The sequence below is a fragment of the Schistocerca americana genome, chromosome 1 (genome assembly GCF_021461395.2).
Source record: "Schistocerca americana isolate TAMUIC-IGC-003095 chromosome 1, iqSchAmer2.1, whole genome shotgun sequence".
In the NCBI taxonomy this organism is placed as follows: Eukaryota; Metazoa; Arthropoda; class Insecta; order Orthoptera; family Acrididae; genus Schistocerca; species Schistocerca americana.
In genome coordinates, this window is record NC_060119.1 from 327,105,879 (window position 1) to 327,250,057 (window position 144,179).

The following is a 144,179-nucleotide window of genomic DNA, read 5'->3' on the forward strand; positions in this document are numbered from 1 at the left end:
CGGAGAGCGAAATTGTCCTGTTATAGTACGAGCCGGTGCTACGGTGTGCAGCACCCGTATTAATCTTTGGTACTCTAACGAAGACGGCGCAATATTTATTATGCCTGTGCTTCTGTGTAATGAAATAGGAGCATTTCACCACATGATAGAAATAATTGAATTTTGTGCGTCATCCTGTCGTTTAATGTTAAAATTCCGACAGCGAAAGTTTCTAGAAGAGATATCCAAAACAAGGCCTCCTTCTACAGACATCTCGTGAAAGAAGCTTCGTGAACTCATATCGCAATCCTGCAAAGGAAGACTACTTTCTTTTCGTAAAAACTGTCGCGAAAATGTAGGGAACAGGTGTTAGAAGCTGACTGCCGAACGATTATACTGCCACCAACATACATTTCACATAAGGACGACGAAGGTAAGGTATGAGAAATTAGAGCTCTTACGAAGGCATATAGACAGTGTTTCAAGTGAGCTTGCAGAGTACATACATGGATGTTGATATAGGCATGATGATTCCACACTAACAAGGAGTACGTTTGTCACAACAATCGTCAAATTACTTTCAGACAGTCAGTGTGACACACGCAAATTAAAACTTAGTTGGAATATCAAAGGCCAATATCAGTAGGTTGAATTTGGCAATCGAATAATGCAGTAGGAGTGGAAATTTGAACTAATTGGATTGTGTCATACAAATAGACACATGAAACAACCACGTCTGCTGTGTTATTGGAATGATTAACTTTTCTGCATAATTTGGGACGTTTTTATACGCGTTTCTCCAACAAAAAGTTCCACTTAAACATGGCAATCAGTACCAAATTATGTCATCAGTATTCCAATTCTGATATTGTGACTTCAATTAATATTCAGTAGCACATTCTCTTGTAATCGGAATGGTCGTATGCACAAAATTAAATGGAAAAATCAGTACAAGAAGACATGAAGTGAAACGGTCATTCCGGTCTAAAAATAGTTACATTCATCAATATTACGGTGTATTCAGAATTATATAGTAATTTCCAAATTAGCTGCATTATAAATGTCATTCATAAACCAAAATAAAGCCAAAAACTTTAAATTCAGTTACTGAATATGATTGGTTTCTTGCATTTAAATGCAATAACTAAGGTTCTTACACAATCCTGCTTCACCCAGTTTGCTAGTTTATAAATGGCCTACACATACAATGAAATTAGTATTATTATCAAGTAATTTATATCAATGCATATTGCTTAATACTTTTTTTGAATTGTAGTTGAGTTAAGAATATTTTCTTCTGGAATTATGGTGAACAGAATGTGCCCCCGCCCCCCCCCCCCCCCCCCCGAAAATGTCAAACTTTTTGACTAAAAAGCCCAGACAATGTATGTAGTACACAGTTTCTAGTAATTCAAAGTATTTAAACATTATAAAAGGAATTTCTCTAGCGTTGGAAATGGGAGCAATACGGAGGAAGACGTGAAATTTAGCAATATTCTGAGAAGTTTTACATAATGTCTCAAATAATACACAACAATAACATGATCAAAGTGACATAAGGCAAAAAACCGTGGCTGTGTGATGTTGGATAACAATAACCATGCAGCAATTATGCCATAACAGTAGGATAGTAGGTCAAGGCATTTGATGTCAGTCTGTAAGCCAATTAGGTTTGCATAGATCATCCATGCGTGACTGAAGAGCAGGCGTTGGTGGCGCGAGGAACACCGAAAATTGATGGTTGCTGGGAGGCTATGGCGTCAAGCAGCAGTTAACAGTAAAATTTCATACTACTAGGGTGGGCAGAGCTAACAGTGGAGAACATAAAATCAAACGTACAGGGTGAAAAATTTATAGGTGTTATTATGTCAGACATATATCTCACCCTCTCTCCAGTATCACATACGACAATATGTGTGAGACATTACGTCGGCTAATACTACCGTATTTGTTCAAATTACATTCTCCTCACCCTGCAAATCTGAGAAACCAAGCCAAATTGCTTTACAGCCATCTGGTTGTTTACATCGTGTATCTAATATCTGACACGTATGTAATTGATGATGATTACGGTGATAATAATAATGTTATTATTATTTTTGCTATGACTATACCTTCAATCAAATAACGCTGATCGTCAATGTTACAGGAAAATACTCATGTGTAAGCACATTTGGTCATGTCACGTAGACAAAACTTACACTGCATCGTCAGAAACGCAACGCTTAACGTTAACATCGGGAGAAAAACAGTGAGATGCAAATGAAACTGAGAAATATTAGAAATTTACTGACGCTCAAATTTTGTTGCCATACACTACATATCATCACGAATGAAATTCCAGCAAATGGAGCGGTACCTGCATATGTCGCAAATGTGTTATAAAAGCACAAATTTGTTTCAGGCGTGTGTAATTATTGTGTCTGAATCTTGCAACCGCTAATATTTACGGAGATTGCGGAAGTTTTCTGACTCTAAGTTTTATTGCTACAAATAAAATTTTGCTAAGTGCAGCTGTTTGAAACAACTGAAATGACTTAGCAATACATCGAATATGAATTTATGAAGGCTCGAAATTTAAACTTTCTATGAAAAACGCTAGTTACTCTACTGAATTTCAGTTTTTGTTAATCCGGCCAAAAGAAAAATACAAAATGCTGTCTGAACAGAAATTCTACAATTGGTGAGGTGCCACATGATTGGTAGCGCATGTATCACAAACTTCATTATTTCACTTTTGTTTTAGATAGTTACACTACAAAAGAGTATTAGAACTGTAGACTCACATGAATCGACTATCCATTCTGTATTTTCTGGTATTACAAGCTTATTATCTTCGAGATTGTGACACTAAGTGAGTTCAGATACAGAACTATGGTGTTTCAGAGTTCCACTATGTTAATTCTGAAATCAATATGAGTGTGGCCAAACATAGGGGGAATCTTAGCGTTTAAACCTCTTTCATTACAGTTCATGAGCAGCTTACGTTCATATTAGGAAGTTTTAAAAAGAATTTTGGTGATGTTTCGTCAAAAGCCTGAATATAGATGCTGTTTCTGCGCTATATACATTAAAGTTATTCATGTTCTTTGTTTATTGGAACATACGGAATTTAATTAGCCACGTAACATGTAGTCTCTTGCGTATTAATACAAGATTATTTGCATGTAGTTTTACGATTTTCATTACATTGATTTGTGCCTGAAATACACTAAAATAGAAGGAATCAAATCTAACTACTACTGATCCAAACATGTTGATTGAATTTCTGTAGCACTGCGTTTGAACCATTTACAATTAGTACAGACAAAGGCGAAATTATAAGAAAAGTACAGGCAACTACTAAGATTTACTATGAAAAACTTATAGCTGACATCAGTATCAAGAAGAATGTAGAAGACAACAGACTGGCGTGAATATAGAAATTTCATATCCTGTTGTGAACTATGCAGTGACAAAACTCAAACAAACTGTCGTCTGAAGCATAGTATACCAAACAAGGAATGAAGTCAAATACGCTGAAAATATACTTTCGTCCCATGTAACTTGATAATGAATCAACTATCAGTGACATTGTACAATGCAATGTAGCCTAAACTTTTTTAGATGAGGCTATAGCAAAGATACTTTGAATTCAACAGTACACACAGCGAAACAAGGAACACAACAGAGGTGAAATACTGTAGCTAGTGGCAGTGGTAAGGTGACAAGTAAAAAATAAAAATAAAAAGCATTAAAACAGAAAAGAAAATTTTATTTTTAAAAGAATACTGCGAATTGTTATTATGTATATCATGAACACGTTAAATCTCAAACGAAAGCAAGCAGCTGAACAGTACAAATTTAGTATTAAAATCTGAACAATTTAACTTCAGATATTCAACCGTCTGGTTTCGCCCAGTACGTTGGTTCTGTTCCAACATAAATTAAATAAGCACAGTATGAACTAAAATTATGCTATGCTATGACTATACCTTCAATCAAATAACGCTGATCGTCAATGTTACAGGAAAATACTCATATGTAAACACATTTGGTCATGTCACGCAGACAAAACTTACACTGCGTCGTCAGAAACGCAACGCTTAACTTTAACATCGGGAGAAAAACAGTAAGAAGGTACCAGTTAAAAAGTAACACTGATACGAAACTTGCGACTATAAAAGACATACAAATAAAATTTAAAGAAAAATGCCTAGCTGCCTTCAATAACAAGTAGTAAAGTTATTCTTCAGTAGCAAAGCGACCGTAAGTAATTCTGTAGTAAAAATTACAATTCGGGTCAGAATCTGATAGTTACGAATATGGACGAACTGAAATCCATAGCACTGTACATAGTTTGACTTTAAATTGAGATTACTGAGGCTAGAGAGAATAAATAAAATTTGAATGACAACGCCCACATTCCTTCAACTAAGACAGAAAAACTGAACTCGAATTTATGCCGAATAGATTACAGTAGCCAGTCATGCAATATTAATAAATTATCAATAGGGCTCAAACCCGATAGACAGAAATAACAGTGACATAAAAATACTTGTCCTTGTGAGACACCGCAGTTGGTTGTTGTGGTCTTCAGTCCTGAGACTGGTTTGATGCAGCTCTCCATGCTACTCTATCCTCTGCAAGCTTCTTCATCTCCCAGTACCTACTGCAACCTACATCCTTTTGAATCTGCTTAGTGTATTCCTCTCTTGGTCTCCCTCTACGATTTTTACCCTCAACGCTGCCCTCCAATGCTAAATTGGTGATCCCTTGATGCCTCAGAACATGTCCTACCAACCGATCCCTTCTTCGAGTCAAGTTGTGCCACAAACTTCTGTTCTCCCAAATCCTGTTCAATACCTCCTCATTAGTTATGTGATCTACCCATCTAATCTTCAGCAGTTGGTAGGCCGCCTATTATATAAGATTAAGGATAACTCAAGCCTAAGACGCGCGGTATAGAGTACGCTACGACACAGTAAATAGCCCCAAATAGAAGGTGGCACAGTCTACACGTTAAGATTATCATCAAATTATTCTATAAGGCTCAGCTGTTTAGCTTTGCCGGTAATTTCTGTACATACCAAACAGCTCACGCCCGTCTTCCGTCCAATATATGCGACATGTTTCTCAAGCACCTTAACTGATTGACTAACAATAAGGGATCTCGCTCAAACTGATGTTAAATTCCGGCAGTTTCTTATAGTGTTCCACATGTCCTTGCTAATGGATGGTCGTCCTCCAATTATGACAGGTCAGTCTGAGACAGAGCTGAAGCGGGCTGCCGTTACGTGAGTGTCACAAGAAAGGATGTCCCCTTGACTAAGAGACGAATTTAGATGTTGCTTAATTAACGTCAAAGAGGTTTTATGAAGCTTTGGATTACACATCGAAACAGTGCACAATTCAGAAAGCCAACTCATATGTGAATTTATCAGTTTAAAAACCATTTTAGATATGAACTGCGTTTAATGATTTACTGATATAACCTGAAACTAGCAAAGACACTACTAATTAACTTACAAAAATTGCAAATATTCTCAAAAACGTGAAACATTTTTCAATATTTTTTCAGCGGTTTCAGTTTTTTATTTTAACTAAAGGCTAGAGTTTTCTACGTTTGTGCTATTTCCCCCAAGTAAAGAATGTTATGACCCTATTACATCTAAAAATAATGTTAAACACTCGTCTTAAAAGTCAAGCTGGTAAACAATAGACGAAAAAAAACGAATTACGTTTAGTGCACCAAAATTAGAAACATCCACGATTTTAACACCCTATATTACTGGATGCCATTCTACAACTACTTATTAATGTATTATACAGCACGAATATAAAAAGTAAGAGCAACAGAAATCCAATTCAGTAATAATAACCTGATATCGGTACGTCCACAGTCCGCTTTCAGACGACAGATTGCAGATATTTGCTGCAGATGTGATATTTAGTATGACAGTCTGTGGTTTATTAAGAAGACTGATCATTTATACACACCGCATATGTCGTCGTTATTGTTGTTTCGTTTCTCCTCTTCTCAGAAGAAGCAGATGTTTAATAAATTGAATTAACTGTAAAGCCTGAAAACTTTACTTGAAATGTTGAGTTGAAACCACGTCACTTCTGTTTTTTTTTTTTTTTTTTCACATTCGCTCCAAATACCAAAATGAACTATCTGTTTACTGTCCATCGATGCAAAACACAACTTAATGGAAATAAGAGACACAGGGCTAGCAACGTGAAACACAGTGATAACGGCGGAAAACGCCATTACAAGAGTCTTGGGGAGCCATCCATAAACACGACTGATTATCCACCATCTTCAGTTCTTGGAGACTGTTGTAAGATAGGTCTACGACATGAACTTTCTCTTGGTGTTGTCCATAGGACTTAACTAATTTGACAAGGGGGGGGGGGGGAGAGGTGTGTGAGGGGGTATGCACCTCTTTTTCTATGGAATGTTCCTAAAATAATTAAAGTACGTAACTGGGAAACGTTTGAAGTGTTGAATCCGACGTTCGTCTGGAGAACGGAAAAAACAACGTATCTCTACAGTGAAGGTTTTCTCGACCGGATATCTTAGCTGCTGGTGAATATTGTGGATTGTATGGCCGTGGTCCCTGGTACTTTGCTGATCCTAAATTTCTGTCCAGAGCAGCGCTAGGCACCTTCAGAAGTGCTTCTGGTTCCACTGCGTATTCCACTGACGTGTCACACGCCGGAAAGCTATATAAATACTGTGGTAAAGGGGCGTGGTTGGCTTTCCAGCGCAGGTCTGAACAAAACGTTACAAAAGAGAATGTTCTAGAGACCGCAGCCACAAATCCGGAAAACCCCTCACCAGCAATGTACCTCTGTACATAACTAATGTGTATCCGAAAAACTGAAAGGTATTTTGATATCACAGCAAAAATACTGAAAGAATAACTTTATCTTTGAACTCTTCCATTTGGTCCGTGTTTGCATAGAAAAACAACAATATGCAATAGTGAGTCCTCCTTAATGCAAAAACAATTTTTTGCTACATGTTTACTTATTTATTCCCGAAACTAGTTTCAGCGACACGTATCGCCATCATCAGTGGGTTTTTTACATCTAAAACATGCAGAACTAGCATAGTTATACAAACATAGCAACACATTATTACAGATTTACAGTTTGGTTTTTGAATATAGTTCCCTGTGAATACTTTCATACTGGCTTATTTATTGTACGTTATAGCAAGTTTCTAAGAACTGTTGTCGCCGTTTGCAGCAAATTTTCTGTACTTTTTCTGTTTTCGTTTTTCTCGCCATACGTCATATCATCTGTAACTGTGTGAGCGGCTGTTAGGAAAGAAATACTAAAAGGTGAACTAACGTATGTCAGCTTTATACATTGCATCCACAACATTACAACAATCCCAAGTATATAACGCTTAAACACGTAAGTTTATCTTTTAGTATTTGTTTACTAACAGCCGCTCACCCAGTTGTAGATGATATGATGTATGCCTAGAAAAACGGCAACAGAAAAAGGACAGAAAATATGCCGCAAATAGCGACAACTGTTCTTAGAAACATGCTATAACGTACAATAAATACGCTAGTGTGAAAGTATTCACAGAAAACTATATTCAAAAACTAAACAGCAAAAATGTAATAATACATTACTGTGTTTGTATAACTATGCCATTTCTGCTTGTTGTAGATGTGAAGAACCCACTGATGTTGGCGATACTTGTCGCTGAAACTAGTTTTGGGAATAAGTAAGTAAAACAGTAATACCATGTGGTTTGCATCTTGGCGGACTCACAATTTCTATATAGTGAGAGAAATAAGGAAATTAGGAACCAAATACTTTCTAATTGCCAAACCAGGAAACCGCCTGGTTCTAAGTGCTCTAAGTCCTTACGAGTTTATTCTTGCAAAGGAGATAACGGCAACAAAGTCCTGTTACTAATGCTATTTATTTACACAAACGGCGGCGTTACTGGTTTCAAATCGGTAGCTCCATCTTCCGTCGGGGTTTCACGTTTTTACTACGTGGCGAACAAATACTGCGTTTTATGCAACAGATCTCCTAAAGAGGTAGCCTACACTACACTTGCCCATTTTCTACTGGAGTACTGCTGTGCGGTATAGGACCCTTACCAGACTGGACTGGGAGAGAACATCGAAGAAGTTCAAAGAACGACAGCTCGTTTTATATTATCGCTAAATAGAGGAGAAAGGATTACGGATATTATATGTGATTCGGGGTGGCTATCATTAAAACAAAGAAGTTTTCCTTTGCGGCGACATCTTTTCTTGGAATTTCAGTTACGAACTTTGTCCTCCGAGTGCGAAGCTACTTTGTTGACGACCATTTATAGAGGGGGAAATGTATATCGTAATTATCGTAATAAAATCAGTGAAATCAGGACTCTCACAGTAAGGTTTGTGCTTTCGCTTTTCCGTTAAGCTCTTCAGGAGTGGAACGCCAGAGAATTGTGGTTCTGTAAACCCACTGCCACGCTCTTAAGGACGAATTGTACAGCAGTCATACAGCTGTGTATGTTACTGTTGTTTACGTCAGTTGATGACTGAGGTTGAACATGTCGGTTCGATACCGGTATGTATTTGGGCAAATAATTAGCGGAATTAACAGTGACTGGTTGCTGATTTCTTATTAGGAAGAATCAGTGTGCTTTTTACACAGACACGGTCTCAAAAATGTATATTTTGACAAAAGAGGAAAAGGAAAAATTTTGATCCATATAGCATTAATACTGAGATGCTACGTTTTATTTGTGAAAATACAAGTGCACGAATAGATCATTAGGTTCTTAACAATAGAACCGTGTTCTACAAAAACCAATGCTGATATCTTTTAAATAGTGTAACCTCTGAGGGCAACATAGCTTGTTACGAATACCACGGGCGGTCTGTTAACGCATATCCCAAAGATCTCCTCTATGGCTTCTTCTCCTCCTCTAGGGACGTGCAACACACTAGCAAAAATGACAGCAGCCCTGAAAAGCCGTTTTGTCATAAATAATCATTTAGAACGTTTTCCATTTCCCTACTTCAATTGTTATATACCTCCGAAAAGCCTGATCCGTGCATTTTCTAGCAGAAAATGCTTGTCACCTGCGGAGTGCTACATCGAACAAAAGGATGCTCTTGATCGGAAAATAAGTTTCTATACTGTTCGCGAGATAGATCAAAGGCATCATTTCATCCCATTTAAAGAAACTCTCAGTCTCACAGGAGCCTGAAGAGCGCTGTTTTTGAAAACTGTATAAATTTTTTGATGTGGTTTACGGCCTATTTATACCGTGAAATAATCCTAATTTGTGAGACTGTGATTCAGTAACGCAGACGACATTTACAGCAAAATTCGACTGTCGACTGATGACAGTGCCCGTGATAACCTCTGTGTCCTGTGACGGGTGATGAGTATAGGTCAAAGAAGGGGGTTACCGCGTCGTAACGTGCAGTAAGAACATGGTTCTGGATGCTTTCGCTTGTCGCTGCTTTTGCTGAACAGCTGAGCTAGCGAGCTATTTTCTCCACTGTTGCCCATCTAACGCATACACAGCTGATGGAAACCTACTGCAACTCACGTAAAGGATATTGTGGACGGAAGACATTTATACACTATTCAAAAGGATGAATATCATTCTGCAGCGCGAACCGCTGCGAGACATGCAGAAAGAGAGTCAGTGAGGTTATGGGAGGTACCGACAACCGATGTGGAGCCATAAGGACTCCAATGCCGTGACGAGCTCCGCTAAATTTCTTGGTTGGGGACCCAGGGTATGAATTCCCCTATCGACGTGGTCCCAAAGATACTAGCTCTCAGCTTTCAGGCGACAGGTGGCCAATCGGGAACATCCGACCGCCGTGTCATCCTCAGTTGACGATGCGGATAGGAGTGACGTGTGGTGAGCACACCGCTCTCCCGGTCGTTATGATGGTTTTCTGTGACCGGAGCCGCTACTATCCGGTCGAGTAGCTCCCCAACTGGCATCACGAGGTTGAGTGAACCCCGAAAAATGGTCACACATCGAAGTGCCGGCCACGCCCGACAGCGCTTAACTTCGGTGATCTGACGGGAACCGGTGTGTACACTGCAGCAAGGCCTTTGCCCCCACAGATACTAGATTGACTGTAAATGCAGGTACTTTGCTGGTGAGGGGAGTACAGGAAATTCATACTGGTACTCTTCGAAAGACACATGTGCGCTGCAGACTATGTGACATGTTGCATGGTCCTGCTGGTAGATAGCGTCCTACAGACGAAAAAAACTGTATGTAGGGGTGGACATGATCCACAAAAATAGATTAATACTTGTGTTGATCCACTGCGTTTTGCAGAGTGAAGAGATCACTCAGAGAATATCACAAAACACTCCTGAAGCCAGAACGCTCCCTTTTCCGGCCTGGACATTTACGACGATTGTTGCAGAATGTTTACTTTCAGACTTTAACACTGTACACGCCAACGGCCGTCCGTCCGATGGAGCATAAAACGTGGTTCATCTGGAAACACTACCTGTCGCCACTCAGTGAACGTCAAGGTGCGGTACTGGCGTGCAATTTCCAGTCGTCGTCGCCGATGAGCAGCAGTCAGCATGTGCATAAAGCAGGTGCCTGCTACGGAGGCCCATATGCAGCGACGTGGAGAAGACATTGCTGGTAGCTCATTGGTTCATCTGGGCAGTCAGTTGCTCTACATCTGTTTGTCTCTTCGCCCGCACACATCTCCGCAGCTGTCTTTTTCCCCTATAATCTAACGCTCACGGTGCACTACAGTTGCCCTTGCGCCGGGTTTAGATAGCATCGTTTTGCTATACTTTAAGTACGGCGGCGCGCGAACAGTTTACAGACTTGGCCGTCCTGGAAATGCTTCCATCCTTGGACCGTAAGCCAACGATCGTGCCCTTTCTCCGTTTCTGCGTTACGACAATGACTGCACTCTTCCTGATACGCTTCATACACACACTACTGCTGTTACTTACCTCTGCGATTGGTTATTGCATCCTAACGTCGAACGTAGATGGTGTTTACATTAACGTGACTGTACCGTGTAGTTTCAGTAGACTTCACTAAATGAAGGGTCAGATCACCGAAGTTAAGCGCTGTTGGGCTATGCTACCACTTGGATGGGTGACCATCCAGTCTGCCGAGCGCTGTTGGCATGCTGGGTGAATTCAGCCCTTGTGAGGCAAACAGAGGAGCTCCTTGATTTAGAAGTAGCGGCTCCGGTCTCGGAAACTGACATACGGTCGAGAGAGCGGTTTGCTGACCACATGCCCCTCCATATCCCCATCCAGTGACGCCTATGGTTTGAGGGTGACACGGCGGCCGGTAGATACCGTTGGGCCTTCTTGGCCTGTTCGGGAGGAGTTTAGTTTTTAGTTTCATTAAATAAAGGTCCTCAGGATCATTTCTGACAAGTCCTGTGCCTCTCGAACTCTCAAACGGGAAATATTGGACGCTCTTGATTTCCTTGCTGTCAAAGCGCTGAAAACTCGCACAGCAATATTTCACTGACTGTGGCAACAGCAGCGCTGTCTCTCCCAATACAGTAACTCCCTGTAATCATTTCGGTTCACCCATATATAATGTGTGTTCATAATCGAATACAATACTTTTTTCTGGCATCATTTCTAAATTATCAACTTGTGTAATTACCGGTTGGAGTCTCCATGATCAGGATTTTTCGCTCGTTCGTTCCTTACTCAATGTGAGTCGAGACAGCGATAGCACAGCAACAAAACTTGCTGAAATTTTCATTTTTCGACAAGGCGGAGCATCACCGAATTGGCATCTACATTTCTTTACAATGAGCTGCCTCGGCGATAAGTTGGAAATAACGGTTTTGTGCCGTTGCCCTCCCCCCCCCCCCCCCCAAAAAAAAGGTGTCTGATCTTACCGCAAGTGATTTCTGGTGGTATTTGTGAGAGACGCCGTTTCCACCCACCTCGATCCCGATCCCCACCTTGTGAGATACTTCTTCCTCCTGATTAAAGTAATTTTCTTTCTAGGCGTTTTCACCAATCAGAATGTCGAGGCATTAATTACATAGTTCCCCCTACAATAACTGTGCAAAGGACGAATTTATATCTTATAAAGTCGTGTGGCATGGTTGGCTGGAAGACCCGGAGGGGCAGGTTCAGCGTACTGACTTGGAAAGCTGTCTCCCATTCATTGCACCTGTGGACACCTTTCTTCGCCAAGTGTGAACGTTGTGTGTTGTTTCAAGTGCTACTGTTGTGCGTGTGTGTGTGATTGTAATGGTGTGTTTGTGTGTGTGTGTGTGTGTGTGTGTGTTTGTTATGTTGTGTCATGCATGTGTTAGACGATGATGATGAGAGAAGAGAGAGGGTGAAACCCAGTTCCTTCACGGCCTACTTCTCTCAAACAGCATCGACGGGGCCGCTGAGCTTAACGTCACCATCCGACGGACGGATCATCACCAATAGTGTCTCAAGCCCTCACTTTATGAGACAATGAGGAGAGGTTTGGAATTTAATCCAAAACAAATGTAAAGAAGGGCAGCAGGTCAGTCGTTGAATTCTTAATTTATTTCAGATCTAAATTTAGACTATAACATAGTCAGATCGTTGCATTACTAGAGGAGTCATGCAGTAAGAGTCAAGTGGTAATGCACTGATGATGATTATGTTGTAGATGAAATGTAGATCTCCAATAAATTACGGATTCTGTTTCTGACTACTCTCCTTCTTTACATTCGTATACGCAACTGTGCGCCACCGGTATCCAATGGCCTTCAAACATACAGGCACAAAAACTGACGATTACGCTCCTTTGGCTGTTAAAAATGATATGTGTAAGTCGGAAACAGCCATCGGGACTGGTGAGCTATAATACTGAATACATATATGTTAATACATTGCAAGACAGTAAAAGAGCGTGTTTTCGTCTTAAAGCCAGACGTGGTGTTAGCGTACGAGTGGCTGAATATTCTGTAGTTCCATAGAGGGGGATTTTTTGATGCTGTTTTGAAAGTAACACCCGTCTGTTTTCGTTCGGTATACTGAAAAGTGTCGGTGGCTTGTAGGAACCTTTTTTTTAAGAGTATGATCATTTTTGAAGATTCAGATAGTTAACAGCTTGTTTTGACTCAGCACCATGTCCACGACTGTACTTAATATCGTCAAATAAAGGAATTAGTCATCCAAGAATACTTTTTTATGTTGTTAGGTAAAACGAGTAGATTCCTTAACACTAGTGGAATTTTAACATCGTAATAGTCTCTAATGGGCATAAAAATGATATTAACTACAAACTTCACGTCAAGCAACCACGTTAAACTTCATTAACGCATGCAGTCGGATTAAAAGGAAATTTTCATATGTTCATGAGATTTAACACAAATATAATTTCTGTGGTCCAACTGGATGAGCTGCGACGTCTCGGCGTCAAAGACAACTAGAAGAGCTAGCCCCACAGTTTTTAAAAAGAATTAGGACTTCTTGTGCTCCGATAAGACGTTCTTTTTTAAAGTTACAAAATGAAAATGTGTTCACCAATTCATAAAGAGTTGAGAGTTTCTGAAAAATTTTAATGAGAACGCAATGCACTAACGTATCTTGCAGCAAAATTAATAATAATTACTCGACACGATTATCACAGTAACACAGAGCATGATAGATACCACCATGCCGGTCTGAGTGGCCGAGCGGTTCTAGGCGCTACAGTCTGGAACCGCGTGACCGCTACGGTCGCAGGTTCGAATCCTGCCTCGGACATGGATGTGTGTGATGTCATTAGGTTAGTTAGGTTTAAGTAGTTCTAAGCTCTAGGGGACTGATGATCTCAGATGTTAAGTCCCATAGTGCTCAGAGCCACTTGAACCATTTTTGATACCACCATATTCAAGCAATATACACCGTGTGACGTATTTAACATTTGTAGTCACTTGTGTTTTATGTAGCTGGAGATTAAAAAAAGGAAAACTATGATATCTGATAAACTTCCAACAACTTGGGTGAATTTCGTAGCAACGACAGCGAATGCACTAACAGTAACAGAACTCGCAAAAGTTTGGGACGATTTTGACTATCGTCTCGCTGTTTGCCGTGGTTCAAGTGGAAGGCACGTTGAACCATTGTGAAAAGAAAATGAAAACCTTGATGTTTAAGGTAATCGAAAAAATACATCAATGTCGTCTGTTCCTGCATGTAAAAGATATACCATTGTAAAATTGGAGGGTTCTTTCGAAAGTAAAAAATTCTGTCGTCTTACGCATATGTTAATATTAACCCATATTCATTCATGTAGAAGAGTTAGTCCTGTGAATGTGGACGTCCTATCTGAAATAACTACAGTTCACCTACATCAGTCTCTAAAACGGAGTATAAAATAGTCGTATGAAAAATTATTTTATGGTCCTTATTGGTGGTTTCATTATATAGTTAAAACATTAGTACTGAAATTAGACCAAACATTATAAATCATCAAACTTATATGGTACAATCGTGGAACCCAGGGAAAGCGGGAAAAGGTGTGGACGAGCCCTAATCAGTTACCGTTGGTTGCACAGTAAACACATACACTTTATTTAAAGAAATAACTTTTTTAAGACGATCATTTTAAAAAGAATTGACCGTAACACTAGCTACACTGACGGCTGAAGTCCTTATTAAGAAAGAATTCAATTTATTTGTCGGCTGAAGACCACGAGCAGTACTTCAGAACAATTAACGGCTGAAGGCCTGAATTACAAATGAGGAAGACAATTACACGTTAAAATACCACAATAATTTTTAAAACAATGATTTAAAAAATTGACTAACACAAGCTACACTGATGGCTGAAGGACTTATTACGAAAGAATTCAAAATTATTTGTCAGCTGAAGGCCACAAGCAGTAAGAATAATATAAACAAAATATTATTTTTAAACAATTGACACAATAAGACCTAATGAAACAATGGAGTGATCCACAGACAGTGCTCCAAGGATCAACCTGAGAAAAGTCCCTTCAGCTGCAAAAGCGGAGAGGCAGGAAGCCAAGCGCTATGCTCACCTAACAAGAACTCAAACTACAGACAGTTTAAGCGCCGATCAATCCTCTTACCAAATCTATCTAACATGTGGTGACCAGTACAATGATAGAATAATTCAAGCGAGAGCGAAGTGACAGACAGCACTGCGTCTTCAGAATCCGGTGTTTAAAATATCGAAAGGCAGAAGGAACCACTACAACCAAGGTGGACAAGAGAAACCACAATCCACACCGCAATCAAGGAGACTGTCGAACTACACGTCATGCCGGACACCATCGGCAAGACGAGGAAAAGTACACTGCCGCAAAAATACGCTAACCTCCAGGGCAGGTAACTGGGGCGTTAGCGGCAGTTAGGCAGTGAAATACCGCTGGTTGCACTTCACAAAATAATAACATAAAATTCAAAAGTAATAGCAGGCAGTAGAAAACGGCTATAGATTCCGCCAGCTCGACACGTTCAACTGACTGCCGTTCGTCTCACGACGACCCTCGAGCAGCAACGCACGAACAAACGGCGTGATCACAAAATAGTGGAGGTTTCACTACTGGGTTAATGTTCACTCAACTCAACGTGCTGGGTCCGGTGGACAACGAGGTTGTAGATCTCGCAACTACAGCCTCTCGATCTGGCAATGCCTGCATACCACCAGCGGTCCCGGCATGTCCCCACGTTGCTGGACCTCTCTGCTGCTCCATCCGAACCGAACTATCGACACACCTGACCCGGAAAACACCTCACGTCCTTCCAAAGACAGTACGGGTACTAGATATCGATAAACGCTGCTGCTGCCACTTACGGACAGACAACGCTAGCAGGCGTCGTGACACCAGTAAACAGAACAAGGAAACAAGACACCACTATCCCCATTACACGATGCCAACCAACCAGCGGCACATTGCCAGCCGCACACTGCTCAATGGTCCCGCAAAACTTCCATAGCTGTTGTCTGTAACCGATTGTTCACAATTTTTTAAGTGAAATTCTTTGAGATCCGTATCGACCAAATGGAGGAACACGATTATCAAATGCTTCTTACTTTCAGTTGTATGTGGCTTTAGTTACGCACATTAAGTAAGTAAACAAGCGGTCTCGAAGTTCTTACTTTCCTCGTATGTTAACATCACTCGAGGACTCTTAAGATCAGTGTCAAACGGCGCTGGTTATCCGTGCTTCTTACAATGCCTAAATTCGACTAAGCGTTGCAGGCAGTTTTGAATAATCAGAGACTTTTTGGATGCACCCCCATGGGGAACAACTTCAAATGGTTCAAATGGTTCTGAGCACTATGGGACTCAACTGCTGAGGTCATTAGTCCCCTAGAACTTAGAACTAGTTAAACCTAACTAACCTAAGGACATCACAAACATCCATGCCCGAGGCAGGATTCGAACCTGCGACCGTAGCGGTCTTGCGGTTCCAGACTGCAGCGCCTTTAACCGCACGGCCACTTCGGCCGGCGAACAACTTCAGGTCGGAAGTAATTTGACTACCTACTGGAAGAAGAAGAGCTTAACCAACGGGGCTTCCACTGACATTTAACATTCTACGCTGTCCAGCGACATTAATGTGACCATCGCCTATGTGTGACGTCGCCATGGCGACAACCATCAGCAGGCGGCAGGTGGCAGGTGGCAGCACTAGCTATGCAGGATATATAAAGCATGTCGGGGGGCGCCGAAAACAGTGCAGTTGTCGTCATAATGCTGAAACTGAGCGATTTATCTTACACCCAAAAGGGCATCATCCTTGAATTTAGGGCGAAGTTTGGAAGCATTTCCGAAACAGCAGTTGTTAAACTGCTCGCCTGCCACCATGGTTAAAGTAAACTGTGCATGATAAAATGACGCTATCCAAAACCGGCGCCGAAGAAACTGTGGTGCACCGGAGGCCATAAATGACAGGGGCGAATAACGTCTGCGGAAATGTGTATTGGCCAACAGACGCGCAACTGTTGAGCGGCTGACCGCCTAGATGAACCAACGAACTACAAACACTACCTTCTCAACTACCATTCAGAAAATTCTTCCAATCCATCTGTGGCATACAGCAAACCAGTGCTTAACAGTATTGGTTAAAAACAGTCTTGGTTTCAATTTTTAGTTTCTTATTTTTCAACTGCGCGTTTCACCTTATTTAGGCATCTTCAAGCTGAGCTTGATTTGGTATTTCTTAGAACGATCCTTTAGACAGTGTAGCCAAAGGGCATCGTCGAATACATCAGGCCAACATAGCCTTTACCGAGTTTAACGAAGGCGACGTTGGCCTGATGTATTCGACGATGCCCTTTGGCTACACTGTCTAAAGGATCGTTCTAAGAAGTACCAAATTAAGATCAGCCTGAAGATGCCTAAATAAGGTGAAACGAGTAGTTGAAAAATAAGAAACTAAAAATTGCAACCAAGACTGTTTTTAACCAATAGATTCAGCAAACGTTGTTGCGTATGCGCATCCGTTGCAGGCGCGTGATTCAAGCACCCATGATGACTGTTGTTCATCGGTGACAAAGGCTGGAATTTGTACGCGATACCGCAATTTGACGTCCACTGAGTGGCGACAAGTGGCGTTTTCAGATGAGTCACGTTTTGTAATCCATCGTACAGGTAGCCGTTGGCGTGTACTGCGTGAGACGTCTGGAAGCAAACACCCTTTGACAATCGTCACAAGCATCGCGGGCGAAGGAGGGAGAGTTATGGTCAGAGAAACGTTTATCCCGGCATTCCCAGGGTGATCTCATCATCCTGTACAGGACAGCTGATCAATACAAGCATGCGTCTATCTTTGGGGACCATGTTCACCTCTACGTGCCGTTTGTTTCTGCTCGGCACGGAGGTGTGTACCTGTAGGGCAATGTAGCGCGTCACAGAAGTCGCAGTGTGCGTGTGTGGTTCTAAGGCGAGTTTACTGTACTCCCCTCGCCAAAAAGTCCCCGGTGTTCATCCCAGTCGAGAATCTGTGGGACCACACTCATCGGGCTGTTCCTAGAAACCTAGCGCAGTTGAGGACGGTATGGGTCCACATCCCATTCGGTACCTTCCAGATTCTGACTGTCTACCTGTACGTCTTGCAACGGAGCGCTCTGCAAAATGTGGTTACTCAGGCTGCTAACAGGTGGTCACATGAATGCTGCTGGGCGGTGTATGACAGGTCCAGTTGTTTTGTCGTCTGCCTCTCCACTCTCTGTCAAGGCTTACCAATAGTCGCAACTGGAAACAGGTGCTCTATTTTCTAGAACAATTCATTTACTTCTTTGAGGAGAAAGAAAAGTACCACATCCAACTGTTATTCCGTGTCACTAAGTTACTACAGATAATTTCTTTCTTTTACTTCTTTTTTTTTATCTTTCTGACCGGCGCTTCCAGAAGGTGTGAACATTATGTAATGCATACCTCGTTGTGAGACGCCTGCTTTTATTATTGCAGCCATAAATCCAGTGACAGAACCAGGCTAATTGGACAATGCGTCCCCTCCCCTACCCTCTCAACCCCTCCACACACACACACACACACACACACACACACACACACACACACACACACACACCGCGCCCATGGGCACCCTCTACCACTCTCCGCAATTCATTCCATCTTTTGTCTAACCCTTCCACTGCTTATCCTGTTCATTCCTTTATTAATATAAATATGACTTCGCCATGTAGTACACGGTAAGCATTTCAATACTTCAACTGAATACCAACACACAGTAAAAAGGCGTTATGTGAAACAAAAAAAATGGTTCAAATGGTTCAGAGCACTATGGGACTTAACATCTGAGGTCATCAGTCCCCTAGAACTTAGAACTACTTAAACCTAATTAACCTAAGGACATCACACACATCCATGCCCGAGGCAGGATTCGAACCTGCGACCGTAGCGGTCGCGCGGTTCCAGACTGACGCGCCTAGAACCGCTCGGCCACTCCGGCCGGCTATGAGAAACATTTACTCCGCGTAGTAATGTGCACATTAATGTTTACGCTGCAAGACATAATTAGCGTTTGTTTCACACCAGTGATACCTGAGTGGAACATTTCAAGAACAATTAGTTACTTAGTTATGAAATATACCGCTGAATACATTTTTAGGACCCGAGGAAGGTCTGAACTTGACCGTAATCGGTTGTCACAAAAACTGAAACTGTGTTTTAAAAGATACAGTTACCAATATCTAAAATAAAAATAGGTCATATATTACATCAGATCCAGTCCAACGGGAGGAAGTAGATACTGCATAATAATGTCATCAACCTGTTATATCTGCTCTTTCTGGCAGCGTGCAATGGCTCTTCATTAGTAGCACACGTTATTATAAACCAGTGTTACGTATCCAACTGGAAGACAAAGTATGTACTCGCAGCGAGAATTAATCTTGGTTCCAAAAACCTAACGGAGGAGAAAAATCGCGACTTATTATTTATCGTCCAGCAACCTGCGTTGTCAGGACTTTATAAATGGGCGGCGGCGAACCGTTAATGGCTCGGAGCTGCGGCAGCCTTCGTTAGCCGCCTCTCCTGCCGCCCGCTCCGAGATGACCGGCCACCAATAAATCTTCCTTTTAGCGGCACAAACAATCTCCCTTCGGCTGACTGCGTTGCAGCGTCACATGTATGTGTGTGTGTGTGTGTGTGAGTGAGTGTTCATGTATTAGTGCGGGGACGCCTTCTTCCAGCGGCGTCCCCTGGCGTCGCGGCGCTGCCTGGACGCCAAATAATTAATACGGAGGGAGTCCCCGGGGCTGACCGGCGCCGCGAGGACGAAGGGTGTGGAGAGTGGGACGGGGGACCAAGTGTTTTCCCTGGGCGCAATTTGCCGGCGCGGCGCCGCTGTGAAATATGCACACTTGGCGCCACTAATCACTGCATTGTTAGCGCCGCCGCCCCCGTTGACAGGCCGGCGCGTGATTAACGGCTGGCGCGCCATTCTTCTGGCGCAACACATTCCTGAGCGCCAGCACCGCGGTCGCGGCGGCCGGGCCCTGACAGGACAGAGGACTCCCACCACGCACCGAGGCGCCGGCTCTTCCATTCAGTGCTGTGTGCCGCAGCCCAGGACGAACGAAAAAAGGACGCAGCGCTGCAGAAAGCTCAGGGTCCGACTGTGTCTGGCTTTTCGCAACAGAATCGTACTTCGTAACGTTCCGACTAACCAGGGGACATGTATTTATCTGTACCGCATTTTTAAGGACTGCAATCCCAGATCAAATCTCCAGAAAAATTTTCAACATCAAGGGCTGCAATCAGAATAGACAAAATCTCCCGACGGTAGAAGGTGTGCATATTTTTCTGGGCCATCAGAAATGCAGAACAAGAATGGACCATCAAACTAAGCATACTGCTCAGTATACTGTAAACATATTCTACCAACCCCCAGCTTCAATACTTCGTTTAAAATACTGTATTTTTACTTTGTTACACTTTCTCTGCTATACATTTTACAGTAAAATGCGAATTACTGTCCCGAATCAGTTCACACTCGATATTCAAACAGGCAGAGTAGGTGAAGCGTTTGTCCATCATCACGATCTGTACTGCTAAATAAAACAGACTTCTCAACATTGTAATTGGAGCATATAATTTATGAGTGATGTATTCTGAAGAGAATTACGTACGTCGATTCAAAGGTTGCTATCAGAATACATATTATCTCAGGACGGAGGAATGGAAGTATTCAGACTTTCTTGACCCTGTGGATCAATAAAATAAAGACTGGACCATAAAATTTAACGTTCATGACCATATACTGCATTGGTAAGCGATTGCTCTACAAGAGCGAAAGCGATTCGGGTGAAAACCATCGAAGAGTAGACTGGACGCAAAATCTTCTAAATTCACACAAGTGATTTATTAGACACAATCAGCGCCATCCTGTGATTACCCTCTGGCGATGCTGTTGTCTACAGGAAAGAACCGTTGCTGCATGAGTCCATGGAACTGCAGAACAACCTAGTTAGGTCTTCCTTTCCTCCCTCGAAACATATTTCTTTCGAAATTTGGGTAAATGAAAGAAAATTTCCATAAAAATTAGATTGTAAATTCAGCGTTTTGAAATTATCTTTGTGGTTCAAATGTCTAGTGAAAGTACTACTAAGCGAAATAAAAACAGCAATAGAATGAGCGATTGACTGAGATTTGTTGGAAGTGATTTGGTTAATTTTAGTGTAAATGTCACAGAACTCCACCCCACCCGTCGTCCTCCCATGGGGAAGATTGCATGCCTCACCGATACAGATAGCCGTACCGTAAGTGCAACCACAATAGAGGAGTACCTGTTGAGTTGAGAGGCCAGACAAACGTGTGGTTTCTGAAAAGGGACAGCAGCCTTTTCAGTAATTGCAGGGCCAACAGTCTGGATGATTGACTGAGCTGGCCCTGGAACATCAAACACAATGGCCTTGCTGTACTGATATTGCAAACGGCTGAAAGCCATGGTAAACTACAGCCGTAATATTTCCCGAAGGCATGCAGCTTTACTGTATGGTTAAATGCTGATGGCGTCCTCTTGGGTAAAATATTTCGGAGGTAAAATAGTCCCCCATTAGGATCTCTGGGCGGGGACTACTCAAGAGAACGTTCTGCGCATCGGATCGTGGAATGTCAGCTCCCTTAATTAGGCAGGTAAGTTAGGAAATTTTAAAAGGTAGATGGGTAGGTTAACGTTAGCTATAATAGAAGTTTGTGAAGTTCGGTGGCAGGAGGAACAGGACTTCTGAGCAGGGGAATACAGGGTTATAAATACAAAATCAAATAGGGGTAATGCAGGATTAGGTTTAATATTGAATAAAAAATAGGAAATCGGTTAAGCTACTATGAACGGCTTGGTGAACACATAATTGTAGCCAAGATAGATACGAAGCCCACACCCACCACAGTAGTACAAGTTTAAGTGCCACTTAGCTCCGCAGATGATGAACATGGTTCGAATGGCTCTAAGCATTATGGTACTTAACATCTGAGGTCATTAGTCCCCTAGACGTAGAACTACTTATACCTAACTAACCTAAGGACATCACACAAATCCATGCCCGAGGCAGGATTCGAACCTGCGACCACAGCAGCCGCGTGGTTCCAGACTGCAATGCCTAGAACCGCTCGACCGATGATGAAGAGATTGAAGAAATGTATGGTGAGGTAAAAGAAATTACTCAGATAGTTAAGGGGTCCGAAAATTTATTAGTCATGGGTGCCTGGAATTCGACAGTAGGAAAAGGAAGGAAAAGTAGTTGGTAAATGCAACCTGGGGAAAGAAGTGAAAGAAGAAGTCACCTGGTACGAATTTGCATGGAGCATAATTTAATCATAGCTAACAATTAGTTAAAGAATCATAAGAGAGGGTTGTGTACTTGGAAGAGAACTTGAGACACCGTAATGTTTCCAACTGATTATAGAATGGTAAGACAGAGACTTCGGAACCGGTTTTAAATTGTAAGATATTTCCAGGGGCAGATGTGGACTCTGACCACAATTTATTGGTTATGACTTGTAGATTAAAACTGAATAAAATGCAAAAAGGTAGGAATTTATGGAGATGGGACCTGGATAAACTGAAAGAACCAGAGGTTGTAGAGCGTTTGGGAGGGAGCATGAGGGAACGATTGACAAGAACAGGGGAAAGGAATACAGTAGAAGAAGAATGGATGGTGAGACATGGAATAGTGAAGGCAGCAAAGGATCAACTGCCTAAAAGGACGAGAGCTAGTAAAAATCCTTGGGTAACACAAGAGACAGTAAATTTAATTGATGAAAAGAGAAAATATAGAAATGCAGTGAATGAAGAAGGCAAAAGGAAATACAAACGTCTAAAAATTGAGAGCGACAGGAAGTGCAAAATGGCTAAGCAGTAATAGTCGAAGGATAAATATAAGGATGTAGAAGCATACATGCTACCTACAGGAAAATTAAAGAGACCTTTGGAGAAAAGAGAACCAGCTGTATGAATATCAAGAACTCAGATGAAGAACCAGTTCCAAGCACAGAAGTGAAAGCAGAAGTATGGAAGCAATATACAGAGGGTCTATACAAAGTAGATGTACATGAAAGCAGTATTATAGAGATGGAAGAGGACGTAGACAAAGATGGGATGGGAGATATGATACCGCGTGAAGAATTTGAAGAGCACTGAAAGACCTAAGTCGAAACAAGGCCCCAGGAGTAGACAATATTTCGTTAGAACTACTGATAGCCTTGGGAGAGCCAGCCATGACGAAACTCTTCTATCTGGTGAGCATGACGTATGAGACAGGCAAATACTCTCAGACTTCAAGAAGAATGTAATAATTACAATTTCAAAGAAATCAGGTGTGAAAATTACAGAACTACTAGTTTAACAAATCACGGTTGCAAAACACTGACACTGATTCCTTATATTAAAACGGAAAACTGGTAGAAAGCGGCATCGGGGAAGATTAGTTTGGATTCCGGAGCAATGTAGGAACACGCGAGGCAATACTTACCCTACAACTTCTCATACAAGGTAGGATAAGAAAGGTAAACCTACGTTTATGGCATTTGCAGACTTAGAAAAGCTTTTGATAATGTTGACTGAAGTACTCTATTTCGGATTCTAAAGGTGGAAGTGGTAAAAACAGGGAGCGAAAGGCTGTTTACAACTTGCACGGGTACCAGATGGTAGTTGTCAGAGTCGAGAGGCATGAATGGGAAGCACTGGTTCAAATGGCTCTGAGCACCATGGGACTTAACATCTGAAGTTATCAGTCCCCTAGAACTTAGAACTACTAAAACCCATCTGACCTAAGGACATCATACACATCCATGCCCGAGGCAGGATTCGAACCTGCGACCGTAGCGGTCGCGCGATTCCAGACTGAAGCGACTAGAACAGTTCGGCCACATCGGCCGGCTGGGAAGCACTGGTTGAAAAGGGAGTGAGACACGGTTGTAGCCTATCCCCGATGTTATACAGTCTGTATACTGTGCAAGCAGTAAAGGAAACAAAATAAAATCTGGAGTAGGAATTAAAGTCCGTGGAGAAGAAACGAGGATAGTGGAATGGAGTGGAATTATATCAGGTGATGTTGAGGGAGCTAGATTAGGAAATGAGACACCTAAAGCAGAAGTTGAGTTTTGCTATTTGGGCAGCTATATAACTGATGATGGTCGAAGTAGAGAGGATATAAAATGTAGACTGTTACTGGCAAGAAAAGCGCTTCTGAGGAAGAGAAATTTGTTAACATCTAATATTGATGTATCAGGAAGTCTTTTCTGAAAGTATTTATATGGTGTGTAGCCATGTTTGGAAGCGAAGCACGGACGATAAACAATTTAGGCAAGAAGAGAACAGAAGCTTTTGCAGTGTAGTGCTACAAATGAATGCTGACTATTAGGTGGGTAGATCACGTAATTAATGAGAAGCTACTGTACAGAAGTGGGGAGAAGTGAAATTTGTGACACATCTTGTCAAGAAAAAGGGACTGGTTAGTAAGACACATTCTGAGGCATCAAGGGATCGCCAGAGCAGTGCTGGAGGGAAGCTTGGTGGGTAAAAATCGTAGAGGCTGACCAAGAGATGAATACATTAAACAGATTCACATCAATGTAGGCTGCAGTAGTTACTCGGAGATGAAGAGACTTTCATAGGGTAGAGTGGCAGGGAGAACTGCTTCAAACAGGCATTTGGACTAAAGACCACAGCAACGACAACAACATGTCAAGGAAACCGCATAGAAAATGATAGTGCGATCGTAAAACACTTCTCCCGTTTTTGGCGTCGTTAACAAGAGGATCTGTCGAATACCGTAGAAGGACTTTACAGACTCTCTGCTATAATAAAAAGAAAGAGATCTGTATAATCCATAACAAACCGTAAGAGTGAAGGTCAGAGAAATTAAATGAAAAACGAAACTTACTTCTCCCAAATCTCTGAAGAGTAAACATTAGCAAACTACGTTTGAGGTAAACGCCATGTACCTCTCTTAAGGACGATGAGAATATGACCGGTCGGGGTGTCTATGGTCACGTCCACCCATTTTCCCTTGTTACATGCACAAATGGAATAGGAATAATTAATGTTCGTACAAAGCTCATGTCAGTATGTAAAGTACAGTAGCCTCAATAACATTTGTTACGCTATAGACGTAAATTAATTGAAATATTCTATATCACCTCTTAGTCGCCTGACAGGCGCACATGCTTCATAACTGCCTCTAGACTACTAGATAGTAGAAGTGACTGTGTGTTTTGCTGGTAACGGTCTAGCGAGTTCGCCACAGTATTTCCAAATACCACTTGTTTGCAGTTGCACTTGATTCGAATTCTAGTGAATTTACTGCAACTTTTTAGCGAAACAACGCCGAAAAACCATGTTTATAACTCCAGTTTAGTTCGCTGTCGTCGATAACTCTACCTTTGTTATAGATTGGTAAATGAAATGTGTCAGTCGCTTATTTTGGCATTTTGCCTTCCTTTGAAACATGCATTCTTCTTTAGCTACTTCTGCAACAGTGTCCTGACCTTGTTTCTGTACCATCTTGTTCCTGCTACATTTGGTATTAATTTACTTGCAATAAAGCACTCAACTGTTTTCAATAGTATTTCTCGGAATTTTATCCACGTTTGGTCGACGCTTACATGGCACAGAAGGAATTTTTATCTGTTTTCCAAGCAAATATATTTTGCGTTTATTTCTGGTAGTTTTGGATGCTACGGTTTTCAGTCTCACTACAGAAACCTTATGGTCACTAATTTTATCGCAACTATTTACACTTTGCGAGCGCTCCGAAAGTAATTGCTCAAAATACACTCCTGGAAATTGAAATAAGAACACCGTGAATTCATTGTCCCAGGAAGGGGAAACTTTATTGACACATTCCTGGGGTCAGATACATCACATGATCACACTGACAGAACCACAGGCACATAGACACAGGCAACAGAGCATGCACAATGTCGGCACTAGTACAGTGTATATCCACCTTTCGCAGCAATGCAGCTACTATTCTCCCATGGAGACGATCGTAGAGATGCTGGATGTAGTCCTGCGGAACGGCTTGCCATGCCATTTCCACCTGGCGCCTCAGTTGGACCAGCGTTCGTGCTGGACGTGCAGACCGCGTGAGACGACGCTTCATCCAGTCCCAAACATGCTCAATGGGGGACAGATCCGGAGATCTTGCTGGCCAGGGTAGTTGACTTACACCTTCTAGAGCACGTTGGGTGGCACGGGATACATGCGGACGTGCATTGTCCTGTTGGAACAGCAAGTTCCCTTGCCGGTCTAGGAATGGTAGAACGATGGGTTCGATGACGGTTTGGATGTACCGTGCACTATTCAGTGTCCCCTCGACGATCACCAGTGGTGTTCGGCCAGTGTAGGAGATCGCTCCCCACACCATGATGCCGGGTGTTGGCCCTGTGTGCCTCGGTCGTATGCAGTCCTGATTGTGGCGCTCACCTGCACGGCGCCAAACACGCATACGACCATCATTGGCACCAAGGCAGAAGCGACTCTCATCGCTGAAGACGACACATCTCCATTCGTCCCTCCATTCACGCCTGTCGCGACACCACTGGAGGCGGGCTGCACGATGTTGGGGCGTGAGCGGAAGACGGCCTAACGGTGTGCGGGACCGTAGCCCAGCTTCATGGAGACGGTTGCGAATGGTCCTCGCCGATACCCCAGGAGCAACAGTGTCCCTAATTTGCTGGGAAGTGGCGGTGCGGTCCCCTACGGCACTGCGTAGGATCCTACGGTCTTGGCGTGCATCCGTGCGTCGCTGCGGTCCGGTCCCAGGTCGGCGGGCACGTGCACCTTCCGCCGACCACTGGCGACAACATCGATGTACTGTGGAGACCTCACGCCCCACGTGTTGAGCAATTCGGCGGTACGTCCACCCGGCCTCCCGCATGCCCACTATACGCCCTCGCTCAAAGTCCGTCAACTGCACATACGGTTCACGTCCACGCTGTCGCGGCATGCTACCAGTGTTAAAGACTGCGATGGAGCTCCGTATGCCACGGCAAACTGGCTGACACTGACGGCGGCCGTGCGCAAATGCTGCGCAGCTAGCGCCATTCGACGGCCAACACCGCGGTTCCTGGTGTGTCCGCTATGCCTTGCGTGTGATCATTGCTTGTACAGCCCTCTCGCAGTTTCCTGAGCAAGTATGGTGGGTCTGACACACCGGTGTCAATGTGTTCTTTTTTCCATTTCCAGGAGTGTAGTTCTTGCAGAAAGCGTTTAGTATAATAGGACTAAATTTTATGACAACCACCGTCTTTGAGCAAGTATTTTCCTCAACATACCGACGGCAGCTTGTTATCACCACAGACTACAACGACGTGCTGAAACGTAATGTCTCCAAATATCACATATGAAAACTCTTAATGATTGGGTGTTGTGTGATGTCCTTAGGTTATTGATTGGCGACTCCATAGTGTCCTGTGCACTACGACCAGATAATGGGTATACTTGGAAGGAGAGACAGCATTGGTCGTATATTTTTGGTTATTATCGCAAAATCGATTTTCGGTCACTTAGTGACCATCTTCAGTGCTGTAATATATAACTTAAATTAGTAAGCACTGGTGTCAATAAGCTTACGGCGATCACATAGATCTATGTGATCGCAGTAAGCTTATTGACACCAGTGATTACTGATTTAAGTTATATATTACAGCACTGAAGATGGTCACCAAGTGACCGAAAATCGATTTTGCGATAATTAACAAAAATATACGACCAATGCTGTCTCTCCTTCCAAGTATGTCCTTAGGTTGGTTAGGTTTAAGTAGTTCTAAGTTCTAGGGGACTGATGATCATAGATGTTAAGTCCCATAGTGCTCAGAGCCATTTGAACCATTTGAAAACTCTTAATGTTTTTTTAAAAAAAATTCTAACGTTATTAATATTCCGCACTTTTATTCTACATATTTGGAGCCCTCTGCCGCTAGAGTCCTCCGAATTGTAGAGTGGAACATGGTGACGTGTAACGTAACTGTGTCGGTGCGAGAGAAACAGCGTGCTGTAATCGAGATTCTAATTGAAGTAGTTTGTTCACACATGGAACACCCTCTGCTCCAGCATGAGACTACCAGACGACACACGAGCGTTGCGACATCTGCAGCAACCAGGCGGCCTTGGTTCATTGTAATTGGCCACCCTCCATACAGTCCCAACATGGCCTCATCCGATTTTCGTCTGTTTCCAAAACTTAAAAAAATCTTCGAGCACTTTTATATTGCTGCAGTGGTACAAGTAGAAATGAGGTTGTGGCAATATCAACAAGGTCTAACATTCTATAGTAATGGAATCAACAAACCCGTCTCTCGTTGAGAGAAATGTGTTCGTCGCCAGGGTGACTATATTGAGAAATAAAAACGAGGGTTACTCCAAAAGAAATGCACATAAGTTTTGTAAAAATACAGTTTTCATTCTGCATGTGTGAAAGCTTTACTGTGTGTAGATACATCCTTCCCGCTTGTTTTCAAAGTTAGTTCAACCTGTTCCCGTGAGTGTCGCCATCACAGCATTTCTTCAAGATGGCTGCTACACTTGACGTTCGTCAGAAGCAACGTGCTGTCAAAGAATTCCTGTGCTATGGAAACGAGACTGTGGGAAACATCCACAAGACGTTGAAAAAGGTGGATGGAGATGCTGCTGTCGATCGCAGTACAGTCAGTCAGTGGGCAAGCAGGTAGTGATGAAAGTGGGCACGGAAATATTGAGGATTGTCCTCGCAGCGGCAGGCATCGTACTACACACACTCCAGACGATGTGCAGAGAGTTAACGAATTGGTGACTGCTGACAGACGCATCACAGTGAACGAATTGTCACGCTACGTTGGTATAGGGGAAGGAAGTGTTTGCAGAATACTGAAAGTGTTGGCGTTAAAAAAGGTTTGTGCCAGGTGGGTTCCCAGGATGTTGACAGTGGCTCACAAAGAAACAAGAAAAACGGTGTGCAGCGAACTTTTGGAACGGTACGAGAAGGGTGGAGATGAATTTCTTGGAAGAATTGTGACTGGTGATCAAACATGGCTCCATTATTTTTCACCAGAGACGAAGAGGCAATCAATGAAGTGGCATCATGCAAATTCACCCAAGAAAAGAAATTCAAAACCACATCTTCTGCTGGAAAAGTTATGACTACGGTGTTTTTCGATTCCGAAGGACTCTTACTTGTGGATATCATGCCAAGTGGAACCACCATAAATTCTGATGCGTATGTGACAACACTGAAGAAACTTCAAGCTCGACTGAGTCGTGTTCGACCACGTCGGCAAAAGCAGGATGTTTTGCTGTTGCACGACAATGCACGGCCACATGTCAGTCAAAAAACCATGGAAGTGATCACAAAATCTTATGGACAACACTGAAACACCTACCTTACAGTCCTGACCTGGCCCCATGTGACTATCATCTCTTTGGGAAACTGAAAGACTCTCTTCGTGGAACAAGGTTTGAAGATGATGACTCCCTTGTGCACGCTGCCAAACAGTTGCTCCAACAGGTTGGTCCAGAATTTTACCGTGCGGATATACAGGCACTGGTTCCAAGATGTCGTAAGGCAGTTCAGAGGATGGAAATTATGTGGAGAAATGAAAATATTGTTCCTAAAGGATGTATCTACACACTGTAAAACTTTCAAACATGGAGAATAAAAGATGGATTTTAAAACAAATAGTGTGCATTTCTTTTGGAGTGACCCTCGTACGTAGACATGAAGAACACAGATATAGGATGTTAATAACGTTTGTTTTAATTAGGAAGCTTTAAGAGTTTTCACATAAATTTGGAGGCGTTACTTCTCAGAAAGCTCTTATATAACTGCATGAGACGGATACCTATTCAAATAAAACTCAAATTTTCCTTGAACTGACGGCAGACCCATGAAGACGGACGGCTATTATCCGGCGAAAAACTGCTTACGAAGGACTCAACTAATGAACCTAAAGGTGTCGCAGTACATGTTACAAAAGCCCTCTGGTGGGCTATCTTGTCTGGTTTTTCACACGTTCACGCAAGTGATCGAGATCTCGAAGTAACGACATCAGATCTAGTTATCAGTGCTCTTTGCTAGGACGGGTACAACCTACTCAAAAGCCTTTTCAAAGAGAGTGACACGTGGACTTCATTGTAATTGACGATCTTGTGAAGTAAAGCAAAGTTATTTCATACTACCCAGTCTGTGAACTTAGTAAGCAATACGTATGTCAAACGAGAGAAGTTTGGCATGAACGTCCGAGGTCTCACACCAGGAAATCTGTAAATGAGGTTGAGAAACGTAATTACAAGTACACTAAACTAAAAGTGGTACACATTCAGTAACCTGTAACGACACTGGCGTGTAATAAAAGTAAACTGATGATCTCTATCATCAGATTAGGCACATTCGCTTGAATTTCACCTCCACACGTTTTTCATACACATTTAAAATGTAAGGAGAAGAAGGTGAGTTAATTATTGACTATTGTCCTATGCCTATTATTCGTCAAGGTCAATCTGTTTTTCCTCAGGTAGGAGGCAGGTCGGAGCAATTCCTGTCGCCGAGATATATGTCTCAAGCAGCAGCCGTCGGAATTTCTCCTGTTACGTGTCACCCATAGTAGGCAGCCGGTCTGGGACAACTTAGTGATTGCTACCGCACCAGAATTCCGATAATATGGAAGTAATTTCCTTCATACCAGCTATCACTACACAAAAATTTTCGAAAATAATGGTATTATCATGATCATCGACGAATACGATGTGGCCAAATAGTCATGCACTCTACTACGATCGAAGTTTAAATTTCAACTAACCAGGAATTTTTTGTCATGTGTAGACTACGCACACAAAAATAAACAAATTTATGTAATCAAAATTCCGGTTGAAATAACTATGTAGTTGAACTCTTTCCACTCATTTCCCAAGTCACACTCACTTACTGAGATTGTGTGAGCTATGGCGGTTCAGGCATGAAAAACTACATATGGTGTCAAGGTCGACTGTTTACGATGCAAGTCCAGAACGAAAAGTGCTCAGCTTCTGTCGCTCCAATGGACTTTTTCTTTCTACTATGATGGCATCACTGCGTTCAATGGCAAGGTGTTTGCTGTAGAGCGCTCGATCGTTTGTCGCTGAAATCTGTTGTCGTAGTGACGTGCTGAAATGAGGGTCTCCACGCCGAATCGAGACCGCTGCGAGGTGAGGAACTTAATCCGGCTTCTTTTTGCAAAGGGAAAAGCACCGTCCCATGTTTTTAACTAATTAAAAACATTTTATGGGAGTAGTATGAGATTCGTACTAATGTGTACAAGCGCTGTGATTTTAAAACTGTTAGAACGAACGTTCATTATGAGCCAAGGAGTGAGCGTCCTACAACACGACAAATGAGATGGTAAACAAGATCAAACAAATGATTCGTAGCGAATGTCAATTGAATTTCGATATGATGAACGTAATATTTCGAGAAATCTTCAGAGCTCTTCTACATAAAATTATTACTTAACACTTGTTTTCTGTGGAATGTATGCGAGATGTGTTTCAAAACTGCTCACAGACCAACATAAAGTCAAAAGAATTCCAATTTCATGGTCATTTTCCAAGCTCTGCAAACTGGAGATTGAAATTATTCCTTGGCTCTGTTGTGACAAGTGTCGAAACGTGGGCCACTCACTACACTCCATAGACGAAAAGACGATCAATACAGTCTCCACATCGCTGTTCACCATCAGCGAAGAAACACAAAACATGTTTTTCATACCGAAAATTCTTTGCTTCCAACGTTATTGAATTTTGGCCCAAAGAGGAAAACAATTTATGCCGTGCGGTACTGCGAAAGACACAAATACCCTAAGGAGGGCGATAGAGATCAACAGAAGGCCAATATTACCGAAGGTAGTGTGCTTACTGCTCAGAAATACACGACTCCTCGCAGCCAGAGCAACAAAGCAACTCTTGGATTCATTCGGTTCGTACTTCATTAATCACCCGACTAACAGCGCTGATCAGAAGGGTTCCCTCTGAACTTTTTATGGTTGGGAGAATGTTTTCTTTCGACGATAATCCACAGAGCGCCTTGAAACGGCATCTGTTGAAAAATAGTGTTTGATATACATCAGTGAATTTGTAAATTCTTCAAAAAGTGTACTGTCTTTATGATTTTCAGGCAATTGAGTAATCTTAATTTCTAGAGGTCGGAAGAATCAAGAAAGTAGCTGTCACTGAGTACCGAATAACAGAGAGTAAAGTTTGAAGTAATCAGACATGAAAAAAGCCTTTTATGCGCACTTGTTCCCGTAATGGATAAATTGGGTTGAAGATTGTAGTGGTAAGAGCAGGCGGGAATTTGTAAGATACTGGGCAGAAATTACGTTAGACATTATACCAAAAAAATTTATTTACTACACGAAGATTGGGTTTTAATATTAAAACTCTAAATTTAGTATTCCTTCAAAATTAAACTCACATAACGTTACTTCACGCTACAGTTTCTAATGTCACCATGCTTCATGAATATCAACTTGTTTGATGGTAAAACACATGAAATCTAGCTCAAATTACAAATTTTACACACAGACTAACTCAGGAACAGAAGGTTTGAGATCCGGCCGCAGTGGCAGAGCGGTTCTAGTCGCTTCAGTCCGGAACCGCGCTGCTGCTACGATCGCAGGTTTGAATCCTGCCTCGGGCATGGATGTGTGTGATGTCGTTAGGTTAGTTAGGTTTAAGTAGTTCTAAGTTCTAGGGGACCGATGACCTTAGATGTTAAGTCCCATAGTGCTCATAGCCATTTGAACCATTTTGAACCGGCAAGCCGCAGCACGCTACCTCACAAGTAACAGCCGCCCTCAGACGCACTACAGCCGACTGCCCCGGAGCCTATCGTCACAGTCCGCGCCACTCGCGGCACCTCACCAACCAACGAACGGCGCAAATCTCGGAAAGCCAAACACGGCAACGCGCGAGAGTCTAAATAGCCTCACTTTCATTGCAAAAGAAAACCTCTAACAAAAAATTTCGAGAGATCAATCGAATTATCGAAGAAGTTAGAAGAGGCAATAAAACCATCGCAAAAGAATTAGATAAAAGCCAGCGAGACGGGTCAAAAGTAATTCGTGATGGCAAAGTGAGACCTGGTGTTTACATACAAGTAACTGTGTTGTATGCGGTGATTCGGATATCGATACAGATGTCGGATTTGCGCGGTCCCACCACCAGCGCCGTGCAAATTACCGCAGTTACACGGCAACCGGCGCTGCAAGCTAGGCACACGCGTCCCATCGCCACGTAGGATCACATGGGACCTATTAGCTGTTTCCACCTCGAAAGAATGGTGTCAGCGCGACCGGTGGGTGGGGGAACCACTTGTGTGCTGTTCTCGAGTAATCCCAGACCCAGTGATCTGGTTGTTATTTTAACTACGACCACTGCGACGGACTTTTCGATTTTTACTGTGCTGGCAAAAGTCCCATCTACAGTTCATCGTCGACTACGCGTGTAGCTGGCGTCAGACATTGTACTTGTCTTCTGTGTAGCCAGAACAATGCGTTTCATAAACCATATAGACTTGAATGAATTTCTCACTCTGCAGCGGAGTGTGCGCTGATATGAAACTTCCTGGCAGATTAAAATGGGGTAGCTCAGATAGTGGAGCACTTGCCCGAAAAAGGCAAAGGTCCCGAGTTTGAGTCTCGGTTATGCACACAGTTTTAATCTGCCAGAAAGTTTCATATAATCACACACTCCGCTGCAGATTGAAAATTTCATTCTGGAAATATCGCCCAGGCTGTGGCAAAGCCATGTCACCCCAGTATCCTTTCTTCCGTGAGTGCTAGTTCTGCAAGTTTCGCAGGAAAGCTTCTTTGAAGTTTGGAAGGTAGAAGACGAGGTATTGGCGGAAGTAAAGATGTGAGGACGGGTCGTGAGTCCTGCTAGGGTAGCTGATATGGTAGAGCACTTGGCCGCGAAAGGCAAAATTTCCGAGTTCGAGTCGCCGTCTGGCACACAGTTATAATCTGCCAGGAAGTTTCATGTGGACTTGGCCTGTCTATGTATTGGCATGATGAACTGTTCATCCATGATTAGGAGAAATCGGCTGAAATAGCATATTAAAGATGCGGTATCGCACAGAGATAGTGGTGCCACACCATAGTCAGCAACGCGTATCGACACCACAGACAGTAGCCATGTCTCGCTGCAGTCCATAACAATGATTAGGAGAGGCTAAAGAAGACACGCCCTCTCTCTCAGCACAGCGACCCTCTCACACAGAGGTCAATATAGAGCCAAGCACGAAAGCGCTCTGCCCCATTTCATGACCTTAGCTGAAGCAGTCATCATCACGGTTTAGGACTAAAGTGTTCTTCAAGTCTCAGATCGAAAAGTAGTTTTGTAAATATTGAACACTGTACTTCAAGAGAACAGTTTGTTGATTAGTGCATCAAGTGATGGTTTAATAGTCAATGACAGTTGTAAATTATCAAACTCTCCCAAGGCAAAGGACTGTATCAAGTAAGTATATCTTTTTATCATTCATGTAATAAAGGGAACTAAAATTTCCTATGTCCCAGAGCACTAAAAAAAACCATAGTTACGGCCGGACGATTGTAGTTTCGTCTGGTGATAACAATAGAGTCTTTGTCCACACTCAACATTGTGGAAAGACCACTGATTGATTCACCTTTTCCTTTACTTTACAAAGAGAAATACAGGATAGCTGGCCTGATTTAACTATCCCACCATTGGAAATGGTTATAAAGATATTAATGTTAATGCCGTTCAAAAACAGTTGAAGACTTTAATTTAACAAAGCCCATCTCTGTGACCTGTAGCTGGAAGAAAGGTCAGATCACGCACATCTAGAAGAGAAATGAGCCAGAAATCTGCCGTCTAATCCCCTTCGCAAGCGTCTCCTATACAGTCATAGAATTTGCTCCGAGCTCACATGTAACGAAGTATTTCGAAAAAAAAAGTCAGACCCTCCATACCAACCATCACGGATTCCGAAAACATTGGCCATACTAAGCATAACTCACACTTTTCTCTCATGATATCCTGAAAGCCATGGAAAAAGAGAAGAGTCACGTATATGCAGTACTTCCTGACTTTTGAAAAGCTTTATTATTTAAATTACGCAAATCTCACCCCAAAATGGATTCTTAACTTCTTGCACCATGTTAACTTGAATGGAGAGCTGTCTCTAGACGGAAAAGCAACTTCAGTAATGCCCATATAATGTATGGCTGGACGTTCCGACTCCTATTGTATACAGACGTGGCCGTACAGACAATACTAATTGTAATCTCAGACATTTACGAAATGATGCTGTTATCTAAAATAAGGTAATGTCTGTAAAAAAACTGCAACTGTGCACTTCTTGAAAAAAATTCCTAAAAAAATTAGTCACAAATGGAAATCGTCGACTAATTTACATAACGAGGGGTAACAATTTGTAGGCGTCTGAAATATAAAGATTAAAAGGTTCACTCGTAGGTAATGCAGTTGGCTGTCTTTAGTTCATAGGCAGCATGCTAAGGAAATGCAATTGGGTTACAAAGGAGACTGTTTTCAAAACACTTGTTCTGCACAGAACCAACATTGCTTGTTTAATATCTACAAAGGAAGTCTCAGGTTTCTTTGACCAAAGGGAGAGTGTTACGGAGATGGCGTAAGAAGTAAATTTTTGGACTCGTAGAAGCAAAGCTTCAAGTACCAGCTTTAAGTATGGAATCTAGTAATATACTATAACCCTGTATAACCTACTACTTTAGCGACTGAAAAGACAACGTGAGACTAATTACAGCTCTCACAGAGACGTTTAGTAACCGCGGGGGGAACCGCGCCGATCACGACAATACGACTTAGGGGGACTGATGACCTTCGCTGTTTAGTCCCCCTTAAACATACGAACAACCACCACCAATACGACTTAGACCGCGCGGCTACCCAGCGCGGCGCCGTCAGTGAGTTAAACAACACAGAGACTGGAGACGTGTAGTATGGTCCAACGAGTCATCACTTTGTCTCATTTCAGATGATGGCAGAGCAACTAGTATACCAGCGGCCCAAAGTAGTCTTTAAGAAGCAGTGTGTGGAGAGTGTGTATGTTAGGTAGCACGTGGCTCTGTGATGTTTTGGGAATGTGTTTTTGCTCCATAATTTGGTCCACCCCCCCTTGCCGTTGGTGGGGAGGCTTGCGTGCCTCAGCGATACAGATAGCCGTACCGTAGGTGTAACCACAACAGAGCGGTATCTGTTGAGAGACCAGACAAACGTGTGGTTCCTGAAGAAGGGCAGCAGCCTTTTCAATAGTTGCAGGGGCAACAGTCTTGATGATTGACTGATCTCACCTTATAACACTAACCAAAACGGCCTTGCTGTGCTGCTACTGCGAACGGCTGAAAGCAAGGGGAAACTACAGCCATAATCTTTCCCGAGGGCATGCAGCTTTATTGTATGGTTAAATGACGATGGCGTCCTCTTGGGTAAAATATTCCGGTGGTAAAATAGCCCCCATTCGGATCTCCGGGCGGGGACTACTCAGGAGGATGTTGGTATCATGAGAAAGAAAACTGGCGTTCTACGTATCGGAGCGTGGAATGTCAGATCCATTAATCGGGCAAGTAGGTTAGAAAATTTAAAAAGGGAAATGGACAGGTTAAAGTTAGATATCGTGAGAATTAGTGAAGTTTGGTGGCAGGAGGAACAAGACTTCTGGTCAGGTGACTACAGGGCTATAAATACAAAATGAAATAGGGGTAATGCAGGAGTAGGTTTAATAATGAATACGAGAATAGGAATGGGGCAAACAGCATAGTGCAGGCATTATTGTGGCCTACATAGATCCGAAGCCCACTCCTACCACAGTAGTACAAGTTTATACGCCAACTAGCTCCGCAGATGACGAATAGATTGATGTATGATGAGATAAAAGAAATTATTCAGATAGTGAAAGGAGACGAAAATTTAATAGTCATGGGTGACTCTAACTCGATAGTAGGAAAAGGAAGAGAAGGAAACGTAGTAGGTGAATATGGAATGGGAGGTAGGAATGAAAGAGGAAGCCGCCTGGTAGAATTTTGCACAGAGCACAACTTAATCATAGTTTACACTTGGTTCATGAATCATAAAAGGAGGTTGTATACACGGAAGAGGCTTGCGGATACTGGAAGGTCTCAGATAGATTATATAATGGTAAGACAGAGATTCAGGAACCAGGTTTTAAATTGTAACACATTTCCAGGGGCAGATGTGGACTCTGACCGCAATCTATTGGTTATGAACTGTAGATTAAAACTGAGGAAACTGCAAAAAGGTGGGAAATTGAGGAGATAGGGACCTGGATAAACTGTAAGAACCAGAGGTTCTAGAGAGGTCAGGGAGAGCAGTAGGGAACGATTGACAAGAATGGGGGAAAGAAATACAGTAGAAGAAGAATGCGTAGCTTTGAGAGATGAAATAGTGAAGGCAGAAGTGGATCAAGTATATAAAAAGACGCCTGCTAATGGAAATCCTTGGGTAACAGAAGAGATATTGAATTTAATTGATGAAAGGAGAAAATATAAAAATGTAGTAAATGAAGCAGGCAAAAAGGAATACAAACGTCTCAAAAATGAGATCGACAGGAAGTGCAAAATGGCTAAGCAGGGATGTCTAGAGGACAAATGTAAGGATGTAGAGGCTTATGTCACTATAGGTAAGATAGATACTGCTTACGGGAAAATTAACGAGACCTTTGGAGAAAAGGATATCAAGAGCTCAGATGGAAACCCAGTTCTAAGCAAAGAAGGGAAGGAGAACATAGAGGGTCAACACAAGGGCGATGTACTTGAGGACAGTATTATGGAAATGGAAGAGGATGTAGATAAAGATGATATGGGAGATATGTTACTGCGTGAAGAGTTTGACAGAGCACTGAAAGACCTGAGTGGAAACAAGGCCCCGGGAGTAGACAACATTCCGTTAGAACTACTGACAGCCTTGTGAGAGCCAGGCCTAACAAAACTCTACCATCTGGTGAGCAAGATGTATGAAACAGGCGAAATACCCTCAGACTTCAAGAAGAATATAATAATTCCAATCCCAAAGAAAGCAGATGTTGACAGGTGTGAAAATTACTGAGCCATCAGTTTAATAAGCCACGGCTGCAAAATACTAACACGAATTCTTTACAGACGAATGGAAATCTGGTAGACCCGACCTCGGGGAAGATCAGTTTGGATTCCGCAGAAATGTTGGAACACGTGAGGCAATACTGACCCTGCGACTTGTCTTTCAAAATAGATTAAGGAAAGGCAAACCTACGTTTCTAGCATTTGCAGACTTAGAGAAAACTTTTGACAGTGTTGACTGGAATACTCTCTTTTAAATTCTGAAGGTGGCAGGGTTAAAATACAGGGAGCGAAAGGCTATTTACAATTTGTACAGAAACCAGATGGCAGTTATAAGAATCGAGGGGCATGAAAGGGAAGCAGTGGTTGGGAAGGGAGTGAGACAGGGTTGTAGCCTATCCCCGATGTTATTCAATCTGTATGTTGGGCAAGCAGTAAAGAAAACAAAAGAAAAATTCGGAGTAGGAATTAAAATCCATGGAGAAGAAATAAAAACTTCGAGGTTCGCCGATGACATTGTAATTCTATTAGAGACAGCAAAGGACCTGGAAGAGCAGCAGAACGGAATGTACACTGTCTTGAAAGGAGGATATAAGATGAGCATCAACAAAAGGAAAACGAGGATAATGGACTGTAGTCGAATTAAATCATGTGACGCTGCGGGAATTGGATTAGGAAATGAGATGCTTACAGTAATAAATGAGTTTTGCTATTTGGGAGCAAAATAACTGCTGATGGTCGAAGTAGAGAGGACATGAAATGTAGACTGGCAATGGCAAGGAAAGCGTTTCTGAAGAAGAGAAATTTGTTAACATCGAGTTTAGATTTAAGTGTCAGGAAGTCGCTTCTGAAAGTATTTGTATGGAGTGTAGCCACGTATGGAAGTGAAACATGGACGACAATTATTTTGGACACGAAGAGAATAGAAGCTTTTGAAATGTGGCGCTACAGAAGAATGCTGAAGATTAGATGGGTAGATCACATAACTAATGAGGAGGTATTGAATAGAACCGGAGAGAAGAGAAATTCTTGGCGCAACTTGACTAGAGGAAGGGATCGGTTGGTAGGGCATATTCTGAGGCATCAAGGGATCACCAATTTAGTATTGGAGGGCAGCGTGGAGGGTAAAAATCGTAGAGGGAGACCAAGAGATGAATACACTAAACAGATTCAGAAGGATGTAGGTTGCAGTAAGTACTGGGAGATGAGGGAGCTTGCACAGGATAGGGTAGCATGGAGAGCTGCATCAAACCAGTCCCTGGACTGAAGACCACAACAACAATAACAACAACAACTTAGTCCACTCATTCTGGCTATCGCTTATGAACCCGTGTGATTACTTCAACATTTTCTACATATTCTATATCTGTGGACACTGCAGTCTTACAAAATGACGACAACTGTGTTCACTGACTACACATATACGATCCTGGATTGACGAACACTCAGGCACCCTATCATACCTTGACTAGGCGAGGTGTGATCATTCGATCTTAATCGTAAAGAAAAATGTTTGGGACTCTTTTGTAAAAGAGGTGTAGCGTATCCAGCAATATCCATGCAACATGGATCTTTATGAAAAGTCATAACCAATGATTGACGATCGCTCGGTATGGCATTCCAGAAGGAACTTATGGACTCACTCTCTTCCTCGCCAGACTGAGGCGCTGAAAGACGATAGGACGATGTGTCATGTGAGCGACTACAATATTTTTCCCGGCTTATCTTCCGAGAACTAGACAGATGATGTAATATTAGACGATGGTCGTCCCACCTGCTCTTAGGTTCAAACTTATCGTTTGTGGAACCCAAATCAGTAACTTGCATATTATCGTAACTTTATTCCTAAACCGCGAAGCCTGTGACCACCATAACAAGCCACAGCGTTATGTCAGTAACCATACTTTACGGGTGAAGCCATTCCTCCTTAAAAGATAGCTCCTTTTATGTTAGAAAATAATGAGGACTCGTTAAACAGATGCAAATAACATCTATCGGGTACAATCGTAAACTACGTATAGCGGTCGTGGGCAGGAGACACAAAGAACAGCAGCTCGATGGATACGGGTGATCCGCCGTTCGCCGTTTGGCGGCGGAGGAGACGGAGGGTGAGGGACGCCCTGTAACTGCGGGGGATTTTAAGGCGCTTCCGCGGCGAACAGCGGACGCCCCTGCGGCGATACCGCAGGCCTAATGGCGCGGAGATAACCGCGAGAGAGGCGTCTCGCGCACCTCGTGGGTGAAAGTGTGTGTGCGCTGGCACGTTGTGTGTGTGTGTGTGTGTGTGTGGCACGTTGTGTGTGTGTGTGTGTGTGTGTGTGTGTGGCACGTTGTGTGTGTGTGTGTGTGTGTGTGTGTGTGGCACGTTGTGTGTGTGTGTGTGTGTGTGTGTGTGTGTATGTGTGTGTGGACGCGCGTGCGCTCGCGAGTCGCACGTGGGGAACGGCGGGCGCAAACAAATTTGTGGCAGGCTCCGAACGGCTGCGATGTAAACTGCAGCGTTGCCAGGCGTCCTAGAGGTTGGAGCGTTACCTTCGGGACTGTGGTGTCACCACACTTGCTAGGTGGTAGCTTTTAAATCGGCCGCGGTCCGCTAGTATACGTCGGACCCGCGTGTCGCCACTGTCAGTAATTCAGACCGGGCGCCGCCACACGGCAGGTCTAGAGAGACTTACTAGCACTCGCCTCAGTTGTACGGACGACTTAGCTAGCGATGCAACACTGACGAAGCCTCGTTTATTTGCAGAGAAGATAGTTAGAATAGCCTTCAGCTAAGTCAATGGCTACGACCTAGCAAGGCGCCATAGTAATTGATAGTTAATGTATGAAGCATGTCTCATCAAGAACGATGTATACAAATGATGGATTAAAGTTAAGTATTCCAGAAGCTACGTACTTTTCTTTACAGCATTCATTACGTATCCTGTTTCAGACCTCACGCCATCCTGCGTGAGCTTATAGCGTGCATTTCGGCTTCCTCAAACAGCTCGGTGTTGACACTTCTGCCGACACTTCAGGGAGCGTGTAAATCTTCACGCATACACGCTTAGAGCGTGTGTCATCCTTGTTGATGTCATAGCAGCAGCCGTGATCCTACCTGTATCGTAATAACTTCTCTGTACCGGTTAATCCAGTTTACAGGATATTTACATATTCACTTGCAAACCAATGGACACTAATTTCAAAGTAATTCTGATGCTCTATACTGTATGTCATAAATACACTGCCTGACCTGGCAATGTGAGCCCACTGACCAGTATGACGTTGCATCTCAAATGGTTCAAATGGCTCTGAGCACTATGGGACTTAACATCTGAAGTCATCAGTCCCCTAGACTTAGAACTACTTAAACGTAACTAACCTAAGGACATCAAACACATACATGCCCGAGGCAGGATTCGAACCTGGAACCGCAGCAGCAGCGCGGCTCCGAACTGAAGTGCCTAGAACCGCTCGGCCACAGCGGCTGGCCGTTGCATCTCTGCGTATAGTGCATTTGGTAGCAGGGCCTATTTGAAAACACTTTTCCACACAACATACTAATCATTTCGTTCCCCCTCTCCCCATCCCCTCCTCCATCCTTCTACCTCCTCAGATATTACTTGGCGTTCTCCTTGTGTTCTTGATGAGACTTTGAGAACTGATCTGAATCTAGCGATCTTTTAAAATAAGTACTACTTACAAAATTCTCTGTAAGAGAAATAAATTGCCTAATCTGATTCCTGTACAACGTCAAAAGAAAAAAAATAGTTTCCATTTATAAAAATTCCTGATATCTTAGAAAGCTTTTCGTGAAGCTATTTATTGCTCTAGATTCAATAAAAAGAGTTATTAAATCATATGGAAAGAATCGAAATATGAAATTTGTTTTTTCTTTGGCTTAGTTATGGAACTTTATAATTCCACATCAGTCCGAAGATTCGTTTGATGCAGCTCTCTTAGCTGCTCTATCCTGACCAGGTCTCTTCATCTCACGATTACTGAAACCAACATCCTTCCGAATCTGCTGACTGTATTTATCTCTTGGCTTCCCTATAGAATTTTTTGATTTTTACCCCCTCCCTCCCCCCCCCCCCCCCCCCCCCACGTTTCCCTCCAATAGTAAATTGGTGATTGTCGGATATCTCAGAATGAGTCCTACCAACCGAAGTCACTGTTCAGCTGCATAAGTCGTATTTTACATATGAAGAACATACCAGTAAGCAATTAAATTTAAAAACAATTTACATGAAAGTAGTTCAGTATTAATAGACTTGTTTAACAAAATGTATGTCAATAAAAACGAAAAAAACAGATTTATGTGGAATATGAAACAGAAATATTACGTCAGTAAAGTCATGTGAGGGCGACACTTACAACACCAGTTGTCACATGTTGCAGTAGTGTTGTATTTCTTTTTGAGCTACGATAATGGTTCAAATGGCTCTAAGCACTATGGGACTTAACAACTGAGGTCATCAGTCCCCTAGACTTAGAACTATGTAAACCTAATAAACCCAAGGATATCACACACATCCAGGCCCGAGGCAGGGTTCGAACCCGCGACCGTAGCAGCAGTGCGGTGCCGGACTGAAGCGCCTAGAACTGCTCCGCCACAGCGGCCGGCCTGAGCTGTGAGGGTGACGTTTGAGCCAGCAAGAGTTTACATCGCTAATACGTTTTTACCAACTAGAAGAATACTTCTTACTGAACTGAGTGGCAACTCGTAACGAGACATTGGCAATTATCTCGCAAACGGCTCCTCTGTGGACTCATGCATACTGTAAAATTTGTGCTTCTATTATTGTATACTTTCACCGTCTCAGTTTGCGCTATTGATTGGAATACACCCTGCATATAGATTTTGCACTTGCACGCCCCTTGCGCCTCTCCCAGCTAGGGGCCCCAAGCGGCTGCTTGGGCATTAAACCGCCACTGTTCTACAGGTAAGGGTCTCATCGAGCTGTTCGGTCCTCTCCTGAGTCAAAATGATTCACAGTTGTTTCAGATCGTCCTTGATATCCTACGAACTATCAGAGGGACGAAATTGACCACCGACTTCGTCCCACATGTGTTCTATCGGTGACAGATCTAGGGATCTTGCACCTGTATCTTCACTGCATTTCACTGGAATGTGCTGGTGTCTTCAATCTTGAGTGGGACAACGCTGTTTTCGTAGCGTGTTCAGTCTGTCAGCATGCCTCAAAAGGTCATTTCAAGCTTATGCCAGGTGTCCATTGTCACATTACGGTCACAAGAGATACGAACACTTGTAACTGCTCACTGAATTCTTTAATACGTCGAAGTCATTCCGAAATTCAACAGATATCTTGAGACACGAAACTGATCTGCCTGGTAGTGGTCGCCAGAGATTCAACAACACTGTACCCCTTACTATGACGAAGCACGGCTAGTAGGAACTCCGTATAGAATGGAGTACTTCCGTGCCATTTCTTTTTGGAGGTGACTGGGATGTCTGTGTCGACCCTGTCAGCAACATGCAACAGTCTCCTCAATTTGGTTTCCACACATCAGCAAAAATGAAACAGTCCAGCAGCAATGAGGACACTTCCCCAACGAGTGCCGAGTTTGTCCGTAGTAATGAGCTCTCATAACCAGCCAGCTCTCTTTTCCCCTACTTTTGCATTCACTGCTTACAGCTCACCGTCTTCACCCCCTCCGTCTCCCCCTCCCTCCATTCGTTCTCTACGACTCAAATAGTGTCCAGTTATTATATTCACACAGATGAAAAAATGAATATAAAAATAAATAAAAGAACGTAGTGTGCGTATGGAATAACGTAGATTAAAACAACGAAACAATTTATCAAACCAACTCTCACCAAATACGTAGACGTACAGGGGATGAACAAAAATATGGAAACATCAAAAACACAACAAATTACCACGCAATCTTAAACATGGCTGTGAGACAGCATCCGCACAACAATGTGATTTGTGTAATATAGCCAACCATATGGAAGATGGTACTTCAACCTGGTGTCGACACCGATTACGGGTGTCTTTTATCAGAAAATCTATACAAATACCTATTGAGATTATAATATCATTAACTTAGAGAAAAAAACAACAATAGATGGCTATCATACTGAACAGTTTATGCAGGGATTATACTCACATGTAGTAACAAATGAACAGGTTTAAGAGTAAAATTCTCTCGTCGTATAAAATACTTTATAAAAAGGTAGCATTTAAACCATACAAAATTACCAACACTGGAACCGAAATAAAGTTGGTATCTGTCAGCAAAATTATAGCCAGTGGGCGTAGCACGCAATATGCGCTATGGACTGTAAGAGGAAATAGGAACTGGAGATGACAACAGACTAAGAGGCTTATAGAAAACGTATTTTAAATAGTATATACCGGTACATCAACTTACCAAGTCAAAACCATTATTATGCAAACTGTAATTCGCATAGGATAACGCAATAGAAATTATTGTACGCATTTTGTTTGAAAAGGATTACGATGTAATGAATAAAAAGGAGAAAGGAGAACCATACTTTAATTGTCTACTTCGAGGAAAAAGAGGAGTCAATTTTAGACATTTCTAATTAAGGGCTTTACAACATTGAAGAAATTTTCATTATGTTGCTGGAACTGTTCGTTCAGAATGAAAACATCACTAAGAGAACTGTCTTTCAAAACTTTTAATTCTTCAGGGATACTAAGTCTGAAGTATATCTTCTCTGTGTCCAGGATACTGACGTCGTGAATTTCTTTAGACTTGCATCCGGCAGTTAATATATGATTAGCAAAGGACGAGCTATACATATTTGTGCCTTTTTTGCCTAAGAGTCTTTTTTTATGTACAACAGCAATTGCTCGCTCTGTTTGTCCCATATAACAGGCTGGATATCTCTCACAGCTAATTTTATAGACACCTGAGGTGTGTAAGAGAAGAGATGACGGTTTAAAATTGTGAATAATATTATTTATATATTAATATATGAATAATATTATTTATTTAGTTGAAAATCATACTTTGCAGTCGTACGTGCTTAAGCAGAGACTCTGAATCCTGACTCTAAAAGCGGTATAGAATTTTTTCTTCTTTTTATTACGTTTGTTATTAGAAGAAGTTCCAACAGTGGTGATTCTATTACTGATTTTATGATTGAAAATATTATCCGCTATGAAGGATTCGTATCCACTACTGACTGCAATAGTTTTAACCAAATCAATCCCAATATCTAGATTTTTATCACATAAAAATTTATAAATAGCCGTATGGACGGAAGAATGAGAAAAGGATTTTTTTGTGAGAATGAAGGTGTGTTAAACAGGATGACAATATTTGATCAGTGCGGATTTCTTTGAGATATATATTTAACGATATTTTTTATCAACTATTGTTAATGTTAGATCCAAATAATGTAACTGACGCAATTTGTTTCCGAGCTCATATGTGAAAATAATTTTTTGGTAAAATTCATTAAAGATTCTGAAAAGGTGATCAGTGCCTTTATTAGCTACTCTGTATATAATCAAAATGTTGTCTACATGTCTGGAGTCTGTAAGAACACCTAGGGTGGCAGCTTAAAATTTTTTAAAAATGTTTTCTTCTAAGGAACTCATGAATACGTGTGAAATAATACCAGCTAATGGAATACCCATTGCAAGACCGTCGGACTTCGGATTCAACTGTCAATTGCAATCGAAATCTTATTGCAACCGTTTGGTTGTATTACGCAAATAATATTCTTGTACGGCTTTTCTCTCACAGCCATGGTTAAAATTGTAAGATTTTTACCAGCCCAGATACCTAAGGCTGTTTACAAATATGAAGACTTACGAAAGAAAATTTTAAATAAAAGTATGGCAGTCAATTTTAATAAACGACTTGAAGAAATGAAACTTGTACCTAATTATGGAAAAGCTGTTCTGAAATTGAAGCGTGCAAAAAAGAGCATATACTTTCAGACTTTTACTACAAAAAATAATTTCAAGAAAAATAAATTCTCTTTACGCAAAGAAAGACGCTAAATGAGGAAACTCTCTGTCTGCATTTAGAAATCACACAAAAATTTTCGTGTACTTTACGGTTTTTAAACTGCGGGAATTTTTAATCAGCAACAGCTTAGAAAATTATAAGCAGATCATCCTGAACAGGCCCGAAAAGTAATTAAGTGAGCTTTCTTGCCTACTGCCTGTAAAAAAAATCATTTCATGCTAGTAGCTTCCAAAAAAGTTAGTACAAATTATGTAAAATAATTGTAAACAGAACTAACATAAATTTTACAAATGACACAGTTTCCGTACTGTAAGAAGTTTTAATGTATGCCTCGTTCGTCTGACAAAAATGTTACAGAAAATCTGATTGTGGATCTAAAAACTGTTTTCGATAGCATAAAAATGGAAAATTCTTGCCAGACCGGAAAAGATCATGATGCGCCCAATATTGTAACAAAAATTTATCTAATTTTCAAATAAAACCATTAATGTAAAGCGTAAACGAAACGATGCATCACTAACGAAATCCGATCATGGCCGTATCTTAGTCTTTATAAAAACGAGATTTCTGGCTTCATGAATTTAATTCAAACTACAATCAAATATAACTATTTCTCTTAATGACTATTTCATTCTGAATGAATAGTTGGAAACACATCAGCCTATCCAGTCGTTTCTCGCGGCGTTGCCATATTTTTTATCCAACTGATGCACATACAGACAGAAAAACGAAAAAATATATAAGAAGTTTAATATTTTGCCGTGTCGTACGTCACAAATGGACTGCAAGATATTGTGGAAACTAGGTCGAAAACGCCAGTGGTTAGACGAATAGCTGGAAAATATGGATATTGAAAACACTTCCGAAAGAAAGCAAAATTGAACCTAAATGTTGTAAGTAGAGCCCACATTTCAATAATTTGCGAAACGAACTGCTTTTAGATCTAGTTTTGATTCCATAACCACTGACGATATATGAAGCAAATAGAATGAAACGCGTCTCGTAGAATCAGTACACTTCTTTTAATAGTTGCAAAGATGAATTTGGAATACTAAATTCCGCCCGAACAGGCCATGAAGGCCCCAACGGTACCGACTGGCCGCCGTGTCATCCTCAGCCCACCGGCATCACCGGATGCGTATATGGAGGGGCACGTGGCCAGCACACCGCTCTCCGGCCGTATGTCAGTTTACGAGACCGGGAATATGGAATACCGTAAGTAATTAAATACCAACTAAGCACACCAAGGCTACACAAATGAATAATGGTTTTGAGCAATTTATATCACCGTTTGTGAAAACTGAATCACACTGAACGAACGACTTGAATGAATCTAAACTCTGGGAGTATATAGAATATTTTACAGCAGCAAGTGATTACTACTGCATAGTGTTTTGCTACATATCAGGCGAGCAACACTGCTTTGATATGACCGGAAATATCAGCGTAACACAGAGTTCAGCGAACGATGAGCCCTCAGAAGAGGTACAAAAGCGGCAGATCGTTGCTTCCACTGCGACGACGTCAGACGGCACTGTTTAAGCATATGAAGGTCTTCCATAAGGGCCCGCATCTCGTGGTCGTGCGGTAGCGTTCTCGCTTCCCACGCCCGGGTTCCCCTGTCTTTAGGTTAGTTAGGTTTAAGTAGTTCTAAGTTCTAGGGGACTGATGCCCATAGATGTTAAGTCCCATAGTGCTCAGAGCCATTTGAACCATTTTTTTTCTTCCATAAGGAGAAATGTTGTTCTGAAAGTAAGTGTCTCATGCCATCAGTACTTCGACTCGTACAACTCATTCTGCTACGGAGAAAAGTGCGTATGGAACCACCTTATTGGGGGATCGTCCAGTGCCACAAGCGAGCATTGGACTAGTTAGTGCGTCAGCTATCTCGCCTGCATAGCGGTAGAGAATATCCTTACACATATTTGTCTCTACTCATAACAGTGATAGATCGAACTATTTTGTTCCGACAGTTCAACACTGTCTGCAGTAGATTGGAGTCACACACGCTACTGCGTCATCTTCAGTTACAAAGAAACCACAGAAAGTTCTGATTGCGAAGATCACATGAACGTTGTCCGTAAGGTACTGAATGGCACGTAGCATGAAACTATGTCGTCTAAACTGCGTGCCTCACACCCTACCCAATATACCTGATCCCCAATAAACCCCGTATAATCGTTAATAAATGTACCTGTGGTACTTCACCAAATGCTTTTCGGAAGCCAAGAAATATGTATCGATCACACTGCCTTGATCCATGACTATCAGGATTTCGTGTGCGATAGGTGCAAGTTGAATTTTGCTTGACGGTGTCTTCGGAGTACATGCTGGTTGAAATGGAAGAGGTCATGTGTTCGAGACAAAACGATTCAGATCATAATATGTTCGAACAAAGATGTATTTGCAGGGCACTGGACGGCAGTATTGTAGGCTGCTTCCTCTATGCTGCTCTTAGACAGCCGCTCGGGGTAGCCGCGCGCTCTAGGGGTCCGCGCGGCTTCCCCCGTCGGAGGTTCAAGTCCTCCCTCGGGCATGACTCTGTGTGTCGTCCTTAGAGAAGTTAGATTAAGTAATGTGTAAGCTTAGGGACCGATGGCCTCAGCAGTTTGGTCCCATAAGACCTTACAACAATTTTCCAAAATTGTCCTCTTAGGCAAGTGTGACCTGCACTTTCTTCCATCTACTGGACACAGCTATTTCCTAGAGTGGTCCAACGTCTACGAGTAGTGTGCTTAAAAAGGATTAATAGCCACAGATTCCATACAAAATCTGAATGAAATTTATCTGCACCTTGAGATTTGTTCAGTTTTAACAGTTTCTGCTCTTTGTCAGTGTCACTGACATTTATGTGTATATTTCATCGATATGGTGGTACCAGAATATTTTTGAATTTTACATTGCAAACAAATATCTGAAAGCGGAGTTAGCAGCACTCCGTCTTCAGGCCACGAGTGGCCCATCGGAACCATCTGACCGCCGTGTCATTCTCAGCTGAGGATGGTGATAGGAGGGGCGTGTGGTCAGCATACCACTCTCCCGGTCGTTGTGATGGTTTTCTTTGACCGAAGCCGCTACTATTCGGTCGAATTGCTCCTCAATTGGCATCACGAGGCTGAGTGCACTCCGAAAAATGGCAACAGCACATGGCGGCCCGGCTTCCTACCCGGAATTTCAGTTCCTATGTTATCCATGATTATCTGGCCACTAACTTTGGTGCTACTAAGAGTTTTTAAATATGGCCAAACTTTCCTTGGGTTCTATGACACATCTTTGGATAATATTCTGCTACCGTAATCTTTAATACCTTCACGGCCTCGTGAAAGTCAAACGGATTTCACTCAACATCTGTCTACCTGTCACGCATCCCTAACCTCGATTCTCCAAAGAATCGAAGACCCATGTCTAATACACTGGATCAACATGGTATGGGTAATTTGCCCTCTGTTTTAACAAAAGCTAGTTTTCCACGCACTGCAATGTGTGTGACGTCATCTTTTATGAACTGTGTACCTTATAATGATACAATTTTGCAGGAACATTTAGTTGTATAAATGGATATTGTCTGTAATACCTGTTGCGAATATGGTAGTAAATAACTAATAAATTATAACGCCATGCCTGATGATTAAGTGTGAATGTGTGAACAGCAAAATTTTCGAATGCGATACAATTCTCTCCTTATACTATTTTTTGAGGGATGTCACAAAGAAAAAAAATTCTAAAAGGTTTGAAATTAACTGTAAAGTCTGTTGGCAGTAGCTATGTGCTCTCATTCTGAAATGTTGTTTGGGTGAGTATAGTCTGGTGAATTTGCGCTCTTTGGGTTATGCTCTTTTAAGACGTATACACATAGTTTCTAACATTCATTACTGTGTTAAACTTTTAACAGGAGGTTATACGTGTTAATGAGTTTATTACGACAGCGTTTTAAATTTTTGAATTTGGTCCATAGGTAACTATATGAAATAACGAAAATTTAATTGTTGTTGGCTCTGGAAGAAGTTACATAACCAACTGGCAACTGCGACCTTGCAAGGCTTTAGCCATTTAGTAGTTTAAATAGTAGTATTGTACATCTATTGTGCAGTAGCATCTGTTCCCTTAGAAGTTTTTTTAGAGTGACTGTATGCCATGAATGGTCCTCCCATCGTTAGCTGTTCTACTAGGTACACATCTATCAAGTTCATGGCCAACTATTCTTTTAGACTTGTTCCACATTTCTTCTACATACTGCTGTCCAGATCTAAACGTTTTAAGTTTCTGACGGAGATCTCACACTACCGGTTTCTTATCTAGTTTGCTACACATATTAATCAACAATGGCAAAAACTCTTAAGGCTTTTGTAAATAAAACAAACATTGTTAACGTTCTGCATCGTTTTTCCTCTGGTGTGAAAAATCACATTTCACCCAACGAGAGACCAGTTCTTTGATACCGTCGCTATAGAACATTTAACTTCGTTGGTGGAGCCACAAACCTCACATCTGTTTTCACCGCTTCATAGCTATCAAAGTGAAGTCCTACAAGGTGTTCCTTAAGCTTTGGAAACAGTTGAAAATCGGCTGAGGCCAAGTCAGGACTGCATGGAGGATGATCGATGACAGTGAACCCAAGCCTCCGACTGTTGCAGATTTCGCGGCATGCGTGTTTGGTCTGGCATTATCCTGCTGAAGGAGAGGGTGCTCCGTGTGTAAACTAACTCTCCAGATTCGACCTTTCGATTCCAACACGTTGTTTCTCAGGCTTCGACATGGTCATTTTGCACACCGCGATGTCATGCACTGCAATTTGGAGACTTCTAGTGGTAACTTGGCTCAGCGAATCGGCACGTCGACCGAGCAATATACGTGACATGTAACACCTCAACAGATTTTGCAAACAAAACAAAAAAATTCGGAGGCATTACTTCTCCTCACGCCCTAGTATCTACTTCGTTTACTTGCACTTCATACTTTCATAATCATTGTTGCTTGACTGCCTCATAGTATATACCAGTTTCAACGTTGTATTAGATCCTAGATCTACGTGTTCTAGGAACATTTAGAAAAGCAATTTAGTATTGTTTCTCAGGCTGTATTGCCACAATCGCTATATTTATATGAAAAAGTACTTTCTATCAGCGTACAATTGTCAGGAGCAAAAACAGAATCGAGGTATCTGCGTGTGGCCAAGAGTCGTCACTAACTTCAATATCAAATATTGTGCTGGTCAGTACCAATAAATTTTTCGATTAATGCCCCATCTAACTGGGTTCGGCATTCACCCATGGATTACCTTAGCGAGAAATACAACGCTGTTTCACCACGTTACATGTTACAATATATTACACATTATTACCTGTTAAATGGGGTGTACCAAGCGTCGTACTCGCATTTGGATGTAGTAATGCTCTTACGATTTATTTCAAACGCCCGTGGAAATCTCGTAAACCATGATATTCACTGCACAAACGTATCACCAAGAGTGCTGTGCATTTGACTTTTGAGATGTGATCTCGGAGGCCAAGTTCAGACCCCTGTGGATACATCTATCTCGGGGCATATACGCGCTTTAGACGTCGTCACAAACCAGCAGCAAAATCTGTCGCTACACTTAAACCGCATGGAACTAACTAACGATGAAGTATGCGTTTGCGGAGAAACTGGGACACCAAGACATGTCGCACTGCTATGCAACACGCTAGCACAAGTGAGACCTATACAGGACGACGATGACACCGCCAGAATAATACGTAATCCAGATGATTGAGACACAATAAAGAGCGTAGCCGATGTTGTATCGAACACTCGGCATGGAAAATACAAGCGCCAAAACCCATATGGAAGGAGGCGTAGACAAGCGCAAACAACACAACAAACCACATGGGAGGACACAAGCACAACCACAGATTCCGAAACCGAGGGTGGAACACTAAGTGACCATGACTCGGAAGGGATCAACACGTAAGGAAACCAAACCAACAACGTACGACACTGCATGCCACAACACATTCAAAAACAACACTACATGCAGTAACAATCATAAAGCAAACAAACAAACAGCGACACCACATACTGCGACTGTAGTAATGAGGTAACGTTGCTTGGTAGGAGAAGGCTCAAAGAACTTTTATTCCGAGGCTCCTCCTCCTCAACGACATACTGCATAGTATTTAAAGTATGCTGCACATAAGCAGTAATGTATTGCTCATCTTATTTTGTGTAGACAGAACAATATTCTCTTCTCTATTCAAAGCTACAACCAACGACTTCTATATATCAAATATATTTTCTGTAAAAAGTATGTATAAAACTAAAAATTCAACGTATTAAGTTATTTAACGGATAACGCATTCAAGTAGCAATGAACTACATTTTATTTCTACTAACAAATTTACAACTGCAAGTGTATTTCTCATGTAAAGCTAAAATTCATGTGTACCATGTATGAAATGCTCAGTCAGTATTTAGTCTGTATAAGAGCAGATGTACGTTTCTAAGGTTTCGCATAGAAGATACCACAACTACCAACAATAGGACAAACAATGAGCTGCTGAATATCATGTACTGTCCTAACTTGCACCATTCCCAATAATATACCAATACGCACAGACACAGTAAATATACAAAACACAAAGAATTTCAGATGAGAATAGCTAGAGGTTCTACCGTGACCTTCTCGTCTGAAATAGGTAAAAATAGGCCGTTTTCAACCAACATGCTACTTAGACTACATTGCACATCCAAATATTACTTCCCTCTACATACTGCAAATTATTTTCACCACATTCATTGCATTACATTTTTTTTTTATTTTTCTTTGGAATCTGCTTTATGTAAATTATATTCTTATCAGATAGGTAGAGACAAATTATATGGAACCATTTTAACAATTGTTAATCATTTTATTCGCTATAACCTTAGAGAAATCTTTATATATTATGTTGTTTGTGTTATTTAAAAATGCATTGACAAATGTATGAGAAGCCTTTGCTGTTAAATTTAGAAGCACCGAACCCACCTAACATTTCAAGGCGGTGGGTTACCCTGTAATGTTAATGAAATAAATAAATAAAATAAATAGGTGCTCCATCATGCGTCTAACACATTGCTCGACCTTGGAGATTTAATCAATGTTTACGCTTCAAATACAGTGGCAGGAATCAACATTGAAGATATAGCAGAAAAGCTGTGTGTAGTGACAGTGGCTCTACTATTTTTCAGTCACGCCTCACTATGAGCATACTGCATCTCCTTCATGTGGATGTAACTGTGAGGAAAGTGTTAACCAGATTTTCCTGAGCTAAAGCAAAAGATACCAAGAAATTAATTCAGCGTCTGATGTCCTCTAGCAATGCTTTACCAATAAACATTGAAACTCTGTTTACGACAGAAGGCATAAAAGTGTATAAACTCATACACGATTTTATAACATAGGGAAAAATAAGAATATAGGTAAAATGTGTTTTTTTCTTTTTTTCTTATTTGCAACATATTTATGAATGTACCTTAACTTTCTTAGGTTTATAATGTAGTTTCATGTTAAATGTATGTTACGCAAACTCCATTACTGGCTCCGGCAAACCGCGTCAATGGATGCGGTATGGAGGGGCTTGGGTTTAGCACACTGCTCTCTCGGCTGTTGTCAGTTTTCGTGACTGGACCGCTACTATTCGGTCAAGTAGCTACTCAAATGGCATCACGGGGCTGACTGCTCTCCGTTTCGGTCTCACCACCCAGGAAAAATCTCTGGCATCCGGGAATAGGGCTCGGGCTCTGCACATTGCCGTCAGCTACGGTGGAGACTCAGCTACAGAAGTGGAGTTAAAAGGATGCTGTACACTTAAAGCATCATTTTGAGCCTGGCTGCATCACTGACTCCCAGAAACCAATAATCCACTATGTGATCAAACGTATCCGAACACCCCCCAAAACATGCGGATTTCATTCTAAGTGCATTGTGCTGCCACCTGTTGATAGGTACCCCATATCAGCGATCTCAGTAGTCATTAGATATCGTGAGAGAGCGGAATGGGGCGCTCCATGGAACTCACGGACTTCGTACGTGTTCAGGTGGTAGGGTGTCACTTGTGTCATACGTCCGTACAAGAGATTTCCACCCTCCTAAACTTTCCTAGGCCCACTGTTTACGATGTGATCGTGAAGTGGGAACGTGAAGGGATGCATACAGCACAAGAGCGTACAGGCCGACCTCTGTTGACTGACAGACAACGCCGACATTTGAGGAGGGTCGTAATGCAGACATCTATCCAGACCGTCACACCGAGATTTCCAATTGGATCAGGATCCACTGCAAATACTATGACAGTAAGGCGGGAGGTGAGAAAACTTCGATTTCATGGTCAAGAGGCTGCTCGTAAGTCACACATCACGCCAGTAAACGATAAACGACACCTCGCTTAGTGTAAGGAGATTAATCCTTGGACGATTGTACAGTGGAAAAACGTTGTGTGGAGTGACGAATCACGATACACAATGTGGCGATCCAATGACAGAGTGTGGGTATGGCAAATGCCCGGAGAATGTCATCTGCCAGCGTGTGTAGTACCAACAGTAAAATTCGATGGCGGTGGTGTTATAGTGTGGTCGTGTTTTTCAGAGAGGGAACTTATACCCCTTGTTGTTTTGTGTGGCACTATCACAGCATAGGCCTACACTGATGTCTTAAGCACCTTCATGCTTCCGACTGTTGAAGAGCAATTCGGGGATAGAGATTGCATCTTTCAATACGATCGAGCATCTGCTGATATTGCACGGCGTGTGCCGGAGTGGTTACACGACAATATGATTCCTGCCATGCACAGAATCTTAATATCTTTAGGATGTTTTGGAACGCCGACTTCGTGTCAGGCCTCACCGACCGACATCGATACCTCTCCTCAGTGCAGCACTCCGTGAAGAATGGGCTGCCATTCCCCAAGAAAACTTCCAGCACCTGATTGAATGTATACCTGCGAGAGTGGAAGGTGTGATCAGGGCTAAGGGTGGGCCAACACGATATTCAATTCGAGCACTGCCAATGGAGGGCGCCACGAACTTGTAAGTAATTTTCAGACAGGTGTCCAGATACTTTTGATCACATAGTATAAGTTTAAAAAAACACATCTGTAAAAAGGACAATATTTCATGTTGAACTCAGTGGCAAATCGGAATCGCACATTCGTAATAATTTAGCGAACCGCTCATGTTTACTGGAACTTCTTTGCTTCCATTAATGTGCACTTTCACTAATGTTTGAGCTAGCTATTATTGATGGTATATCCTGTATATGCGGACACAATTTGAGATATTCCATTGAAGCTAGTTGGTCTTTAATAACTGACACGAGATCAGAAACGTAAATTAACGAGCAAGTGAAAGACATCTAAACAAAATATCCTTCTTCCCGGAAACATGTAAAACCTAAAATTGCGGTCGTAGCACAGTAGTCAGGATACTATTTACTTGTCCCTTCGATTGACCGAAAGTTGAGATGGTACGCTGCGGGCCGGTTACCAAACCTGTGCAATCTCTCTCCGCGGCCTCTCCACGAAAACGTATTTATTGGAGCGGCCGGTCTATATCAGATTGTTTTATTCCCGGTAAGAACCGCCGCCGCGCGCCCCGAACTAGCGGATGCGGCTGCTTAAGGACGAAATGCATAATAATGCGTAAAAATAGGTCCGGCGATCCGGCCCTTATCTCCAGCGGGGCCCATTCCGCGAATGCAAATCAGCGTCCCGAGGTTTTCGCCGCGGCGCCGCGTTTCCATTACTCGGCTCTTCCATGACCGACGACCGTAACAAAGGGAGCGAGCGGAAAGCCAGTAATCTCTGTAGCAATATTCATGGGCCGGCGACCGTGGCTTGCGCTGTTTTCTGGGCCGCGCCGGTATTTCTTATCGAGCCGCGAGCGCCGCGCCAAATAAATTTCTGGATCGGTGTGCGCGCTTCTCACCGGCAGGCCCTGGCGGTTCGCTCCTCAGGAATCGCCGCTGTTCTCGTGATCCTCCCCGCCCCCATCCTCCTCCCCTCTCCCTGCCCCCCTCCCATCCTCCTCTCTCTCTCTCTCTCTCTCTCTCTCTCTCTCTCTCTCTCTCTCTCTCGCACACACACACAGTACCACCGCTTCCCCGCTCCCCAGAGTCCTGTCTAAATTACCAGGCCTCTCCGCCTGCGCCGATGCGCCGGTCCAATACTACATGAGCACATGTCGGCACTAATTGCCGCGGGCCACGCAGACACGGGCGCTATCTGCCGGTAATTAGAGCATCTACAGCCGGTGATGAACGGCCGGCCTTACTGCGCGCCGTCACGAACCGTAACGTCACGGGGGCAGCTTGCCTCCACCGCCCCCGCACTTTTGCTGCGGGGACTCCGCCTACTGCAGACGCCGCCGCCGACGATTCATTGTTGTGACTGCCGTGTACTTGAGTCGGTTGTGTATCGCGAGGTCTTCAGAAGCTAACAGTCCCAAATCGTAACCAAATACCGTACCACTCCTATGTAGTAGTCCCATCCGGCAACGAGCAAAGGCGACGAATGACTCCATGTGTAGTATTAGCGAGACAGATATCAGTCTTAGTGGTAGCAGATCAGACGACAGCGGCAAATGTGCAATCAGACAAGCGTAGTACTAAGGGCGTCAATAAATAATGCAACACATTCTTTCTCTACCATTTTCAGTTGAAGAAATACGGATTTTGTTGTGAGACATCGTGGAATATCCTCGCTTCACCTTCTGTAGTTTCATAAAAATGGCCTTCAAAATGGCGTCTGCAACGGAGGTGCGTTACAAGCAGAGAACTCTCATTGAGCCCTATAGAATTCACAGACGCTTGCAAAATGCCTACGAAGACTTGGCGGTGAACAAAAGCTAGGTGAGTCCTTGAGTGAGGCGTCTGTCATCATCGCAATATGTTCGTGCAAACCAGTTCGGTCTCTCGTGTGCTGGCAGTGAAGAAAGGACTACAGCGTGTTCGTCATCACAAAATAGCAAATAAACTTCTCCATCATAAAGGCCTCAAAGAAGTCAGTGCAAGCGGGAGCAGCTCTCATAACTTCATGTGACTCTTCTTCCTAACCCACTCCGCAACTTGGGTCTCGCACCTTCCGACTTCCATCTGTTTCGCCCGATGAAGGATGTACTCCGCTGGAAACAATAAGTGGGTGACGCAGAGGCTATTGATGCAACAACACGTTGCCTCCGACGTCGACCAGTAGAGTGGTACCATGCGAGCAAAGAGGGCCTCCCACTAAGGTGGCATAAGGTTGTCGCATCAAACGATTTTGCAGACAGGGAAGTGGAGAATAATATCGGTTATTTTAATCCCGAATGAAAACCTGCCTTCAGGAAAGAAGTGTGTTTCATTCCTTATTGAACGCCCGTCGTATGAGGGCTAAATGTGAAGTACTAACATAGGCCAGAGCTACTAGCTCCTAATCTAATGACTATCTGATGAAACATACATAGTATACTCACACTAACGCTTGTGGTAGAAGCCTTGAGAACCCAGACTAGTAAAATTAAAAATACACTTTGCTGGGGGTAATCAGAACAGTGTCATGAAAACAAATGTGCATTACACAGTAATATTAGACTGTGAGACACGTACAGAGACGCTGGACAACACATGCTGTAATGTAGAGTAGATGAAAAATAGAACACAATCTAACTGTATGAGCAAGTCATCTGAGTGCAAGAAGCGCAAAGTATCCCTGAAGGCCTCACCGTCGGATCGTGAGTGATTGTAAAGAGGGCACTGGCTGACGAGAGAAGAGATGACAAATGTCATTCTGAAGAATTCCGTCTTGTGGAGCGTCAGTGGTGCCACAAATCTAAACGCTGTTCTTGTTTTCTATATTGCGATCTTATTTTTACATAAATTGTTAGTTTTAAGAATTTCCGTTTTCTAATTAGTTTTAAGATATGAAATGTTTAAAGCTGCATGTGTAATAAAATAATAAGTAACCAATTTACCTTAATTTAAGTACATGTGCAGTTTAATATTATGAAAACGTATTGTGAAAACACAACCAGTCTTAGCAATTATGTGGCAGGTCTAATGTATAAGGCTTCATTTAATCTGATTATAAATCTTATTCTGCGTCGAATCACTTCTTTGTTAATCCTATGTTACATCGCACCAGGGTACGATTTAAATAATGTCTACCCCGTGAATTGTCAAAATCAATTTTAATATGACATTTCCTGTCATTAGTTGCCTACATGGGCAAGTTCCGAAAGCCCATAAATTCAATTACGTAGATGGCAGCAAATTAAATAAGATTATATAAAATGAGATAAAACACAAATAAATAATCTTCCAGAATGATCTGAAGTGGAATGAGCACAAAAAATGGCAGTAAAAGTATATATATATATATATATATATATATATATATATATATATATATATATATATATATAGAGAGAGAGAGAGAGAGAGAGAGAGAGAGAACGAATCTTAAGGAACTTCAGTTCATCTACGAAAGAAGTGACTTACAAACCACTTGTCCGTCGGAGTCTTGAGTATTTCTCACTGTTCATGGACGCTTAGCAGACTGGATTAATGCAGCAAAGAGACAATAAGGACCCAACGATGAAGGGTGAGTTTAGTCGGAGCGAGAGCGTTACGGAGTTGCTGGAGAAGCTCCAGGAGCAGATGCTATAAGAGAGCCGTTGTGCGTCAGGTACAAGTTTATTGTTCAGAGTCCAAGAGACGGTGTTTAGGGGGAATCGGATACAAGTGATCATGGTACCAACGCGCCATTACTTTTGTTCCATAGATGTAAAGACAGATAGGGAAACGCAGTCGCTTTCATCATGAGATCCAAAAGTAACTATTTACGAGCAAAATTCAACTGTCTCGAACGATTACTCTGACATACCGCAAGACGTCTCACCGTACTTACCTGTCAGACGCTGCGAGTTGAGTGGCCTGGTTCATTATTGCTGATCACATTCCAATTGTCGTGTTTGACAATCGCTGACCTGAGAGGATACTGTGTCTGTATCAGTTTTGTTTTTTCTTGGCTAACCACTACAAGAACGCACCATAATTTGAAGCAAGCTCTCCGAGACACACTTTACGTTACACACAGCCAGACCTCTCGTTTCGGACATGTCCAAAAGAACAGATACCATCTTAGTATACGTATAGTTAGGACTAACCTGCCACTTGACCATCTTCTTCTTCTGTGCAGAAACAGTGCCCGAACTCTTACGGGAATCGGCAACGCGCCGCGAGTAAAGAGTATAATGGGCGGGGCACTACGTATGTAGTGCGGAACAATACGTTGAGAATGTGAGTTTCGCGGGAGGCGTACCAGAGATAAATCCCTAGCAGTTGCGCTATCCTCTGTGTCCTCGGTGGCTCAGATGGACAGAGCGTCTGCCGTGTAAACGGGAGATCCCGGATTCGAGTTCCTGTCGGGGCACACATTTTCATCTGTCCCCGTTGACGTATGTCAACGCCTGTAAGCAGATACGGGTGTTCATTTCATTGTAATTTCATTCTAATGAGCTGCATGGTCACCGATTGTATCTGTTCATTCGGACATGTCCGAAAGAACAGGTACCATCTTAGTATATATAGTGTTCTGGTGCTTCGCCAGTAGGTATAAACAGCCCAGAACATAGCGGCTTTTAGAAATCTTTTGCACCGTGAATTCTAATCTGACCTACTTTTAGTAAACCTCTACTCACAAAAAATGTTTGTTTCAAATTTACAGTTTTTATAGTCTACAATACCAATGAAACGTCTGTGGCAAACTGCTGTCGACCACTAATAAGATCTCCAGGTTTAATGAAACACCACCATGAAACCAAAAAAAGAATGCTTTGACACCTCAAGACAAATATTTCCTTAGTAAGGCGAGCAGAGTAGTAGATATATTTGGACACAATTCAGAGACACGGGGAGAGTCCAGCTAGAATTATTCCGAACTCGGATATTTGATTGTAATGAATATTCTGGAGCAGATATAGACTCAAATCAGTTTTAGTAATAACGAGCAGGGTGAAATTTTGGGGAATCGTCTGGAGCAGTCAACGTGGAAAGAAGTAGCACACTGGTGTTTTCGGGAATAATGAGGCGCACTTGAATTTCTCGAGGGATTCAGACACTGCGATAATGAACACCACAGGCGGTAGTTCGGTTGACGAAATGTGGGTATCCCTAAACAGGACAATCACAGTTGGACAAACTGTGGAACAAGGAAGGAAAAGGTGAAGAAACCTTAGGTGACACAAGAGATACTTCAGCCGGTCGACGATAGAAGTAAGTATGACAATGTTCAGGGAAATATAGGAATACGACAAAATAAATAATTAAATAAAAAGAAAGTACAAGGAACCCGTGGCAAAATGATTGCAGGAGAAATATGGAGAAATCGAAAGAGGAATGGTTGTTAGAAGGATTGTAACATGCGCATACAAAATTCAAAAATAGCCTTCGATGAAATTAATAGCAAGGGTGATGTCCAGTGGGGTTCCACGAAGAGGAAACAGCGGAGTAGTGGAAAGAATGCACTGAAGGCCTCTACGTGATAGATGATATATTAGTCGATATGAAAGACATAGGGAATCGAGTATTAAGAGTTAGAGTATAACGGAGATTTGGAATTTCTTCGGAATTTCTAAAATATTGGGTGAAGAGTTAAACAAATCACTATTCAAGTTGGTGTGTAAAATATATGACTCTCAAAATAGCATTAGAATTCCATAAAAATAACTCCGAAGACAGTAAAAGCAAACGAGTGTGAGAATTATCGCAGAATCGGCATGATAGCTCATGTATCCAAGTTACGTACAAGTATAATACACAGAGGAGTGCACAAAACAGTTGACTGCCTGTTAGATGTTGTCAAGTTTGGCTTTAGGAAAAATAAAGGGACGAGAGAGTAAGTTGTAAGGAAATTCAAAAACATTCGTACGATTTGCCGACTTGGAAAAAGCTTTCGACAATGTAAAATAGTACATGATATTCGAAATCCTGAGGGAAAAAAACGTGAAGTATGGGAAACATTGTTAACATAGTAGAAGAAGCAAGAGAGAACAACACAGCCGTCATCAGTTAAGGTGAGAAGGAATGGCAATACCTGTTGAATAATGACCTAATAAGCATGCAATGAGGACTGAGAGTAAACAAAAGAAAGACGAAAGTTATGAGGAGACGCAGAAGTGACTTTAGTTATAAACCAAACTTCAAACTTTGTTACAGGCTTCTGCTACCTTGTAGGAAAAATAGCAAATGACGGGCAAAGCAAGGAGGGCATAAAAAGGGAACAGGCGAAGGGGGCATTGCTAGCCAAGAGACGTCTATTAGTTTCAATTTTAGACAGAAATTATGAGAATCTACGACTGGAGAGCAGAATTATTTGGTAGTGTGTCACAAACTGTGGCAAAAACTAAAAGGAATAGGATCGAAGCATTTGAGATGTGGCGCTATAGAAGAATGTCGAAAATTAGGTGGACTGATAAGATAAGGAATGAGAAGGTTGTCGCTGAATCGGGGAAGAACGGAGAGCATGGAAAACACAAGAGGAAGGGGCTGATAGCTGGAATGCGAGTTAAGACATCGATGAATGGCTGCCATAATACTTGAGAGAGTTGCGGAGGGTAAAAGCCATACTAGGGGCACAGATTGGAATACATACGACAAATAATTGAGGTCTATGATTACAAGTAATACTCTGAAGTGAGCCGGCCGGTGTGGCCGTGCGGTTCTAGGCGCTTGAGTCTGGAACCGCGTGACCGCTACGGTCCCAGGTTCGAATCGTGCCTGTGGCATGGATGTGTGTGATGTCCTAAGGTTAGTTAGGTTTAAGTAGTTCTAAGTTCTAGGGGACTGATGACCACAGATGTTAAGTCCCATAGTCGTCAGAGCCATTTGAACCATTTGAACTCTGAAGTGCTTGAGTCAAGAGAGGAATTCGGGGCGACCTACATTAAACCATTCAGAAGACTGATGACTCACAAAAAAAAAAATAACAAAACGTAGTGCTGCTCCTTTCTTGTATATCGAGCCAACAGTTATGAAGCCCTTCTGCAGAAAAAAAGTGTGGTTCCCAAGGAGAGTATCACAAACGAAATACTTTGAATCTTATTGTGGTCGACAATACTGCTAAGTTTTCCTATGACAAAATTATACGACAAAGCTCAGTTCTTCAGCAATGTTGATAGAAGAAATTGTAAAACTGTGCTAAAATTGTCCAACGATATTAATGAGACAACTAAAATCAAAATACACTATGTGGTCAACAGTATCCGGACACCTGGCTGAAAATGACTTACAAGTTCGTGGCGCCCTCCATAGGTAATGTTGGAATTCAGTATGGTGTTGGCCCACCCTTAGCCTTCATGACAGCTTCCACTCTCGCAGGAATACGTTCAATCAGGTGCTGGAAGGTTTCTTTGGGAATGGCAGCCCATTCTTCACGGAGTGCTGCGTTGAGGAGAGCTACCGATGTCGATCGGTGAGGCCTGGCACGAAGTCGGCGTTCCAAAACATCCCAAAGGTGTTCTACAGAATTCAGGTCAGGACTCCGTGGAGACCAGTCCATTACAGGCCGTGCGTAATGAACAGATGCTCCATCGAATTAGAAGATGCAATCGCCTTCCCCGGATTTTCAACAGAGGGAAGGAAGAAGGTTCTTAAAACATCAATTTAGACCTGTGCTGTGATAGCATCAAGCAAAACAACAAGGGGTGCAAGCCCTCTCCATGAAAAACACGACCACACCATAAAACCACCGCCTCCGAATTTAATGTTGGAACTACACACGCTGGCGTTCACCGGGAATTCGCCTTACCAACACCCTGCCATTGGATCGCCACTTTGTGTACCGTGATTCGCCACCCACACAACGTTTTTCCACCTTTCAATAGTCCAATGTTTACGCTCCTTAAACCAAGCGAGGCGTCGTTTGGCATTTATTGGCGTGATGTGTGGCTTATGTGCAGCCGCACAACCATGGAATCCTAGTTTTCTCACCTCCCCCCTAACTGTCATACTACTTGCAGTGTATCCTGATGCAGTTTGGAATTCCTGGTCTGGATAGATGTCTGCCTATTACGCATTACGACCCTCTTCAACTGTAGGCGGTCTCTGTCAGTCGACAAACGAGGTCGGCCTCTACGCTTTTATGCTGTACGTGTCCCTTCCCGTTTCCACGTCACTATCACAGCGGAAACAGTAGACGTAGGGATGTTTAGGAGTGTGGAAATCTCGCGCACACAGGTGTGACACAAGCGACACCCAGTCATTTGACCACGTTCGAAGTCCGTGAGTTCCGCGGTGAGCCTCATTCTGCTCTCTAACGATGTCTGATGACTGCTGAGGTCGCTGATGTGGAGTACCTGGCAGTAGCGGACAGCACAATGCACCCAATATGAAAAACGTATGTGTTTGGGGGTTTCTGGATACTTTTGATAACATAGTGTACTGAATAAGAAATTTGCAGCATATCTCTTCAATAACTGGCAAATGTCTTTCCGCAATGGATACACCAGTTCCCGTCAGATCACCGAAGTTCAGCGCTGTCGGGCGTGGCCGGCACTTGGTCGGATGACCGTCCTGGCCGCTATGCGCTGTTCCCATTTTTCGGGGTGCAATCAGCCTCGTGATGCCAATTGAGGAGCTACTCGACCCAATAGTAGCGGCTCTGGTCAAAGTAAACCATCATAACGACAGGGAGAGCGGTGTGCTGACCACACGCCCCTCCTGTCCACATCCTCATCTGAGGAGTGGCCGAGCGGATCTAGGCGCTGCAGTCTGGAGCCGCGTGACCGCTCCGGTCGCAGGTTCGAATCCTGCCTCGGGCATGGATGTGTGTGATGTCCTTAGATTAGTCAGGTTTAAGTAGTTCTAATTTCTAGGGGACTGATGACCTCAAAAGTTAAGTCCCATAGTGCCCAGAGCCAGTTGAACCATTTGAGGATGACACGACAGTTGGATGGTCCCGATGGGCCACTTTTGGCCTGAAGACGGAGTGCTTTTTTTCTTCAGTAATCCATATTACGAAGTCAAGGGTTATTTTAGATAACACAGAGTATGAAATGGTAAGTAACTTACAGTCTACAATAAACTGTTATGATTTAATGGAGAGGATTCTCTACCTACGATCTGTGCTGGAAAATTCTAACCTCTTTTTGTTTTCTTGAGCTCAGATTCTCGTTTGAATGCGGTGAGGTGGTCACACAGCGTTTTCAGCCGAGCCAAGGAGACAAAACGAAGATTTCGGTAGAATTACGAAAGTGTTGTCAAAGTCGTAATGTCATCCAAATGATCGTGTGTTTGCATGTGTGTGTGTGTGTGTGTGTGTGTGTGTGTGTGTGTGTGTGTGTGTGTGTGTGCCATCATGCAGTGCAATGCGGCGTAGTGTGGTACAGTGTAGTGTGTGTATGTGTGTGATATGGGAGTCACCAGAAAAGCTGTACCATCGAGTAGTGTAGAAGTACTTCTTTTAGATTAATTATTAATTTTCAAACATCTATAAGACACTGTTCAATACATTTCATAATTAACAACCGAACATGAATTAGTTATTTGAAAAAGTTTCCGTTTTTAATTACGATGATGTGTGTGACATCAATTTGCAAATGATCTGTGTAACATCCACGAGATACATTTTAGCTACAGTGCGACGAGAGGAAATTATGCCTCTAACAGTTGTAAACGTTATCCATCCGACATATGAAAAAACAGTGAAAACGTTGATAAATAAATGTTAATTATTTATATAATAATTTATGATGTAATGGGGCATATCGATGTGTATCATACAAAGACAATGATAATCGTAAATTCCTTTTATGATCTGCGTTTGTCTTCCTTTGTTTTTACCTTATGTTGGTTTGCTTTTGTGGGTTGCGGACGCAAGACGCATATCAAATTGAGGTCTGTTAAGAAATTGTAATTAATTGTTAATTATTACTTGAGAATAGAGTTCATTATTATTATTAGTATGAGTGAATAATTATTGGTAACTTTAATTCCTCTCTCAGTAAGCATTATCTGTGTTAATTATTTCTTTCCGCTGCCAGGAGCGCAGCCATAGATGATAGCGATTTGTATCGCGTTTTTGTCTGTGTTTTCCTTTAAAAAAATCAGGTGTTTGCTTGATGAAGTCTAAATAGTGCACAATACGAAAGTAAAGTTTAATAAGCATTTCAAATACTTATCCTATTTGCTCTAACAATAGAAAGTCTCTATCAATTGTTTGCCGCCATCTTAACAATTATCTCAGCGGCAAATTCAAATTACGCAACTCTGCAGACATAAATGCCGAAGGTAATAAAAATGTGTAAAAATAAATGTGCACCGGTGGTCCCGAACTCATTTTAATCAAAATAATTCGAATCAGATTGGTTCCAAAAAAAACAGTGCTCATAGCACGATAATTATAACAAACTTTTCTCGCTGATGTATGGAGCCGAAATTAATTACGCACGAGTTGCGAAGAATATTGTTGCAGGTAACATACGTCAGTGTTGTGCGCGGCTGATATTCGATGGCTTTAATGATTATTTTCCTGAAGATAACTGTTTCCATCATAATCAATAGTTGTATAGAATCTGTAGTATGAACTGTGATTTAGTGACACTTACACAACTTACAGACAACACTTTAACAAGACGTTAACTTGGAGTTCTTTAGCAACTTGACCAAATCTTTAGCCGGGAGAAAAATTATTTAGTAATTAATCACTGTAATAAAATAAGATTATCATTTTCTTTTACAAATTAGTTAAATACCAAACCACTGAATAAATCAGCGAACGCCACGTCTGTCGGTGAACAAACAATTGACTGCCGTGGTTCCGCTGATCCGCTGCGCCGGTGTGGCAGAAGCAACCTCAGCGAGTGCAGCCGGCCGGGGTGGCCGAGCGGTTCTAGGCGCTACAGTCTGGAACCGCTACGGTCGCAGGTTCGAATCCTGCCTCGGTCATGGATGTGTGTGATGTCCTTAGGTTAGTTAGGTTTAAGTAATTCTAAGTTCTAGGGGACTGATGACCTCAGAAGTTAAGTCCCATAGTGCTCAGAGTCATTTGAACCATTTTTTTTTTCAGCGAGTGCCCAGCAGCAGCAGCGGACGGCAACCAGCGGGCAGCACACGTGCTACGGCGGCCAGTGGTCGGCGGCTCCCAGCCGTGTAGGGCCACTTAGCGACTCCGTAATTACGGAATTAAAGATAAGCCCGCTGCCGTAATAGCACGCTACGCTATCAACAGCCGCCCACCGATATTATTAATACACTGCCCGGTCTCTCAATAGCTTCATTTGCCTTGTTTGCTAGCGTGCAAACTGCAAAATCTCTTAAGGTATTTTCCGGAGGCGATGAAGGTGTTACGTACGCAACCTGTTCTGAATGAAGCGCAGTAACGTTGCCTGACTCCGAGATAAGACATGTATCGTGTATAGTAAACAGCGTACACCACTAGCATATTAAGCATCTTGTTACCTACTAAGTACAGTGGGAATACTTAACCCACCTTTCCAACACCGCGGAGAAACCTTCTTATTTTATGAGGCTTATATAGGCGACCGAGAGCGATGCGTGGAAACATACTCGCACGAAGTATTTCTGTATTACAATAATAATTTGTGGTGCCTAAGCCCGTAGCGTTTTCCGTCAGTTCAATAAATATAAAAGATCCCCAGAACAGAGACTTTAGTCATCGATAATATGTTCTCCTTCACTATTTACAACAGTTTGCCAGCGCTGGGGTAACTTTTTGATTCCGAGACTGTAAAAAATGAGGTTGTTTTAAAAAGATAACTCGTCGAGTCATTTTCGGAGCACATTTTCATCTGACAATGAAGTTGCTTGAAAGTTCTTCGATGGAAAGCGGAAAAGGTGAAAGTCTGAGGGTGCAAGATCAGGTGAATAAGGTGGATGCGGAATGACTTCCCAACCCAATTCCTGTATAGTGAGTAGAGTCACTTCACGCAAACTTCCTGGTCATTGTCTCAGTTGTTGACAGCAAATGTCAGCACTGATGATTACACCTCGGGGAATCAATTTGTAGTACACCTCACCGTCGCTGTTTCAGCAGAAGCATAACATTGTCTTTTGTGGATGCAACAGGTCTTTGTTAAGGGAGTTGCTGCTTTGTTTGGGTTCAACCATTCAATTATTTACCTTATGTTAGTGTAAAGAAACAATTTTTCGTCACCAGTAACGATGCAGGATAGGAATAGTCACTATTTTTGAAGAGCTAATTGATGGCGAACAAGCAGAGAAGCACATATAGCCACCCTCTGATTTTTGTGATTTTGGAATAGGGCTTGAGGCACACATTCACAGTGTTTTTGGACCCTTTCCGTTGCATGCAAATATCGCATGACGGTAGATCGATCGCAGTTAATCACGTTTGCCAGTTATACAGTACACTGTTGTGGATCATTGTGGATTAATGCGTTTACACGATCTTCATCAATTCCCGAAGGTCTTCTACATCTTTGTCTGCATAGATACTCTGTAGTCCATCATACGGTGTATGGCGGAGGGTACCCCATACCAAAATTAGTCATTTTCTTTTCTATTTCAATTGCAAATAGAGCGAGGGAAAAACGACTGTATACAGGGTGGTCCATTGATAGTGACCGGGCCAAATATGTCACGAAATAACCATCAAACGAAAAACCTAGAAAGAACGAAACTCCTCTGGCTGGAAGGGGGAAAAAAGATGGCGCTATGGTTGGCCCGCTAGATGGCGCTGCCATAGGTCAAGCGGATATCAACTGCGTTTTTTAAAATAGGAACCCCCATTTTTATTACATATTCGTGTGGTACGTAAATAAATATGAATGTTTTTGTTGGACCACTTTTTTCACTTTGTGATAAATGGCGCTCTAATATCTACAAACGTATAACTACGTGGTATCATGTAACATTCCACCACTGTGGACGGTATTTGCTTCGTGATACATTACCCGTCTTAAAATGGACCGTTTACCAATTGCGGAAAAGGTCGATATCGTGTTGATGTATGGCTATTGTGATCAAAATGCTCAACGGGCGTGTGCTATGTATGCTGCTCGGTATCTGGGACGACATCATCCAAGTGTCCGGACCGTTCGCCGGATAGTTACGTTATTTAAAGAAACAGGAAGTGTTCGGCCACATGTGAAACGCCAACCACTACCAGCAACAAATGATGATGCCCAAGTAGGTCTTTTAGCTGCTGTTGCGGCTAATCCACACATCAGTAGCAGACAAATTGCGCGACAATCGGGAATCTCAGAAAGTCGGTGTTGAGAATGCTACATCAACATCTATTGCACCCGTACCATATTTCTATGCACTAGGAATTGCATGGCGACGACTTTGAACGTCGTGTACAGCGCTGCCACTGGACACAAGAGATATTACGGGACGATGACAGATTTTTTGCATGCGTTCTATTTAGCGCCGAAGCGTCATTCACCAACAGCGGTAACGTAAACCGGCATTATATGCACTATTGGGCAACGAAAAATCTACGATGGCTGCGACAAGTGGAACATCAGCGACCTTGGCGGGTTAATGTGTGGTGCGGCATTGTGGGAGGAAGGATAATTGGCCCCATTTTATCGATGGCAATCTAAATGGTGCAATGTATGCTGATTTCCTACGTAACGTTCTACCGATGTTACTACAAGATGTTTCACTGCAGGACAGAATGGCGATGTACTTCCAGCACGATGGATATCCGGCACATAGCTCGCATGCGATTGAAGCGGTATTGAATAGGATATTTCATGACAGGTGGATTGGTCGTCGAAGCACCATAGCATGGCCTGCACGTTCACCGGATCTGACGTCCCCGGATATCTTTCTGTGGGGAAAGTTGAAGGATATTTTCTATCGTGATCCATCGACAACGCCTGACAACATGCGTCAGGGCATTGTCAATGCATGTGGGAACATTGCGGAAGGCGAACTACTCACTGTTGACAGGAATCTCGTTACACGTATTGCCAAATGCATTGAGGTTGAGGGACATCATTTTGAGCATTTATTGCATTAATGTGGTATTTACAGGTAATCATGCTGTAACAACATGCGTTGTCAGAAACTGTAGTTCACAAATGTACATGTATCACATTGGAACAACCGAAATAAAATGTTCAACCGTACCTACGTTCTGTATTTTAATTTAAAAAACCTACCTGTTACCAACTGTTCGACTAAAATTGTGAGCCATATGTTTGTGACTATTACAGTGCCATCTATCAGAAAGCGAAAAAAGTAGTCCAACTAAAACATCATATTTCTGTACGTACTACACGAATATGCCATGAAAATGGCGGTTCCAAAAAAAAAAAAAAAAAAAAAAAAAACCGCTGTTGATTTCCATTTGACATATAGCAGCGCCATCTAGCGCTTATTTCGTGAGATATTTGGCCCGGACAAGATCAATGGACCACCCTGTATATGCCTCCGTATGAGCCCTGATTTTTCGTATCTTGTCTTCATGATCCTTACGCGAAATGTATCTTGAGGGCAGTACGATCGCTCTGCAGTCAGTCTCAAATGCCGGCTAAATTTTCTCAATAGTTTTCCTCGAACAGAGTGTCGCCTTCACTCCAGTGATTCCCATTTGATATCCCGAAGCATGTCCGTAGCACTTGCGTGTTTTTCGGACCTACCAGTGAAATATTTAGCAGCCCAACTCTGAACTGCTTCTATGTCTTCCTTTAATCCGAGCTGGTACGGATCCCAAACACTCGCAAAGAAGAACAGGTAGCATTAGCTTCTTATATGCGGTCTCCTTTACAGATGAACGACACTTCCCTAGAAGCCTATCATTAAACCGAAATCAACGATTCGCCATGCCTCCCACAGTTCTCACATGCTGTTTCCATTTCATAACTCTTTCCAGCGTTACGCCCAACTATTTAAACGACGTCACTGTGTCAAGCAGGACAGGACTAGTGCTGTATCCGAACATTACAGGTTTGTTTTCTGTACTCATTCTGAACGTGGCGAGTCATTAGTGTCAAAAACACTCTCCATAAAATAAGAAAACCAGTTTCTTACCGTGCGCTGTCTACTGACATTATTGTAGTACACGACGCCAATGTTTCTGACTGCGTTCGCTGCTGTAACTCCCCTACTGGACTCAAACAGATGTGTACGTCAGAAACGCTTCGGTTTCTCCACTTGGTATTCTATTTTCCAGCGTCTTCATCTCCACTCTTTATCTCCAGACGACAAAATAACAGTATGTAAATTCTTGGAGCAAATTTGGAGTAGAAATAACAACTGACAATCGATAAATAAACGCGTAGAAATCGGAATACCAACATACAAAACCCCAAAGCGCTACAAACTTATGCACCAATCTAATACACTGATGAGCCAGATCTTTATAGCCACCTCCTTAACAGCATGTCGGTCCACTGGTGGAACGCAGTACAGGAGTGATTCTAGATGGCATGGATCGACAAGTCCTGTCGTTATGTATGTGGCACGAGATGTCTACGCACAGAACAGGCAATTCCCGGTGGTTTCTGAGCGCCGAGTCGGCGCCTGATAGTTTGCAAGATCTGTTATGTCGGGCTCACTTTAGGCGAATTTGGTGGTGAAATTCACTCTCGCGCTCCTCAGACCACTATAGCACGATTATGTCTTTGTAACATGGGCAGTTACCCTGATGAAGGTGCTGTTGCAGTCGGTGGAATCAAACATGAAGGGATGCAGACTATCGTCAGTAATGTTCAGGTATCTGCAATGTTGCTTTCTACTACTGCCACAGGTCTCACGAAAATACTGGTGAATGATCTCCATTGTATAATACACGATCTGCATCCGTGGAGCCATATATGTTTCAAGCAGACGTTTCCCTGGGTGACGACGGAATCTGTTAAAGTCATCGACCTGTTTCCGCGGCACACATTCTTCATGATCCCGTGCCCACTGCAGTCGGAACTGAATATACCTCGTAATTGTATTCGCTCCACCGTCACTTCGTGGAAATCAGTATCTGGAGTTTTAGCTGGCCGTCGTAGTGTAAGAGCTCATAACCGAAGTGTTTCTATTTTTTTTTATTTTTTAAAATTCTCCCATACGTATGTTGGGCATCATGACAAAAATTGCCGACTGGAAATTTTATTCTAACGCATATCAAAGAAAAATCAGTTTCTTTGCATTTTAGACTTCCGAGAACGTCGCACTTGGTCCATGTACTTTATTTATTGGACATCCTCTACTCTTAGTCCAACTAATACAATGGTTTAGTGTCCGGCCCCGTTAGATGAGTGGTCCACCAACAATTGCAACGAACTATAACGAACAAAATAAGCCAGCACGGTAGCTCAGCTTGTCGGTGAGAGGATTAGCTGTCCTCTGCAATAAAAAAAAAACTGAGTGAATCAATCAACAACGAACTTCAACGGATGTTTTACGACGTCCGCCCAGAGCAGAAGCAACCATCAAAAGCGAACAAAAACGCCGGCACGGTAGCTCAGTGTGTTCGGTCAGAGGGCTGCGTGTTCTCTTAATAAAAAAAAATAAATAAAAAAAACTGAGTCAAGGAACCAACGATCAATTTGAACGGATGTCTTGTGAAGTCCGCCCCGACCAAACGCAACGAACTATATCGAACAAAATGAGTAAAAAAAAAAAAAAAAAGTGGTCAGCGCGGCGGAATGCCACGCCAAGGGGCTCGGGTTCGATTCCCGGCTGGGGCAGGTGATCTTCTACGCTCAGGGACTGGGTGTTGTGTTGTCCTTATCGTCATTTTATCCCCATCTCCAGCATGCAAGTCGCCCAATGTGGCGTCGAATGCAATAAGTGCTTGCCCTCGGCGGCCGAACTCCCCCTAATGGGGGACTCCCGGCCCCAATGCCGTACGCTCATTTCATTTCAATTGTTTAGCGTAAAATGTCGCTATTTTTTATCTCTATCTCCCAATGTCAGAAAGCTACTTTACGACAAGGATGGTGGGTGGATGGGGGGGGGGGGGGGGAGAATGAGGGGAAGGAATAGTTCATAAACATTTTCAACCAATTTCCCACATCACAATGATAAATGTACTACAGCTGAAAATGGAGTCACAGTATCTAAGTTTGATGACATCCCTTCGGTGGCTCGTACAACCAGCTTCTGCAACACTGTAATAAAAAAAACGACTTAAATGGAAATAGCACCGTTAACAGAGACGGTGATTTACAGCTTACAGCTACCTGAGATGAAGCCAACACGAGGTGTAAGCAAATGTAGCGTACGCGAGGAAACTTAATAGATATTCAAGTTTCGCACAGGATACATCGGAGAAATGACATTTTTGACACCCTTGAGCCTCCGGAACTTCTACAGGGCTACTGGCGAACCACCACCGTTCTTGCAAAAGAGCTTTCCGAGCAGCGCACGAACCCTCTTGGAGCCAGCCATGCTGGACGTCTCGGACTTACACTGAGGAAGGTGGGAGAGGAAGGCATCACCAAGAAGAAAGCAGACGAGTGGGTTTGGTTACTTCAGCAGAGGCAGAGCACTTGGAGTGTACTTTAGTGGTCCGCAGCGATTGTCTGTCAGTAGACAAGGTGTAAAATTCAGAGTCATGTGGACCGAGTAAAGTGGATGGTGAAGAGAAAGAGTGTGACGATTCATTACAGCTATATGCGGGCGGTGAGCACAATATAGTGTATTTGTATGTTGTGTCTTTAAACGTTGCTGGCGAGTGCTAATATTTCTCGAAACGAGTTTATTTGTCGTATTATGCTGAGAAGTTTATATTGTATCTACTGGTAGAGTCAAAAGCCATTAACAAATTTAAAAAGAATTATTTGCGCTTACTCTCTCAGAAGGCCCAAACAGAATATTACGCCCTCTTACATATCTTACGAAAAGACAATGAAGGTAAAAGTAGGGTGATTACAGTTCTCAGCTGAACGTGAAAGGAGAGAAGTGACCCTGATACACAAAGTACTCAACCATCACATACCGAAAGGAGGATAGACTTTTTTTTTAACTTCGATGCGATGTAAAACAAAGAAAAGAAAATCTCAACAACAAATAGTGTAAGTCAAAAAAGTTTTGTTCGCAACTAACTTTCGAATTCCTTAGGTATTGCACGAACTCCAACCAGAATTCTAGCTTCAGTTCCTGTGGCCTTCATCATCCTCAGTACATCAGCCCTTCTCTCATTCAGCTATAACTTTCACTTATTCTTCAGTATTAAATATTCTCTTTTCGATTACTAATTCCCACACGATAGTACGAGGAAATTGTTATGGATCTTCTATGCTCTTCTGTCTTTCCTTGAGTTCCCATCATTTTAATTACGAGTACAAGCATTTTGCGCTGGAAACGCCACTTCTATTATTTTCGAGTCGGAAGATTTTGGGTACAAGGCGCTGCTGGCTGCAGTATGTGCGTGTCTTAGTTCATCCTACATAGGCATAGAGCCTATAAGATACGAAGAAAAAGTCACAAGAATGCTTAGAGAAGCCTTGTGACCAGAGAAAGTCCGAGAACTACTGTAAAGTAGCACAGTTTCGCTTAAGAAATTTTGTCCATAGATGGAGAATGCCTAGACGACCGGTTGAGATTTTGGTTCCCAATGTGTTTCAAGAAATATGGGAACACGAAAGCGACGTATAGGAACCGGTAATGGAGGGAAGGAGTCTGTTCTCTGCTCAAGTATGGAAAATAACCTCCTAACAGTCTACATCCGGTCCATATCTGCAGCAATTATCTGACATTCAGTATCCTCGGATTCCTGTCTTATATACTTCATTCATAGTCCCTGCACCATGTCTTGTGGTACTAACTGCTACCTTCATTTGTTGGTAGATCGTTACAGCTGAACCTGTGTTCAGCTGTCCAGAGTCCTTTCTCCTTCCAAGTTTTTCGCTGTCAGGTCTTGTCAACTTAAAAATTATCTATTTAACAAGTACGCAATTAGACAATCCGACACTTTAATATTGTTCAGAGATTCGACTACTGGCGGATGGTGACAATTTAGTGATTACTTATTATATAAACCTGATTGATACACTACCATTTGTGTAAATTGAAGAAAGAAGAGAAGGCTATTGTTAAAAAGGTGGCTGAAGGGAATCCAGTCGTGATTGTTTATGGTGAGGATGATATAAAGAAACTGAAATCTTCCTTTGCCGTAATGGTAACGTCTAAATGGAAAAAGACCCGACATACATTTTTCATAAGAACCTATAAAGAAAGAGAGACAGCGCGGTTTTCAGTTTCACAGAAAGAGAGAATAAATTCGTAAAAATGATGTATCCAAGTATTTGGCGCCTGTGATCGCTAGTTAAACCATACAAAAAGGAAAAATCAATACGGCCAACTGTGAACAACGTCACTCCACCAAACTATGGACTCAACAAAGTTTTGAACAACAAATTAAAAGATTCATACACCTTTAAATATTCAGTCAGTATTAGAAACAGTTTTGAACTCTGACTGCATAAAAATACAAGATGATGCCTGCTTCGCATCTTTAGGTGTAGCAAATCTATTTAAGATTGAGTCAGTTAAAGAAGGCATACAGGTAAGTAAAGAGAATATTCTGTTTTCTAGGAGACTTATCCTAGGTGAAATTATAGACCTATTAGTTATTTGACCTATCGTTAGCCCAAAATCACTTTGAATTCAGTGAGAAATTACACTATCAAGTAGATGTAGTAGAAATGGGTAAGTGCCTGGCTTTTACTTGAGTCAAAAATTTACTTAACAATTTATAACAAAAATCTTTTTGATAACTATAGGAACTTGAAGAATAAAACTGCTTAATATAAATTATACATTTATGATATTCTAATATCACTGAAAGACAGCAAATGAGATATACTTAGTAATGAGGCTGTGTTAATTACATGCACTCTAGCATAAAGTTCATCCTAGAACTTGCATGGGGGCGTAATTATTAAGTTTGAAAATAATTTTTATTTTTTGTTGCTGTATGCACTGCACTCCGCTACTTCTCAATAATCACTGCCAGTGGAGGCGGCGAAACAAAACTCTCTGGCGCTGTGGCTCAGCGTAGCCACCTTTCAAACTCTACCATGACTGTACCATTAGCATCGTAGATTAGTCTACAACTAGGAAAGACAATAGACATGTATCTGGAGTTTTCAGAAAACCTAGCAGTATTGATGCCATTACTAGTGCACAGTCTTGTCACCAACAACAGTAAAGAAGTTCCTCATTATCCGATAACACGTAGACTTCTACATTTGAGATCGAAAAAAGATCGCTTTCTTAAAACAATCATTGCTAAGGTCTGTAGGACTAATGACGTTTCCAATACTTGTGGTAAACCTAGCAGACATAAAGTTACAAACAATAGGAATAGTACTTTATAGTACAGTAGCTGCCATAAGACTAAAACCAGATTTGTTGCTATGTCTTATAAGGGTCATATATTGGACAGAATTAAACAATACTTTTGGAAATAAAGCACTAGGTTGGTGTTCCAAATACCGAACATATTGAAGCCACGTCTTCGACGCCTGATTGGATCAAAGAAAGGTAAGTTCAGCAAATTTGGGATCTATTAGATGAAGTGCAGTCACTGCGATCATTTTCATGATGGCCATGCAGGTCATTCTTTCGAATTCGTTATAAAGAGCGTACGTACTTCAGAAGAGGATAGATTTGGGAGAGGATTTGGCTGATGAGCAGCACGTCGTTCGGGATATCAAACGAAATATGGAAATACTGCATAGAGTATCCAAACGTAGAAGACTGTACAAATAATAGGTTTCACCTGGAAGTTTGAATCCCTCATTACACCTCTTCTATTTTGCTGCCCATGAGCATAGAAATCTTCCTTACCTGTGAGGTGTTGGCATCGCATTGTTTTGCAGCCCAGTGTGTGTTGTCTTCTGTTTAGTTATTTATTCTGTATCCTTCCTTTCCTCACTTATTTCATGTAATTGTATCTCACACCAACGATCAAAATTATTTCTTATGTGTTCACCTTATATGCACATATTTTTCCAAAAATTTTCTAAATTTTTATATTACATTATGTAGATATTAGGTAGATATTATTCTATGCACTATTCACTTTTTGTTTCCTATTATTTATGTTCTTTTTCATTGTATTATGTGTACTCATGCATGATCTGTCGACACGTCGTCCTTTCTTCGTGTGCCTGCACGAACACCCACAGCTGATTAGTCTGGTTGCAAATCTGGATAGGCCACATATTACTAAACCCACAAGCATTCCTGTACAACAGAATATTTTGTTTAAAAACTTGCTGATGCAACGACATTGTGTGCAAAATACTGTAAGTGAATGCAGTTTGTTAACATGATTTGGCTGAGGCTGTCAGGAGTGTGCTGCAAGGGAACTTGTGAAGTTTGTCCTTTGGGTTGTGTGCACACGTCCTCGTCCCCATGTCAGTTTATAGGTGCAATGGAGTCCTTAAAAACACAGTTAATTCTTGTGAATGCTAAAGCATTTATCTGACAGTGCCAGCCGCTGTGGCCGAGCGGTTCTAGGCGCTTCAGTCCGGAACCACGCGGCTGCTACGGTCACAAGTTCTAATCCTACTTCGGGCTTGGATGTGTGTGATGTCCTTAGGTTAGTTAGGTTTAAGTAGTTCTAAGTCTAGGGGACTGATGACCTCAGATGTTAAGTCCCATAATGCTCACAGCCATTTGAACCATTTTATCTGACAGTGTTCGCGCCCTATTTGGTGACTGACGTGTACCAAGTTTGTATTGTGCCCTTTCTTAAATTTCTTTCCCCAGACGATTCAGATTTGTGTCATCTGATATTTTGTGAAGGTGGTACTGAAACCAACTACGAATTGTTGACCCTTCAAGCTTTACCTGTGGCAAGATTAAGGGAAACGTATGAGAACTGAAATGAGTTTGGTGTAAAGAGCTTACGTGATTGAAAGTCCTGTAATTCAAGCTGATACAGGTGTCTGTTACTGGCAGATAACTTTTGTAATTACTTTTTTCCCTAGGGAAGAAAGACTGGTGATATACAAGAGCTGCTCATATCATTGCCCGACACCTAGGTTTTATTATTATTTCATGTTGAGTAATAGCTTCCAGGCTGATCTCGGGTATCCCACAGTATCAGAAATTATTAAAACTTCCTAGCAGATTAAAACTGTGTGCCGGACCGGGACTCGAACTCGGGACCTTTGCCTTTCGCGGGCAAGTGCTCTACCAACTGAGCTACCCAAGCACGACTCACGCCCCGTCCTCACAGCTTTACTTCTGCCAGTTTTATTGTGCCTTGTGATATCTAAAATCCTGAGGTAGTATTTAGCGTTTCTTTCAGAACTCACTGTGTATCCATGGAACCGAGGTGTACTGGCGAGCCCGGATCCCTTACCAGCTTGGCCGACCATATCGAATATGCTTCATTTCATGCGTGATACTGCCGGACGGAGGTTGTAGCTATTTATTGTTATTTACTGCATCAGTGTACTTTTTTGGAAAAAGAAAGAAATGAGGTTTTGGCATTTCATAATACTGAAAGGTTCTACTTGACTCCATATTTGAAATCATTATGATTTATCGTTCTTATTGTATTACACTGAAGAGCCAAAGAAACTGGTACACCTACCTAATATCGTTTAGGGCACCCGCGAGCACGCAGAAGTGCTTCAACACGACGTGGCATGGACTCGACTAATGTCTGAGGTAGTCTGGAGGAAACTGACACAATGAACCCTGCAAGATTCTCCATAAATCCATAAGAGTACGAGGCGGTGGAGATTTCTTCTGAACAGCGCATTGCAAGGAATCACAGATATGATAAATAATGTTCATGTCTGGGCAGTGGCAAGTGGCAAGTCGTAAGGATTTGTGTTGTGCAGTCATCAAGGATACACGAGTAGGTCTTCGGCTCCGAAAGCCCATATCGATAATGTTTCGTTGAATGGTTCGGACGCTGACATTTGCTGATGGCCTAGCATTGAAATCGGAAGCAATTTTCAGAAGGGTTGCCGTTCTGTCACGTTGAATGATACTCTTCAATCGTCGTTGGTCCCTTCTTTTAGGATCTTTATCCGACCGCAGTGATGTCGCAGATTTGATGTTTTACCGGATTGCTGATATTCTCGGTACACGTGTGAGATGGTCGTACGGGAAAATCTCAATTTCATCGCTACCTCGCAGACGTTGTGTCCCATCGCTCGAGCGCCGACTATAACACCACGTTCAAACTCATTGTAATCTTGATAACCCGCCATTGTAGCAGCAGTAACCGATCTAACAACTGCACCAAACACTTGTTGTCTTCTATAGACGTTGCCTATAGCAGCGCGATATTTTACCTCTTTACATATCTCTGTATATGAATACGCATGCCTATACCAGTTTCTTTGGCGCTTCAGTGTATCATGGGCAAGTTTGGAGCTTCAGTATTCTGCTACATCCAAGGCTTGTGACGAGTTACATCACTCTGCTCGGTACAGTTGGTTGGTTGGTTGGTTGGTTTGGGGAAGGAGACCAGACAGCGTGGTCATCGGTCTCATCGGATTAGGGAAGGATGGGGAAGGAAGTCGGCCGTGCCGTTTCAGAGGAACCATCCCGGCATTTGCCTGGAGTGATTTAGGGAAATCACGGAAAACCTAAATCAGGATGGCCGGACGCGGGATTGAACCGTCGTCCTCCCGAATGCGAGTCCAGTGTCTAACCACTGCGCCACCTCGCTCGGTGCTCGGTAGAGTCAGTAGCATTATTTTCTTAATTATTGTTAAGAGATCGGTAGTACTGAACTGGGGTACTGGTTTTAATCTCAGTGAGTCTTTAATGAAAATTTTCTGTGCTAGAGGTATATGTCACTAAACTTGCATTAGTTGATTGCGAGTCGGTCTGGCAGACGGTTCGCATCTATTGGAATTAGCAGTGGATGGGAGCTGGTCTCCTCTGTCGTCGAGGGCCTCCGTTTATCGGCTCACCTGATTTGAAACCAAACGCATGTGGCGTTCGAAACCGAACTACGCGGTCTCCCTCACCCCCCCCCCCCCCCCACCCCCTTTTGCTCAGTCGGGCGGTGCTTGCGGTGTTCGCTATTTAAGATAAGTTCATTTGGCTTTCTTGCAGTCCTTCTCGCCCCTTACAAGTTCTCACGCAATTTTGGTGGGCCAACAAAGGTAATCTATGATCCGTTACTGTCTTCTGTCAGTAATTAAGTGTTTCTTGGAGCCTTTGCGAAAGGTCTTATAGTAAATTTATGTACAATAGTTGCCAAGTCTAGCTATAAATTTAAGGACTCTGAGATTATTTGTTGTGATCCTTTAACTGCAGTTTGATATCGAGCCTTGATGGAACCGCTGTGCGTAAATTTTTTACACAGTAGATACCAAGACAGGGTATGAGTTCAAAGGATTTTATGTTAATTATTGTGTTGATTTATCTGCTGACTTGCTGATTAAAATTGACTCTTCTTGTGGCCTTTCTGCTCTGGTGCTAGTCATACCGTCGAATTATGTACGACAGAGAAATTTACAGAATATTTCAGAATTCATATTGTCATCAAATGTATTATTGTTCAGATGCACGTAAACAAGAGTGTCTACGAATTGTAAACAGTGAATGAAGCCTTCCGGACTCTCAGATCCTGACCTCCGATTAACTTCGCTTCGGCATTCGTAAGAATGCGTGTATTCCCATCTCACAAAGGTTATGACTTACTCTCATTTTACGATCAGACACTACTCGTATGTTTCTAATCGGTATGTGACTGACTTCTTGCTTGTATTACTACAGTTTGCTTCATCATTTATAGTACTCTACCTTAGTGCAATTTCCGGTCATTATTCCACATCTGAAGATGGCTCTGTAATCAGCTGAGACTAGTCATCATTTAATGTTACACTCTTGTGAATTTTATTATTAAAAGATTTTATTAAAAAAAATTATTTTGGCTTTAACCAAAGAACAGTGTTAGTTCTGCTCGAGCCGTAGCTACCATCGTAAGGTTCTCTTGACGTCGCCACTACTCCCGGCCCCATGTCCCCTCCTTCACGCCCAGCCCGCTCCCATCAACCTCCGCCGCCGTGAGTAAACGCAGAAACGACCCTCGTTGACCGCCGATGATTCCGCGGACTCCCCAACCGCTCTACCACATTCACGGCACTGGCTTCTGGGGGACGTCTCGCGCAGTCCCTAGTCAGCCTTGAGTGGCTCTAGCTGTGTTGCCAACGCCGCCAATATTGTAGCCAGGCACCCGCCCAAAAGCAGCGCTGCCATGGCCGACTGGCTGAGGCATGAAGAATGACGTGCCGCGAATTTCAATTCACTGCACACAATTTGTACACTAACTGGTCAAAAGTATCCAGAGACCTATCAATGGATATGAATATGGGGTATGTACCTCTTCGTCTTTGTGGGCTCTCACTCTGCTGGAGATGATTTCATTGAGGTGTCTGAATTGTGGAGGAACACTCGCACATTCTTCCTCAAGAGCAGAATCAAGAGAAGATAGTGATTGTGGACATTGTCGTATGTAACGAAGTCCACGTTCTAACTGATCCCAAAACCGTTTCAATGGATTGGGTTCTGTCTAAAGTTTGCACAGCCCAGTCCATTTCATAATTGTTACTGTTCTCAAACCGTTGCCCCACAAATACTGTTTTATGACGTGGTATAATGTCATTTCGATAACGTCATCGTCTCTGAACTGTTCCTCTACTGTAAGTAGTACACAATGTTGTAAAATATGTTCATATCTTTCTGCATTCAGCGTTTCCTTAACAGCAAAGAGAAACACCCCATACCGTAACACTACCTCCTCAGAAGCTCACTGTTGGGAGTACGCATGATAGCAGAGAACGTTCTACAGACATTCCCCAAAACAACGGCCTTTCATCGGATTGCCACGGGCTGTAGCGTGATTCGTCGATCCAAATCACTCGTTTCCAGTCATCCAGTGTCTAATGGCGCCACTCTTCATACCACCATAACAGTTTCTTGGCAATGTATCCTAGTCTCTTTAACTCGTTACTCACAGGCATTGTGTTAGCTGGACCGCTGGTAGCACCTTGGAGCTCACGAGTTACTCCTCCCTCAGCTTTACACGAGGTTTGCTTGGTCTTGATTTGGCTGCAGTTGTTCCTTCGCATTTCCACTCCACAACCACATCGTCAACAATCGACATGAAAAAGTTTAGAAGGGTTCCAAAGTTGTCGGATGAACTTGTCACTCAGGCGACCCATTCTTCTGTGACCGGTGACTACTGACAGCACAATGCTCCCCGACTCCTTTATACTGGCGCGTGACATCTAGTATCACAAACGTGTGTCCAGATACTTTTGATCCTACTGTGTATGTTCATCGAATTCTAACGATTGATATGTTTCTTACAGGCGATTACTGCGTTTTATGAAACTGACAATCATTCAGTTTCCTGTTAAAGTGGTAAATACATCATTCAATACTTATTACCTTCATGATTCTGCATGAGCCCTGAATTCCCCAAATGTAATCTTACGATCCTTAAGCCAGAAAAAAATGGCTCTGAGCACTATGGGACTTAACTGCTGAGGTCATCAGTCCCCTAGAACTTAGAACTACTTAAACCTAACTAACCTAAGGATGTCATACACATCCATGCCCGGGGCACGATTCGAACCTACGACCGTAGTAATCCAGAAAAACATTGGGGCCTATCGAGTGGCTCTGCAGTCTGAAGCAAATGCTTGAGTTCTAAACTTCCGTAAACTCATCGCAAAGAAATCGTCTTCCTTTCAGGAATTCACGGATTATCATTACCTAACTGAGCGAAGCGACCAGCAAAATCGTCTCGCACCACGCCTCCAAAATTTCTTCCCACACGGTGCGAAACCAAGACATTAGAGTAGTACAGAACAAGGGTTCGCACTTGCTTTCTGCTCGGGTCGCCTTTACAGATCTGTTATTCTCCATCCCTAGCCAGTTTCCTTCCATGTTCCACATTCCTGCAGCGTACTTGCAAGTTCAGGTAGCGATGGCAGAGGTGGATGACAATCACATACCCTTCTCTCCAGAGTAGACGACAAAGGTTCAATAATATTGAGCTCTAGTGACAGTGGAGGCCATGCAAAAGGCTAAAATTCCTCCTCGTGCTCAAAGAAGTCAGTCTTGGACGATGCGAGCTTTGCAAACAGGGTCCTGTCCTCTTGGAATAGAGCACCGTCACTGGGGCACAAACATCGTACCATGGGACGGATCTGATGAGCTAAAATGGTCGCATAATTCTCGGCAGTAATTCGATCTCGCAAAGTAAGCACGGGGCCAATGGAATGCCACGATACGGCTGCCAAAATTACCACCGTACGCCCGCTATGTTTCATTCTTGAGATGTAAACTCGACCGGATGTTGGTAACAGTGTGAAACAATATTCATGATTTTCTTCAATTGCTCCATAATCCAGCTTGTATGGCTTCCGCAATACGTTTCCCTGTCATCGTCATTCGCATCACAGTTGTTTTGGAAAACCAGTTCGGCCAGGAATTCCCTTCTTCTGGAGCTCCCTTCCTGTTATTTTTGGTACTGACGAGGTTCACGACTTGTTCTAATGGCTCTAAGCACTATGGAACTTAACATCTGAGGTCATCAGTCCCCTAGACTTAGAACTACTTAAACCTAACTAACCTAAGGACATCACACACATCCATGCCCGAGGCAGGATTAGCGCCTGCGACCGTGGCAGCAGCACGGTTCCGGACTAAAGCGCCTAGAACCGCTCGGCAACAGAGGCCGGCAGTTCACCACTGTGAAGTTAGTTCTGTAGTGACTTTTGCAGCTGTCGTCCTATTATTTTTTGTCACAAGCCTCTGCCACGATCACTCAATACATTGTTCCCCCACGTTATGACTTTGAGGGTGATGTTTTTCTGCTTTTCCTGTAGGCGGTATACACTGAGGTGTCATGGGATAGCGAAATACACTTATACAGATTGCGGTAGTATCACATAAATATGGTATAAATGTGATTCATATGAAAAAGTTTCCAGCATTATTATGGCCACACAACGGGAATTAACAGACGTTGAAGGGTGAATGGTAGTTAGACGCATGGGACATCATATTTCGGAAATAGAGAATTCAATATTCTGGGATCTACAGTATCAAGAGTGTGCCGGGAATACCAGATTTCAGGCATTACCTCTCACCACGGAGAACGAAGTGGCCGACGACCTTCACTCAACGAGCGAGAACAGCAGCGCTTGTATAGAGTTGTCAGTGCTAACAGACAAGCAACACTGCATGAAATCAAGGTTTGGCATGCGATGACGTATCCATTAGGACAGTGCTGCGTCATTTGGCATTAAAGGGCTATGGCAGAAGATGATCAACGCAACTGCCTCTGTTAACAGTACAACATCGCCTGCTACGTCTCTTCTGCTCTTTTGACCATATTGGTTGGGCCCTATATGACTGGAAAATCGTGACCTGGTCAGATGAATCCTAGTTTCAGTTCGTAAGAGCTGATGATAGCGTTAGAGTGTGGTGCAGACCCCATGAAGCTAAGGACCCAAGCAGTCAACAAAGCACTGTGCGAGCTGATGGTGGCTTCATATCGGCATGGGCTGTGTTTGCATGGTACTGACTGGGTCCTCTGGTCCAACTGAACTGATCATTGACTGTAAATGGCTATGCTCGCCTACTTGGAGACCATTTGTAGCCATTCATGTACTTCATGATCCCAAACAGCAACGGAAATCTTATGGAAGACAATGCGCCATGTCTTCGAGCAACAGTTGTTCCAGATTGATTTGAAGAACATTTTTGAAAATTCGACTGAATGATTTGGTCACCCAGATCACCCGACATGAATCCCATCGAACGTATATGGGACAGAACCAAGAGGTCAGTTAATGCACAAAATCCTGATCTGTCAACACCTCCGCAATTATGGACGGCTATAGAGGCCACATGGCTCCAAATTTCTGCAGGGTAAATCGAACTACTTGTTGAGTCCATGCCACGTCGAGCTGCTGCACTGAGCCTGGCTGAAAGTGGTCCCACACGATATTTGGGGGTGTCCCGTGACTTCCAGCATCTCACTGTGAATGTTCCATGCGGTGCCTCTTGTAACACCAAACACTTCGGGTCTCTTGGTTACGGAAGCACCAACAAACCGTCCACGTTCGAATTCACTTCGTTACGACGTAATGCTGATCACGAGTCAGACTTGCAACGTATAGAGGACACTGCACAGCATTACCTGTCACCTTGGGTAGCATCTGTATTGATGTTCAACACTGTATTTCTCGTGATGTTTACATATTTTTGTTATAACTCTGTATCACTAGTGAGGGTTTTTGAAAAACTCTGTCTGTGTGCCGCCACTTTCAACAACTTGGAGTGCAGTACACAGTTGTATGGGACAAGTTTATCGCCAAACGCTGGTCGCGCTTTCGGTGGAGTAAATGTTGAAAACTCGTGGAAAGCAAACTGAGGATCCTAATCCTAAACTGTAAAAAGTACCACAAAATTGTATTTACGTTCATGTAAGAGACATACTCTTGTTTACTAGGATGGTTCTTTTAAAAACAGACTTGTAGCTACACGCGTACGTTAAAATGTGCCCGAAGTTTCTACCTTCATTTGTGTAGGAAAATACGAAGAATCTGTTCAAAACGCATAGTATTTAGACAATATAAAAGGCGAGACTTTCAGAGCTAACGAAGTATCAACATGTGTAGCGCTGTTGCGAAGGGACCCGTGTAGTTTCCCCGTCAAGTAGTAAAATTTCTCACCTGGTGACAAGTCTGGGACATGATACAGCGCTTTGATACTCTCAGACTGTGACCCATTGCGCCCAACCGTGGTACCGGATCGGGTTTTGAGGGGCACCTCCTTGACAGTTTCAATGACAACCAGCTGCGTAGGCAAATGTGGGAGGAAGGATGTCAGTCGCGTCTACTGGATGGGGGAAGTGCGCACCGGTGCGGGGGCGGAGGAGGCGGCTACCCCCAGGCCTGGGTCTGCCACAGGCAGCTGCAGGTGCGTCAGCTCCCCTAATGGCCGACAGCCGCCACGCCACGCCGCCCCGCGCCGCATTTCCCGATATCGACTGCCGGGCAACGTCAGCGGGGGGCAGCGCCACTGGATGCGCGCAGCAAGGGTGAACTCCGGTGCGTTAGGGGTTGTCAGTGGACGAGGGCTACGGCTATTAGGGGTGAAATATTGCCGTTTGGGTGTGGCCGCTGCTGCTTACTCATTTCCTGACGCGCCTGCGCGGTCCTACGCGGCGCTGCGCTGCGCGGCTCGGCTCGTTAGCGCGGGCAGGGCCGACTGGCGTCGCGCCCTGCGTCAGGGTCTTCCCCGGACAGGGCCGGGATGGTGGCAGCCCTGATAATGAAGCAGCACCCAGCGTGGCAGGGACGAGGAGACAGGGGTGGCCCACAGGGCCTCCGTTCCCGACCATACCTTCTTGAGGAACACGAGATCACACAGGATAACTCAGGAATAAAATTCTAAACTCGACTAGGACAGACGGTTTCGACAGCAATAGACATGAAGCAGCAGGTCAGAATGGCCATAGACTGGGAAAGAACGTGACAGTAGCCTACTCATCGCAACGTCCCCAGATATCTCCTGAAGTGATTTAAGGTGGGTAGGACGTCAAACGGACCGACTTGGAGCAGGAGAGGCACCTTAGCACATTTCAATTTCCACTGTCTACACTTTAACAAATAAATTCATGAAACGTTGTCAGCATTAACAGGAAGGAGTCAGGATTCACGCTCATAGCAGTGGAAGTTCAAAAACATAACAAAATAACTTTTTTCACGTATGAAATTTCGTCATTTTTTTCACTTACTATTGGCTGTATTCGTTGCCATAGGGACACTTTTCTTCATAAGTAAGAGAGTTGCCTCGATGAATCTTGCACAGCATACAAATCACACTTACAGGTGTACGAAAGTCTAGATTTATTTAATTCAGGTTACCCTCCATTTATTCAATGAACTGTGAAGAAAGCCCGACCAACAGGAATTACATGCATTGACCAAAAATGATAATGCATCGAGAATGGCTAGTTTCTAGCTGAAATGTAGACCTGCCAATAAAAATTCCAAAGGACGACTGATAGCTGAAATCTATTATTTACAAATTTATTTAATTTATGAAAAATGAATGAGCTGTTATATTTTAAACTTCATATTTACAAAAACACAAAATTTTTTTAACCATCTCAATTTTTACCACAGTTTTTAATAGATTTGGAGAATTCTAGAGTTTCATAGAGCAATAAGTATGGTTTGTATGCTGTGGAAAATTCATCGAAGTATATCTGTCACTTATGAAGAAAAATGCAGCTATAGCAACAAATGCAGCCAATAGTAAATCAAAAGATGATGAAATATCACATGTAAAAAAAAATTATTTTCTTATGTTTCTGAACTTCCACCGCTATGAGTGTAAATCAAGAATCCTTCCTGCTCACGCTGCAGGGTTTTATGAATTTATTTGTAAAAGTATAGAAATAGGAAATTAAAATGTCTTGTGGTGCTTCTACTTCTCCAAGTTGGCCCTTTGACGTCCAATTCCCCTTAACGAAACCACAGACAGGTGAGATGGGCTTGCAGATTGCTCTCAAATATAAGTCTAGAGACTTAACAGTTAGTCTCCTTGCTCTATGAAATGGTTTTTAATCGTTTGTAAACTTCAACACATTCTCATTCGATATCCTAGTTTGGCTTATAAGCAAAATTCCTCATCCGCAACTCATGCATTGGCTTGAAGATAGTAATTCTCGCAAGTCTGGCTGTAATAAGTCACAACTGATCGTTGTGATACAATCGTGACATATATACACTCCTGGAAATTGAAATAAGAACACCGTGAATTCATTGTCCCAGGAAGGGGAAACTTTATTGACACATTCCTGGGGTCAGATACATCACATGATCACACTGACAGAACCACAGGCACATAGACACAGGCAACAGAGCATGCACAATGTCGGCACTAGTACAGTGTATATCCACCTTTCGCAGCAATGCAGGCTGCTATTCTCCCATGGAGACGATCGTAGAGATGCTGGATGTAGTCCTGTGGAACGGCTTGCCATGCCATTTCCACCTGGCGCCTCAGTTGGACCAGCGTTCATGCTGGACGTGCAGACCGCGTGAGACGACGCTTCATCCAGTCCCAAACATGCTCAATGGGGGACAGATCCGGAGATCTTGCTGGCCAGGGTAGTTGACTTACACCTTCTAGAGCACGTTGGGTGGCACGGGATACATGCGGACGTGCATTGTCCTGTTGGAACAGCAAGTTCCCTTGCCGGTCTAGGAATGGTAGAACGATGGGTTCGATGACGGTTTGGATGTACCGTGCACTATTCAGTGTCCCCTCGACGATCACCAGTGGTGTACGGCCAGTGTAGGAGATCGCTCCCCACACCATGATGCCGGGTGTTGGCCCTGTGTGCCTCGGTCGTATGCAGTCCTGATTGTGGCGCTCACCTGCACGGCGCCAAACACGCATACGACCATCAATGGCACCAAGGCAGAAGCAACTCTCATCGCTGAAGACGACACGCCTCCATTCGTCCCTCCATTCACGCCTGTCGCGACACCACTGGAGGCGGGCTGCACGATGTTGGGGCGTGAGCGGAAGACGGCCTAACGGTGTGCGGGACCGTAGCCCAGCTTCATGGAGACGGTTGCGAATGGTCCTCGCCGATACCCCAGGAGCAACAGTGTCCCTAATTTGCTGGGAAGTGGCGGTGCGGTCCCCTACGGCACTGCGTAGGATCCTACGGTCTTGGCGTGCATCCGTGCGTCGCTGCGGTCCGGTCCCAGGTCGACGGGCACGTGCACCTCCCGCCGACCACTGGCGACAACATCGATGTACTGTGGAGACCTCACGCCCCACGTGTTGAGCAATTCGGCGGTACGTCCACCCGGCCTCCCGCATGCCCACTATACGCCCTCGCTCAAAGTCCGTCAACTGCACATACGGTTCACGTCCACGCTGTCGCGGCATGCTACCAGTGTTAAAGACTGCGATGGAGCTCCGCATGCCACGGCAAACTGGCTGACACTGACGGCGGCGGTGCACAAATTCTGCGCAGCTAGCGCCATTCGACGGCCAACACCGCGGTTCCTGGTGTGTCCGCTGTGCCGTGCGTGTGATCATTGCTTGTACAGCCCTCTCGCAGTGTCCGGAGCAAGTATGGTGGGTCTGACACACCGGTGTCAATGTGTTCTTTTTTCCATTTCCAGGAGTGTATTATTTTCAGCCATGGTTATAAACGTCTCAACTAAGGAAGATAGTGTCCACATAAGACGTATTCTTCTCAACTAAGGAAGATGGTGTCCACATAATACGTACTCTTCTGTAATAATGGGTAATCGCGGTCTGGGGTAGCTGATTAATTGTGTAGAAATTCATTCTAAAGTTGATCTTGTTGTATCAGCTGATATCCCCGACCTGTAACGCTCAAGTGCTGAAATGAAATAGATGAACTGACGTTGGAGCTGCATAACCAGAGGCGGCAGCAGCGATGGTGTCATAACTGAAAAACTCCGATTACTGGAGGTCGCAATGTGTAAGCTCACTTTTGGCAGCGATAGCACTGTTGTAAGTAGACCGCCGTTTTAATCTTAATTCTGGACTACCTACCTTTCAGTGGTGTCCATGGATTGGGAAATGGGGGGGGGGGGACAAGAGGGGGGGGGGGGAGGGACGGAATTGTACCATGCGGTCTTCCCTTCCGCTGATTTTGAAATCCCGGCAACTACCACCCGCCTCGCTCTCTCTCAAAGCTACGATCTCTGGCGGCTGTTTTCGTGACATGGTGTTTGCAGCAACAGGAGAGAAGGGCCTGTCTCTCGTGACATGCGGCAGTGCGGAACCAGCTGGCAGTATGAGTCGCCTCTAGTGGTTGTGGTGATAGGCTCTCCTCGTATCACCGAGGTGTAAAATCATGTATTATTCGACCATAATATTACTGCACCTGGGAGTGAGCTCGCTTTCGGTGAGCTTTTATCGTAATATTTCACGAGAACACGCTGAACCACTTGATGGTATATGCGGAGCTGCCTTGAAATCATCATAGTGCGGTTCACTTACCTTAGTCGCCACTATACTTTTTTCCTGTATCATCACCAGGTGTTTCTGGTTCAAATGGCTCTGAGCACTATGAGACTTAACGGCTGAGGTCATCAGCCCCCTAGAACTTAGAACTACTTAAACCTAACTAACCTAAGGACATCACACACATCCGTGCCCGAGGTAGGACTCGAACCTGCGACTGTAGCGCCTAGAACCGCTTAGCCAATCCGGCCGTCCCAGGTGTTTCTGATGACGGCCACGATAGGTAAAGCGCAACAATCGTGCTCAGGCAGTATCTAGATCAGGCATGTCCAAACTTTTAGCTCACCTGGGCTACTGTAGAAGAAGACGGGTATGTTCGGTCCGCAAGTAATATACTTAACACTAACAATAACCGCTGAGCAGAAGGAAGGACCAATGAGAGAGTTGCATCGCATGCCAGAGCTAGAAATTGGAAATATTTAATTTATCATAACTGTACATAAAAGGAATCTAACGGACGTTTTCTTGACTTCTTATTGTGTGACAGATACTCACTTCTTGGGCCGCATCGATACTTGCCTTGGGCAGCATGCGGTTGGCCACCCCTGAGCTATACGTTGTGACAGGCTTTCCATCGCACCATCATGGAAAAAAGAGAGGGGAGCTGTATAATTTTTAGTGTTCTTTTAAGCAGTTGAAGTGCGTCATGTATTCCACTCACTTCGTGGGTACTTCTTTGTCGAATACGGAAAGCAGCCGATGGAATTCTTACCTTCTGCGAGCTGTAGTAAGAATTTGTTTATTGTGACGACTGGCGAGGTGTCTGCGTGGTTTCACGGTGGCTTAGGTGTTTGTTTGTATTCCTAGTCAATCATATATCACGTATTCTGAAATGAGTTGGCTCACTTGTACTCCTAAGTGGTTTAGCAACGACACGTGGTTAGTGATTGTGGATACGTGTCGTGTTTGCGTTATGTGCGAAGCGCTTGTATAATTAGTTATTAATAATTGACGGTCTCATATTTTGCACCAATGAGCGTATACGTTCCCGATGGGTTTAGGGACTACGACTCGGGAAACTGGTTTTGGACCGTTTTGCAAAGTTTCCACAGTTACGCGCAGTTTCTAATGGGATTTTTACGTTTTCCACGCGCGGGAAACGTCTGAAGATTCAGCCCTTGGAAGTTTATTCCTTACTCTTGGTTCTTTCAGCTGTACGTTGACACCTGAGTTGCGCAGTCTGATTGAAATCATTTATTGTATTTCTGTAACAGTGACTGCACCATTGGCAATCCTGTACAGCGTTAGATGCTACTTGGCATGCTCTTCGAAGTGAGAATGTATTTTTTTTTTTTTTTTTAATTTTGGTCTCTGCTATCATATGGCTTGGCGTCTTCCTCACGAAATGTGAAAAAAGTGACTAGCTTCGGTCATTTTCTACTAGCAGAAGGTTAGGGTTTGTTGCCTGTCATTGGCAAGTACAGGTTGGTGTCAGAGTATTTTTGTAGTGAGATGGTTGGCGTTTGTGTGCCTGGTCTGTCATGTATCACGAGTTCGGGAATCGGTTTCACTCAGAGGTAAATAGCAGTTGAGGTTGCCCGAAACATTTTGCTGCCTACAGGACGAATACTAGTGAACTTACTTTGATTAACCAAAACAGGATAAGCACCTGTTTAACAGCATTTTTACCTACCCTTGGAGTGCAATATAGCAGCGATTCTGCGTGGGATTGATTCCAGAAGTCATTCGTAGGTTTTCAGCAGCACGTTGCGCAGATATCTGCACACAGGACACTCGTTTATACGACAGGTGACTTGTGGGAGCTGAGGTATAGCCTGATAGCATCCCACATGTGTTCCACTGGGCTCAGATAAGTCAACATTGTTGGCCAAGACGTCAACATGAGTCCACTATGACGCACTTCACACCACTGTAGCATGACTCTTGCCTTATGTCGCTGACAGTTATCTTACTGGACGATGCTGTCGCTGATATCGAACGCATTTACACTTACGTTTACATCTACATACCAACTCCGAAAGCCACCACACGGTGCCTGGCGGAGGGTACTCTAAATCACTCTAGTCACTCCAGTTCGTGTTCCACTCGCAAATAGACAAGAGGAAAAGAGTATTTACGTCTTCATGTCTTTATACTTCCGCTCGAGCCCTGATTTCTCTTGCCCTTAAGGTCCCTACGGAAGCTGTGTGTTGATGGCAGTAGGGTATATCCGCAGACTGTCGCAAACCATGTCACGGATTGCGTGGCCCCTCCCGCCGGAGGTTCGAGTCCTCCCTCGGGCATGGGTGTGTGTGTTGTTCTTAGTATAAGGTAGTTTAAATAGTGTGTAAGTCTAGGCACCGATGACCTAAGCAGTTTGGTCCCTGATGAAGTCACACACATTTGAACATTTGAACCATCGCAACTGCTGAGTCACTGAACTTTCTCAACGAATAGAACGTCAAATTCCCTGAAGGTCTCCTCATATAAGTGCACGGAGCATTTCCGTAAGACTCCCGTGTTGATGGAACTTACTGTAACAAATCTGTCAACAGGCCTCTGAGTTTCTTCGATGTTTTCCTTTAAGCTGACATGGTGTTGATCACAAACACTCTAGCAGTGTACAAGAATGAATCACTCAACTGTTGTTTACGCTGTCTCATTTACAGATGAGCTATACTTTTCTAGAAATTTCCCCATGAATAGAAGTTGACCATTCGGCTAATCTGCATACGAAATTACATGCGGCTTATATTTATTAGTGTACATATCAGGCTTTTCATGCTTCCAGTGTACCGAATTATGCAATTAGCATAAAATCCAGTCACAGATTCATACAGAAAGGGACATTACTAATCCGATGACTGCAATCGCTGATCGAATGTCTGCGTGTTTAGTAAGTAAGTAAGCATAAAAATATAAATTTTGGTTATCATTCTGAACCAGATAATGTGTTGCTGACATACAGTAACATTGCATGGTAGAGTGAAAATAATTTTAATACTCACCAAGCATATTGTTCACAGTCCCGCAGTATAATTGGATTGTTGTAGAAAAGAGCCATTTCCCTGGCTATCTGACGACACTTTCGCAGGGGCAGATATCTACCATGGTGTGTCCAGATGGCGTCATTATGGAATGGCCAACCTAAGAGCCAGGGAACATCTGTCACCTCATCACGTATAAAACCCCTATTCCACTATCTACTTCCTTGTCTCGGGTGACTACCAAAGGCATGTGAAACTACTGCAGCAGTCCTGGTGAATCATTCTTGTACTGAGTCTCGACTGTCTCGAATGGTCATTTTCGTTCAGAGCTAAAACTGCATGTGTTGTGAGAGCTGTGTGTTGTGCAGTTTGGTACCTCAATGGTGAAAGTGATATAGTGAGGGACTACACTTTTTACAAAAAAAAATAGAAATATAGTAACAAAATCTAGGAACAAACAGTGATTGTAGTATTTATTACTGACTAAAGAAAAATTCACAGTGGATGTTCTTGAGAAAGGTCGTGTGTAAATCCTATACACTCCCGAAAACTGACAGAATAGGAAAAGTGTCGTCCAGACGTTTCGAAACATGTACTTTAATTTCGCCAAGAAAATATATACTTAGAAACACATCTAATAATATTTAGAACGCAATAAACGATACATTTTTACTTTCTATTTTGCTTCCTGATTTCTTCCTATGTGCCAAAGAACAGATAATTATTTTTCTCATCAAATAACTGTTGCACTATTGGAATAATTGTCATTGAAATACGTTTGTCTATACACGTTCTTATTTATGCGTAGTATAGTGTTTTTCTTTGTAGAACAAAAAATACAGGGGATCCCACTAAAACCTCCCTGATTTCAAAGACCCAGAAAAAAAGCACAGTAGATACGACAATGAAAATTGCACCACATTGTAGAGCATCTCAAAGAATTTATTTATTAGCCATCAATACACCTCTACATGTGAACCATTTGTAACATGAAGACTATCGAGTCTATTTTCAGTGTCTTGCCAAGTTCTTTGTAACATTACCTCTGTTATTGTTGCAATCACATTAGTGATACGACGTAGCAACGTAGAAATATCGTCCAGTTTGGTCGCATGTATGCGGTCCTTCACGAATCCCCACATGAGGAAATCAAGCGGCGTAATGTCGGGTGAACGCGGTGGCCAGGCAGTGGGTCCTCCGTGTCCCATCCAACGATTGCGAAATTTCCTATCCGGGAACTTGCTAACAGCAGCTGACCAAAGTGGCGGAGCTCCATCTTGTTGAAAAATGATGTTGGCGTCCAAGTCTTGTATATAAGGGTACACAAACTGCTCCAACATGTCCAGATACACTGACCCATTTACTGTTTGTTACGCAAAGAAGAACGGTCCAACAATCCTGTCGTGCATTGCCCACACCAGACGTTTAGTTTAGGGCTATCACAAACATGTTCAATGACAACGTGAGGATTTTGCGAACCCCAGATCCAAACATTATGCCTAGTAACCCTTCCTGATAGATGAAAGGTTGCCTCATCTGAGAATAAACATCTATCCAGGAAGCTGGCATTCATATCAATAGGCTGCAGCATATCTGCAGCAAATTGCTGTTGGCGTAGTTTGTCGTTTGGCGTCAGATGTTGCAGAATTTGCACTTTGTAAGCACACAAAGGAAAACAGTGGTGAACTCACGATGCAATGTTGATCAAGGTACATCATGGTGCCTAGATGCTTGACGAATTGACATACTTGGGCTTCTGAGAAACGTTTGTCTTATGTCATCCACTGTCTCTTCTGAAACTCCGTAATGTGCATCGCCAGAAAATGTGTTGCCAGAAACTTCCTATAAAATTCCTTAATTGTTTCCACATCAGGTGGATCACATTCACACACACGACTATAATTTCTTTGCAAAGTGATCGGTAATGTTGTTTCTGCAAACCACACTACAGCTTGCGTGCGCTGCTGTAGAGTCGCCATTTTCACTTCATGCGACCATACTGCAGTCTGGCGACGATACTTCGCACTTCTAACGCGGGAATATAAATTCTTTGAGATGCACTACAATGTGGTGCATTTTTCACTGTCGTATCTACTGTGTTTTGTCTCTCCCGCGTCCTTGAAATCAGGGAGGTTTGAGTGGGACACCCTATATATTTCTACTTTCAGGTATTTCGTCTCAGTTGTAGGAGAAAGGTATTAGAAAAAATACTAGAATCTCATGCAACATTTCAGTGTATCACCAAAATAAAGCAAACAACACAAGAAACAGTAAGAAGACTTCAGAGGATAAAATCCATTTGTATAACAGGAGTCCCGCGCCCGGGTTCCCGGGTTCGATTCCCGGCGGGGTCAGGGATTTTCTCTGCCTCGTGATGACTGGGTGTTGTGTGATGTCCTTAGGTTGGTTAGGTTTAAGTAGTTCTAAGTTGTAGGGACTGATGACCATAGATGTTAAGTCCCATAGTGCTCAGAGCCATTTGAACCATTTTTATAACAGGAGTGAGGTCGGCCAGAATAGTTTGAGTTCCGATGTTAGCAAACGCCTCCACAATCGCCTGCTTCTGCGCATGCTCGGTGTGTAGCATACGCGGAACTTTAGAACTCCGCACTCGACACAATCTATAGATCATTGACGTTATAGACACACTCGTGGCGTGGTTGGTTGCTGATTTTCAAGAAGGACGAAACGCACATGATCTTCAAGTAGTCGATTGTCACCAGAAAGTCGTTAAAGCAGCGGAAGTGGCCACCGCAACCTCCCCTCTAAGGCTGGGTGCCGAAACTACTTATTTAACGCTAAAGACACACCACCGAGGCAATGAGTCTAACTGAGATACGTTCTCAGCCCCGTTCTGATGCAGGGTCTAATCGATGGAAAATGGGTTTCAGAATTGGGGCAGAAGTATACAACCATGTTCGCTTAGCATTTAGTCGTTGGTTGGCTGGTTGCTTGATATGAGGGAAGGGAACAAATAGCGAGGTAGTCGGCCCCTTAGGATTAGGGAAAGTGGAGGAAGGAAGTCGGCCGTGCCCCTTCAAAGGAATCATCCCGGGATTTGCGTGAAGCAATTTAGGGAAATCACGGGAAACCTGAATCAGGATGGCCAGACGCTGGTACTACCCGTCGTCCTCCCAAATGCGGGTCCAATGTACTAAAGCATTTAGTGGCGTCCAGTACTGCGGAGTGAGTTGTGATTATTGGTTAGATCCCGGTTGCATCACTATATGACGCAAGCGACCGCCACGATTTCGAAGTTGCGGGTGCACACAGCTTCCCCTGCTGGACAACTGCACACCACAAGACGGTCATGATTGGCTAAGAATTGCCGCACATGACACCCTTCCAATCAAATCTCGTTTCTCTCATGATCAGTAACATCTCATATCTGCCTCTCAGGATTTCCCAACTTTTTACTGTTTAAAGCTCCCTAGGGCTGCACGAATGTTCTACTCATCTTTGGTAATTTTCTATTACGAATCCGTATTTTCATGGGAGATACTCACATTACGGAAAATCTGTGTTGTCCTATTCTATAAAGATTGTTTCTCATTATCAAACCGACTTCCTGCCTTTCCGGTGCGTGCTTGTGACTTTCCGCCAGTCCCACCTGCAAAACGTTTTCTGGCTGAAACACTTGCTGTAGAATCTCCGATCTCTGATGATGCCACGAGAAGCGGACGGGAAGATCTCCAGGTAAGCTATCGTTTACCTGCAGAAATGAGGAAGAGTCGCAGTTAGGGTAGCAGTTCCGATAGTCACAAAAAATAATATTCCTTTGTTTACTTTTAGTATAATTCTATTTCTCCCCCCATGAACCATGGAGCTTGCCGTTGGTGGGAAGGCTTGCGTGCCTCAGCGATACAGATAGCCGTACCGTAGGTGCAACCACAACGGAGGGGTATCTGTTGAGAGGCCAGACAAACGTGTGGTTCTTGAAGAGGGGCAGCAGCCTTTTCAGTAGTTGCAAGAGCAACAGTCTGGATTATTGACTTATCTGGCCTTGTAACAATAACCAAAACGGCCTTGCTGTGCTGGTACTGCGAACGGCTGAAAGCAAGGGCAAACTACGGCCGTAATTTTTCCCGAGGGCATGCAGCTTTACTGTATGATTAAATGATGATGGCGTCCTCTTGGGTAAAATATTCCGGAGGTAAAATAGTCCCCCACTCGGATCTCCGGGCGGGGACTACTCAAGAGGATGTCGTTATCAGGAGAAAGAAAACTGGCGTTCTACGGATCGGAGCGTGGAATGTCAGATCACTTAATCGGGCAGGTATGTTAGAAAATTTAAAAAGGGAAATGGATAGGTTAAAGTTAGATATAGTGGGAATTAGTGAAGTTCGGTGGCAGACTTCTGGTCAGGTGACTACAGGGTTATAAACACAAAATCAATTAGGGGTAATACAGGAGTAGGTTTAATAATGAATAGGAAAATAGGAATGCGGGTAAGCTACTACAAACAGCAGAGTGAACGCAATATTGTGGCCAAGATAGATATGAAGCCCACACCTACTACAGTAGTACAAGTTTATATGCCAACTAGCTCTGCAGATGACGAAGAAATTGAAGAAATGTATGATGAAATAAAAGAAATTATTCAGATAGTGAAGGGTGACGAAAATTTAATAGTCATGGGTGACTGGAATTCGGTAGTAGGAAAAGGGAGAGAAGGAAACGTAATAGGTGAATATGGATTGGGGCTAAGAATTGAAAGAGGAAGCCGCCTGGTAGAATTTTGCACAGAGCACAACTTAATCATAGCTAACACTTGGTTTAAGAATCATGAAAGAAGGTTGTATACATGGAAGAACCCTGGAGATACTAAAAGGTATCAGATAGATTATATAATGGTAAGACAGAGATTTAGGAACCAGGTTTTAAATTGTAAGCCATTTCCAGGGGCAGATGTGGACTCTGACCACAATCTGTTGGTTATGAGCTGTGGATTAAAACTGAAGAAACTGCAAAAAGGTGGGAACTGAAGGAGATGGGACCTGGATAAACTGAAAGAACCAGAGGTTGTACAGAGTTTCAGGAAGAGCATAAGGGAACAATTGACAGGAATGGGGGAAAGAAATACAGTAGAAGAAGAATGGGTAGCTTTGAGGGATAAAATAGTGAAGGCAGCAGAGGATCAAGTAGGCAAAAAGACGATGGCTAATAGAAATCCCTGGGTAACAGAAGAGATACTGAATTTAATTGATGAAAGGTGAAAATACAAAAATGCAGTAAATGAAGCAGGCAAAAAGGAATACAATCGTCTCAAAAATGAGATCGACAGTAAGTGCAAAATGGCTAAGCAGGGATGGCTAGAGGACAAATGTAAGGATGTAGAGGCTTATCTCACTAGGGGTAAGATAGATACTGCCTACAGGAAAATTAAAGAGACCTTTGGAGATAAGAGAACCACTTGTATGAACATCAAGAGCTCAGATGGAAACCCAGTTCTAAGCAAAGAAGGGAAAGCAGAAAGATGGAAGCAGTATATAGAGGGTCTATACAAGGGCGATGTACTTGAGGGCAATGGTAGCGGAAGTAGACGAAGACGAAATGGGAGATACGATACTGCGTGAAGAGTTTGACAGAGCACTGAAAGACCTGAGTCGAAACAAGACCCCCGGAGTAGACAACATTCCATTGGAACTACTGACGGCCTTGGGAGAGCCAGTCCTGACAAAACTCTACCATCTGGTGAGCAAGATGTATGAAACAGGCGAAATACCCTCAGACTTCAAGAAGAATATAATAATTCCAGTCCCAAAGAAAGCAGGTGTTGACAGATGTGAAAATTACCGAACTATCAGTCTAATAAGCCACAGCTGCAAAATACTAACACGAATTCTTTACAGACGAATGGAAAAACTAGTAGAAGCCGACCTCGGGGAAGATCAGTTTGGATTCCGTAGAAATACTGGAACACGTGAGGCAATACTGACATTACGACTTATCTTAGAAGAAAGATTAAGGAAAGGCAAACCTACGTTTCTAGCATTTGTAGACTTAGAGAAAGCTTTTGACAATGTTGACTGGAATGCTCTCTTTCAAATCCTAAAGGTGGCAGGGGTAAAATACAGGGAGCGAAAGGCTACTTACAATTTGTACAGAAACCAGAATGCAGTTATAAGAGTCGAGGGACACGAAAGGAAAGCAGTTGTTGGGAAGGGAGTAAGACAGGGTTGTAGCCTCTCCCCGATGTTATTCAATCTGTATATTGAGCAAGCAGTAAAGGAAACAAAAGAAAAATTCGGAGTAGGTATTAAAATCCATGGAGAAGAAATAAAAACTTTGAGGTTCGCCGATGACTTGGAAGAGCAGTTGAATGGAATGGATAGCGCCTTGAAAGGAGGATATAAGATGAACATCAACAAAAGCAAAACGAGGATAATGGAATGTAGTCGAATTAAGTCGGGTGATGTTGAGGGAACTAGATTAGGAAATGAGACACTTAAAGTAGAAAGGTGTTTTGCTATGTAGGGTGCAAAGTAACTGATGATGGTCGAAGTAGAGAGGATATAAAATGTAGACTGGCAATGGCAAGGAAAGCGTTTCTGAAGAAGAGAAATTTGTTAACATCGAGTTTAGATTTAAGTGTCAGGAAGTCATTTCTGAAAGTATTTGTATGGAGTGTAGCCATGTATGGAAGTGAAACATGGACGATAAATAGTTTGGGCAAGAAGAGAATAGAAGCTTTCGAAACATGGACGATAAATAGTTTGGGCAAGAAGAGAATAGAAGCTTTCGAAATGTGGTGCTACAGAAGAATGCTGAAGATTAAATGGGAAGGTCACATAACTAATGGGGAAGTATTGAATAGGATTGGGGAGAAGAGAAGTTTGTGGCACAACTTGACCAGAAGAAGGGATCGGTTGGTAGGACATGTTCTGAGGCATCAAGGGATCACCAATTTAGTATTGGAGGGCAGCGTGGAGGGTAAAAATCGTAGAGGGAAACCAAGAGATGAATACACTAAACAGATTCAGAAGGATGTAGGTTGCAGTAGGTACTGGGAGATGAAGAAGCTTGCACAGGATAGAGTAGCATGGAGAGCTGCATCAAACCAGTCTCAGGACTGAAGACCACAACAACAATAATTCTATTGAGACTAAAGTCAGTACCATTTATTACTCCAACATATTCAGGGTGAACCAGAACTCCATCAAAAAACTTTAGGATGTCGTTCATGGATAATTTTTGAGTATTTTGTCATCAGAAACCCGTGGCCTACGGTGGCTCTTTATCCCCATTCATCTTTGCGCCCTTATTGCATTGAAACTACACTGATGATCCAAAACATTATGAGCTTAGTTGTCCATCTTTGGAACAAAATACACCACCGATTCTGAGTATCAGGGATCCGACAGTTTGTTGGGATGCTTTTGGAGGTATATGTCGTTAGATTCTACGCACAGGTCATTTTATTTGCATAAACAACGGACCGCTGATATGATTACGCGGTGATGGGGCTCGATAGCGACCAAGATGGGTTCCATAGGATTTACATCAGACGAATTTGGTCGCGACTTCACTATAATGCTCCTCAAACCACTGCATCACGCTTCTGGCTCCGAAAGAGGGACAGTTATACCGCTAATAGATGACATCGCCGTCAGAGAAGACATCAAGCGTGAAGGCATGTCAGCGTGTCTTCGATTGCTACCACAGATCTCACTCAAGCGCAGGAGAATGCCTCCCATATCATAATACTGCTTCCATCAGCCTGCGTCCGTCGCGGCGTGCACGTTTCCAGCCGCCGTTCACTTCGATAACGGTGTTTATGCAGACGATCATCGACGTAATGTAACAAATACGTGATTCATCCGAAGATCCCACACGTTTCCATTGATCGGCGGTCGAACCCCGACAGCCCCTTGACCATTGCAACCGTAATAGACAATGTCGCTGCGTCGACATTTGAACACGTACGGTTGGTCTGCTGTGGAGTTCCATGATCAACGATGTACGTTGAACGGTGTGCTCTGAAACACTTGTGTATGCACCAGCACTGCGCTCTTTCGGCAGAGATGCCACAGATCGCCGTCTATCCTACTGAACAGAGCGGATAAGCCTCTATTAGATGAGCCTAGTGGTAGTTTCACTGTCATTCTACCTCTTTCCGTTGGTGCTCGGTGCAGTACGTGAACATTCGACCGTCTTCTCCGTCTTCGAAACATTCGTTCATAGGTCCTGTGTAATAATAATCTGCCCTTTGTCAAAGTCGGTTACCTCAATGGATTTACCAATTTGCCACCCGTATCTTTGCTAGGGTGGTCCCCCATCCGTGTCTACTCCGCTAACATACGATGCTTGTTTTTTAAATAAGGTCGGTTTGAACATAATTACACAAAGAAAGGTTGTTTCAAAAATTAAATTTATTTTCAGAAAGTTCATACTTCACTCTATTTTCCGACGTAGTTGGCAAGTTTGTTGAACCCCTTATCATACCTCTCAACCAATTTTAAAATACCCTCTTCATAAAAACTTGCCACCTGCTCCGATAACCAAGAGTTTACTGCAGGTTTCACGTCGTCGTCATCATTGTAACAGTTGCCACTGAGGTGTTGTTTGAGGTGGAGGAACAGATGGTAATCGCTCGGCGCAAGATCAGGACTGTAGGGTGGGTGGTCTAAAACTTCGCAGCCAAAACTGTCCAATAAATCGCTGGTCCGACCTCAAGTGTGAGGTCTTGCATTGTCATGGAGAAGGACAATTCCCTTTGTCAGCATGCCGCGTCTTTTGTTTTGAATCGCTCTGCGTAGCTTTCTCAGGGTTTGGCAGTATGCTTCTGCATTGATAGTGGTTGTTCATTGCATGAAGTCGACTATCACAACAACATGCCTATCCCAAAACACCGACTCCATGATTTTACTCTGGGACAGAGTCTGTTTGGCCTTCACGTTCACAGGCGAGTGTGTGTGTCTCCATTCCATGCTCTGTTGCTTCGATTTGGGCGTGATATGCGAAACCCATGTTTCGTCTCCAGCTACGATCTGACTCAAGAAGCCGTCATCTTCTTCGTGATAACGAATCAAGAACTTCATCACACACTCAAATCTTAGGTTTTTGCGGTCCTCTGTTAGGAGTTTCAGGACCCAACGGGAGCACAGTTTCCTATACTTTAGGTGTTCAGAAACAATGCTGTAAAGCACTATCTCAACACACCAGGAAATTCGTTGGAGAGACCTGCTATTGTGAAGCGCCTGTTCTCACGAATCCTCGCTTCAACTGAAGCCACCAAATCATCTGTAATCAAAGAAGGGCAACCGGAGTGGTCCTCATCATGGACGTTGTCACGAACATCTTTGAATTGTCGTACCCACTCACGCACTTTGCTTTCACTAATAACAGTATTACAGAACACTTCGCAAACCTGTCGATTAATTTCTGTAGCAGACAGGTTCCTTGCTGACAAAAACCGTATCACTGAGCGAACCTCACACACGGCGGGCGAGTTGATACTCTTAAACATTTTGAAAGCACAGAACAGAACCGTACAGGTTAACTACAGAGCTGAAACCGAGCACAGTTGTTCCCGAGGCATGCCAGTACACGACGCACGCGCTCCTTGCGGTATGCGCTAGAACTACTAGTGTCTACAACAAAACGGACCTTACTTAAAAAACACGCCTCGTACTTTTGTTACGGTGTAACTTATCAGTGTACCTGCACAACAGTGAAGTACCGTTAGCATGTTCTGTTCGGCGTTTCTTCTCTATAACAAATTTGTTCCAGAGTCTGCGGTTATTTACTGTTGCCAGCTGTAGTGCCCACTTCATTCTTCGTACACATGCTCTTGTTAAGTGCTTCTAGAATTTGTCTCAGGTTTGTGTTTCCTGACAGTGCTAGTTGTACGTTAACAGGGCTACACAGCGATATGGACACAGTTATCGATGACGAGCCGGCTGATATGCATATCGCTTGTGGATTCACTGAATGCAGTCGAAGAGTGCAATATGACTCTAAGCTAAGCTGTCATCACAGCGGCTGCAACCCCATCACAGACATTTTGCACACTGATGTATTACATTACTCTGTGTATCGTACTTTGTTTTGGTGATTGCACGTTGCTGACATTTCCACAATCGTGATGAAATTTTCAGAGGAACGAAGCTAACATGGGTGAGATAAAGCGCAAGACATAATCACTCTATTAATCTGTGACGATCCTCCGAAGACCACAGATGGCTTATACTAGGATACTCAGCAAATATCTTTGAATAACGCCGGCCGGGGTGGCCCAGCAGTTCTAGGCACTACAGTCTGGAACCGCGCGACCGCTACGGTCGCAGGTTCGAATCCTGCCTCGGGCATGGATGTGTGTGATGTCCTTAGGTTAGTTAGGTTTAAGTAGTTCTAAGTTCTAGGGGACTGATGACCTCAGCAGTTAAGTCCCATAGTGCTCAGAGCCATTTGAACCTTGAATAACTTCCTAAATCCTGTATTTCGAGCTCCGTTTTATCATGTATATACAGGGTGAATGCCGGTATTGCGGAAATGGCATGAGCTATTAATGTACGGAGATTGCAATAATACTTAGAAAGTGTATTTTTATTGAAACGTATACTTTTTCAAATGGAACAATGCCACTGACATTAAAAAACAAAAAGTAGGTTACATCAAAATATCAGTGGTGCTTATTTTAGGATTCTAGTGACAGGCGCTTACGAGGGTTGGGTTGTTTGGGGAAGGAGACCAGACAGCGAGGTCATCGGTCTCATCGGATTAGGGAAGGACGGGGAAGGAAGTCGGCCGTGCCCTTTCAAAGGAATCATCCCGCCATTTTCCTGGAGCGATTTAGGGAAATCACGGAAAACCTAAATCAGGATGGCCAGACGCGGGATTGAACCGTCGTCCTCCCGAATGCGAGCTTACGAGATATCGTATTTTGAAAAGTTTCCACAGCACCATTTGTTTGTAGCATTCAACCTGCGTAGTTGCTAGGTATGAGTTGTTATGTTTGTTTACAGTGTGCTCGTGTGTTCTTTGGGTGCACTGCGACTTGCTAGTCAGTTAGTATGTGAAAGTCCAAGCAGTAAGTCGTGAGTGCACGATGGGATTTACCAGTGCAGAGAAAACCGACCTGCTCATGGTGCATGGAAAGTGTAGGAAGAATGTAGTTCGTTCTTGCAGGTGTATGAGGCAAGATATCCCAATTTAGTGTCAAACATCTTGGCGATTATTTATCAACCTCTTCAATGAGTTACATTGAGAGTGGTGCTGTAACACCTAGATAGTATAACAGAAGGAAACAAATGACGGCGGAAGAGGTACAAAGTAATGTTGCTGCTGTTGCAGTTGATCCGCGCGTTAGCTCCTGTCCTACGCATTCTCAATCGACGTAGCTTATGTCCCTATCACATCTCTCTCGATCAGGAGTTGCATGGAAACGATAATGAGAACCATATTAGCTTCCGTACATAGACATTAAGACAAGATACACCAGATGTGTCATGTATCTCGTTTAGTGATAAAGCCTCATTTACTACCAATCATGGCCATGTAAACCTGAGAAATCTGCATAATTGGTCTGTTGACAATGCTCGTTGGCTTTGTCAGGTGGAACGTCAGCGTTCAAGGTGTTTAAACGGGGTAGTGCCGGATAGTGAACCATTAGTTCTTAGACTTGTGTTTCATAGACGGAACACTGAATGCGCTCAACTATCGCAAATACCATGTTTCACAGAGGCTGGAAGACGTCCCTCTGAAGACAAGGAGGAACCTCTGGTACCAACAGGATGGCTGTCACACCCATAGTGCACGAAGTACTATAGCAAGTCTTCACGAACTGTTCACCTACATCTACATCTACGTGATTACTCTGCGATTCACAAGAAAGTGCCTGTCAGAGGGTTCAGTGTTCAGTGAAGCACCTTCAAGCTTTCTCTCTACCGTTCCATTCTCGAAGTGCGCGCGGGAAAAACGAGCACTTAAATTTTTCTGTGCGAGCCCCGATTTCTCTTACTTTATCTTGATGGTCATTTCTCCCTATGTAGGTGGGTGCTAAAAGAATGTTTTTGCAACAGAAGGAGAAAACTGGTGATTGAAATTTCATGAGAAAATCCCGTCGCAACGAAAAACGCCTTTGTTTTAATAATTGCCACTCCAAGTCACGTATCATGTCTGTGGCACTATCTCGCCTACTTCGCGATAGTACAAAACGAGCAGCCCATCTTTGAACTTTTTCGATGTCATCCGTCAGTCCCATCTGATGCGAATCCCACGCCGCACAGCAATACTCCAGAGTAGGGTGGACAAGCGTGGTGTAAGCAATCTCTTTAGTAGACCTGGTCCACCTTTGAAGTGTTCTGCCAATGAATCGCTGTGTTTGGTTTGCTCTACCCACAACAGTATCTATGTGATCGTTCCAATTTAGGTAACTTGCCCTAGGTATTTAGTAGAATTTACAGCCTTCGGGTTTGTCTAACTTATCGAGTAATCGAAATTTAGTGGATTTCCTTCAGTTCTTATGTGAATAACTTCACACTTTTCTTTATTCAGGGTCAATTGCCACTTTTCGTACCATACAGATATCTTAGCTAAATCATTAGCAATTCGTTTTGGTCTTCTGATGACTTCACGAGACGATAAATGACAGCTTCATCTGCAAACAATCTAACAGGGGTACTCAGATTGTCTCCTCTGTCGTTAATATAGATCAGGGGCTATAACTCTTCCTTGGGGAACGCCGGAATTACTTCTGTTTTACTCCATGACTTTTCGTCTGTTACTACGAACTGTGACCTCTCTGACAGGATATCACGAATCCAGTCGCAGAACTGAGGCGATATTCCATAGGCACACAATTTGGTTAGAAGACGCTTGTGAGGAACTGTTACCGATACGTTGGATTGGACACAGAAGTCCTGTACCTTGGCCGGCCAGTTCCCCAGATTTTACGACTTTTATCTATGGACAAAGAAGAAAGACGCTGTCTACAAGGAAATACCAAGTACACGCGATGATACGCAACGACGTGTTACTGCAGCCTGCTCCAACATTACCGCTGAAACGGTAGCACATGTGCAGCAGTCGTTCCATACCAAGTGCGCTCATTCTGACACAATCTCTGATGATCAGTTGTCTCGTTACTAGTGAGAATCTGTAACAGATACCACTGAAATTCGAATTTACCCTACTTTTACTTTGTTAATATCGACAGTCATTATTCTATTTAATAGAGTGATTATTCGCACAAAAAATTCGCTTTTTATGTATTATTGCAATATATTGATTGGCTAACAATACGAGTCCATGACTACCAATCAGTTCTGCGAAAACCTCGCATCATTAGCACCCTCCATTTCCGCAAAATTTACGGTGGAAGTTTTAGGTGATTCTCCCCGTATACCACCAGCCCGTCAGCTACAAACTCGTCAGCGTCAAAAGCTGCAAAAAACGTGACTGTCAAGAAGCACACCACATATGCTGTATTTGAATACAAAAGGTTTTTCCCGCTCATCTTCATTAATTTACATTTCCCAAAATATGAAAAGCTGCAAGTGGTCTCCAAAAACTTCGCATGGTCCACAGCTGCCTTGGTGATTACCACTACTACCAAAGGTCGCCTGTAAACTACGTGTAACGGTTTCCGTTGCATAATACTACCATTACGGACCTGCCTCCATGACCCAGTGCATGACTTGTATCCGGACACGGGCATCGACCTGGCATGAAAAGAAATACGATTCATCAGTTCAGGAGGGTAGTTTCCATTGATCCATCATCTAGTCTCGGTGTCCCGTGTTCACAGCAACGGGATTCTAGAGTGTTGTAGTACAGAAGGTAACCCAGCAGTGGAAAATAATCATATCTAATGGGGATCTATACAGCACATTACGACTGAATGTGTATTATTCGTCTGTACAGCTCATCGCGATATTTTAACCGCTGCCATAACTCCATGAACATTTACCATCAATCCACCCATATACTCGTTTCACAATTCTACCCCAAGTTTTCTTTTCTTTGATTTGACTCTTAATGTGGGCCACAGCTGATCCCTTCAACAGTCTAAATCTGAGCCGAATATCGTCTCTTTAATATCATTGTCAAAATGTAATATTACCAGTAGTGATGGCTAAAAGTTGGTCAGCGCATCTTCAACAACATTAGCATCACACGACACTTGCGTGTTATGGAGTACATGTGCTAGTTTACTCTTGAGTGTTTCGTAGCAGTCTTTGCGTATTCACTTACCTTCTGTGTGCTTTCCAGAGAGCAACCAAGGTACAGTAAATCATATCATAGACGTTCATCAATTTTACAGCATAATGCTCTGGAATCCTAAATTCTTCGGTATTATTTGCAAGAAAAACTGGAAACTGGCCAGAATTTTTTCCTGCGATGAAATCGTAATTATTTTAACTTGAGTGCATACTGTTCCGAGTATAATGGATCAATATATTCGATTGTTGACATTCAGTATACGAAAAATTTAACACATTCATAACATAATTGCAGCACTATTCTAAAGGACTCAAATGTGGGAAAAAATTTTAAAACGAAGTTTTTTGGGGGGAGATGACAGGATATCTGGAAGAAATTTAAAATTATGCCTGTTGCAGCGTCATTTGCTTTCAGATCTGCATGACAGAAACCATGCGTGAGAAAAAATTCCTTAGTCATCAGAAAAACAGAGGAACTGATAAGCACTGATTGGAAGTGTTAAAAAAGCATACACAAAAAACTAGACTTCCCCTACAGTGTGAGTCAGAATTCCGCCGAAATTTCAGGAGATTAATCAGCGAGCCGCGCAGAATGTGTGATATGTATAGGTGTCAACAGTGGGGATCAAGAGTGGATTTTCTATCCCCCCCTCCCCCTCCTCAAATCTGGACTACAGGGTTTTTATTCCTTAAGGAAGTCTGATAAGCACATAGAAGCGATTTTCCGTGATTTCGCTAAACCTCTCGTATGGTCGCTTGTGACAATTTTTGTGTAACCCACAAAATTCAGTTCTTATGGCATGACACTTCTCGAAACTGACTAATTAATTTATATCAAAAAAGTTCAATTTCGAAGTCTTCTCCCCCTCCCGTCTTCTGAATAAATTTCTGCGGACGCCCACGACCATGTTCAGTTGGTTTTTCTTGGCTCGTTGCAAATACGGCCACTTTCATAACTTCCTCTGTTATTGTAGTGCGAAGAATGGTTATTTCATCATTCCTTATTACTTAAGGTCTCTTAATTTATTGATTTACTCACGATAAGCACAAAAAGAAGATACAGTAATTTGTCAAGCATTCAGAAAAACTACAGAGACTCTCTTACTCCCTTTATGTGAACGTGCTTCATAATCCTCACTTCCCTTCATTATGAGAAATCACACACGGTTATTCGTTGTTTGTTAGGAAAAGGGTGCCGGCTGATGTTACATTTATTTCTTCAGTGAGACCATAAGGGATTTTTGCGGTCCTAAACTTGTCATTTATCATAATGAAAACATGTCGATCATCCAGTGTACCAGGGAATCCACTACATTTTACTTACCCTGAAAGTTGGATATTCCAGTCACGTGTGATACCTCGTACTAATGACCCAGCCAGTACTTGTAATCACCGGGACTATGATATCTGGTGACTGCTTGCTGGGAAGATCTAGCTCGGCTTAAGACTAGGAGTAGGTGTGCGTTCTATATATTATCCGTACCGACTCCATAATTTTCAAACCATTTGCCTCGTCTTCATCATCGTCTCTTGTAAGCCGAATAAGTTTTGATGACGTCACGGGATGCTAGTTTGAACAAAACTGACAAAACAAAATTATTTTAATAGTTCTTGTAAACAAAATTAATCCACAGAAGAAGTCATTATGCAACATTAACCAATATAAATGTACCACAGCTCCGTTTCTGTCAACACCACATTTCTGCTAGATCGAGTAAATTTCAGGTTGCTCTCGCACCATGGCAGTGCGGTGTATTCCCATTCAGTATGTTATACTCCCTTCAGAGATTCAAGTAAGAAACGATAAACGAAAGTTGACACCAACATTTTTTTTTTAAATTTTGACATCGAAGTATAATGACAAAGAGATTAGACATTTATATTGAGAACCCAAACCCAACCTGCTGGTCACATTGCGAATTCTTGGCTTTGAGTGATGAAAACTGAGTTGATGTGAGCTTGAACAACACTTTATTGAAATCTAAAGCTGTACGTAAAAATAATTTCTGCTCGTGAGTAGAATTACTACATTTCTGAAAGGATGCCCTACTAACAGTCCAGGAAGATTAACCAGCTATTTTCTGGGTAATAATGGTTCAACAAAAAGTTTTCGTTAACTGATCCTTCAGTAAGTGGAGGACAATGAACGTATGACGAATGTTATTAAAATGTTGACTAAATTATGAAAATAAGCTATATAATTTAGAAACACTGGATTACAAATTAATATCTACAAAAACGAGGAAAGATATCTTGATTTTTGTGGTGGATGTGGATAAATGAAACAAGAGTATCCTCTGAATAGGAAATTTTGTCTTGTACACAGACGCTTATTCCATGAGAAAGAAAGGGACCAGAGACTGCTGAGACCACGATAGCAACATGGATTCTCAGTAATACACTACAGTCAATTAGCTGAAATAATCTTTATTACCTGCCAGCTGATAATAACTCAATTGAATGTCGCTCAGAATAAAAACTACGAGAATTCCGCAGATCTCACGTTCCAACATCATTCGTCGTGTTTCTTATTTCGAAGATAAATAGTTTCATAACTAACCCCATAACCTTAATGAGCATTGCTAATGCCTTGCAACTTTTTTCCTCATTTATCTGCTGGATGTATTCCAGCCTCTGTCTCTTTCTACATTTTTTCCGCTCTAAATTTCCCTCTAGTACCATGAAAGATGTTTCCAGGTGTGAGCAGATGTCCTACCATCCTATCCCTGCTTTCCATGTATTCCTTCCCTCGCCAATTCTGCGGAGAACTTCATCAATCCTTACCTCATTAGTCCACTTAATTTTCAATATTCTTTTGTAGCACTACAATCCAAATGCTTAGATTCTCTTCTCTTCCGGTTTTCCCTTAGCCCATGGTTCACTATCATACAGTGATCTGCTACAAACGTGCATTCTCAGAAATTTCTTCATAAATTAAGGCCTATCTTTGATACTATTAGCCTTCTCTTGGGCAGATATGCCCTTTTCACTAGGGATAGTCTGCTTGTTATGACCTTCTTGCTTCGTCCGTCATAGGTTATTTTACTTCAATCAAATTCATGGTCACCAAATTTTTATTTTTACTTTCTCAGAATTCTCATTTCTGCTGCCTCTCATTACTTTCATCTTCCTTCGATTTACTCTCAACCCATATCCTGTACTCTGCAGACTGTTCATTCCATTAAAGAGCTCCTGCAGTTTTTCTTCGTTTTCACTTAGGATAACAATGTCATCTGTGAATCGTATCACTGATGTCATTTCAAGTCGAATTTTAATCCTACATTTCTTTTATTTCCTTCATTGCTTCTTAGGTTTATAGATTAAACAGTAGCGACGAATGATTACATCCCTGTCATACATCACTTATACCAAGTACTTTGTTCTTGGTATCCCACTCTTATTTTTCCCTCTTGATTCTTGTATATATTACGTATTACCCATCTTTCCCTATAGCTTACCCCTAATTTTCTCAGAATTTCGAACATCTCGCACAATTTGGTGTCGTCGAACGCTTTTTCCAGGACGACAAGGTTTATGAACATGAGTTTTCTTCATTCTTGCTTCCATTGAAAACCACAACGCCAGAACTGCCTCTCCTGCCTTTATCTTAACTAAAGCCAAACTGATCGTCATCTAAGAGATCGTCAATTTCCTTTTCCATTCTTCTGTATGTTACTCTTGTCAGCAACACGGATGCCTAAGCTGTCACGCTGACTGTGCGATAATAAATGAAAAGCGCTAGTTTGCTGTTGTGCTACCGTATTAATTTATTGTGTTAACCAGTTTTGAACTTACAAGGACATCATTAGACATTTACCGACTATTGTCGCCACAGACCTTACAATGTTTGTAAACGAAATTGGAAAAGAAGTCGCTCATCTAGACTGAAGCGAAAACGCACGGTAAATGACATTTTGACAGTGTGGTGGTAATGCAATGTGGAAGGTAAAATGCTGAAAAATAAGAAAAATATGAAGAGAGTAAGCAGGTAAAAAATTTAACTTTAAACGGGCTGAGATTTTGGTCTTTGTTTGCTAAGTGAAGGACGTGGGACTTGTCTGTTAGTTGGGTCCCTCATTCAGTACATGCTCAGAAAATGTGGAGTCAGAATTATGCAACCTCCAGCTACGTTCATGTTAAATCAGCCTGGTTGCTATGTCTCTGCCTGCCTGACGAACGTAAAACTTGTCACAATCAGAACAGATTATTTTGTGAACCCCTCTGTTACTTAATAATTGGGTCTTGTCCTTGCTATTGAAAACACATTGCTGTGATGTTCGTAACATAGTAGGAAATTCTATACTTGCAGGACTGGTTTGTAGCCACTGGTTGGGACAATAATTTTTGTTGTACTTACCTCTGGTTTAAAATTATCTGTGGACGCATGGACAGATAAGAGACGGTGTATCACTGAGTGAAAAGCTTCATGTTAGCGAGGTAAGCTGTGTTGTGAGCAAGAAGGTGTCTGTATCTCTTGTTTTTCTATAAATTTTGAAACACTGTGTCTATGTACTGATGTCAATGGTGAGATCTAGGAAGTTCATAGATCTGTTTCCAATCTTCATTGTGAACTGAATATTTTTGTGTTGACTGTTTAGGTTTTGCAAAAATGCGTTGAGATCTCCTGCAGTGCCAGTCTACAAACTCTGGACCTAATCACCGTATCTAAACCATTATTTAATATTTCCACTCTTATTTTTCCAGAAAATTTTGTTCAAAATTGTCCATGAATATACCAGCCAAAACTGGAGTAAGAGGGGAACTCTTAGCTAAGCCATACAGAGTCCCTTGGAATTGGATGTAGTTTTGTGCTAACCATGTGTGAGAGGCTAATCTCAATACCACAGGACTGACGCTAGTACTGTACACCAACTCTGTCAGAATATCAACGCATCCCACTACTGGTATGTTGAAAAAGAAATTGCGGACATCCAAGGATCCTAATTCATTAGGTTGTGAGAAAGATGTACCTTTTACCTTATTTACACGGTTCACTGCAATATCAACAACATTGCCTCGAACAGTGGCTACACTTCAGTCCTGATCGACAGCATCGTTCATAGGGAACAAAAACTAAAAACTGTACCCTTTCTATATGCCCAATTAGAAGACCTTTCAACTGTCGGCTAGAAGGGGTGTTCATTATCATATCTGGAAGAGGTCTCACAGATTGTAGCAAAAGCTCTGAAATCCTACAAGTACAGGATTTCCTACTATGTTAAGAACACCACAGCCCATTGTGTTACCAATAGCAAGTACAAGACCCAATTATTGACCAACAGAGGGGTACACAAAATTATCTGTTCTGATGGTGACAAGTTTTACGTTCGTCAGTCAGGCATAGACATAGCAACAAGGCTGGCTGAACATGAACGTAGCTGACGGTTGCATAATTCTGACCCCACATTTGCTGAGCACTTACTGAGTGAGGGACCCAACTACTAATCAGAGTTCCACATCTTTCACTTAGCAAACAAAGGCCAAAAACTCACTCTGCTGGAAGCCCTGAAAATTACTAAACACCTAGCTCGCAATCCCGATCTAATTTTAAATGACCAGACACATCTTAATACTTCCCCCTCTTTTAAACTTCACATAACCTTCTCAGTTTTCCATTACTTCCCCCACCGCCTGTTCCTTCATATTAACCCATTTTTCTGTATTCACCGAGTTCTTTTATTTTATTGAAACCTCCTGTGTAATCCACATAGTCTGTACCTATAGTTTTTAAGTTTTTCTTTTAACTGGTACCTGCGCTACTTTCCAAGCATAACACGTCTTTAAGTTGCTCATCAAGTACTGTTTTTAATTTACTTGGTTCATTTATTTAATGCAAAGTGTTATATAGGCACAGTTTCAGGGTATGGTGTTAATCCTTTTCCTGTTTGCTCCCTTTATATTTTTATACTCTTCAACTTTTTGCTTTTAAAATGCAGTACCACCACACTCTCAAAGACCGCAGTTACTGTATGTTCCCTCAAATACGTCGATCTCCCGGCATTTATTCATTTCTGTTTAACTTATTGATATTGGTTAAGCTCTTCGTATATTCCATAGTTATAGTTGATAATTTTTTCTTTTAACAGGTTTGTGTACCACTCTCCATGTTTTATAAACCTTGAAGTAGCCTTATCAAGAACCAATTCTATTTCCTTTTGTTGTTTTCGTTTATTAATATAAAGCGTTATGTAGGCATGCTTTTCCAGTTTTATGTTAAATTTTTCCTGTTTTATCCCTTTATATCTTTTAATTGGTCAGATTTTTACCTTTCACATTGTATTACCACCACACTGTCAAAGATGTCATTTACTGTGCGTTTTCGCTTCAGTCTAGCTGAGCAACTTCTTTTCCAGTTTCGTCCACAAACTTTGTAAGTTCTGTGGCGACAATAGTCGGTAAATGTCTGATGATGGCCTTGTAAGTTGAAAACTGGTTAACACGATAAATTAATACGGTAGTATAACAGCAAACTAGCATTTTTCATTTATTATAGCGTTGTTCTACCAACGACCAACGGATTATTTTGTTGACATGATATTTCTCGCACTCTCCGGCACCTGCAATCTTCGTAATTGTGTGAATGATGTTCCTCCGAAAGTCTGATATACTGCCAGTCTCATACATTCTGCATACCAACGTGGATATACGTTTCCTGCCACTTCCTCCAATGGTGTTAGAAATTCCAATGGCATGTTATCTACCACTTCTGCCTTATTTGATCTTGAAGTCACCCAAAGCTCATTTACATTCTGAATCTAACACTCACAAGTTATTTTAAATTCAAATACTGCATCCCTTGTCACTTCCCTATCGATTCCTGTTTCATTCTTCTATCACGTGAACAGATATGCTCCTCAGCTCTTCATGTAGGCCTTCAATGTACTCTTTCCACTTGCCCGCTATGCATTTAACAGTGGAAGTCCCATTGCACTGTTAATGTTACTACCCTTACCTTTAGTTTCACGAAAGGCTGTTCTCACTTTTCTATTCTCTGAGTCAGTCCTTCCGACAGCCATTTCTTTTTCTATTTGTTCACATTTTTCATGTAGCCATTTCGCCTGTTTGCCTGCTCCTCCTATTTATTTAATTCGTATGTCACTTGTATCTCTCTATTTATGAACTTTCCCGAGCAGTTTTGTACTTCCTTCTATCGGCGATCAGCTGGAGTATTTCTTCTCTTACTCATGGGTTCCTCGAAGTTGCCTTGCTTGTATCTATGTTTTTCTTTCTTCCTTTTGTGATTGCTCTTTTTAGATATGTCCATTCCGCTGAAACTCAATTCCGTACTGAACCGTTCATTATCGCCATACCAATAGCCTCAGGGAACTTTAAGCTTATGTCTTTATTCACTAGTATTTACCTGTCCCACTACATGTATAGCTAGACGTAATCACTTATTTGAGGAAAAAGAGACTAAGGAAGAGCTTTATTATATCAGTGAGGGTGCAAAACTAATAACGCTATTAATATTGCTAATTTTTGATCGCTGATTGGTGTGATGAATGGCAGGTTTCTCTAAATCTGGGAAGATTGACGTTAATGACATGGGTTGGAAAGATACGCCTGTAGTGTTCGAAAACTTTATTGTTGGTGTTCTGCGGGACGCGTTTATATGTATTATGTATCAAGGCTTGACATTCCAAAGCGACATGAAATGGAACGTGGACACGAGATCACTTCTAGCAAAGGTGTATGGTCGTCTTCGGTTTGTTTGGAGAATTCTAGCAACCTGTAGTTCATCTGTTTTGGAAATGATGTACAGGACACCTGTGAGTCCAATTCGTAAATACCGTTGGAGTGTTTGGGATGCGAACCAGGTCGGATTAAAGAGAGACATCAAAACTACACAGTCCTGGTGCTAGATTTGTTACCGGTAAATTCGATCAATAAGTGGATATTACGGAAATGCTGCATGAAAAATAGGAAATCTGTGACGATGAATATATTTTTTTCGAGAAAAACTGCTGACGAAGTTCAGAGAATTAGCGTTTGCGACAGATTGCAGTACGATCCTACAACCACCAACATACATCTCGAGTAAGGACCAGGAAGACGAGATAAATCAGGTATTGTTCGGAACCGGAAAGAGAGTCATTTTTCTCTCACTCCATTTTGCGAGTAGAACGGAAAGGAAATGACTGCCAGTAGTACGGGATTTCCTCCAGCATGCACCGTACGGCAGTTACGGGAGTGTACATGTAGATGAGCTTGTAATGTTCCCCAAGTGTTAGCGGATTTCGTGACTGGGTGTTTTCGCGCAGTAGAGCTGAGACACTGCGATTACAACGCGATTAATATCTCAGTAATTGTCTCATCTGTGTAATTTTAAGCGAAGAAGGACTCGAAACTTTTTCTTCTCTCTCTTCCTGGTTAGTCATTGTCTGGTACAGTCAAAAACGTTTTTGCTTGCTCAATGTTATGTTGATATTTTGTTTGTATGTGTTCATTTTGCATAATAATAACTGTTTAATGGAGGTATTTAAATTCCAATGTCAATATTTGAAAATATTTGACACGATTTTTCAAGTACGTAATTTTTCTTGATTTAATTGAAGATTCAATTAGCCAAATACAGAACAATATAAAATTAAATAATAATTTCATAACCAAATAATAAAAATAAAAAAGCAAACATTATAACCCTAAGCAATAAAGGAATCGCTGTCTATACAAATAAAAGAGAAAAAGAAACATCAGGACCAGAGGGCACAGACACAGAACTTGCAAAAATTGGTGGACTTTCATTCAAACGCCGTATTCTTCATTTACTAAACGGCTGCTGGCTTACAATGTGGAGCCCTGATACATGGTTAATGGCAGCTGTTATTCTATATTCTAGAAACGGGGAAGGAGCAAAGCGACGTAAAATGCAATAACAAAAAGAGAAGAATGGAATACGAGCGTACAATTTGCCGACCTATTTTGCGTCTATAGATAACGGCAAGGCCTTCGATGACGCAGATAGACATGGACTATGGAATATAATGGTTGAACGGAACTACCCTCAACACATATTAATGTGTAGAAAAAAAATATAATAGCCCCTACTCCAGACTCATTTTATCTAATTACAACGGAGTATTTTAGTTATTAATTAGAAAGTACAAAAGCGTGTATTATCACTCATGCTTCTTAATATTTATATCGACGATATCCTACGTAGGTGAAAGGACCAGACACCACCTGGAATTAGGAAATACTACATTAAATGCTCTAGCTTTGCTGACGACTCAATGACCATGCAAAACGCTGAAAACAGTCTTCAAAGAGCCGTTTATTTCCTACATAGGAGTTCTAAAGTCTATAACCCTAAAATTTCTGCCGTAAATTAGAAACCATGGCCTTCCTGGGGATAAACCCCATAGGAGCAAAAATTACTTTGGATAACACAAAGCAAGTTCAGTATTTTAGTTATTTCGGCTGTGACATCTCGTATGATTCCGATAGAGATACGAATAATAAATTAGGAAGATATCAGGCAATGTGCGGAACTATTCGAAGACCACTGAGAACAGCGCGGACTGCAACATTGCTGAAGCTATACAAGATGACGGCACTGCAGGTTATTTATACAGGCCATTGAGACGTGGAAGTTAAGGCAGAAGGACCACAGTAATATACAAGCAATAGAAACGAAATTTCTTACGGTACTACTAGGTCACCAAAAAAAAAAAGTTCAAATGTGTGTGAAATCTTATGGGACTTAACTGCTAAGTCCCATAAGTTCCCAAGCTTACACACTACTTAACCTAAATTATCCTAAGGACAAACACACACATCCATGCCCGGGGGAAGACTCAAACCTCCGCCGGGACCAGCCGCACAGTCTATGACTGCACCGCCCAAAGACCGCTCGGCTAATCCCGCGCGGCTACTAGGTCACATATGCATTGATAAATAAGAAATCATAATACACGGAATCAGCTACAAATTTGGCAATACTGGATAAAATGGAAGAATGTAGAAGCAAGTGGCTCAAAAATGGCTCTGAGCACTATAGGACTTAACTTCTGATGTCATCAGTTCCCTAGAACTTAGAACTACTTAAACCTAACTAACCGAAGGACATCACACACAGCCATGCCCGAGGCAGGATTCGAACCTGCGACCGTAGCGGTCGCGCGGTTCCAGACTGTAGTGCCTAGAATCGCTCGGTCACTCCGGCCGGCGTAGAAGCGAGTGGAAATGGCATTTAAGAGTAGTGTAAAGTACAGAGACTTCGAAAAGAGCAGTGTGATTCACATCTATAGACCGAATAGACCCAGGAAGGCCAAGGGAAAGACGGACTGAGACTGCAACAGGCCGAAGGGCGTGTCCGTGGAAGGATGATGATGAGGATGATGTCGCCATCTAGGAAGCTAGTAAGAGAAATGACAGTGATTTTTACTAAATTGATGTTATAAAGTAAGAAATCAGGGTTCTTTTTCAGTGTAATATCAAAATTCTAACAGATACCCTGGATTGAGGAAATAGCCTCCGGTATCGGAAGTTTAGTAGCCACTCCCTTGTGACACAGAATAACTGATCATCCATCAACACATGTGTCAAATAAGAAAGCAATGAGGACAGAACACGAGCTCATACTTCACTCCCAAAAAAGAAGGACATGGAAAAGGAGGAATAATAAAAGCAGAACGCTCGAGAAATATGTGAGGTCGGATGTCATTAGAATATGTAGCACACGAAATGTGATCGATATTCACTATACGGTCCATAAAGTACAGCTGAGTCGGGCAAAACCGTGCCTAATTTGCAAGGTTATATTAATATTATGCAAAGCACGTGCCTTAATAAGACGCATGACCCACACGGGCGGAGTGTCACTGAAGGGATCGACATGGGCAGGGGGGTGAGGACTGAGGGTTGAGGGCGGCACAGTTTCCTGGCGCACCACGAGGGGGAAGCGGTGCCACGTCGGCCAAAATATACGGCCCCGCGTTCAATATACTTTTACACGGTTCGAACGCGGAGGGGTCGGCTCGGCTGGCGGGAGGGAGGGGGAGAGGTAACAGCTGTGCAGAATGCGCTGGGGAGGGCGGGAGTGGCCCAAATCAAACAGGTCTGCCGCCGGCCCGGCGCCCCAGGCCGCATCCCGCTCAACCTGTGGATTGATTGCTCCCCAAGGCCGGCAGCGCGGGGGCGCCAGATGCCCGGCGCACTGGCCATGTCGCTCGCAACACGCGGCGAGCGCCACAGCTGCCGGCGTACGGAGCGCGCGTCTCGCGAGCAGAGCAAGCGCCCTGCAGCTACCGGACCGGGGTCTGCGGTAGCCGTGCAACGTTGATTGGTCATTCTAGAGTTGACAATGTGTAGTTATACTACTGGCCATTAAAATTGCTACACCAAGAGGAAATGCAGATGATAAACCGGTATTCATTGGATAAATATATTATATAAGAACCAACAAGTGATTACATTTTTACGCAATTTGGGTGCATAGATCCTGAGAAATCACTACCCAGAACAATCATCTCTGGCAGTAATAACGGCCTTGATACGCCCGGGCATTGGATGGCGTGTACAGGTACAGCTGCCCATACAGCTTCAACACGATACCACAGTTCATCACGAGTAGTGGCTGGCGTATTGTGACGAGCCAGCTGCTCGGACACCATTGACCAGACGTTTTCAATTGGTGAGAGATATGGAGAATGTGCTGTCCAGGGCAGCAGTCGAACTTTTTCTGTATCCAGAAAGGCCCCTACACAACCTGCAACATGAGCTCGTGCTTTATCCTGCTGAAATGTAGGGTTTCGCAGGGATCGAATGAAGGGTAGAGCCACGGGTCGTAACACATCTGAAATGTAACGTCCAGTGTTCAAAGTGCCGTCAATGCGAACAAGAGGTGACCCAGACGTGTAACCAATGGCACCCCATACCATCACACTGAGTGATACGCCAGTATGGCGATGACGAATAAATGCTTCCAATGAACATTCACCGCGATGTCGCCAAACACGGATGCGGCCATCATGATGCTGTAAACAGAACCTGGATGCATCCGAAAAAATGACGTTTTGCCATTCGTGCACCCAGGTTCGTCGTTGAGTACACCATCGCAGGCGCTCCTGTCTGTGATGCAGCGTCAAGGGTATCCCGAGCTGATAGTCCATGCTGCTGCAAACGTCGTCGAACTGTTCGTGCAGATGGTTGTTGTCTTACAAACGTCCCCATCTGTTGACTCAGGGATCGAGACGTGGCTGCACGATCCGGTAAAGGCATGCGGATAAAATGCCTGTCATCTCGACTGCTAGTGATACGAGACCGTTGGGATCCAGCACGGCGTTCCGTATTACCCTCCTGAACCCACCGATTCCATATTCTGCTAACAGTCATTGGATCTCGACCAGCGCGAGCAGCAATGTCGCAATACGTTAAACCGCAATCACGATAGGCTCCAATCCGACCTTTATCAAAGTCGGAAACGTGATGTTGCGCATTTCTCCTCCTTACACGAGGCATCACAACAACGTTTCACCAGGCAACGCCGATCATCGGGTGTTTGTGTATGAGAAATCGCTGGAAACTTTCCTGATGTCAGCACGTTGTAGGTGTCGCTACCGACGCCAACCTTGTGTGGTTGCTCTGAAAAGCTAATCATTTGAATATCACAGCATCTTCTTCCTGTCGGTTAAATTTCGCGTCTGTAGCACCTCATATTCGTGGTGTAGCAATTTTAATGGCCAGTAGTGTATATTATTCTAGCGCTTGTCTATTTCTATAGTCCGTGAGTCATTTGAGTCGTATGGAGTAAGTCAGGATTCAGTCAGTCGACGCTAAGAGCAGTGAGTTTCGCGGAGCAGTATTTGTAAAATACAACAGTATTAGTGAACCACGCAATACCTCATAGTTTCTTAAGTATGTCTGGGAACTGATTATACCTCACAGTCTATTTCCACCCTCCCCTCCACTCTGTCCACTCTGTCCGTAACCTGCTCCCCCCTATCTCTTTCCGTTTCCTCCTCCCTTTCTCTCTCATCATCTCCTTCTTCTCCTCTCTACACTATGTGATCAAAAGTATCCGGACACCTGGCTGAAAATGACTTACAAGTCCGTGGCGCCCTCCATCGGTAACGCTAGAATTCAGTATGGTGATGGGCCACCCTTATCCCTGATGAGAGCTTCCACTCTCGCAGGCACACGTTCAATCAGGTGCTAGAAGGTTTCTCGACAATGGCAGCCCATTCTTCACGGACTGCTGCATTGAGAAGAGATGTCAATGTCGGTCGGTGAGGCCTGGCATGAAGTCGGCTTTCCAAAACATTTCAAAGGTGTTCTGTAGGTTTCAGGTAAGGACTCGGTGCAGGCCAGTCCATTACAGGGATGTTATTATCCTGCGACCAATCCGCCACAGGCCGTTCATTATGAACAAGTGATCGATCGTGCCGAAAGATGCAGTCGCCATCCCCGAATTGCTCTTCAACAGTGTTTAAAACATCAACTTAGGCCCATGCTGTGATAGTGTCACGCAAAACAAGAGGACCAAGCCCTCCATGAGAAACACGACCACACCATGACACCACAGCCTCCGCATTTTACTGTTGGCATAACACACGCTGGCAGATGACGTTCAGCGGGCATTCGCCATAGCCACAACCTGCCATCGGATCGCCATATTGTGTACCGTGATTCGTCACTCCACAGAGTGTTTTTCCATTGCTCAACCGTCCAATGTTTACGCTCCGTACACCATGCGAGGCGACATTTTGCATTTACCGGCGTGATGTGTGGCTCGTGAGCAGCCGCTCGACCAGGAAATCCAAGTTTTCTCACCTCCCGCCTAACTCTCATAGTACCTGTAGTGCATCCTGATGCAGTTTGGAATTCCTGTATGATGGTCTGGATAGACGTTTTACACATTACGACACTCGCCAACCGTCGGCGGTCTCTGTCAGTCAACAGACGAGGTCGGCCTGTACGCTTTAGTGCCGTACGTGTCCCTTCACGTTTTCACTTCACTATCACATTGGAAACAGTGGACCTAGGGATGCTTAGGAGCGTGGAAATCTCGGGTACAGACGTATGACACGAGTGATACCTTATCACCTGACCACGTTCGAGGTCTGTGAGTTCCGCGGAGCGCCCCATTCTGCTCTCTCGCGATGTCTAATGACTACTGAGGTCGCTGATATGGAGTACCTGGCAGTAAGTGGCAGCACAATGCACCTAATATGAAAAACGGATGTTTTTGGGGGTGTCCGGATACTTTTGATCACATATTGTACGTCCATTTCTTTCTTCCCAGCCTCTCTATCCCTCTTTCATTCTCTCTCTGACCTTGAGCCTTGTTTATTGTTATTACAAACGAAACCTTGATTGGGAGTTAAATTCGTTTTAAATGAACCGGAAAATGGTTGGTACCATTGATATGCAGGAAGTGAGGACTCTTAGAAACAACTTCTATATTTTCTTTTGAAACCAACTGCGAAGAAGAAAATCAAAACAGCACGTTGTTGTGTATTCCATTTATGGATAAAGTATGTATCTGAGAGAAGTTACATCAGTAATGATCCAAACTGCCTACTAATGTAGTTGAAACTCACTATGAAAATGTTAACAACAGCGCACATTCTCACAGCACAGCAGTTTCTTTCTCTTAGACAACCTGCAAATTGTTGGGTCAAATGGCTCTGAGCACTATGGGACTCAACTGCTGAGGTCATTAGTCCCCTAGAACTTAGAACTAGTTAAACCTAACTAACCTAAGCACATCACAAACATTCATGCCCGAGGCAGGATTCGAACCTGCGACCGTAGCGGTCTTGCGGTTCCAGACTGCAGCGCCTTTAACCGCACGGCCACTTCGGCCGGCTGCAAATTGTTGTTTAAAATATATGTGGCCCATGTAGTTATGAATATTTATTACAATATTGTGTAAAAATTTGAAGTAAACTGGACAAGCACTTATTGAGATTCTTTGCTAACAAAATTCCCACTTTATATGTCACATAGATTTATATATTATATATATCGAATTACGTAGCCAGTGTCAGTCCAAATGATTACTAGCGTATCATGTAGAAATCTGAACCAAATCTGAAAAATATTTCCAGATTTGTGTTGCATTTGCACTTTATACATAGTCTTGTACGGTAATATTAAAATACTATGTTGCCTACGTCGATCCATGCATTTATTACCGTATCATGTAAATACACTCCTGGAAATGGAAAAAAGAACACATTGACACCGGTGTGTCAGACCCACCATACTTGCTCCGGACACTGTGAGAGGGCTGTACAAGCAATGATCACACGCACGGCACAGCGGACACACCAGGAACCGCGGTGTTGGCCGTCGAATGGCGCTAGCTGCGCAGCATTTGTGCACCGCCGCCGTCAGTGTCAGCCAGTTTGCCGTGGCATACGGAGCTCCATCGCAGTCTTTAACACTGGTAGCATGCCGCGACAGCGTGGACGTGAACCGTATGTGCAGTTGACGGACTTTGAGCGAGGGCGTATAGTGGGCATGCGGGAGGCCGGGTGGACGTACCGCCGAATTGCTCAACACGTGGGGCGTGAGGTCTCCACAGTACATCGATGTTGTCGCCAGTGGTCGGCGGAAGGTGCACGTGCCCGTCGACCTGGGACCGGACCGCAGCGACGCCCGGATGCACGCCAAGACCGTAGGATCCTACGCAGTGCCGTAGGGGACCGCACCGCCACTTCCCAGCAAATTAGGGACACTGTTGCTGCTGGGGTATCGGCGAGGACCATTCGCAACCGTCTCCATGAAGCTGGGCTACGGTCCCGCACACCGTTAGGCCGTCTTCCGCTTACGCCCCAACATCGTGCAGCCCGCCTCCAGTGGTGTCACGACAGGCGTGAATGGAGGGACGAATGGAGACGTGTCGTCTTCAGCGATGAGAGTCGCTTCTGCCTTGGTGCCAATGATGGTCGTATGCGTGTTTGGCGCCGTGCAGGTGAGCGCCACAATCAGGACTGCATACGACCGAGGCACACAGGGCCAACACCCGGCATCATGGTGTGGGGAGCGATCTCCTACACTGGCCGTACACCACTGGTGATCGTCGAGGGGACACTGAATAGTGCACGGTACATCCAAACCGTCATCGAACCCATCGTTCTACCATTCCTAGACCGGCAAGGGAACTTGCTGTTCCAACAGGACAATGAACGTCCGCATGTATCCCGTGCCACCCAACGTGCTCTAGAAGGTGTAAGTCAACTACCCCGGCCAGCAATATCTCCGGATCTGTCCCCCATTGAGCATTTTTGGGACTGGATGAAGCGTCGTATCACACGGTCTGCACGTCCAGCACGAACGCTTGTCCAACTGAGGCGCCAGGTGGAAATGGCATGGCAAGCCGTTCCACAGGACTACATCCAGCATCTCTACGATCGTCTCCATGGGAGAATAGCAGCCTGCATTGCTGCGAAAGGTGGATATACACTGTACTAGTGCCGACATTGTGCATGCTCTGTTGCCTGTGTCTATGTGCCTGTGGTTCTGTCAGTGTGATCATGTGATGTATCTGACCCCAGGAATTTGTCAATAAAGTTTCCCCTTCCTGGGACAATGAATTCACGGTGTTCTTATTTCAATTTCCAGGAGTGTATCTTAGGTATATGGGTCACGGTCTTTTCGAGAATTTTGCTTACAAAATTTGCGTTAAGGAGTTTATAGCCTATGCCAGTACAAATGGTTATTAGAGTACCGTGTAAGAAATTGAACTAAATCGGTCAGACTTTTCGTGACTTTTGCTACTTTATTTTCCCTTTTATACAGCATGTAAAAATTCATACGCCATTTATCTTACAAATATATAGCCTATGTCCGTCCAAGCATGTACTACGGAATCGACTAAAATTTTAAAATAAATCACTCAACAGTTTTTCGAGGTTTTTGGTAAGAACGGTTTTCCTTTATATGTTACATATACAGTTGTATACCATATTTTTTAAAGACATAAACAGTTTATGACTGTCAGAACGTTTATTAGAGCAGCGAGTAAATATCTTAAGTAAACCGGTAAAGAACTTTTCGCGATCTTTGGTAACAACATCCTCTTGTTGTATAATATATGTATATTTATCTATTATATATATATATATATATATATATATATATATATATATATATATATATATTAAATATGTAGTCTACGTCAATTCATATGTTTAGTAGAATATCGTGTAAAGATCTGAAATAAACCGATCAAGAAGTTTCCGAGATTTTTGGTTACAAACAACGATTTGTTGTTATACAGTAGTGTAGATATGGATTATACAAAAGCAGGGGAAACAACATGAGGAAAGAACTAGGTTAGTTCTTTGCATGCACAGAGCGGGCAGCCTCGAAATCATCTGCCCTCTTACAACGCGTCGCATTTTTCTTGACCACCTTAGCCAACATTATGTTCAAAAGAAAAATAACTAAATTATCACGAAAATGCCATTTAACTACCAGGGGAACATTAACAGGCGGGAGTGGCGCAAATCAAACAGGTCTGCCGCTACGCACCCCACGCCCCAAACCACATCCCGCTGATGCAAAGTATTAATTTAACATGCCACTCTTGTAGCTTTTTTCGTTACGAAGCATATCTTTCTTTTTTTTAAGTATAAGCTGAAGTAAAGCAGTTATCGGTTCGAAGATTGTTTTCAACAACACAGTGCTTTACTAGACACTGTCCTATTATAGGTGGTATGCTCTTCCCTTCCTCCGGCATTGAGCTGACACACCCATCCAGTTATAGAGGGGTCTACACATAAACGTCGATTCCGAACCACGGGGCATCTCGGCATCTTTCACCTCAACAAGTACTGTGAGAGGTGGAAAAGTGACAAGTGACAGATAAAATAATCCTAGGATTGACAGGGGATCGAACATGAGACATTACGTTTCTCTTTTATTAGGTAAGTCACTTTCTGTCATCACGACTGGAATACATGTGCCACTATACCATTCACGTAAGGATGACGTTATTAAGAACGTAACAGAAATTTGGTGTTATCTATCTGGTACTAGCACACAGTGCCGGTATCCAGCTTAACGCATCTAGTCCACATTTGGGTTTGGCAATTAAAAAAAAAATGGAACACACCGAAAATGCACACTCTCATTGGGTTAACTGTTTTCAGTTGAAGGCTTCCGTGAGTACAATGTAGACAATGGAGAGAATATAGAAATCCGACTCATCTATGGAGAACATAATTTAGCAGCGGTGCGTTTCCCTTGTGTTTCCATCTGTTTACTGTGTGGACGAGTTATCTTACCCCCGAGTACGTGGACTCCTTACTGTTACAGTCTGGTGTTACGCTTTCAATCATCATAGTTACGAGAGTGGTAGTCGGTGATAGGTCCTTTTGACAGGTCTTGAGCATTACCGAATAGAAAAAATGCAGTGCTACTTAGAAATGAATTAATGCAGCTAGTATCTCATTAAGAACCAAGTTACCCAAGTTACAAGAAAGATACTTATGCTGGTTAACAGTCCTGTGCTATCTAAACATTTTCTTGAAATTTTTTTTTGTTCTGTCTCCTATACTTGACATTTCAAATATACAGTTTTAAACGTGGCTGTTACTCCTCAGTCGTACACTAGTTTGAAGATAGGATTAAACAGCCGACAGGTTGAACATAATTGGTAAGTGTATTGACTTAGGTTTCGACATCTATTAGGGGTTCCTTCATCAGAATGAATATTTTGATAAATTTTTATCAGACTTTTCATCCTGATGAAGACACGCCTAGTAGATGTCGAAACATAGGTCAATGTACCTACCAAATATGTGCAACCGGTTGGCTATTTAATGCTATGTTCAGACTTCAAATAAAGTTAAGTTACTTCCAACTTCGGTGAATTACAGTTATTTACGATCCTTCCAGTAATGCTGAATACCGTGTCTGCCTCTGATGTGTGTGTCCATCACAAGACACTTACAGTGTAGCCTGATAAATGCAGTGCTGGCTATTAAAATTGCAACACTGTGAATGCGGCAGTAAACACACATCGAAATGACACCAAATACACTACACCTTTGGATACGCAAATGATAATCATTCCAACATTTCCTGTATGTATTCCAGTTTCTGCCTTCTCTTATGGTTCTCACGCTGCACAGTCCACTATAGCGCCAAAGAGGTTATTCCTTGATGTCTCAGTACATGTCCTATGATGCCGTGCCTTCTGCTTGTCAGTGTTTCCCAAGTCATTTTCTTCGCCATTCTGCAGAGGACCTGCTCATTTCTTATCTTATTGGTCCACGTGATTTTCAACATTCTTCTGCAGCACCACATCTTTTCTTTCGGCTTTGCCACTCTCCATGATTCCCTATCATACAATGGTGTGCTCCAAAAAATTTCTTTCTCACATTAAAGCCTGTTTTCGATATTAGCAGCCTGCTATTGGCCAGTAATGCCCTCTTTTCTTGTGCTAGTATGCTTTTTATATCCTCCTTCTTTCGTCCGTCATGGGTTACTTTGCTATCAAGGCAGCAGATTCCTTAGCTTTGCCTAATTCATGACTACCTATTTTAATGTTAAGCTATTCTCATTCCTGCTACTTCTTACTTCCGTATTTTCCCGGTTTGTTCTCGTGTCATGTACTGTACTCGTTAGACTGTCCATTATATTCAACAAATCGTGAAAGTTTGTTCTTCACTCTCACTAACGATAGCAATGTCGTCAGTGAATGTTATCATTGATATCGTTTCACAGCTGAAACTTTAGTTTACTTCCGTATTGTGTTGTTCGAAGCACATATTTATTTGTGGAAGAGGTCGAGCAGATACTACAACACAAACAAAAAATTAGATCACTTACTGAAATCTGAACAATCTAAAATACTTTACTTTCAAACAATCCATGTTCCAGGAAAGTTGCTAGGTATTTTTTACTGTCGCTGAACACTATACTGATATCACTGTACAACTGACTATAAACTTTGATACACAGTTTTGAGTAATAGTTCTTTTAGGACGCAGCCAACTCTGAACTACAACGATACTGTCAGCGAAGGCGATGATTACAGACTGGGTTGAGCGACGCTGCGCCCTGACGCAAGTATTCTTACTTCAGCGGCGGCATATGGAAACTCCATTCGCTGCTGCTTCTGGCAACACCTGTATTTAACTTGTAGTGTCGTTGTAAGGTAGCAGCTGTATCCAGGGATCTCACTCTTCGCACGACACTACAAATTCCGTCACTGCTTTTTCGATGTACGGGTTGAACGTAGGGGCGAAACAATGCAATCCTTTCTTGCAGCCTTTTTAATCCGAGTACTTCTTTCTTGGGCTTAGTCCTATTTTTCCGTCTTGGTTCTTAGACACATTCTATTGCAACCGTCTTTCCGCGTAGCTTACTCCAATTTTTATCAGAATTCCTAATATCTTACATCATTTCCCACTGTCAAACTCTCTTCCTAGATCGACATCAGCTATGAGTGAATCTCGATTTTTCTTCAGTCTAGCTTACATGATTGTGGACAGCTTCTAAACTGTTTCTCTAATGTTTTCACCTTTCCTAAAACCAAATTCATCGTCATCTGACAGATACTCAATTCCCTTTTGCATCCTTATTTATACAGTTCTTGTCAACACCTTGGATACACGAGATGTTAAGTTGATTGTGCGATGGTTTTCGCACAATCTGATGGTAAGTCACCTACTCTCATGAATCATATACAAGTACACAAACTTCTAAGTATACATTTGATTTCTTTTCCCTAATGATTTGAGAAATTTCAGTGAATGTTATCTACCCTTCTGCTATTTGATCTCATTGTTCCAGAAGCTCCTTTAAATTCTGTCTCTAGTACTGGATTCTTTATGACTTCTGATTCGTGCGAGCGTGCATATCGATGGCTAATAGGCTGACCTATCTTTGCTCAGAGAACTCTATCACTTCTCTGTCAAGCTGAGAGGTCGTGAAGGAGAAGGCCATTTAAACGGCTCTGCCGGTGAAGAGAAGGAACTGCCGAGACTATGGACAGTCTTCCACGTTGCATCTGGCTGGTCACAACTAGAGATGGGTCGTTCGCGAACTAAAAGGTCCAAAGGAACGGTTCAACAAGATGAACGGAACGAGCGAGGAACGAATGCTAAGGAACGGTCTTTCATAGTTCACTACGGTCGCGGCTTTCCCGGGAACGGGAAACGGTCGGACTCGTTCCCGCAACGGCTCTTCAGCGGGTCTCGTTCCAGCCTCGATCCCTTTCCCGTCTGTCTCGGTCTCGGTCTCGATCGGCAGGACTCGTCCTTCTTCGTATGGCCACTCGCCGGAGTTCCACTGCCAACTGCTCATAGTTAGTACATTATCAAGTTGTTGTTCGTTTCGTCCGCATCGCACGCCCATTCTAGATCTGTTTCAAACATTTTTTGAACTCTGAACTTCTGGTTCTTTTCGTATTCTATTCAGCGTCCACGACCGGTAATTAAAATGTACACTCCTGGAAATGGAAAAAAGAACACATTGACACCGGTGTGTCAGACCCACCATACTTGCTCCGGACACTGCGAGAGGGCTGTACAAGCAATGATCACACGCACGGCACAGCGGACACACCAGGAACCGCGGTGTTGGCCGTCGAATGGCGCTAGCTGCGCAGCATTTGTGCACCGCCGCCGTCAGTGTCAGCCAGTTTGCCGTGGCATACGGAGCTCCATCGCAGTCTTTAACACTGGTAGCATGCCGCGACAGCGTGGACGTGAACCGTATGTGCAGTTGACGGACTTTGAGCGAGGGCGTATAGTGGGCATGCGGGAGGCCGGTTGGACGTACCGCCGAATTGCTCAACACGTGGGGCGTGTTGTCTCCACAGTCCATTGATGTTGTCGCCAGTGGTCGGCGGAAGGTGCACGTGCCCGTCGACCTGGGACCGGACCGCAGCGACGCACGGATGCACGCCAAGACCGTAGGATCCTACGCAGTGCCGTAGGGGACCGCACCGCCACTTCCCAGCAAATTAGGGACACTGTTGCTCCTGGGGTATCGGCGAGGACCATTCGCAACCGTCTCCATGAAGCTGGGCTACGGTCCCGCACACCGTTAGGCCGTCTTCCGCTCACGCCCCAACATCGTGCAGCCCGCCTCCAGTGGTGTCGCGACAGGCGTGAATGGAGGGACGAATGGAGACGTGTCGTCTTCAGCGATGAGAGTCGCTTCTTCCTTGGTGCCAATGATGGTCGTATGCGTGTTTGGCGCCGTGCAGGTGAGCGCCACAATCAGGACTGCATACGACCGAGGCACACAGGGCCAACACCCGGCATCATGGTGTGGGGAGCGATCTCCTACACTGGCCGTACACCACTGGTGATCGTCGAGGGGACACTGAATAGTGCACGGTACATCCAAACCGTCATCTAACCCATCGTTCTACCATTCCTAGACCGGCAAGGGAACTTGCTGTTCCAACAGGACAATGCACGTCCGCATGTATCCCGTGCCACCCAACGTGCTCTAGAAGGTGTAAGTCAACTACCCTGGCCAGCAAGATCTCCGGATCTGTCCCCCATTGAGCATGTTTGGGACTGGATGAAGCGTCGTCTCACGCGGTCTGCACGTCCAGCACGAACGCTGGTCCAACTGAGGCGCCAGGTGGAAATGGCATGGCAAGCCGTTCCACAGGACTACATCCAGCATCTCTACGATCGTCTCCATGGGAGAATAGCAGCCTGCATTGCTGCGAAAGGTGGATATACACTGTACTAGTGCCGACATTGTGCATGCTCTGTTGCCTGTGTCTATGTGCCTGTGGTTCTGTCAGTGTGATCATGTGATGTATCTGACTCCAGGAATGTGTCAATAAAGTTTCCCCTTCCTGGGACAATGAATTCACGGTGTTCTTATTTCAATTTCCAGGACTGTATATTTTAATTACGTAAACTGCATAAAAATTACGTGGTATGTAATAAATACATCTTTTCAGGTAACAAAACGGCGTATGAGCTTACTCACTAGTTCGATAAACAGAAGAAGAAATACTTGTAAAAAGGCAAGATTTTTTGTTATTACACATGCAGAGGACGTCGGCAGGGCACACACGAGTGGCCATTTGCCGTCTTTTTTTTATCCGAGGTGAAAGAGCATGCTCATTGTTATGGAAGGCAGACCGCCTTACAACCGAATGAGGCCCGCGCTTCGTAATCGAGTGTATAGTGTCACATTTTGTAAAGAGAATACGATAACTCCTATAATATTATTTCAGTGGTGCAGAGTATCGCACGAAAAATCGAGCACTAGACTGCTCATTGTCACTTACCAATCGTCATCTATTATTTTGAAGTTGCTTGCATTAGCTTATTTGTTATTTCTCCACTGCCTAATTATTATATGTTCATCTATTCTGCTCGTAGTGGTCAACAAATCGTGTGTAATTGGCGAGCAGTCTCTACTCGGGACCGGCTTTTCGTGCGCCACCTTATTTTAGTTCACTGCTATCAGCCACATAACGCTACAGATGGCTAAACGAGGTGTTTTGTAGAATAACGAAAATTACAAGTGTTTGAGAACTCTGTTATGAATAAAAACTCTGTACTCCAGGGGGAAGCAAGTCCCCCTCTTGACACCTTCCATCTTCAGTCACCTATGCTACTAATTTTCAGTTTTTATAAGAACCATGTACCAAGCACAATGAACGGCGAACGACTAAAAATGGACGGTTCTCAAAAAAGAGCGATCACCAGTGAACTAGTTCCCAAGGATGATCGACTTTGCGCATTTCTAGTCACACCATCGGGAGTCGGCTTGAACGGTGATTGTGTGTGAAGCCGCGTGGCGGAGTTAGATCTACGTTGGTGCTGATAACCAAGCGGCACTGGTATTTGAGGTTGTCTCTCAGAAAGGGAGCGAGCCTAGACATAATATCGTGGTCAACTTTTTCAACGAATGTGGACTGGTTGTCACTGAGGAAAGATTACACGGCTAGCAATTTGTGCTTCTTATACTCCTCGTGTCGTCGAAGGTGGTTAACGAGACTGGTTCATAATGTTCGGCATGTCAGGCATTCGTAGTTCGCCTCGTAGAAATAATGGTTGGTTTATCTTCACTACGGGTGAGTTGCAAAACAAAAAATAATCCTACATTTCGATTATCCTGAAAGTTGTGATTTCTACCAGACTACTGGACTTATTATGCACTAACGAGATGTATGTGCCTTACCAGATTTGCTTTTCTACTTGTTAGTTCTATAGACTTTAACAGTGTCTATTTTCAGCCTATGTTTTATCAGTGTTAGTACTGGTCAGAGTTGTTTGGCTTGTGATTACTGTTATTTTGAGGGTCTTGCTGGACGACTGTTCAACCACAGTTATTCTGATGTTACGACAGCAGACAGTCTCGTGTCAGGCTATTGGCTGGGGGTCAGACAGTTCGTAGTAAATTTTCGACCGCCACAAATAAATGTATGGTGATTAGGTTTTGAACGTCCTCACAGTGGAAAATATTAATTTTTCTATTTGCCCTAGTTCATGTAAAGCATTTAATGTGAAGTTCACTAAAACTTGGCATTTCGCCACCTTTGGTATTTCTGTTTTATTCTTTATGTTCATAACATAATTTCTTGACGCTCTAAATTGTATACTGCGCAATTTGAGCAGTATCGCATTTCGACAAAATTGTCTTGTATGCATATTTATTTTACGATAGTATTCCTTGCTCGACTGTAATTGAATGACAATGCCTTCCATTTAATTAAAAGCCTTCAGCCTATCAGTCGTGTTTTCTTTTAATTTATTCGCGTATTTGTTAAACTGTATTGTTATTACGGACGCAATCTGATTAAAGATTTTACAAGTGTGTTGTTCTCTAAATGTAGTGAGTCACCGTCTAAACAGTTTTGGCATTTAGTGACTGTTATATGAATTTCACGGCTTTCTGGTTTCTTTGATCAATTTCTCCAAATTCTTCTATTGTGTTTTGGATTTGGTCAGTAATTTTAAAAATATATATGTTGAGCTTTTCATTAACAATTCTGTATATCTGTTTTAAGCAATTACAAATAAAATTTTGTGCGATATTCTGGCAAATAAATTTATCTCTTGCAGTTTTCACTGCATCGCCCCCCTATAATCTTCCTTATCGACTCCAGTTTCTTCTTCCATCAAGGCAACAGATAATGTCTGCCTTTCACGAAGGCCTTCAATGTGATCTTCCCACCTACCCGCTCTTTCCTGTGCGTTAACAGTGGAATTCCCATTCAACTCTTAATGTTACCAACCTTCCTTTTAATTTTTCTGAAGGCTATTTTGACTTTTCTATGTTCTGAGTGAGTCCTTCCCTCTTTTTCGATATCGTTACAGTCTTTCCCCTCTGCAGCCATTTCGCCTTGGCTGCCTTCCACTTCCCATTCATTTCATTCCTAAATGATTTACATTGCCGTAATTGTGTTTCTCCCATATCATTTTTGTTCTTCCTCTTTCTGTCTTTTAGTTGAAGTATTTAATGTGCTATTCGAGGTTTCTCGCGCCTGTGCCGGACTGCCCAACATCTGAGATTGCCGTTTTTGGAGATACCGACTCCTCTTCAACTTAACTGCCTATCCCGGTGTACCTTGTCGTATTATCCACGTTCTTAGCGAACCTCAAACGCATCTCACCTTTCATCAGTGTTTACATATACCATTTCTTTCCTCGCTTATTCTTCCGTAAGATTTTCTTAAATTTCATCCTACCTACAGATACTGCCATTGATGGTTTCCTTGATAGTGATGCTCGCGTTGGGCGGCTGACTATCATGCGAATATGAAACCATTGTGTTAAGAAAGGCTATGCTCGACCCATGCAGGATCTCAACAGCAGCATGTGACTGGCTTGGCTCAAAAATGGTTTAAATGGCTCTGAGCACTATGGGACTCAACTGCTGTGGTCATAAGTCCCCTAGAACTTAGAACTACTTAAACCTAACTAACCTAAGGACATCACACACATCCATGCCCGAGGCAGGATTCGAGCCTGCGACCGTAGCGGTCGTGCGATTCCAGACTGTAGCGCCTTTAACCGCTCGGCCACTCCGGCCGGCCATGTGACTGGCATCCGTGGTGACAGACATCTTGTTAACTTAGCCTCCAAAGATCGATCGCTACGTCATGTTCTGAGGCTTTCTACAGCAAGACATGCGTCAACGTGGACAGTGATGTCTGGAGCAGCACGGGCTGTCAGCACGGCGAACGTTGTTGCGTATTCCCTGGCTGCGGTAGCACCGAACGACTACGCTGGACACATGAGCTTCCCAAGTCGTCTTTTCAGAGGAGTGCGCCTCCAGATATTGCGTACAGCGTCACGAAGGATATAGCTGCCTGTCAAGATACCTAGGAGAACGAAAGTTATTAGGTTGCATTTCGTCATCGTCATACGGGACGAGCAGTTGGCGTGATTGACAGGGGCTCGCATAGCCGTTAATTTGGACAGCAGTTGTTGCGTCTCTGGCGCATTTAGACATTTTCCTGTCTTCGGCGTCGCTGTGACGTCGTCTCTCAACGAGAAGCACAGGACTGCATGTTGCCTAAAATTGTCCTGGTGTACCTCAGGACTTAGCGCGTTAGACTGTCGCCCCAGCCAGCACGTTCACTTGATCTCTCGCGCATTTGCAACGCATCCTTGGGCGGAATTGTAACGTGAACGATCAACTTACACAAGAATCTAACAGAAGTCTACGGAACGTGGTGTGGCAGAATGATGCTGAAGATCTCACGGCTTTGTCAGAAAACTGTTGAAGAGGTACTGAAACGAGTTGGGTATAAATGGAATTTTGGTACAATCTGACTAAAAGAAGGTATCAAGTAACTGGAGTGAAGACTTGGGGTAAAAAACTATAGGCGGAGACAGAGGCTTCAGTAGAGTAAGCAGGATCAAATGGATGTATGTCGTAGTAGTAACGAGGAGATTTGCAAGGGACACGAGTCTCGTAAAAAAGGAAACATTCATATTTGTTTCGTAAACAAGTCGCCTTACTCCTTGGCATAGTCTCCTGTGAGGTATATGCAATTGCTTCAACGATCCTCCAACATTTTCATCCCGTCGGAAAAATTGGTTATGTCAAACTCAGCGGAATGCAAATAACACTTCCTCATTTCGTAAAAATCTGTTCGCAACAACCCAAAGTTTCAAGTGAGGGAAAAGGAAGAAATCACTTGGGGCTAAATCTGGTGAAGAGGGTGGACGAGGAACCGATTCAAAGCCAAATTCATTCTCTTGCCTTTGTTATTACTGACGTGTCACTATCCCGGTGAAAGAACACTTTTTTCTTGCCCATCTTCGTATTTTGTCAGCCAACACAAGTTTCAAGCGATGCAACAACGAAGAATAATAGGAGTAGTTACTGTCCTGGCTTCTACCAAGTAATCGGTGAGGGTTATTCCTTGAAAATTCCTTAAGAACAGTGCCTATCGCTTAAACAGCTGAATAAATGGTCCTTGCCTTCTTCAGTGCGCTTTCACCAAGCCTTTTCCCACTGTCTCTGCCACCGCCGTTTTGACTATGGTGTTTAATAATGGATCCAGGTTTCATCAAAAATTACAAATCTGCACAAAACATCTTCCGGATTGCGACTGAGCACAGCCAGACTCTGTGCTGAAATGTTGTGCTGAATGGGCTTTCGTTCGACTGTGAGCTATTCTCCGTGTAGGGTATTACACACTCGCTCAGTTCAGAACCCTATAGTCTCAGCATTCTCACGAAATTTTATTCGGCAGTTTTGCATTACCGTATCATGGATTTTGTCAACGATTTTCTTACCTCAACTAAAGGGCAGGAGTGCGCTTCGTCATCGGTGTTTGTCCGACCACGGTTAAATTCATTAATCGAAAAGTAAATAGTCTTCATTGATGGTACAGCCCGCGTGAAATTAATCCATTTTTGTTTTGATTTGTTCGGCAGTGCAATATTTCAAATGAAAACGCTTCATAACAGCAAAAAGCTCTATTTTCTCCATTTCAGTTGCAATCAACGCATTGAACGATTCAGACGGCTTTAAAAATAAACTGAATGCTGTTTCCTTGGAACAATCAAGCTCGCCAATCATGTAGGAACAACAAAAATGTTTCATTCCTTCATGGACACTTGCAAAACTTACCAAGCCACCCACGTACACGAGCAAGGAGAGCGCCGTTGAACCGGATTTCGGATTGAAAACTACAACAACTTTGCAGCGGTTACATGGTCAGCTTTTGACAAGTAGACTCACAGTAAGAGTATCCGAATGCTGTTTCCTGGGAACAATCAAGCTCGCCAATCATGTAGGAACAACAAAAATGTTTCATTCCTTCATGGACACTTGCAAAACTTACCAAGCCACCCACGTACACGAGCAAGGAGAGCGCCGTTAAACCGGATTTCGGATTGAAGACTACAACAATTTTTGCAACGGTTACATGGTCAGCTTTTGACAAGTAGACTCACAGTAAGAGTATCAGTGTCCCTCCGATCTCCCCTCAAGTTGCCAGTTATCCCTGCTAGAGGGTGTAACACGAGTATTTGTACCAGGAGTCATCATGTGGTAAGGGTTTGTCGTGAACTTCAGGTGGCGTATTGCTACAGCAAGTTGTTGGTTGACAAACGAACAGTGTGAGGAACAGATCGATGTTGGCAGCACTGGGAAGTCGCGATCCGTGCAGCCTGCTCTGCGCTCCTGTTGGGGTTGGCCGCTGTCGCCGCGACCCTGCGGCCGTATCACCGCTTGTAATTGCCAGTCATTAAGTTTTTATCGCCGTGCTGCGGGCCAGTCACGCTCCGCCGGCATATTTCTCTGTTCCCACGGCGCATCGCGTGTGCGGAGTGGCGCGGCGAAAAAGGATGCCGAGCCGGGAGTACGGATGAGCCGGCTGTAACGAGGTTTTAATGCGCCCAAACCGGTGGTACGGCGTCTCGCGGAGCCCGCACTTCACTGCTTGTCTCCTTTGTAATACATCACCGGGGCAGGAACCGTAATTTCTTGCAATTTATGAACCGCCCTCAGAGATTTAGCGTACTCGGAATTTCTGTAAATACAAGGTAGTCGCCGATTCTTAAGAGAGTCGCTGTGGATTTTTAACTATGCGCCGAGCATGAAAAGGAAACACGATTAATCCAGTTGACATGAGTTGGATAACAAGTGAAAACTATATTTGTTTATTATTTCCTTATACCGTCTAACGGAGCTCAGACAGGCGGTGATACATCCTTCGTAAATCAAACATATGTTGCGACCACTCCTAGCCGATTGCGTTAGAACGACGGCTACCGTTTATCAAAGATTTTGCATAATAAAAGCTGGTTATAATCTAGCATATGCCTAATAGGCACTTTCGTCTATATACATATTTACTTAACATATTGATTCTCTTACCGCTGTTTACTTTACCAGCTTCCTTTGTGCCATTCAAGCTTCGCATTTGGTTTCCCTTTTATGAATTAACCCCATTACTGCCAACATATATGCGAATCCGGACCACCTCTTATTCACAGTAACGTAATACACTATTACATGAAAATATCTGGACGCCAATCAGTTGACATTAATATGGGGGGGGGGGGGGCTTCCCTACTCCTATGTATCGGCTTGAACTCCGCTGGGGACATTTTCTGTGGTGTCACCGCCAGACACCACACTTGCTAGGTGGTAGCTTTAAATCGGCCGCGGTCCATTAGTACATGTCGGACCCGCGTGTCGCCACTTTCAGTGATAGCAGACCGAGCGCCACCACACGGCAGGTCTTGAGAGACTTACTAGCACTCGCCCCAGTTGTACAGCAGACTTTGCTAGCGATGCTACACTGACAATTACGCTCTCATTTGCCGAGACGATAGTTGCTACGACCTAGCAAGGCGCCATTAGCAGTATATTGTCTGAAACTATAGAGTCTCACTTGTATCGTCAATAGCGATGTACCAAGGATGGATTAATGTTAAGTATTCCAGAAGCTACGTACTTTTCTTTATAGCATTCATTACGTATCCTGTTTCAGACCTCACGCCATCCTGCGTGAGCTTATAGCGTGTATTTCGGTCTCCTCAGACCACACTGTGTCGGCACTTCTGTCGACACATCATTTTCAGTGACGTGTCTGAATGTCTGTGCAGCAATGACAGCCAATTCTTCCTTAAGAGCTTAGACCGAGGATGGTAGTGATTTTGGACGCTGGTGTCAGGACAGAAGTAGGCGTTCTGACTCATTTCTAAGTTGTACCATTTGGGTGAAGTCGGTATCCAGGTAGACCAGTCCACTTCACGGTTCTTACTGTCCAAAACCATTGCCTAACAAACGCTGCATTGTGACAGGGAGCGCTATCATCACGCTAAAAACACTCACCGTCTCCGAACTCCGAACTGTTCTGGTACTGTGAGCAGTACACAACGCATTCAGCGTTTTCTTAAGCGTAATAAGGGAACCACACACTGACAACAAAAAGCACCCCCCATATCCCAACACCCCTTAGACAGTTCATAGAGTAATGTGCAATGTGAAGATGGGCCTGTTGAAAAATGGTACCACGATAGTGCCACTTGAGAGGTAACACTTGTGGGCGCAGAGTGTCCGTAACACACCACTGTCCCGTCATAGTTTTCTGAGTCACTACCAGCCCTGGCCTGAAGCCATACCCGATGGCTCCCCACACTATCACGCCAGGAGTAACACTATTGTGACTCTCCAAAACGTTGGAAGAATGGGGCCTCTCCAAAACCCTGGAAGATTGGAACGTCTCCCTTGGTCACGGTACGACTACAAACGCATGCGTTTGTGTTTGTGGTGTTAATGGTACCCTAAGCATGGGACTGTAGGTTCCTATTCCGACTGTTGCTAGTCAGTGACAAATTGCGCAGAGAGTGTTGCAGGGAGACCATTACTTGTTCTCAGATGACACACACAGATATGAAGTGGTTACATTGAACTTGGTTACGATTGGGGATCTTCCTTTTGTGATGGTCAGACGTGATCGTCTGGAACATTAACGACAGGTAGCGCTGCACTGAGGTTCCCATGCACACTTGCATATATCACTGTCATACGTGAACGGCCCACAATGCTGGTTATTGCTCGATTCGACTAGCTGGCCGTATGCAGTCTCACCGATACATCCTCTTTCAGTGTCAGGTGTTAACAATACTGTCTCCCATGAGGACATGGCATCTCTGTGTTCTTTGCCATGATCCGTCAACATCTGACGCCGTTCACGCGTCTTACGTACCCTACCAGGCGTGATAGCAACACTAAACATAAAAATATCAAAGCACTCTGGTAGCTGTTACAATTGTCACAGAGAATTGCAGCACTTAATCATTTCAATACAGGCCGACGGTGTGCACGTGTACAAAAGTTACATTGACATCCAACCGAACCTTCTGGTACTATAAAGATTCTGGAAAGAGGCTTTCACCGACATAAAAAAAATGTGGAACTATATAAATTGTAAGAAGATAACAGCACCACAAACAGCTGTCCTACCATAACGAGATCAGCGGTCTCACACGCCGGTCCTACTGTTCAGAACAAATGGTTCAAATGAGTCTAAGCACTATGGGACTTAACATCTGAGGTCATCAGTCCCATAGAACTCAGAACTACTTAAACCTAACTAACCCAAGGACATCACACACACTCATGCCCGAGCAGGATTCGAACATGCGACCATATCAGTCGCGTGGTTCCAGACTGAAGCGCCTAGAACCGCTCGGCCACACCGGCCAGCTCTACTGTTCAGGACACTTAACTCATATAAGAGCGGTGCGTTTATTATTATGTCTATCATATGTTATGGACAAAATGTTGACCTGGAACACTGATCGTGCTACAAAGTAAATGCGGGCATACATTACTGCGTACTGGACTAATCGCAACATAGACCAATTTTAAATAGTGTGTTATGTCTTCGAATCATGAGCGTGCAGCCTGTTTTACGTTTCACGGACGACCTCCAAAAGTACTATTTTACAATCCGATAATATATCTATTAGGAACCTAAGATACTTCTAGTTATTTACAGTCACGTCAAGACGACTGAGACCAGTGATAGAATTCCTGGAGACAAGCTGAAAGTTCGTTGTGTGTCCAATTTCAAATGCTGTAGCTAGCGAGCAGCTAGGAATGGTAAGGTGCTAGGTTCGAAGAAAAGGTGAAATTTAAAACAGAAAAAAATTGGTTATAGTAACAGGTACTGCAAATATGTATGAATTTCTTTAGTAAGTAAGTCTGAGGACCTCCAATAAATAGTTGCAAAACGGCAGTGCACTTTTGGAATTAGATGTTAATTTGTGATAGTCAGTTGTTGAGTCTAACCTATTCAGTAGCTCTATTCTAACATTGATTAAACAAGCACATAAGAGAACTAAAATAGAGAGAGAAACATTTCTATTAGCACTTACTACGTACCAACAAAAATAACGTGAATGGTCAAACAATTCCCAGCTCAAGCCAGTCAATGAAACACCATAAGAAAAACTCTGCAAAAAATAGGCATCGAAAAAGAAGTTTAAATGAAATTTAAAACAAAACGCCCAGTTGTATTCAGTGACAAGTAACATATTTAATCTTGTGCGCGCAAGCCAGCGTAAATTATACGCCAAAATTACAAACTGGTCTTGCATCCAATAAAAGGAAATATTTGTAACATGTACAGACAGAGACCATTAGCGGTGCACGTGGCTTGATTTCAAATTCTATCAAAAAGGTGTAAAAATAAAATTCGAACCAAAACTCCCATAAAGTTTCAAGCAAGGCACAATAATTGCCTTTATGCTGAGTACACATTACGGGAACCACACGCAATATTCATAAATTGTAACGAGAGCACAAAGGCAACAAAAAGGTATCAGCGCGAAGTAAATGTCAATTTTTTCAACATAACTACCAGCAAACGCCACTTAACACCACTGGAGTTAACGGAAGGGTAAAACACACATTGTAGGAACCCCACAGCACAGCATATAACTCCATGTAGGTCCACACGTTTAGAGCATCATTGAATAAGTCCACTTTGCCGGTAATTTCTGTAGACACCACACATGAGACACAGTAACATACAGTTCCGATGTCGACACATTGCCCACTATTTTGCGCAGTACCTGCCACGACATTCGGGAGTTGTACTTATTAGACATGTAAACGACAGATTTTCTGTGTACTTCCACTCAGAGTGCTACACAGGTCCGACAAATGCTTCTAACGTCCAGGAGCTGCTGCTGGACGGCCATCCTCAAGTTATCGGAATGCAAGAGCTGAGGTTGAGCTGACCTGGGGCGGAGTTCACGCTGCAGACTGCGCGCATGCTTCCTGGCGGGACGCTATGCAGGCCGTTGCTAAGCTACAAGCAAAGAGGTTGAATCGAGCTTTCAGCTGACCAGTAGTGCATATTGTGCAGACTGGTTTGGCGAAGATTTGTAAGCGTTGCTTCATCCATAATCTAAGTGTGGCAGTACAGTGGGCAATGTGTAGACATCTGAACTGTATGTTACTGGTGCTAAGCTGCATTTCTCTCAATCTTTGGAGTTCTTTTTCGTTGACGTATTTTGTCCCTCACGTTAACAATCCCTCATTTTTCTTTTCATTTTTTGTGCAAATACAGATCGAAACGGCTGGATTTGAGTATTTACTTCGTCATACAACAACGCCGCTGCTGTAGCAGTCTGGCAACATTTGGCATAAATGAAAGCCACATCCAGTTTTTAGACTACTATATACATTGCGAACGCCTGAATAACTGCACGAGCAAGCGGTGTAACCACTGCAACTGCTGACTTATGGGCTCCAAGAGCACAGGTTCTGAGGTATCCGAATCACATGTTTGCTTACATTTGCTGCGTTAGGGCTGACATCTGTGGGATACCTTCACGTGATGGTAGGACCTTGGTTTGTGGCGCTGTTTTCTTGTCATTAATTCATCAAATTCCAAATACCCTCTATGACAAAAAACTGACGTACCACGAACAATTTGTCTGAATGGGACGGAAATCTGCAGATGTGATGATCATCTACAGACAAAAAAATTGATATTTCAGAAAAATCGAATGATTTATTCACGAGAAAGAGCTTCACAAATTGAGCAAGTCAGTAACGCGTTGCTTCACCTCTGGCCCTTAAGCGAACAGTTATTCGGCTTGGCATTAATTAACAGTGTTGTTAGTTGTTCTCCATACGGATATCGTGCCAAATTCTTTCATATTGGCGCTTTAAATCGTCAAAACCACCAGATGGTTTGAGGACCCTGCCCGTAATGCTCCAAACGCTCTCAACTGGAGAGAGATCTGGCGACCTCGCTGGCCAAACTAGGGTTTGAAAAGCACGAAGACAAGCAGTGAAAAGTGTCGCCTTGTGTGAGCGGGCATTATTTTACTAAACAGTATGCCCAGTGAGCCGTGGTAAAAATTGCTGTTTTGAAGAGCGCGCCGCAGAGCGTTGTGTGAAGCAGTCGCCCTCCGTTTCTGGCGGTGCCGCCGCTGTGGCAATCGCAGCTTTGGTGTCTCCCTCTGGTGGGAAAGGGGAAATATTGCCTGTTCACATGCATTTAAGGGGCGTTATGAGCTCGGCTGGAGGTCAGTCGGGCGAGTCTGGTCAGTTGTTCAGTCAGAGTGAGGCTGGGTCAGTCTCGCGTCGCCAGTTGCTGGACTGTCTCTCGTTCGCATTTGCGCGGCAGTTAGTGTCTGTCTGTCGTCGGAGTGCTACTGAGTCTACGCGTTAGGCCGCCAGTCTGCTCGAGTTGCTTGGGCATCGGTCATTGGCGGTTGGATCGGTCAGTTGGTCGGTCGCGCACTGAGCGTCGGCGCATGTGAGATCCCCACGTGAGTCCAGTGGGCCCCGCCGTACAGAAAGGGGTAGTGGATTCGCGGTCGACACGAGAGCAACAGGAGAAAACCACGACATCGGGCTGGCCGGGGCGAGCTGCGACGCCATGAGCCGAGAGATCGGCGCGCCTTCCTGCGTCCGTTGAAGCGGCTGGCAGGGGACGTTTCGGGAGAGCGTTCGGGGTGCTGCACTAGGTCTTCGCCAGAAATCACAGTTTATTAGAAGTGATTGGAGATATGTTGTTTCATTTACTTGTTAAATTCTACTTGTTTTCTTGGTGAGGTCACCAGCCGCTTTGTCTTGGGGTCGTCCCACCATTCTTCTACGTTTGCCCACCCGCGGGAGGGTGGTTATTTGTGAATTGGGTGGTTCGTTTTTCCCTTGTGGAATTGGGGAGGTGTAGAGCAATCTGCGGTTCGGTTTGTTTAGTAACCCCCCCCCCCCCCCTACCCCTGTCAATCTGCCATACGTTAATAGCTGCCTCTGTCATGTTTGTACGATTCGGTGTTAACGAATTTATTGCTTAAGGTGTAAAGGCCGAATTCCTGAAATATGTTTTATCTTGCCTACCATCTTGCGAGGTGGTATATGTGTAATGTTGAGCATGTTCGTACATTTTAAGTAAAACTGCATTTCATGGATTTAAATGGTCTTTTTAGCATATAAAGTTGCCACCCATCTACCGTAAGAATTCTTTAAGAACAAGTTGCACATTTGGTGGCAAATAATTTTTTATGTGAGTGTTTTGTACCATTTCCATCTCTCTTACGGGGTGCATAGTTTATGTGTTTGTGTGAGTTGTTAAAATTTTTAGTTTAAAGTAATCTGGTGTGTTGCAGATTTGCACTTGTGTAGTCTTTCAGAGGTTGTTGTGAGCGGTCGCGACTACGGCCGTGTTAAAAGGGAGCGGCAAGGTTCTCAGCCCGAAAGCCCATACTATATAAAAAAAATTGTTATTTATGCCTCTGAATAAATTGTAACTTGATATTTACAGGGTGCTTTCTGATTATAATTTTTAAATCTGTTTCAACAAAAATAGGCTTTTAGGAATAAAATTTCCATTTATTGAAAAAAAAATTGTGTCAGCAGTTACCCATTAGCAACTACTTCCACGCTCACGGAGTGTGCGTAATTGCGTTAATGTTCTTGATGAATCGCTAGAAAATAAAGCAAATTCTTAAGAAAAGGTTTTGAAGGTAAATTCACGGTTCAACCAGGTTGACTTTGCTTGAATGGCAACAAAACGGGGCGTAGTATATCGTCGACGTACCGTTGTGCTGTAAGAGTGACGCGGATGACAACCTTAGGGGTCCTGCTGTAAAATGAAATGGCATTCCACATCATTATTCCTGGCGCCGCTGTCCGGGGCACTTCCAGAGACGTCTGGAGCCTGGAACCTAATTGATTGGAGTATGTCTTCAGTGAAGAGTCCTGCCTGAACTGCACCCTGAATACCAGCGAAGATGTCTGGAGACGCCCCAGACACCGGTGGGATACCAACCTGACTTCACCGGCCATGAGGCAGGACAACCAGCAGTAATGATATTGGGTGCCATTTCTTCTCATAGCACAACCATTGGTGGTTATTCGCGGCACCCTTGCAGCAAAACGGTATGTCGACGATATTCTACGCCCCGTTTTGTTGCCCTTCATGGCAAGCCATCCTGGGCTTACATTTCAGCAAGATAATGCCCGCCCACACATGGGCGGAGTTGCTACTGCTTGTCCTCCGGGTTCCCAACCGTACTTTGGCCAGCAAGGTCGACAGATCTCTCCCAAAATGCGAACGTTTGGAGCATTGTGCGCTGTACCGTCCAACCAGCTCGAGATTCTGACGATCTAACTCACCAATTTGATAGAATTCGGCACGATATCCTTCTGGAGGACATCCAACATATGTACTAATCACTGTCAAGCAGAATAACTGTTTTCGTACGAGTCAGAGGTGTACCAAAGGGCAGCTGACTTCCTCAGTTTGTGAAGCTCTTTTCTTCAATAAATCACCGAATTATTCTGAAATTGTAATTGTTTGTTTGTCTGTACAAGTACATCACACCTACCAGTTTGCACCCCATTCGAGTAATTTTTTGGTGGTACTTTTTTTTTAATTTGAGGGTGTATTACGACACTGATGTCCTCTGTTTAATCCAGTGCCAAAGATACTGTATATAGTTCCATCAAAACAACAACAACAATCAGTGTAAGAATTCCTCAGTTAAAATGTTATGATTAAATGTTTTCCTGAGACATTTAAGTCTCTTTTTATTACCTACGATAATGATCGAAGCAGACGAAATGAATTAAAATTTTCGAAGCAGACGAAGCAGACGAAATGAATTAAAATTTGCGCTGTATTTTGTTATATATTGTAACAATATATAAGGGAAAATGAATAGAAGCTTGTATTGGGGAGGGCACTCACCTTGGGTAGTTCGTGCAGCGATGTTCACAAAATTACTGTGATAGTGTAATGGTTAGCATTCATGCCTAACAAGCAAGAAGACCCGGCCGCAGCACAAATTTTAATTCATTTAGTCTGCTTCGATCCGTTAAAACGGTTGATACTATTTGTGTACATTATAAAATTGCACGTTTTGGATACATCAAGGGTACTCTCTCTAAGATCCTTACCCTAGATATTACCATATAATTTAAAGTATTTGGCTGTTGATGTAGACGGCCCGTTAAGCTGAGATCTGTACTGCCGTTTGTGTATCTTCATTTCTATTAGTTTTGTTTCATTTTCTGTGACCCATGACCATGGAACGTATTGAAAGACTCGGTTTCTTATATCCTGTGTGGCGATCTGTAAGAAAGCAATCGAATACGGTAAACACTTTTAGTTTCTCTTTTCATTGTTCAGTAAGGGCGCAATCCTTCACCTTATTATGTCCTTCACAAATAATTCGATAGGTCCAGTAAAGATAGTGATGACGGCTGCTGGTGGAGTGTTACTTCAGGTCATTATGCTATACAAATTAATTCTTTCGCTGGAATCATACACTATTAGACAACTTTTATACAGATAAAACTATTACATAATATTGCCTGTCTTTCCTCGGCTCAGATAGTGACGTAATCTCTATAGGAGGGTAAACTCCTTGCACTGAATAGAGCATTCTATACGGTCTATTTTAGTACAAGTGTATTCTACATAAGCCTATACGTCCTCAAGAAAAACCTGTTAGACGGAGGGGCTCCGATAGTTGATCAGCTCCAGTCCTTCCACAAGGACCCAGGTCCTTCCACCAGAAACAGGGTACACGGCTCGTGTTGTCTGTACTTCAACTATGCCTAGACAGTCAATACCGCGGCTCCATCGCGTCCGCATTGTTACTTTGTGCCAGGAAGGGCTTTTAACAAGGGAAGTGTCCAAGCGTCTCGGAGTGAACCAAAGCGATGT